This window comes from Chiroxiphia lanceolata, chromosome 2, assembly GCF_009829145.1.
Source record: "Chiroxiphia lanceolata isolate bChiLan1 chromosome 2, bChiLan1.pri, whole genome shotgun sequence".
NCBI classification, from domain to species: Eukaryota; Metazoa; Chordata; class Aves; order Passeriformes; family Pipridae; genus Chiroxiphia; species Chiroxiphia lanceolata.
The window spans coordinates 86898933-87043111 of record NC_045638.1 but is presented as its reverse complement, the minus strand read 5'-3'; the positions used below and the strand labels follow the sequence as shown (position 1 = coordinate 87043111).

At 37.2% G+C, this 144179-nt stretch overlaps 1 long non-coding RNA gene across 1 annotated transcript; it reads right to left on the bottom strand.

Moving 5' to 3' along the window:
- Positions 1-43422: 43422 nt before the first annotated feature.
- On the bottom strand, positions 43423-121979 carry LOC116783382. Its single transcript, XR_004355659.1, has 4 exons — positions 121943-121979; positions 54452-54531; positions 53169-53220; positions 43423-43512 (listed from the first exon to the last, which is right to left on the bottom strand). It is a non-coding gene; the product is annotated as an uncharacterized LOC116783382 (long non-coding RNA).
- Positions 121980-144179: the final 22200 nt, after the last annotated feature.

Here is a 144179-nt window from a genome sequence, read left to right as displayed (position 1 = left end):
TAAAAAGAGAGGTTTGGGAGGGTGTTTTTCATTGGATAGGTTGGGTTTGTTTTGGTTTTTTTTTTTTCTCCTAGGCTTTGGTGAGGGGAAAGACAAAAGGGATTTGCTCTCAGATACCTGTTGTCATCATACACAGGCAGCTTTTTGTTCCTAGTGAGTGAAAAGACAAATTCCCCATTTTGGCTATTTTTCCTGGAATAAAGCCAAGCTTTAAAGGAACAGAGCCAGGTCCTCGGGTCACATAAATTCAAACAGCAGCAAGGGAAAGTGAGATTTTGCACCAGTTTCTGTCTGTGTAAACAACTTCTGTTCATGTAAACAACTTCTTACTGATTTCAGGACAGTAGTCCAATTTCCTCTCCCGGAAACAGGATCTGTCCCATTAAATTGGTTTTTTTAATACATATTTAAATGTATTTTATGCCTCCAGTCCCTGTATTTCCTCTGTGTGGAAAAGGGTGGATAAGAGAGAACCAACAGAAACTTTCTATCTAAGCACCAGACTGATTCAGCTGTCATTAAAAATGACATATGAAAGGGACAAACAGTTTTTTCCCTGTCCCTTGAGGAGGAGACACTAAGTGACAGCCCAGTTCGGGCTGAGGGCTGCAGCAGCTGAGAGGCACAGCTCTCCAGCCGAGCTGACCTTCACCACCACTGAGCAGCACGGTCCAGCCCAAGTGAGGACAGTCTGCCAAAGAGGTTCCTCTGGACATTAGGAAGCTAAAATTCACTTTGAGCACACATGGATAGCTCTACTTGTCACACTTCTGAGAGGCAGGTACTCCACTGCTCCCAACATTTCCCAGGTACTGGAAGGATTTTTAATGAAATAATCACAACGAGCCTCAGGAGCGTTTCTGAAGTGGTTTTATACAACACAGTTCCTGTCTAGTTGTTTTCTTCATTGTGCAATTACAGAAATCTGCAGTACGACCCATTAATATGACATTTTTTTGGTAATACAGAAGTCATTGAGATCTAGAGGCAGCTAGGGTTATTGAAATTTTTTAGATGAGCTATCTCTAGACACATATGCACACATGCTGCCTCTGTATTTTTCAAGACCATTCTACTTCTACCTGCAGGGGAGGACCATCTCTGCTGCTCATGCAATTTTGATAAACTACTGACAGGGGAATTTTCGTAAGGAAAGATTAGTCAAATCCCTTTCCATCCTTAAAATACACTGAGGTTGCAGAGGGCTTCTCTGACCTTCGAAACATCCCAAAATAAGTTTTCAGCCAGTGCAGGATGTACCAAGTTAAAATTTAAGCATCATAATATTAGCGATGTCTTGGATATGCTCAGAAGCTGTATAGCATTAGGGAAATAACATCCCATGAGAGAGCAGCATTTGAACTGTACTTCATTTTCATTGCTGATGACCTGTTAGCAAAAGACTCCACAAGTATAAGCAACAGATCAAGTTGACTTCAAGTAAATAAGAGGTACAGTCAGCTATGTACTGCAGTATATGCTTACCTGTATTACGGGTTTTTTGAAGAAACATTTATATATGGCTTATCACAATACCTCAGCCTGCATAATTCTTTGATATAAGATCCCATTCCCTTTTAAAAGTCAGAATTATCATAAAAATCTTTGGACCAAAAATCCAAACACTATGAATATTCATTCTCTTCACAGCTGTTAAATTTATGGAAATGCAACAACAGCAAACTTCTTGTATTTGGCAAAGACTTTTTACCAGATGAATACATACCAGTAAAAGAACTGAACTGAACCAAAATGAAATGAAATGAAAAGCCTGGCTCACTCCTCTTTTCTAAAGAAGTGTGCTGCAATCCAGAGCATTTTGAAAGTTAGAGTCTTTTTTGCAAATTTCAAAACATGTATGCAAATTTCAGCTGGTAGTGAATACACAGCCCATATTTAATAAACACATCCATTCTAAAGCAATGTTCCATGTCCACAGTTAAGCAGCCGATGAATGGACATTTTTCCCTGACAGACAAGCAGTCTATTTGCTTGTGATGCAAAATGCAGTCAGAGTTGTCATATTTCCTGAAAGTTTAATCCAGTCATTTAATTTTACCCCTTAACAAAAAATCATCATGGTTAATGGAGAATTAAAAAAAAAGGCAAAAAAAAAAGAAAAAAAAAACCTCACACAAACAAGTTACCTGTCTATCTGTCTATTTATTCCTATTGCTATGATTTGCTAAAGCCCTTCTCCGTCAGATCTCTGTGGAAAACTGCATAGACCAGGAATGTCTGCAAGTGAGATTCACAGATAGAAACATTCAGCACAAGATGTAAGGTAAAGAAGACTGTAACATACCTTCAGCAGTGTGCTCCCTCCTTTCCAGCCAGCCACTTCTCAAGAATGTGCACTACAGATGGGACTGGGAAAGTAATTTTAAATGGACTACTAATAAGTAGATTCATGAAACCAGATGTGACAGCAGGGTGTCACTAGGTCCTTTTTTAAACTTGCCTCCAATGCTGTCTCTTAGTTCCTCCAGACAGAATTAGACAGTTGCTGCTCGGATCAGAGCTGAAGAAGCAACGGTGCTTTTTGACTGCAGTTGCTAATGCTCCACTTTCAAGGGAAGCGCAGAAGTATGTGTGTGCCTGCACTAACTGCACACACTCATCAGCCTGCTACAAGCAGGGAGATGTGATATGCATACTGAAAGAGCTGTGCAGGGAGGAGTAGTTCAGAAGCACACCCAAGCTTGTTCTGCTAGCAATTGCACCCTACTGACCTCCCTGGGCTGGATCACTGCTGTAGAATTCACCAATAAGTCTATCAGTCAATAAACAATGGATACGAAATAGCGCATAAGGGGAGGGGAGAGGAGGGAACAAATGCAGCTTCAAGCCTTCAAACAAAACTTTCAAGATAGCTCGTTTAAATTTCTCTGCCCTTAATGTTCCCACTGCAAATGCCATGGTCCATAGGTGAAGGTATTTGGATTTCATTTTAATTAATAATCTGAAAGAGTATTTCTTTAGCCATGATAAAGCACATTTTTTAACAGGACTCCTTAATGAGAACTATTATTATTCCAGGACTTATAAGAGTAGTAACAGCTCCCAGCTGTGAAGATGGCCCCACAGAGCGAGGTGGTGTACTGACTCACTCTAAAAACCAGAGTTTAGAGTCAGATTAGACAAATGTAAGAAATATCAGTATCTTCACTTTCCATGGGAGAAAATGAGCTTCAAATGGGGAAAAGGTATGTCCAAGGTCACACACGGAATTTGAACCCAAATCTCCTGCAACTAATTCCACTTTTTTGTAAATAAAACCTGCTTCCGTAGACAAAAATCACCAAAACATGCAGCAGCCCAGGCTGCCACTGACAAAACCTTCATTATGAGCCATCTTCATGTGGCATCTTCACGTCTTCTTTTTAAATGTAATGTTTTCACATGAATTTGACCATTCAAACTTGACGCCTAACTCTTCTGCAATGTTCCAACCTTCTCCTGGAAAAGTGAGCTGTTACATTAACTTGCACACCTTTTCCATAAAGCAACAGGATTAAAATTCCTTTGACTGGCCAAGCTCTACTCTCTCAATATTGAAAAATCCACTTCTGTGCCCCACAGCTGTACATTACCTTCAGAATTGGTTGATGGGGGGAAAAAAACTCAAAACATGTAATGAATGATTAGGACAAGTGTCTAGCAGCCCTGGCATGGTTCTGGAGATTATTTATCCCAGAACTGACTGTTCTTAGCAGACTAAATGATGCTTTGTTTGTGAGATGTGATGAGATGATAGTTTAAGGTAATGCAGCTGCAGGCCATAAACAGTATAAAACCAGTATGAAGTATGAAAAACCTTCGGAGACTCCTCTAGAGCGGCAGGAATATTTTCTGACTTAAGGGACAAGTTCCTTTTTTAGTTATTGTTATTTACAGACTATTGGAATAAATAGCCTAAAGTCTATTGTGCTTGCAGCCTTAATGAACAAACAATAAAAGATAGACACACTGTAGTGGTAATAGAGGAAAAAAAAAACAAACCCACAATTAAAATACATTAAAAACCCTATATATATTTTTTATAAATGTATTTTATTCTTAAATATACATTTATATTTTCTCAGAAGAATCACTCTATTATCTTTCCTCAGGTCTACATTGACAATGAGAATTTTCCCTCAGGAAGAAGAATTTGGTCCCTGAAAAACAGCTTTGGAAATCCAACAGGAGTAGTTCTGTGGAGTGTTTTCAGAAATGCTAAATATGACTAATTTCAGTTGATTAGCTGCAAGGAAACACCTCAACTCTTTACGCTGCATAAGTCCTGAACATGCTGGTAAGTTTGATTTGGTTGGTTTGGTTTTTTGTTGGTTTTTTTGTTCCAGAAAAAGAAGGATGTAAGAAAGCTTCGGACTCACAAACACTTAATCAAACATACAGTGTACAAAGCACAGCATTCCCAACAGGACTAGTCCTGGGAGCAAAATCACTGCTTGTAAGGAACTATCTTTTGCAGAGATCTGAACTGCTGACATTAAATATTGTTGTCCTTATGTAAGGACTGGCATTTACTAAAGATTCTGGACATGCAAATAAGTGTTGGAAAGAGAGAAACACAACTCCATAGGTGAGGAAAGACCTGTGCAAAACCATTTTGGACACCTAGGAATTATACAAGGAGCTAAGATCATAAAGAATGAGAATATTATGGGTGAAATAAATGATGCTTGCAACTTCTTTGGCATATGCTACATGGACAGGACTATGTCTACACAGAGCATAGTGATAAGACATAGAATTATACAATCTTAAGTGTTGGAGAGGACCTTAAAGGTCACCTAGTCCAACTCCCCCTTCCATGGGCAGGGACACCTCCCATCAGACCATGTTTATCCAACCTTATCCAGCCTGGTCTTGAACACTGCCAGATATAAGGTATCCACAAGCTCCCTGGACAACCTGTGCCAAGCCTCACCACTGTCAAAGCAAAGAATTTCTTCCTAATATCTCACCTACATCTCCCCTTTTTAAATTTGTACCCCTTACTCCTGGTCCTATCACCACAGTTCTTGACAAAGGTTCCTCTCCGGCTTCCCTGTAGGTCCACTTCACATACTGGAAGGTTGCTATGAGGTCTCCATGAAACCTTGTCTTTGATGTCTCTGTTCTCTAACCTACCCAGAAATTACATGAAGAGTGAAGTTCTGTCCTCCCTCTGAGCTGATTGACGTCTCCACTGGAATCCATTCTCAATTAGTGCTGCTAGTTCTGCCTTAAAAGGACTTAAGTTGGATATTTTCAGCATGGCATCATGCTCAGGGCAGTTAATGCTGCCTCAGTAGTGTAGAGTCATCCAGGCTCAATGCCAGGCTAATCACATCACGGATCTTTGTTGTTCTGGTTGCAGTTATAGCCTAATTTCTACGGCTAAAAATAAAAAAAAAAAAAAAATCAGAGAATGGGTTTTAGTACATTCTAACTTGGGTTCAGAAAGGATTCTAGGAATTCTGGGATTGTTGCCAAATCTCTAAGAATTTCACAATACTTACAAGACATATTAAGCAGTAAATAAACTACTAGGGATTTGGGGGGAAAAAAGCACTAAAAAAATATCTAAACTTTCTTTGAATCAATATCTCTATAGAATGAGCAAGCCTAAAGAATTTATTTTTTTTCCAGCAAGATAGCCACATTTTATGAAAAGAAACAAATATCCTCCTAGTCTAGAGCAAAACCAAGGATGATGCACATTGTGCTGGGATAAGGAAAGCTCAAACCAGTGACAACGGTAACTCTCTACAATCTTTCTTCACAAGATATTGCATTTTTTCCTTCAAATATATTATCTGAGTGAGATGAGTAGAAGATATAACATTTGACGTCCTAATTTTTAGATGAAAAAATAAACACATCAAAAGGCAAAATAATTTGGTCCAGGTTCTCTTTAAAACTTATTTCATTTGGGTGCTTAATTTTGGGCAGTTTTTTAAAATATGATTTTACAGAATCAGCACCTGCCCTGGAAATCAATTTTGATTTAAAAACAGTGTAAATTTACACTTTAAAAACAGTGTAAATAGGACACTCAAAACCACACCAGTGTTGAAAATCTTAACTTTTATACTTGTTTCAAATCAATAGGATTTAGGATAGAATAGTGTTTATCTTCTTAAATATTCCCAAACCTCCTTAATAAGGTCTGGAATTTACACAGGAAACACTCCACTCCTGATTTTTCACTAACTTTAGGCTAAATAAATCCTCAAATTAACATGTTAGGAAATAGACTTGAGCCTAAAATAAATTAATAACTAAAAAAAGCTGGTTTAAAGGTGGCGGGTACTATCAAGTGAATCACAGAATATTCTGTGTTGGAAGGGACCCACAAGAATCATCAAGTCCAACTCTTAAGTGAATGGCCCACACAGGGACCAAACCCACTACCTTGGCATTGTTAGCACCATGGTCTAACCAGCTGAACTAATCTCAGGATCACTGTTTAATGCCAACCTATATACAGATTATTTTACAGTGAGAACCCAAGAAAAGACTAGAAATTGTTGTTTAATAGTCATTCAGGGCTTGTTTTGGAAAATTCAAGAGTAAAGTAGACTTGGAAGATTGTATAGCAACAAACCATTTTTTAAAGGCTGAAGAAGGAATAAGACAAACCTTTGAAGTGGTAGGTTAACTGGAAGTAGGGCTCATGTAAAATTATTGTAAGAATCATAAAAACCATAATCAGAAAAAAAAATTCAGAAACTAATTTAAATTGTGGGTGAAAGGCAGTAGCGACCATTTCTATTCCTAAGGAATTCATTATGTCTATACATAGCTTTCATGCCTTTCATATGCTCAGAGCCCTGAGGCCACAGACAGACAGAGAGGAGTCACCAGAGCACTGCCCATATCCATAGCCTTGCAGCCACCAAGGGGCCAGTGTATTCCCAGGGAACAGATTATCTAGAAAAGAGCGTTCAGGAAAGAAATTATAAAAAAAAGTTTGAAGAAGAAATTAGGAACTGTCAATTCCAGTGAAAATTGCAAACATAATATTTACTTAGTACACAGCAGTGAAACCACACATCAAAAAAAAAAAAAAAAAAAAAAAAAAAAAAAAAAAAAAAAAAAAAAAAAAAAAAAAAAAAGATTAAAACCCCAAGCTAGGAATTTCTTCCTCAACAATAAATGAACACATCTACACAGTAAAATTTTAGAATATTTATCAAATATAAAACGGACAAAGGAGCTCTGACACCTTCTCTAGATTGCAGGCAGTTGTTTTCTGCAAAGATGTGATGATTTCCAAACAAATGCAGTACAGACCCCAGAGCAGCAGCAGTCACTTTAGATGGGAAAGCACCTGGAAATTAAATTTCTCTTAACAGTGAGGGAAAAACTGTTGCATATAGTACATCTACTTCATGTGTTTGTGTGTGTAGATGTGTATATGTATGATATTAATTATCCATTACAAATGTTCTGGAAGTTCAGAGATGAGTATAAAGAAATGTATATACATATATGTGTGTGTGTATTATATTTATTTAATCTGTATATAAATGCTTCATATATGTATGTGTTTATTTATGTATGTATTGCATGTAAATAACGTGTGAGTGCACATATTCAAATAAACTCCTGTATTGACATTTTTGGTATCCTTTAACTTGTCTGACAGCAATATGGAAAAATTATTGCTTGAGAATAAATAGTATTTAGAATCTTAAAACCCATATCTTGATGCTATGTTGCTGTTAGCATTCCACATTTCACATTCTAAAGATATTGACTTTTTTCTCCTCATAGTTTCAGAGTGAGGGTATATGAATGTCATTCAAGCAAGACTGTGTATTTAACCTAGAAGACACATTTTTTTCTTTTACACTGAACATTAATAATTCACCATTTAAGATATTAGAACAGTATCAAATTCCACTTATATTTTTACAAGATTTGTATGTGACAGCTAGTCTTTCATATTCTTTTTGTGAACAAAGTTCTTTGAAGGTATTCTATACATAGGAAACTATGCTTTCTTAAGTTATTAACAATAAGTGATTTTTATACTATATCTGAGTTATCAGTAACATTTGTATTTATGAAAATTAGTGCCTGACAAAGACCTATGAATTGGAATTCACACCGAAAGTCAAACACTAAAAGAAAAGTAAAAAGATGTGTAGAGAATGTGACGTGACTACTTGATTACTTTGTAATTTTTTTCTCTATGTTTATGATCTATTCTGCAGTCTTCATTTTAAAGTCAAGATGAAAGTCAATTCACGCTGAAGTCAGAAAGACAAAAAGGCAGTAATTCAGAGGACTGATTCTGCATGACCAGCTTCACAGAGGTATAATTCTTCAGCTTTCCCACAAGACAGTCTCTTCTCCAAGAAGAACTGATGAAAGTTCAGGTCCCATTGATCACTAATGAAGGTGAGTCATAGTCTTAAAGGAGTTGTGCATTTACAAATTTCTTCCATTTCTGATTTAAAGTCATGTCTCTGAAATACCAATTGCAAGAAATCTAGTTTTCCCCATTTACCCTAGATAACGTGCATCAGCATATGTTTTCCTTAGTAAGGCAACCATTAAATGTCAGATATGAAGAAGGTGCTAGGTCATACCTTCCCTTTAACAGCAATGTGCACATTAGAACCTCTTACTGTGCTTTGGAGAAGGAAATTCGACTGAAATTCCATGTGTCTATATGTTTAATGAAAAACGTATAGATAGGTAGGATATGAAGGGTTTTGATGCATGTGCAAACTTTTAAAAAAGCTTTTTAAAAAATATAATTGATTTGAGAGCAGAAATCCCACTGACTTGAAAGAAGATGTGTTCCCAAGTCACAAGGGCTCTTTAATATGTACCCACGCTTAAACTAATTACTAAATGGAGATTAAATTTGAACCCTGACCAAATTACTTGATCCTTCAAAAATATTTTCTTCTATATGCATCATGCAAATAATAAATTTTAAAGCATTTTTCTCAAATACCTTTGGGAGAAGGAAAACATAAGTAAACACTTACCTCCTTATCCATAAGAGTCAGAAAATGCTACTGTCTCCAGCCACACTAATTCAGATAAAAGCAAGGGAAATTTAGTGAACAGTGGCCTTTACTGTCAATTCTAACTTTTCACTGGAAGTGTACATGTGTGTTTGGAGTGGGTAGGTTCTCCTGACCCAAATTTCTAAAAGTTGGATGAGATCACAACCCCAAACTTTGAGTAATTCAATATGCTACAGGGCTAAAATCACTTGATCTGTGTCTGTCTTGAACTATAAATAAAAGGTTGACCGTACTTATCCTCTAACTTTATTTGTCAGTAGTGCTCTATATTCCTTAATCTAATGGGCATTTTCATGCCCATTAGAACCAAAAGTCATTTCATATTCAACATCACTTATGTACCCAAATAGTACAAATATGCCCAGAACCAATGGATACCTGTAGTGTGCTATTTTATTGCTGGGCATTTTAGGTTCAGAAAAATATTTTTATGTACTTTCTTTCCTTTAAATGAGAGAATATTCCCATTGCCTTCAATGGATGAGAGGAGTATCAATAAGAAGCGTAACTGAGCTGATGTAAGTACTGCTGGGTGAGAGGAAAGAGGCAACCACAACATAGTTAGTGAGGTACAAATTGGCTAATGTGGTGAGAAACAGAGCTAAATACAGAGGAAGGGCAGGAGGCTTCAATAACTGGAACAAATGTGAGTGCTGAGATCTAGGCACATATAAGAGGGAAAAAAAATGGACTCAAACATCTTTTGATGTAGTAAATCATTACACTGGGAGAGTCAAAGGAAACAGAAAAGACTGACTGCTGCAGACTAGTGCAGAAACTCCCAGGCTGGATCTTGCTGATGATTCCTTTGTTAAAGCCCAGAGAAAAACAACGACATGGTTCTTCCAAAATGCAAGTCGAGAAAGCCAAAGATAGTTTTCTTGTTGCCTAAATGTAAGACTTGTGTATGAACTGATGATGCTTATTTCTAAGTAATGCCCTTTTGTTGGGTCACTGATATCAATAATTGCTATTATAAAGATGCCAGAGCCAGTCCAGTCTCTGCTGTTTAAACAAGATGCTTATCTGCCTTGGTTGGGCTTTAGGCTCCCCTAAATCAGGAAACTGGGCAGACAGTGCTACCATGCAGAACATAAAGCCATTTCTCATGAGCCTATGGCACACAGCCCAGGAGGTGGCAGGCAGGCGTAGGGTAAAATTTTCAGAGGTGGCTTATTGTGGGGCTTTTAGTCCCTATCATTGCAGATGTTTCTTCCTTTCTTTTGACTTTGGAATAAAAATTCAAAGACCAGCCAAAAGACTTAAAAAAAAAAAATTATATATAAATGCCTTTTTTTTTTCTCCCCGGAGAGTTTGGTAAGAATATTTGGACTTAATGATCCTAGAGGTCTTTTCCAATCTTTATCATTCTATTATTTTAAGACTGTGGATTATCTCCAGAGAACAAACATGGATACTTCACTGGTCTGAGACACTTCAAACAAAGCTGGTAAGGCATGACCAGGAGTGTTCCCTTAGTCCCAGGGCAAAGACTGGATGAAAATTTATTTGAAAAATAACTCTGTTCACAGAGATTTATGTCCTGTTGCTAAGCAGCAAATCTGTGCATTCCTGGTTTGCTCTTTTCTTAGGAAGGACCAGAGTGATGCTTTGTTTGCCATCAAGGAACTCCAGAGATCAATTAGCTTTCTTGGCTGCCCTAGATATAGCTTTACAATGCTCAAAGTTACAAGCATACCCATGAAATCAGATACTTGTTCGTATCTGTTTCTACTTGGCAAACAGAGCTCAGCAGAAAGGAAGGAAAAGCAAGTTAGAGAAGTGTTGACAGGGTAGGGTTGTTATTCTTATGGATGTCACATATCTCTCCCTCAGACTATTTTTTCTGCCCCATGAACTGTAAAAGGAGGTTGTTAAAAGCTTCTTCTACATTGGAAGAGGTCCACTGATGGCCATGCTATGTAGTAGGAGCATAGGCAGTGTAATGTTGAAAATTTCTTTCTGGCAAGGAGGTAGAAGGAGCAGCCAAGATCCTACCTCATTTCTACAGCAAGCAGAGGATAAATGCCAACTCTTCCAAACAGAATCCATCACCAGACTCTCGTGTTTCACGTCCTTATCATTGCATCTCAGATCGAGACTGCCTCTTCAGAGTAAAAATTTCAAGACTTTTACTCAATAATTACATAGAAAATGGACAGAGTTTTGTCATATTTTCTGGAGGTATTTGCAAAACAGTATCCTTATAGTTTCTATGTTATGTGTGACTTTTTCTGAGAAATATTATAAAGAATCCCAAATGTACCCCAACAAGTAAATATTTGTGACTCACTCCAAATTCACCTCTATGACATCAGGATTCATTCTTTGCATGGCACTTCATGAAACTTTTTAAAGGTCTTTTGCTAGCAATAAAAAGCACCAAGAACTCCCTGTATTTGTCTGAGAAAGGAAAAAGAGAAAGAAGTATGTAAACTAGGTGGGTTGTAGAAGAAAGAAAATAATCTCATACATTTCCAAATATTTCCAGCCTGGTCTGAAGTTCTCAGAAAAGCTCTTAGGTCAGTGATCATGAATAGCAGCATTTGCATCCATAAAAACTGACACAGAGAATAAGAAGGAGAAATATTTCTTTTTCTCATAAGAATAGGAACTAATGAAGTCTGGTTTTCCACAGCTTGGGTCTGGTGATCAATTGCTAGACCTAATTGGATGGTATTTTCCAGAGCTGGTCATTTACAGAGGTTCACTTTCATTTTGACATCTGCTGTTTGATAACATATGAACTGACGCTGAAGTCTTTTGCTCACCTAGGTATGTATTGGGAACATTTGTAAGCTTCATGTTCCTTTTTCACATGCTCATCTTTACAAAACTTGTAATGTCTTCATTATCTTTGATCTCTTCTAAATCACTATCAAATCTAATCAAAAATTGGTTAATGAATTTACAGCTCACAACAAACATAGATGTCTGTACACATGCACAAATATACTATGTATGGAGTAAACAAATCTTAAGGGGTGTTAGAGAAGGAAAAGGAAGTGACAAAGGCTGTATCTCCCCATTTATCCATGAAATAGAGGATATTTGGGTCTGAGATTGACCCCATGAGAGGCTAAGGATTCATCAGGCTATGGAGGACACTAACTTCAGAAATAGTTGTTGAAATAATGATACGATTCTATTCTTCTATGATTCTATGCTTGTATGCTTCTATGATTCTATGGTTCTATGATTCCAAGTTTCTGTGATTCATATTCTATGATTCTATGTGGTAAAACACAGCAATCCATAACAGCAGTTTCTACCAAACAAGACAACATGGTCCTGACCCATATATGCAGTGTATGAGTCCCTAATGTTGAAAAATTATTAAAATATTTAAAACAGACACAGAAATTTCATATTAGCTACCTGTATATGAATATGTGAACAAGAGACACAGACACAGTTCATATTTGTCTTATGACAAAGTATGTGTCTGAAAAGTTTAAAGTTTATTTTAATTTTTCTGGAAGAGACCCCCCAAATAGCAAAAGTCCCACATTATACTTGAGCCAGTGGAATCTTACCACTCAGGGTAGTCAGAGTGGGGAAAACTATACAGCCATTCACTTCTAGGATTCAATTCTGCATCACTGCTAGTTGCTGTTTCTGTCTGAGTCTAAAGCACTGGAGGGAAGGTTAAAACAGGCATCTTCCCAGACAGAAGTATAAATCCAAAAAGTGATATTTGCCTTGGTGGACTACAAGTGTGGAGAGGAGTGTGAAGCAATGTAAGCCTTTCCACATTTGGGAAGACAGAAGGCTTCCTAGGGCCTGGGAGTGATATAATAATAACAACATTGGACAAAAAGGAGATATGTTGCATTCAGAATAAAAGATAATACATTTTTGACTGCTTTATACTCATAAGGATGTGTCATGTCATAACATGACATGACAGTCTTGAATCTTCATGATTCTATGACTCTACAAGTCTTTCAAGCCCATGTTTGCCTTCCTATGCAGATGGACTAGTTACTATAGAAGACCTTGCAAATATGGTTTATTGAAAGGGTTTTAAAAGTAATAAGAAATGTTCATATATATCATTTATTGTAGCATTTCCTTCTTTGGTATGTTTGCGCTTGGTGAGGGTTTCAATCTCTGTCTTCACATGGGAGACTAGCTTGATGTTACTACTACACAAATGCCTTAAAATCTTGACCATGGTGTACAGGTTTTGCAGTGGGATATTCATATAACTTCTTTTACTTATCCAAGGTGCTTAGGAGCTCTCAAAGCTCTGTAATTTCCCTCTGTAGTCAACAGAAATAGATTCCCTGAAAGGTTGATTCATAGAATCATGGAATCACTAGCATTGAAAGGGACCTTCAAGATCATCCAGTCTAACTGTCCACTCAGCACTACCACTGTAACCCCTAAACCACTAAACCAATCTCCAACGCCAGATACAGACACCTCTTGAACACCTCCAGGTATTGTGATTCCACCACCTCCCTGGGCAACCTATTCCAATGCCTGATCACCCTAACAGTAAAAAAAGTTTTTTTAATATCTAATCTGAATCTCCCCTGTCTCAGCTTAAGGTCGTTTCCTCTTGTCCTCTCACTGCAGGCACAGCAAAAGAGACCAGCCCCCACCTCACTACCACATCATTTCAGGTAGTTGTAAGGAGCAATGAGATCCCCTCAAGCCTTTTCTTTTCTAGACTAAGCAAACCTATCTCCCTCAGCCATTCCTCATAAGACATGTTTTCTAGATCCTTTATGAGTATGAGCCTTGTTGCCCTTCTCTGGACATGCTCCAGCAGCTAAATGTCCTTTTTGAAGAGAGGGCCCCAAAAGTGTGGCCTCACCAATGCCAAGTACAGGGCGGCAACCTCTTCCTTAGTCCTGCTGGCTGCACTATTCTTGTTACAGGCCAAGATGCCATTGGTTTTCTGTTCACTCACATTCAGCTGGTTATCAAGCAGGATCTCCAAGTCCCATTCTGCTGAACAGCTCTCAAGACACTCCTCCACCAGCCTGTAGCACTGCATAGGGCTGCTGTGACCCAAGCACGGGACCCAGCACTTTGCCTTATTGGACCTCATGCAGTTGTCCTTAGCCCATTGAAGGCTCTGTAGAGCCTTCCTATACTCAAGAAGATGAACACTCCCATCCAACGTGGTGTCATCATCTACTTACTGAAGGTGCACTTAATCCCCATGTCCAGATCATAAATAAAGATGTTAAACAAGACTGGTCCAAAACTGAGCCCTGGGGAACACTGTGAGAGACTAGCCGCTAACTGGCTTTAGCTCCATTCACCACAACTCTCCTGACCAGATAGTTTTTTACCAATCAAAGAGTCCACACATCCAAGCCACAAGCAGCCAGTTTTTCTAGGAGGATGCTCTGGGAGACAGTGTCAAACAATATACTGAGGTCTAGATAGACCACATTCATAGCCTCTTCTACTAAGCAAGTTACTTTGCCATAGAAGAAGATCAGGTTGGTCAGGCAGGAACTTCCTTTCATAAATCCTGCCTTCATTCCCTCCCACTTCCTAGGTCCCATCCTGCCTGTTGTGGAGAGGGGAGAGGATCCTCCACTTCCTGAGGTGCATATGGCTGGTACATTTGCCTCAGGGCAGGTGGAGAATGGCTCCACCAGTCAGTCTCTTCCTCAGATGCTCTAATGTTCTTTAACCTTTCCACCTCCCCTTTGAGTTGTACCACCAAGCACAGCAGATCATTGGCCTGCTATGTTATCTCATTGGTGTTATTTCTGTTACCCTCTGATGCCCATGCCAGGCTCTGGCACTCTCTGCAGCCCTGATACTTGAACCGCCGTGTGTTTCCACAGCAGCTCCATTTGCTTTGCCATATCCCTTCTGACACATGCAGAGGACTTGGCACCCTGCTGAGTGGAAACCATTCTTGAACTCTCCTCTTGAGCTGATGGGAGGGAGACTGCACCTTCCTGCTCACCCTGCCTGTGCAAATTGCCATGTGACCTGCTGCACCTGCTGTGACTGATGTACCCGAGTACAGGAACTGCCCTCTACAGCCTGATCTAAAATTCACTCTGGATTTACTTCAGTCACTGCTGTTACCACTGCTGCTGCTGCTGCCACCTCACTGACTAACAAACCATTCAGAGTGAATAAACCACACATTCATCAGGACCTTATCTGGAGTGCTTTGAATTCTTCTGTGAGAGAAATTTCTGGAAAATTTGGAGTCCTGTCAGAAGGAAGGACTCAAAATGTCAATGCCTGGCTGAGAGATTTGGATGAAAAAACACCATAAAAGAAAAAAAAACTCCCAAAAACCGGCCTCAAAAAACACCTTCCACAAGCATGGAATTTCAATACAAATCATACAATTTCTTCTCAAGCTCCTGAATGTTTTCACTCCAAACAAACCTATTCAGTTCCAAATTGTATAATTGAAGTGTCTTGCAGGAGCCATGGTTCAGGCAGTTCACATACCTAATTTCATTTTTGGGATTAATTCCTTGACATAATGCGTCACAGTTCTCAGTTTTGGTAAGAGGAGGTAATGCATCAAATATGAGCTGAACATCTATCACGGTTTAGGGGAGATGAAGTCCTGGAGGTCTTCTTTGCTGTTTTTTGTGGTTTCACCCCAGACGGCAACCAAGCCCCATGTACCCACTCGCTCCCTCCTTCACCAACAAGCTCAGGGAGAGAATCAGAAGGGTAAGAGTCAGAAAACTCATGGGTTGAGACAAAGACAGTTTAATAGGGAAAGCAAAAGCTGCACATGCAAGCAAAGAAAATAAAAAATTAATTCACTGCTTCCCACAGACAGGCAAGTGTTCAGCTATCTCCAAGAGAGTAGGGCCCCATCACATGTAGCAGTTACTTGCCATCACTCCAAACATCCCCCCCTTCCTCCTTCTTTCCTCCACTTTATATACTGAGCATGACGTCACATGGTCTGGAATATCCCCTTGGTCAGTTTGGGTCACCTGTCCCGGCTGTGTCTCCTCCCAGCGTCCCATGCACCCTCAACTTCCTTGCCAGCGTGGTAATACAAAAAGCAGAAAAGACCTTGGCTCTCTGTAAGCACTGCTCAGCAATAACGTCTCTCTATTATCAACTCTGTGTTCAGCACAAATCCAAAACACAGGCCCATATCAGCTGCTGTGAAGTTAACTAACCCAGCAAAAACCAGCACACTGTTTAATAGAAAGAGACCAAAAGTCACAGCAACTAAATTTTCTATGACAGATAGAGCTGGATTCATTTAACCTAATTTGAGATCTGTAGTGTAGATGGCCACATCTGAACTAGTCATCTAAACTCTATTTATAGCCAAAGGACAGAAACAAGTACTTTTAGAGTGAGATTTATTTCATTATAGACATCTATAACCAGTCAGGTGATTTCTCTATTTTTTATTGATTGTAAGGAAAAGCAAGGGTGGACTAAGTGGCTACAATAAATGACTATATCCCTAATGGTAGGGATATAATTAGGTGAAGTAACTCTCATTCATTGGGATAACATTCACAGGGAAATACTCTTTTCCTTTTCAAAATTGTTCTCCTTGGGAGTAATTTTGTAAAGGAAAAGCAGAAACTTTCTCTGCAAATAACATTTTTTTCAGTAAGAAGTGTATCTCATCATAGATCAACTTTTCCATCAGAAACAGCTTTAACAAAATTTCCAGCCAGCCCTATTTCCTTAGTTTTAAACAACTACAAGTAAAAACATGAGGTGTTTTTTTCTCTAACTGCCAAGCGTACAGACATATACTTGGGTATGAGAGTCATGTTGTGTTCTTTCCAGATTGTACCTTAATATTGCAAAATAAATGGGATTCTATTTATTTTGTAATTTTACCAGATGACCTTTAATAATACTACATAATGGGTCAAATATTCTTACTGTAGGACTGAATTATCTAGTCTGTGTCCCTAAACCATAGAAAAGGCTCTTTCATATAGGTAACCACCTCCACATGGTTATTCTTAATATTTTCCTAATTTCTGGGACAGCAGGTACTTGACAGGTCATTAAGAGATTCTGTGGTATGAAATGCACCAATAATTTTCATTGTGGTTTGTCTGAAGAAGACTAGGTGTTTGAAGGCCAATTTGAGGATAAGTCTAGCAATATTTATCTTTCTAGTTCTATTCTGTATTTGAAGGATGACCCTGGTTTTTATATATAAGAAAAATGTTTCCTCTACCATAATACTAAGCAAAATTTCCCTAGATTTAGTTCAATTTTTTCTCAGAAATAATCAATTTCTAAATTCTCCTTATTGAAAGGTCTCTTAAACCTTCATGTTATTCAAATTCAAATGAAAGAAGATCCAAAGAGATGGTCATTGCAATTTAAGAGAAGAGGCCTATATCCTATACCTTTTTTTTACTTCTTACATCTACATGTGTCTATACAGTTTCAGAACTCCAGTCCCTTTTCAGGGATAACGATTCTCTTTTGCACTGGGGAAATACATTTCAGTATTGTTCCTTTCTCTAAGATTTTAGAGTTCTAGTATGTGATGAAAAGCAGTAGAAGGCAAAATGTTCTTAGGAGTTGGAGTGACAAGCTGTAAGTCTGCTGAACTTTTGGTATCAGAAGTAGTCCGTGTTTAAAAGAATTACAAATTCATATAGTCACATTTATACTGATCTGGTTTACAATCCTCAAGCCAGAGATCTCATGACACCCCACCCCCTCTGCCTCTGTAGTGCTTTCTTCCAAACATCGATTTTGCATTAAAGCACTAAGCAAATCCTGAAAGAATCACTAAACAAATCTGACGTTAGTCTTTTCTTTATTAATATATAAATCAATAAGCATAAAGGAACACATTCAATAAGAACAGGAAAAACCGTCATAAAGCAGATATCTTAATTACAACCTCAATTAAAATTAATCTTCAGCTCTGGATGACCTCTTGCATGTAAATCACTAGATAAATTCTATCCTTCTGTAACTCAGAAAGAGCACAAGCTCTTAAAATTACTAGTAATGAGACTGGTATTTTCAATAATCTCTCTGACATACTCCCTAGAAGGGAAGGCCACAGAACTGGAAGGGACATCCCAGCCATTAAGTTCAGCATCCTGATATTGCAGTAAACAGTCTATACAAGCCTTTCATTAAACTATTAAGATGTGTCATAAGATTAGCTAGGCTTTGCCCAGATCAGAAAGGCTCTAACTTCTCTGTTTCATGTCAGGCTATGTCTATTTATTTTTGTTTCAGACCAGTATTGAAACCTTGATCCTAAATAATTTTGCTTTCCTTTGCTCTTATTCCTCTGATATGTTAAAATGATTTTCCCAACCTGAAATCAGTCAATACAGTTGTTATCAAATATCTATGTCGTTCTTCTGTGCTATTATTTTTATCACCACAGAGACTTGTAAGAACCTCTCCACAGGGTTTGTTTTCTTTCCATGATGTTTGTTAGCATCCTTATATCATTTTTTCAGTCACACATAAGGCTACTCTAGGCAAGCTTTGCACTCTTTTATATTCTTTCTTTCATTAATCTTTACTAGGAGATTTCTTTGGACATGTTGATCTAGTTGCTGCAAGAAACATTTTTTTATAGAATACTCACAGTGAATAAATGAAGAGACTGTGATGCCTACAGATATTGTAGCACAGTATTAACCCTGCAGGTTTAGGACACCACACAAACAGCTGTGAAGGCATCTCCCTCTTTCCAGAGCTCAAAAATACTTAGTGCACCTGCAGAGTTCTGCGTTAAAAGTAGCATACTTTTGATTTGTGCCCTTAGACTTTATTTCAACTTCTGTAATGAATGGTATGCATGTGTATAGGAGATAAGTTAAGCTTCAGAATACAAATTTGTATTATTTATGCATTTATATGCAGGAGTACCTCAGAACCCCAGTGTTTTAGGAATCATATAAACTAAGAAAAATAAAAAGACAAAAAAAAAGAAAAGGCACTCAGAAATGTTTCTATATATCTAAGTATGGCAATTACAAGGAAATGGTAAGGGAAATTCAAGCAGTAGGACAGTCTATGGGCTCTCTTAATTTGTTTTTAAACAGATTTTAAGTTTGATGTAGACATTATTCTAAAAATAATATTGAAGGAGCATAATAAAAATGATTTCATGAGCACAATGAGACACACTCCCCAGGGAAGAGGTCACAGCACTAAGCCTGCAGGAATTCAAGAAATTGGACAGTGATCTCAGGCACATGGTGTGGTTCCTGGGTTGTCCTCTCCAGTAATAAGAGTTAGACTCAATGATCCTTGTTGGTCCCTTCCAACTCAGGATATTCTACGATTCTATGATACAGGGGAAAGAACACAAGCATTTTCGAGAAACCAGAGTCACTTTTCTCTTCCCCAGATTTGCAGATCCAAGGACTGGAACTTTGGTTCAATTAAATCCCTACACTGTGCTCATTGCTACATGAAAATCATACACAGGCTTATGTAGTACATGAAAGTATTTAAGTCTTTGAATCGAAAATGCAACTGTACACATCTATCATTTATTATGATTATGTCTAACTCTTACACACAGTGTTGCCTGTATTATTATGTGGCCTTCTGAACAGATCTACTTTTTACCTTGCTACTTGACTTTTCTCATTATTCTTGTAATTAAAATCTCTTTTGATTTCATTTAGCACTTTACCATCTGCACATAAGGAAATACCTTGGAACTGGCCTGCCTGTGACTTCACACTGTCCCCTAATTAAACCTTGTTTTAATCAGAAATTCTTAATTACCCTTAATTTTCTGACTAGAAGGTGGTTTTGTCTGCACTCATTTCCCCAATGACTTCTTAAAGGATGGATTTACAAATGAAAAGTGACTGTACAAATGAGATTGCACAGTTCCATATTTATTCCTTCACAATGATTCCCAATCAGATTTACACTATTTGCAAGAACATTCATTATTTTTTAGCTGCTACTTTGGCAGATTATTATCTGGAATCCAGAATTCAAGCTGTGTCTTTTGAATGTGCATCTTCAGTACAGAAATGCAGGAAGCAAGAAAAACAAAACAAAACAAAAACAAAACCAGAACAAAAACTAAAAGAGTCTTCAAAAGAGATTGTGATGAAAAAAAAAAAAAAAAAAAGCTTTGTTCCAGTTTTTTGCGTTAATGTGAAAGTTTTAAACAAAAGTATTCTGGATTTGAGCAGAAACCCACTGAGACTTCTCTTGGTCTGTTCAAGACTGAAAAATCTAAAACAAAAGGCTGAAAGTGACAGCAAAAAATGGTGTCATAAAAAAATTTTTTATGACATCAGTTATCATATTTCTCACAAGTACCTCCATTTACTTACAAGATTTAGAGTTTAATCCACTGAAGTGAGAGTAACTTTATATTGTATTAAGTATGCTCCTTGACAGATGATTTGATCAGGGCAGAATATTACTGAGGCAGTTACAGACAAGGGAAAATTATGAAAGGAATAGTACATTGCGTATGTTCTTGGCTGAGAGGAAACTTTGCATACTTGGGCTTCTCTTCTCAACTCTGTGATGCTGAATAAATAATTTCCATTCTATTCCCACCCTTTTTCCTTCTTTCTGCTCTGCATTCATCTTGTACTTTGGGCTGTGAGCTCTTTCATGTGAGTAGTTTCATAGAATCATCATGAAACCATGAAATGGTTTGGGTTGGAAGAGACCTTAAAGATCATCTGGTCTCCAGCCCTTGCCATAGGCAGAGATACCTTCAACCACACCGGGTTGCTCAAAGCCCAGTCCATGTAAGAACTCTCTATATATGTAAAAGTTTCTTGCCATTTTTGCCAGCACACTACACGATCACTGTATATGCAAATGATATCCCAAATTTTTCAGTAGCCTCTGTTTTCTTAAGTGATGTGTTACTCTCTTGATGAGAGTATCAGACATAATGTCCTTAAAAGGCATTATTCAATCTTCCCACCTCTTCTTTGTAATGGAGCTTTGACTGATGCCAGTGGATGAGAGAAGTACATTCCCCTCTCCTGACCCTTATTTTATGCTGAGTACACTGGCTCTTATATTCCAGCTAATTCTTGTTTTCATTCCAGCTACCAGTGGGAAAATACTGAAATTCACCCTCTCTACATTATGTACAACATGATATAAAAGACACAGTAAATATCAGCAGTCTGATTACTGTGGCTCAGCTTCCCTCTTTCAGTCTCAAAGGTCCTGCATTTGAAACTCTAGTGGTGGTAATATAAAATCTTCAAGTAATAAATTTGAAAATCTTCAAATAATGAATTTGATCAAGTAAGACTCAAGGATAGGAAAAAGATAATGTTCTTGATATTTCTGACTTGGATTCAGTCTCTTGCCACATCCAAAATGTCTTTTGTGAGACTGTGAGACTCACAGAGAAGGGTCAGGACAGACTGTTTTCTGGTTAAATAAGTAATCATTTAATATCTCAGGTTGGAAGGGAACTGAAAGACCATCTGGTCCAAACTTTCATGGTAAAAGGAGTAAATATGACATCGTCTATCACTCTTTCCCACCACACCTTGAAATCCTCCAGTTATGGGAACTTCATCACATCCTTGTCGATGTTATTCCAGTAAATGACTGTTTTTACTATAAAGATGTCCTTCTTATGTGGTGGTGAATCCTTCACTCATGCATCTTGTACTTATTACCTGTTGTCTTCTCCATGTGGTTCTTTGTGGAAAGATTCCATCGTCTCTGTAGCTGCACTTTTCGTACTGGAATACTGTCATGAGGTCCCCCTGAGCCTTCTCTTCTCCAGAGAGAAAGGACCTATCTCCTTCAGTTTTTCATCATAGGCATTCATCCTGTATCTTCTCTGTACCAGGCAGTCTGGGACTAAATATATCCCTGATTACGAAGTGCTTGAAAACTACTCTAGAAAGTATGAGATGAAAGAGTTCGTTTGCATTCTGGTCCTAACTGCTCTATCTGGCAAGACACTTGTACCATACAGCAGCCTTAATCTTCCTCCATTCTGGTGTACACTTTGGGCTTGTCAATTATTGACTATGGACTATCAGTTGGAGGTCAGGAGCCTTGTTATGTGGAGCATGAGCTTTAAGAGCTGCCTTGGGTGGTAGGTATTCTGAGCAGTCAGGGAAGAGGAAGGTGTTTAAGGATTACTCATTTCATTATCACATTGCTGTAGGTGGGGGAGTAAAATATGTGCATTGATACAGCCTTGTATCTGTACATTTAATGGGTCACAGCTAGAGAAAAAAAAAAGAAAAAAAAAAGAAAGCAAGTTCAAAACCAGTGGGAATTATACAGATGCCAGAAAAATTCTTCCCTCATGCTGTTCATGGAGAGGAGGAGATATGAAATGCATGTAACACAGATTATAGCATATGTCAGTGGCAGAATTAACACTGAACTGTATGCCATAAATATATGGATCATTGGCAGCACAGTCAAAGAATACAAGTGGCTTTACTAATGTCATTGTTCTCCTCCTCCTTTTTCCCCAATGTCTAAACCCAGGAATATCTCATTAAAACAAGTCTTTTCAGGGAACACCAGGGAGTATGGGACTACAAAAAATTGATAGTAAAACAAGAACTGCCAACTGACACCATCAAGATCATTATCAGGAAAAGGCTTCAAATGCTGCACATATAACAGGGATGGTTCGGAGTGCTAATGAGCATCCAGATAGGACAGGCATTTTCTCACCCCCTGAGGAAGGGTCAAAACTAATCTGACAAACTCTGTGCCTGAACATTGGAGGAAGAATAGCATGAAAAGGTCCACAGGTGTCAGGGAAAGAAAATCTTTAAAAGTATGCTTAGAATGGAGAACTCGTATACAGACAGGTTTGGGGCAAAAATACCTACACACACATGCACATATATGTGTTTGTATGCATGTATATATATATATTTACATATAAAAATGCGTTATAAATTTTTGCAGACTGTTTTGTGTAATACACATGAAAAAAGACCAAACTCAATAATCCAATATTTTAAGGGGATTGTATTAAAAGATCAAAAATAAAAAAATACTTTCCCTACCGCTGCTGACAGCCTACTCTTACTAACTTCCATATTTTCAATACTTACCAATTTAATTAACACACCATGAGAATCATCTGTCCAAGTATGGCTGTTCACTGTATTCATGCCATTTTAGTAGTCACAGCCATTAGACCTCAATCTTGCTTGCAGGGTCTTCCAGTTCTCTGACTGCAGTGACTTTCTTGTGGCAGGATTCGACATATGATAGACCTAGAACTTCTGCCAGGAACATGTACCACTACTCTAATACACTGATGGTGGCCCACAGCCTTCTAAGGATCAAAACCAAAAATTATCATTAACACACTTTGCATTTCCAAGGTTTTTTATATTTTGATACAGATTAGAATCATGCTTGTGACTTAAAATACATATTATGCCCAAAATTTGTGGCATAATAATTTTACTTTACAGTAAAATTATTTGCTACGATGAGCAAGGCAAACAAAATAAAACACAGGGGAAAAAAAAAAGCACCCTAAGGAAAAAAAAAAAAGAAAGAAAACCAAACAAGATTTAAGAACCAAATTCAGTGAACATGTTCTTGAATACATTTATTTATTATTCACCCAGTTCTCATACCAACAGGGAAAAATAGCTTCTTCCACTACAAAATGTAGTATATAAACAGGAGTTCTTCTAGTACTTGAAGAACAGATTTTATTTCAGAGGATAAAGGAGTTATATTAGAATATTAGCTATAGTTGTGACAACTTTTCTCAAACACGACTATAGATCATAGAATCACAGAATGTTTTGGGCTGGAAGGGACCTTAAAGACCATGTGGTTCCAACTCCATTGTCATGAGCAGGTACACCTTCCCCTAGACCAGGTTGCTCCAAGTCCCATCCAGCCTGACCTTGGACACTTTCAGGGATGGGGCATCCACAGCTTCTCTGGGCAACCAATGTCAGTGCGTCACCACCCTCACAATATAGGATTTCTTCCAAATGTATAATCTAAACCTGGCCCCTGTCAATTTAACTTCAGTTTAAATAAAATATTAACTTGTAAATAGTATATTTTTCTCTTAGCCAGTATCTTCCCAACTGATAATACACACAAATCTGCATGTCAAAACTACCTTATATTTGCTTTATCTAAAGAACACTGTGTAAACCCCAGAAACATATCCCTAAAAATGTTTGCTTTTACCCTCCCTGTCATAGTCTATTATCATCATCTATAAAGAATAAGTTCTACTCATGTAATTCATTGTAAGACAGTCATTCCATTTTCAGGAGAATATATGACATTCGTGAAAAATTTCAACTATATGTTCTTGTCTTGTTATATATACTATATATAGTATAATATACTATATGTATATTAAATTAGTTTGGAAACAAGGCTTTTTATACTGTTCTAATATGTTTGACAATTATAACTCAGATGCTTTTTACACTTGCCTTACTGAGATGTAAGATCTGGCTAAAACAGATATAATTACCAGTATTTCTTTGCTCTTTTGTTAAGTCAAAATTTTTCTTATTGTAAAACAGAAATCAATTCATGCTTTTATAACAACAAATGTTGAGTTGAAATCAGAGAATGTTTTTCCAAGGAGTCAGTTTTCTCAGAAGGGTCACTTTAATCTTTTTGAGTTTGTGTCTCAAAGTAGACGGCAAAAATGCATTTTCTTTTATAGTGAAATCACAGACTGAAATGAGTTCCCCAGGTTGTTTATGGCAGTCAACATTTAGGTACCACGAATAACAAGGGGACTGGCTTATTTGCACAACATGGGGATGGAAAACTTGATGACAGAGCAATGTTTTCTATTTTATGACTTGAAAAAGTCAAAAAGCTGTAACAGCTGCAGCCGCCAACCAGAGATCTTGCGCAATCCCCTCTAAGTGTCCATGTATTATTTGTGCATGTCATACTCCATAAGACATTTTATCTGATGTTGTTGATGCACCAAATGGTGTGTACCACAGATCGGGTTTGTATCTTTGTGTGTCTCCTGCTCTTTTTATTAGTACATCTTAACACACACAGAACTCTATGAGTCTTTATCATGCAACTGCTTGATTTTTACTAAATTTGTCTTCCCATACCGAAGTTTTGATATATGTTTCTCTCCTGGCGTTAAGGTCACTGTTTTTTCTGCCTTAGGGTATTGCTGATAACACTTTTTCAAGCAAGTCTGACCTCTTTATTTTGGCAGCTCCATTTTTGCATTTAAGAACATTAAAACACTGAAAAAGTACTCTTGCCAATGAGAGGAAATCAGAATATAGTCTTCTAAATGCTACAAAAGATTGAAAGTGCTTAATAGATAGAGATGAAGCAACCCTCCATGTCATCTCCAAGAGTGCACTTCACTGGCACCAGACTTCTCTCAACCCACAGAACTAACGGTGTTCAATAAACATGTGCCATTATGCCTTGAGATCCAGAAGCTCTGAGCTACTAAGTAGCTGCACAAGAGCTCTGTCCCTGTGCTAAAAATTGAAGCTGTGCTTTCCACAGTACGATCAGTGGCTTCAGACCTATAAGACTGTCTTTCTCTCCCATATGGTGGCTTATAGTGCTTTAGTCAACACTGATTTGCAAGGTGGATGCCATGTAGAACTAAAAAGACTGGTAGCAAGGTTTAAAATTCCTATCCCAGAAACCCAGAACACTTCCTTACACTTTTTAGGAGCAGAGGAAGTGGGGAATAATTGAACGTCTTAGTGGATGATGCTGACAGCACCCACCGAAAGAGGAAAGGATGCTCTGAATTTGGATGTCACTCGGCAGTGAATCAGTCCCAGTATCAAGTGATAGAAAAACTGGAGTGGTGCGAATGTGCCACAGCAATGCAAAGTTTTTTACCTGGTGAGTGTCTCACCAGAAGACACATGGTTATGCTGTGATAAAAAGGCTAGGATTCCTTAATCTCTTCTGTTTCTCCTTCCTCCTTATCCCTCATGTCCTTTCACCTCAAAAGTCCTTTTCATTATTTCTTTTCTCCCTCCCTGAAGGAAAAACACATAGGAAGGCCAAGGTGTAATTGAGAAAAAATCTGAATGCTGACAAGTGTTCTAGATATAATGCATTTGCTTTCCAGTCAGACTTTCAATTTTTTTTTTTTAAAAAGAAAAAGACTGGAAGCAACACCATTCACCCAGAAAGAGTGGTGAGGAATAAAAAACAAAACCAAAATATCTACTTGAGCTGACTTTTGCTATGTGAAAAACAGCACATACTCCTGTCCACTGGATAAAAAGTACCACGCATGAAAGCAGACTCCTCTTAGAACCATCCCTCACAACATACTGTTACGATGTCAAAGCAGACATTCAACTCATAGGACACAGCAAACCTTCCTCAGCTCCTTCCTAAAGACAGAAGAGCCACTAGAAGCAATAAAGAAGCATTTATCCAGGACTGCATGAATACAGCTCAGAGCAAAATGTCTTCAAAGAACAAAGCAGTCCAAGCAAATTTTATAAAATGAAGAAACTACCAGCCTGCTCCAAACTGATTTGAAGTCAATACAAATTTCTGTAGTGACTTGAAAATCTGAGGGCAAAGCCCTCAACGTATAGTTTCTGCTGGACATATTTGAAGATTTATGAGCTCTCTAAGGAAGACGAGGATGAAAAGGATCTCCTAGGTCATCAAGAGTAGTCACACATTATTTCTGATATCTCATTTCATGCTCCTTTTCATTACTGTATCTGTCTCTACCTGTGAATGTCAGAACAAAGGTGCAATAGCCCAACATCTCTTTGATGAAGAGGAAAAGGCACAAGAGATAATAGAATTGGTTTCTTTAAAACCTGAAGTTAAATATTTAACCTACAATGAAATTGAAAACAAGATACTTATGATCACTTCTGTGAGCCTCATTGTGTTTATATTATGTCCCTAGTGACATCTGAGAAACCTGGAAAAAGAAGACATTTGTACTGCATTTACTGTTTGAAACTTAGTAAATAATTACACAACTCAGGATGCAAAAAACAGGAGACAGAAAACATCAATCTCTCTTAGATATGTCAGATAGATATGTGCTGCACAGTTAAACTACATGAAAAGCAAGGGAACAGGTTTCCAAAATGAACTGATTTGACTCTGAACTCAGAAAAGAGAATAAGACTGCTGAGTAAGAAGAAACTATTTTTACTGAGTTGAAGCTCTTGAGCAAAGGTTAGAAGCACATAACTAATATTTTCAGCTTGGTGTCTTCTCATTAAAAAAAAATCAAAACAGTGGCTATTTTATATTATTTGACGTATTTATTATTGAAGACATCTAATCCCCATTCTAAGAACAAATGCATCATTTAACACTCAATTCAAAAAGAATGTGTTTTGTGTGGCGTTGGGGTTTTTTCTTTAATTGTCTTTTTTCTCCAGTAGGTTTCCTTTTTCTATAACCCTCATCTGTTCTTTGGATATATATTACTGTCCTGAAAGAAGGCAAGTGAAAGATTCTTGATGGGTCATTTATAGGATCACAATTTTCTTCTCTTTGCTGTCATATATGAAACTTTATTTTCTCTGTTTTCATTGAAAATTCTTGGAAGGATATTTTGTTTGTTTGCCAGCTTTATGATGCAGATATCTGGTGCTTAAAAGTGCTCTGATGGTGACTTACAGGACTTACTGTATCATGTCACTGAAGCAATGAAGTTCTGGCAGATTTTCAGTGCATAACTATTAATGCAAAATTTGTCTATTACCATATATTTATTTTATTCAGGCATTTTGGCAAATGTTCTTGTAACATTTTGGGGAGTCACCAGATGGCACTAAAACATTGCAAGGTGCCAGAAATCATTACATTTCTTGCCAACAAATGCATTATTTTGCAATAATATAATTTTGTCTAAATTTCAGCTGCAGCTTGGACAACATCTCTTTTAAATTCCACTGAACTAGAGGCACTGGCAAATGCTCATTTGCACCAGGATGAACTTAAATGCATAGGTCCATCATCCAAAACCATTACATCACCAAGAATATTACTATCATCATTTTAACCTTCCAATTAACGTTACTTTTCTGAGTCTGTAAAAGACAATTTTACTTGGCCTGCTTATTATATGAGCACAGATTCAGCCTGTTCCAATGAAAGCTCTAGTGCTTTCCTGGGTAACACCAGTTTTGAATCTCTTTCCTTCTTATTTCCACTGTGCAAAGAAAATACTGAATAGTTAGATACGGTTATCATATTTAACATTAAGTTGTATTATGCTTTAAATATATACTTCTCAGTAATTGATGAAAATTTTTCTTTCCCAGTTTCCTGTATTCAATAGTGACCAAAATCCCATACATAAAGATGGATACAGCAAAAATTGAAACATTTTAAATTCTGTCTAGAGATATTAGAATATTCCAGAAATCTTTAGCAAAACATTAAATATTAAATTTATCTAATGTAACTTGGTATATCTGTCCTATGCTGTAATTTGTTTACTGTTTTGTAAACCCTTTCACTGGTGTATCATTTTAAATTTTTTTCCATCTAGATTCTTATCCTACCCTCCTTATGTTAAGAAAATCGAACATTTACACCATTTTCTTATTGTCTGAATTGTTGCAGTTGTCATAGTCTTTTTATAATCAATGACTGCAAGCTTGACAAATGTGTTTTACAAATGTTGAAAGAATCTGTTAATTTTTCAAATGAAAATGCTCGTGTTGAGGAACAATGTCATATGTATATAGGCTGGTAAAGTCACTCAAAGGACAAATTACAGAATAGATTAAGTTGAAAGGGACCTTAAAGATCATCTAGTTCCGAACCCCTGCCATGGGCAGGGACACCACCTACTAGACCAGGTTGCTCAAAACCCCATCCAGTCTGACTTTGGATATTTCCAGGGATGGGGCATCCACAATTTCTCTGGACGACCCGTTTTAGATCCTCACCACCTTCACAGTAAAGGATTTCTTCCAAATACTCAACCTAAAACTCCCTTCTTTTGGTTTAAAGCCATTCCCCCTTGTTCTATCACTATATTTCCTTGTAAAAAGTCCCTTTCCAGCTCTCTTGTCTTACTACAAATGCAGTAGCAAAATTTAGAAAAAAATCTAAAAACCTAAAAATCTTTACTAAATTACAGATCCAACCAAATTACCATAATGTTTGGAAGAAAGTATGTTTTATTCACCTTCTCACTTTTTAAAAATACAGACACTTAAAAATGTGAAGAGCTTTCATAGAAATGTTGACAAAATAAAAGGTGTACTTCCTGATAGGCAGACTGGATCAGATTTGCTGGGCATGCTGAAGTTTCCCAGCAAAGTAACACTCATTTTGATAAAATATTTGCTTTACCTTCTTCCCTTCTGAACATGGAAAGGACACAGTAGATAGTAGAACATGCACAGTAATTTTACTGAGGTCTCTGTTTGAGAGCCTACAGTAGGGAGAAGAGAGTTTTTTGAGTTAACATTTTTTTCACTGAAATGCCACTGATATGGGGATTTTTCAAAAGACAAAGAGAAAAGTCAGAATAACATTGCTGCAATCGCTCTTTTGGACTCTGTGTGAGTCAAGGTACTCAAAAGGTTCAAGGGACATACTTGAAATAATGGCCCAGGGATAGTAACGTTGCCCCTGAAACACCTAACGGTAGCCAGAGATGTGTAGCTACCTATAGAGAAATTTCATCTCATGATTCATGCCAGCATGGATCCTGCCCTGGAGCTCACAGCTGCACTTGCTCAGAAACTGCCTCATAAAGCCAAAGTGTCCCAGAGCCATTCCCTGATCCCCATTCTCATCTCAGGGTGAATGCAAGGCCATGAGCTGGCCACACTGATATCCATCCATCATATTCTGAGTTTCTGCATTACCTTATGAGCAAAGTAAGGAGGCAACATATTTTTCTCTGGAGAAAATCCACTGAGTGATAGATGAAGCTTCACAAATACACGCTCCAGAAAGCATCCAATCATTTAAAGAACTCCCACGACCAACCAGAGTAACCTTGAAATATTTTAGAATATTTGATAAATCTCTTTCCCATCTTAAGCTTATTTCTTTTCATGAAAAATCATTACTAAAAACTTTGTTTAAAGTTGGGTAAGTGCTTTGTAGACCTTCCATCACATACTTCAAACTCTTATTAGCTTGGATTTCTCCAGAGCAGAGATCACTTCTGAAGGGATGTCACCTCCAGAGATGTTTTTGCAGTGTGGAAAAATACCTCCTAGACAAAACCCACTCTGGGGTCCCCTGTTTTATCTTCCCATTTCTATTTCAGGAGGTATTGCTGATTGCTGTTTCGTTCCTACAGATGCAACTTTAACAGTCTAAATATGGCACCACTGAAGCAGTTCATAAACATTAATTAATGTATCCTCATTACATTCCTCGGAGGAGAGTGATGATAGAGCAGTGAAGGTGTCTTGGTATGGATCCAGAGGTGTGAGTTCATACCTCTCTCTGGATTTGTTCCAAACATCACTCCCAGTCAGCTTAGCTATAAATGAGTACCACAGCAGTGGCGCTGAGGAAATCAAAGGCATCTAGATGGGATATTAGCTACATCACTCCCCCATGGAAGGTTGGCAAAGGTTGGCAACAGAAACTGTTGTCCTTGTCTAGACTTGCACAGTTAGCCCTTGTGATGGTGGTTTGTTCCCACTATGTATAGAGTGTTCCCACTATGTATATCCCCCCTCTGATGGAACAACTGGGGCAGAGAGAGTGGGAATTTCAAAAGCATTTGAAGCTCTAAATCCTTGTAAACTCAGAGAGCTTTAGTCACATGAAATTTCGACTATTCAGGTCTAAGGGACTTGTATCAGTTCTGCAACAGAACAGAAAATTGATCCTGACTCATAAGTCCAGACAACTGGGATATTTGTTTTCTCTTATGCAAATCTTTGATGGTAAAAGTAATAATTACTCAAGAGATTCATCCCACTGTCTTGGAAATGCATATGCATGGTCACACAAGCAGGAATAAAGTTTGTTTAGTCATATGAGATGAAAGATGATAAATACTGCTTTGCATTCACTGCCTGTCATATTCATTATTCATACTAACATATCCAGCATTGTTTTCATCATGGGACAAGGCAATCACTGCCTTGCAGAGCTTGTATGAAACTTTCCATTCAAAAAGCTCACAAGGTTTTTATAAACAGTAATTAATTAAATAATTTGAAATTATAATATGTCTTTACAGATAGGAAACTGAGGTACAGAACTCACTGTACCTCTCAGAGCATCACTTAACTGATGTCTAGATGGAAATAAAAAGCAGTATTACTAATTTCTTGTCCTGTCCCCTAATCACCAAATTCATTTCCTCCTAATTAATAATTTTGATTGTTTTTATTTTACTGAACTATAAAGAAATAAAAATTTGTTTAGATTGCCCCAAGGTGAGCAAAGATAAAAAAGTAAAGCAGGCACATGGCCTCCTGTGTTTCATCTCAGCCATTCATTGCATTGTATAAATGAAACAATGAAAATTTTGAAAATTAAATGCTCCATCATTATCTAAATAGGCAGGTGTAACTGTCAAAGAGATAAAAATCAGGGTTTTGCAGCATCATTTAAAAACCAAACTACATTGAAAAGTAACCTTTTTTTATCGGATTTTTTTTTGGGACTCTGTTAGGTGCACTGGAAACAGTGAAACAATAAATACATCAAAATATGGAGGTAAACAGAATCATAAAACATCCAATGCAACAACTGAAACACCCACAAATACATAAATATTTATGAACCAAGAGGTACTTCTGAAACACCCAACAGGTTTGATTGGATTGAACAGTCCAATCAAAGCATTGTGTGTTCACACGATTGAGGAAATAGGAACTATAGGACACAGAAAAGAAACAGTGTATGTACAATGGGTTTCAACTCACTTTATTTTTTTAGTTTTTAAACTTCCCTGTGCAAAAAAAAAATGACTTTCAGTATGGGATGAAAGTGGCACTGTAAGTTTCCAGATACAGACAGAGTACTCTAAAATAAATCATCCAAATTTAGTTTTAACTCACAAAAAAGAACCATCCACAGCATTCATTAGACATCCACAGCTTTGTACATCTGAATGGAGATCCTCAATCTTTTCTCTCTACCAGATAGTTTTATAGGTACTCCAAAGATATAGAGCTGAGAAATCTTGTCCTTTTAGTATATATAACAGCAACTGTAGTAGTTATATAATCAGAGTCCTATGGGATTGACATAAAAGCTGAACAGAATGCCATAGGCATTTCCAACATTTTCTGAATATTTGCAATTTTTCCCAAATTAAAGATCATAAGGGTCATTAAATCAGACTATCTATCGGGATCTTGTATGCATTATACATACAAGACGTATTCTGTTGGCCAGCAATAGGACACAAGGAAATGGAATAAAGCTTCAACAGGGGAGATTCAGAGAGGACATTAGGATAAAGTTCTACACTGAGATGGTGGCTCACTGACACAGGCTCTCCAGGGACATGGTAACAGCACCAAGCCTGCCAGAGTTCAAGGAGCACCTGGACAACATCACATGATTTAGTTTTATCTAGTCCTGTGAGGAGCGAGGAGTTAGGCTTGATGATCCTTATGGGTTCCTGATGACTGGAGATATTCCTTGATTTTATGATATATTTCCTGTAAAGACCCCAGAAAGTTGTATTTTCTAAAGCACATTTTTCAGAAAGTTACCTAGCCTTATTCAAAGCTACTAAAGGTTGAAGAATTCAGTAATTTCCCTTGTAGGTTAATATCATCAAACTAAAATTAGTCATCTCTTTCAATGTCTCTTCAGAAATAGGAACAATGCTGTTGAGGGCTGAATAAGGAACTGAACAAAGCAGAATAAAACAGTGAAAAATAGATATGACTCCTGTAATTCTGCACTTTTGACTTAGATTTCTTGAAGTCTACTGCTTAGTGATAAAAATAATGCTCTTTCTTAAGAACTAAACGCTTTTTACTAAGAATATGAGCCCAGATATTTTGGTGCAAACCTGTATCTTCAGAGCTGAAGCATATTTTACATGTAATAAGTATGATAATAAACCCACAAAAAGCTATTTGGGCTACACAGGTTGAGATTTATTGATATTTCATTCTCCTCAAAATCACTGTGACCTGGCATTGTGATTCTAGATTTCTAAATCCTATATCTATATATGCAACTGAGCTGCTTTTTAGGTATCCTGTTCCAGATAAGAATCTCAAAGGAAGAATCCCTCCAAAAATTAACTGTAACCAGTGCACATCATGGCATTGTGAAAATATCTAATGCTTTCCTGCAAATGTAGAATGTATTTAGAGTTGCACACAGAATTTTCATTCAGAATTCATTTCCATAGTATGAATTTGAAGTACGGTAGGACATTTTCTTGTGTAAGATGGCAACTTTATTTTTATGAATGTTAATTCCATTTCTAGATAAAACACACAACAGATAATTGGTCTTATTATTTTTTGCCTGAAGGGACAAATTATTTGATGTATAACAGCAAAATTTGTGGATCAGTTTTCTCTGGTATTCAAGCAGCTCTTTCGTGTGAGATTTCAATATAAATATAGGGACAGAATCTGCAATACTTATTTGTGCAATGTAGCCTTTGCCAAATTTGTATTGGCATTTGTCTTTCTATGTCTCAGTGACCTTACCTGTACACTTATTAAAATACAGGTACAATTTGGGCATCATTTCAATTAAATCAAAGGAAGGAACCCATTGTTGCTATAGCTCTCCAGTAAATAGAGAATGTTGTGAATGAGAGTTTGCAGATTCTGGTACTTTTTATAGATTTCAGAATTTGGATGAAATCAAACTGAGCTATCTCATTCAATTAACCCTTCTACGGGCCTCATTGTCTCAGCAGGTTAGTTCCTAGCCTTTATTCTCTCCATACACTGCAGGATGCTTCACCTTGGGTCATTTTGTTTTGAAGGGTTCTAGTTATTATATCACCATGGGTTTAGTTAAACACTATCTTTAGCCCCATAGATCACTTGCAGCAGCAGGAGGCCTTCATGTTCCCCAGCCTGGCTGAATACCATATTTTTAACCTTTCAGCAAGCACTTCAAGGGGACTTCCAAAGGCAAACAAACTAGTGTGGAGTAGGTGAGAACACTAAACGCACATGTCTGTTGTAATAAACGGGTGCTTCCATGGGACCGATCCTACCTGGAACTGAGCATCTGAAAATAAATTTTAGGATATTCAGTCAGGTCATAGCATATCTCTGTACACAAGAGAAAAAGCAAACTGCTGACACATGTGACTCCCATTATAATTATCCCTTTGAGTATTGTGCAAGAGACCCATCATGTCTGTCAGCTTCTGTGAACTTCACTAAATGAAGGACTGCAGAAGTAGGCTGGATTCAGGACCTCCACGTGTAGATTTAGTGTTGGATAAATTACAGGGCCAAATGCTGCTGGTGTCTTTCTATGGTGTGTAACTATTAAGAAAAAAATAACTTGTCTCTTTTGCTCCAAGCATGTAGATCAGCAGAGGTTTTGTTGACCTGACCTTGGCTGACACAGTGGCAGGCACTAAATTCCATGAACAGCCTGTGAACAAAGGACAGAGGGAAGAGCTTCCATCCCACACTTCTGCATTGCACAGCACGTTGACCTGGATTGCAGGTCTGCACACTAGGAACTGCTCATGAGCTGTAATTCCCAAAAAGAGTATCAGTGGAGAAAAATCTCTGGAAGTAAAATGTAGAATAGAGTAGAGTATAATAGAATAAGAATAGGAATACAAATACAAATAAGAATTAGAATTAGAACTAGAATTAGAATTAATTAGAATTAGAATTAGAATTAGAATTAGAATTAGAATTAGAATAGAAAGTTTTAAATATCAAGGTCCTACACTGGTCTACACATATCTTCACAAAAAAGCTGGCCCACATCTTTCTAGAAGAGTATATATTTCATAGTCTTTTCTTTTTCCTAGAAAAAAACGCCAGAAAATCATCATAAGAAATAAATCTATCAATTCACTGAATCTATCTGCCTTATCATAGCTTCTGTCTTACATGTTTACATCTCTGATCACCTCCTCTGAACAGTAGCCCTTCTGTGTGAAGCTCAGGATACTTGGTTTGAGAGGGTGGGGCTATAGGAAAAAAAAAAAAGGAATGTTCTTTGTATTTGTTACTGCTGCCTTTTTTTTTTTTTTTAATTGTTCAATGACAGAAATTACATCCATCCAAATACCAAATCAAAGGTCTGGGGATACAAATTGTTTGCAAGTGAAATCCTTGAGGGAGGGAGAAAAAAGGGTCCACAGAGATTTGTCTGATTTTATAAACACTGACTCTTCTAAGTCAGTGTCATCCCAGCCATGGAATTTAAAATGGAAGTACTGCTTCATGGTTGTATATACAGCTTAAATGTCACCTTTTATTCATCATACTTACTTTATATCTAAACTAATACTATGTCTTCTACACAAAGGGGAAAAAGCATTTATGAAAGGAATGTTTGAGGTTACATGTTGACAGATTATATGAGGAATGCACAAATATTCTTTGCCAGAGTACATACTTGATCTTACTAGAATCTTATAGCAATGAAACACTTTTATTATGGGAACTCCTTAAATATCCTTTATCCAGAGAAAAAGGTTAAATTTTATTGTACCGAAGCTATGATGAATGTGCAGTTACTTCAGGATTAATGCAGCTTTTAAAACAATTTACAGTTCAAGAAACTATTAGCACACACTGAAGATTATATTAATAGCTAAACAAGACAGTAATAACATACAGAGTACAAAGCAAAACAAAACCTTTGAAGAAAAAAAAACAGGTTTTGTGTTTTAATAAAAATGTCTTTGATGTTTTAAAGCAATGATTTCTAGATTGTTGGACTTTTGCAAATCTCAATAGTTTAGACAACCATGTTGGGAACCTTCTTGGTTTCCTGAGTCATCCATATGCCAACAATATTATAATGCAGTGACATTCTTCATACCAGCTAGTTTCTCTGCTGGACTGTAGAAGACCTCAAACAGTATGTTTTGGTCCATGTTAAACTTAGGAGTAGTTGTCTATTGACCTCAAAATAAATAAAAAAAACCTTGTTCTAGATGATGGCATAAAATTAAAGTTACATTTTCAAAATCTTATGCACTCTTTTCTTAGTAGGTATATTCTGTTGAGCATTTGAAGATAAGGGAACTTACAGTAGGGTCTATACCACCTAAATATGAGATTTGTGCAGCATAGCCAACTAGATGTGAATCAGTCAGCTCGTTTCCTTTGCATTCAGAGAAACAAAACATGCACAAATGAAATGTCACTTGAGTGTCAATTTTAGGACAGATAAAAAGTGTGTTAGAGATCCTCCATGGACTATATTGGTGATCTACGACAACTTACTCAGTTGTAGAGATATGTCTTCTAACCCAATCTAAAAAATTTTTCTAAGCCTTCTACCATAAATCTAGACAACCAGTCTGCTGTCCTGTTATTTATATCTGTGTATGACACATAAATAGCTTTTGCAGTATAGGAAGGAAGACAGTTCAGCCAGCATCCACCTCTGTCCACTATTATAAGTTCATTGAACACCTTACTCCAAATATTCAAATTAGTCATTTTAGATAAAAGTAAATACAGGGGGAAATTCTGTGGAACTGGTGAGATTCTATTAAAATATTGCATAATAGGAAATATTTTCTGTTCCGTTTCTGTACTTACACAAAAATAAGTAATATTTCATATTTAATTAAATAAGTCACTGATCACTTTTGTGCACAAGTTGGAATTCCTTAGTCATATTTTTCAGTTTATACCGGTCATTCTGTAACAGTCAGCACTCAGAAGTCAGGAAAAAATCAAACCTATGGCTGAACAAACAGTCAAAATGTGCAATGATTCAAGGCCCAGGTTGTTAATGCTGCGGTAGATTTAGGTCCTATTACACAGATGGTTAATTGGCTAACGAGCAAGGAACAGAGTGGGAGTGAGCAAATGGTTTTCTCCATAGTTCACAATCCTATCTGAGCAAGGCTGTTGTGGATGCACTGATTAATCTCGGACATCTCACATCAAGTGCCACACATCCAAGGGCCTCCTTCTGCCCACTAATTTCATTTGCCCTTACAGGAAGTTGGGTCAAGGCCAACAAAACTCTGAAGTGCTCCACAGCTCAGATGTTTTTATGATAAAGTCTTTCCTTGCCAAGGTATTTACTTCATAATTATATTGACACATCCATGCTACACATTTATTAGGATTTTATTCCCCTCAAGAACAGAATCTCTTCTCTAAGAAGTAATTTATTGCTGTAGTAGTTTATCACAGAGATATGCCTAAAGATTTCTGTTAAGAGTGCATATTTTGTATGGCAGCTCCATGCAGAAACTCACTAATGAGAATCGAGGAGAAAGCAAGGAGATTTTGCTCAGCTACACAAGAGAAAAATAAGTGGATTAATAGAAAAGAATTTCGACTGCTGGATTTCAAACCATTCTTTGTAGCTTAATGGAAAGGTTTAATGAGGAACCAAAGAATGGGCGAAAGCTGTATCCTATCTAATATTTCATTTTGCCTGATTTGTAGTTCCAAGTGTAGCTTGGAGGTAATGGTTAATAGTTAATGGTTATCAGAGGGTGCCAATGTTTAGCAGCTTGTGTAGCCACATTACAAATATGGTATTCTTCAGCAACAAAGTTCCCCAGAGTCTGATGGCAATCACAGGCTCTACTTTCTTCTTAAGGTCCCTACCACAGAGGTTTTCTCTATATGTGGCCCACTCTCTGTACCTCTGTGGATTTTTGTTTCAAAATTTTATGCGACAATTTTACAACCTTGCAAGCTTAACCAATATGCTGTACTAAGGACTTCCACAGCTTGATTCCAAACTGTTCAAAGAGCTACCTGCTTTTGTTAATTTTAAACCTGCCACTTGCTACCTTCTTTGATGATCCAAGTTCTTAAAATGGAACAGACAATAAGCAGTCATTTCTCTGATAACTCACCTTGATTTTGTAGACCTCTATCATACTCTCTCTCAAAGAACCCTTTCCCAGGCTTAAGAGCCCAAATGTACTTGGCCATCCATCGTATAGAAGTTGCTTCACTTTGCTAAAATGAGAAGGAAGCTCTTTCTTAAAACCTTTTTCAGCTTTATCAAATCCTAGGAAAAAAAAATCATTTATTCTTTTTGAAAATGAGGTGGAGGAAAGGGAGAATAACTTTATTTGGTGCTAACATACACAAATGCATCATGGATTTCCCTCTCTCCCTGACATTATCTTGACCCACGAGCCTTACATCATATATTGTCTTCCCTGTCCAGCTGAGGTGGGGAGGGATAGAGCGCCTTTGGTGGGCACCTGGAGTCCAGAGAGGGTGAACTCACCACAGTACCACACCACTACTCTTGCAACTCTTAACACTTGGCCCTGAATAATTTAGGACTGTCAGCAACCTTTTTCACCTCATTCTTCACATTTTTCCAAATCCTTCACAGATTTCTTCAACAGCAGGGTCCTGCACAGCTTCTTTTGGTAATGCAAACACCTCATCTATCTTTTTTGTCCTTTTAAATCTTACTTTACTTGTTTAAGAGCCTTTTCTGTCTGCCTGGTGTCTCTGAACACCTCCAGTAAGGGACATTGTTGACAAAACTTCTAGAAATCCACATAAACATGAGACAGCTACTGCCATACATGAAGCTTACTCGTAGAATTTAATAGGTGTGCAGGACTTCAAAAGATGCATATTCCAGAGGATGCTAAGCTCATGCTACTGCACATATGGGTTAAGAAATCATATCACACTGTGCTCCTAGAACACTTACTGTTTATTAGCAACTTACAATTTTATTTCTTTTGAGGAAGACAAAATGCCTATTTCAATGAAGTCATTCCTAGTACAGGTCCTGCTCCTGAATAGATACTGAGAAGAAAGTCTTTGTTTACTTTCTAGAGCATTCTTAAACTAGAACATTCATAAAATACAACAATTATATAAAATCCATTTGCAAAAGAGTGTACTAGAGCTTATCTTACATGAAATCAATCCCTACTCTGATTATGCCCAGTAGGATCGGTAGAGTAATGTGGTTCCAAGGGTAAAAGATGAGGTTCCTAGTCCCAGGAATTGAAAGCAGGAATGAAAAAGGGAAAACTCAAGGTTTTCAACATACTTATGAGATCTTCACCTCTTCACCTACCTCAGTAATGACTTTTGCAGTAAAGTGGTGACTCACATCTGCCAGGACAAGTCTTCATCACACCACCCTCGTCTTTCCGTATGAACTTTGGGCTACCTGGCTCCTCATCACTGCCAGTTGGGACAGAAGGAGGCACTGGCCTCATGACATCCCACCAGGACATCCACGTGGCTGTCAAATTCCTTCATTTCATTACAAGTCTGTGATTACATTACAAGGACAAGATAAAACACAGTGTGTAGTTCTGAGCATCAACCCTGCTCCCTTGTGGACTGCTAAAAAATGAAATGGGTGTGTTTCAGGAACATGGAAAAGTCATGGTTCCGCAATCTCTTTTCCTATCACGGTCTAGAATGATAATTTTGATCAACAAATTTTGTTTCAATTCTCATACTTACAAATCCCGTTGGTTCCAGAAATACAGAAAGTACAAAACAGCAATCAGGAAACAACTGCAATAAACATCCAATAAATACAATACAAGCACCCCTTCCTAGTGTATTAGTTTTACTGTAACAGAAAAAAGATGCAGCATTATCTGAGGCTCGATTCAGAATACTGGAGCCAAAAAATCCCAATTTTATCTAGTTCTGTGTTGACCATTACTGTGAACTCTTGACTACAGTCATTCTTTCTTATCCAGATGATCTACATGTGTTCTCCTCTTTCACAGAAAGAAGATCTTCATGAGAAAAGAGAACACTTGGTATTGAGTACAAAATTAGGGGAACTCTTCTGATCTCTTTCAACATTCTCCCACCATCCAAAGAAACAGATAGGATAACTAACATATATGTATCCTTTTAGGGTTTTGGGTTGGTTTCTTTTTGATTTTGTTTGAGTTTTTTTATATATTATTCTCCATCTGTAATGCAAGAGTGAAATATATTCTCTGGACTTCTTTTTCTGTTTTATTGTAAAGAGAAATTGCTCATGGCTGAAACTGGGGTGCAGATAAGTTTGGATAAGGATTTCAACCTCAGAGAAGTGAATTAGAAATTAAAATGAATTAGAGGTAAGTTAACATATGTTTTTCTCATGCTTTGGTTTAAAATGGTGACAAAATTTCTTCTGATCTCTTTAGAGGTGTAACTTTGCCATTCAAGTCTGGTTTCAGCACACTGCAACTGGATTATGAAATCACTCTTGGCTGATGCAGATTTATAAAGGGGATCTATTCCAGATTGATGGGGCTTGATTGACTTTTTGAAGGCTCATGAATATGGATTAGCCCTAAGCACTCTGGAATCTTTGGAGTTAGGTGGATTTTTTGTCCACCACTTTAAGCAAATAGTGAAGAGTGTTCATATGAGAAGGTAGGTACTGAACAGAGATTTGATGGCAACCTCACAGGAAAAGGGCAGAATCTAAACAGGAAGGAACAGGACAGAAGACCATTTAGAGAGTAAATGCTAACTGGGGAGGAATTTTAGAAGGAGAAGACATCATGAGATGAACAGAAGGTCTACAATCCTCTTGTTACCAGAAAAACTTGGAGTTACGCCCAGGAATTCTGAATCGTTCCCACTTTTTCAAAAAAAAAAAAAAAAAAGCCCTGTAGAAGATGACAATATGTGATCAGGAAATTTAAACTGTGTCAGAACATAAATATGCACACTTATAAGTACACAATATATATTTATGGATTTTGTTTACATTTCAGCTTTACTGAGAGGAAATGAGGGAAGAAAGGGAAAACATCAGAAATTAATGATTTACAGAAGTTTCTGTTCTGTGAGATTAGTACAAGAATAAGGGGCCATTTGATGACAGTATCATGAAGAAATATCTCTTCAACATGGTCCTAGACTGCAGAAATTTTTTCTACATGGCATTACTGAGGCCAAGGTTTCAGCACATCCCAAAGGAAACAGTATGTTTCAATCAATTTTGAAAGTATACTCAAACACTACCAGAATGCATAAGAAATAAGTAAGTATTCTTCAAGAAACCCCTCCAGATTTTCAGTCTTTTTCTGTAACGTATGTCATATGTGCTTCTTGTAGTTTTTTCACCTTTCTTTCCTTCTTCCTCTTGATGCTGGCCACTACTAATGGGAAATAATTTACTTTCTTATAAATCATAGAATCATAAAATCATAGAATCATAGAATCAGCTGGGTTGGAAGGGACCTCTGAGATCATCAAGTCCAACCCTTGATCCACTACCGCTGCGGTTGCTAGACCATGGCACTAAGTGCCACATCCAGTCTCTTCTTAAAAATCTCCGGGGACAGAGAATCCACTACTTCCCTGGGCAGCCCATTCCAATGTCTGATTGCCCCCTCTGTAAAGAAATTGTTTCTAATATCTAACCTAAACCTCCCCTGGCACAACTTGAGACCATGATAGAATAATTAATAATTAAACAAGTTCATTTTCTAAATGGCCAGCTGGAACAACTGGAAAATTGTACTGCAATTGGTGCAGTGAGTCAAATCTCAAAACTCCCCTTTTAGAGGTACTGCTCTTCTTTAGTTTTTAATTGATATTTTGACTTATAAAAAAACTATGAAAAATCTTAACGAGAAAATATTAAAAACCAAAATAACTTTGATTCTCATTACAAATTTTACCTTATTTTTAATCTATGAAAGACATAAAAAATTATATTTTTTCTGTAATGTCACTGCATGTTTCTCATAATTAGATATGGCATATCACATCAACTCTGATAATAATTATTGCTCTAAATGGTAATTAGTTTTGAAATTCATATTTTAGTGGATAAATTGGTGATCCCGCCATTCGTAATTGGTTTTAGTATTCAATGGTTCCTTATGCTGAGCATAATAAAACACATACCACAAGAAAATAACATTTTTATGTAGTAAGAATGAAACCTTTTGATTTGTCACAACTAATTTATTTAAAATAAATTTTTAGCAAAATTATCTGTTAGTGCTGATAAAACAACAATTTCTATTTACAAAATTTCTCTATGGTCCAGTTCAGTTTCAGTCATCAAGTTACAGTATCAATATCCTGAAATATTTTCTGCTATTGCAAAAACAGTGTTGAAGATAAGTTTTGATTGGGAGCTTTTAATTAATTATAGGATTAATAAAAGTCCACATTCTCAATAAAATTGTATAACATATACATGTAAGTCTAGTATAATTTTGTTGATTTTCTTTCCAACACTTTTTCTTCTCTAAGCAATTTATTTGCTTTATGTGAACTGATAGTTACCAGAATACAAATTGCAGTATCTCAGTTAAAAAAACTAGTAGGACTATATGCATTTATTTGTGAAGATTTTATTGTAACTGTTGCTGCAATCCTCATCTTAAAACATTTTTGTGCCAATGAGGCACATCATGTCAAAGGACAGATAACCAAATAATCCTTTTTCATAAATCTTCCAACTGTAACTTTGAATATTGACTATTAATAGAGAAATTAGAGGAGAAAAAATGAAACCTGAAAAACATCAGAGATACGGAATTATCACAGCAAAAGGGATAATCATGGTAGATACCATGCTCACTAATTTAAATGAACTAATTTTTGTGTCAGAGCACCTAACAAAGGAATAGATATATGGTGGAGAAAATGTGTCAGTAATGTTTTGCACAGAGTAATAATACAGACATATTTTATGAGAATAAATGTTAGTGGTTAATTATATGGGAATTTGGGAAAGGAAATCCCTGAAATTAGTACCATTTTTTGCTGTCTCAACTACTCTTATTTTCCCAAAAGAGACAATGTAAAAAGTTCAAGCTTTCTGTTGTTTCTCTGCCTTTTGTCAGATCTTGTTTTGCATGGCTTTGAAATTAAAATAAAAATTATAAAGTTATATTATCAAGGGTTTTATTGATGTAATAGCATCTACTACAAACTATAAGAAGAAGGCTGAACTTAGCAGACCACAACTTATTAATTATAGAATGTCAGCTAATTCATGTCTGTCAGATTAGACTGCACAACTTTTTTTCTTGCTTCAATGGTGTCATCGTGGCCTATAAAAAAAATATCATTCTTCCCACTTCAGTAAGGTACAATCCACTTATAAGGATATTGAAAAGACACTTGATGTCATGTGCTAGCAATTAATTCTCTCATCTCCCACCACCCTAAATAAACAGAACAGAAATTCTCTCACACCAGCATTCAATAATACAAATGTTTAGATGTGTATATCATCACATCAGAGATTCATTCATTTATTACCTACCGGGAACACATTCAATCTGTATTGTCCACTAGAATTAACATAAGTAGAGCTTCTTCTGATATATATGAAAGCCAGGCTATCCACCTCTCCACTGCCTTCTTTCTTCTCAGCCCTTTATCCTTGTTAATTCACTTGTTGCTACCAACATCTTGCTGCAGTTCCAAGGTCGTGTCTCAAAGTTGCCAATAACCTGCATTGACGAGAAGACTTGTAAAACTATCTGAAATGTCCCAGGCTTGTCCAGCAAATGCTACCTTCCATTTCCTATTGTTATGTGGTCACCTTTTTATTTCTTCACCATGGGACCACAGTCTTTGGTTACAGCAGTGTCCTGGCTCCTCCCTCCTGCTTTTCTATAATATTGCCAAAATATTGCCATTCAAGATAAGCCATTACCCATTGCAGCATAGCCCACAAGCACAATGGGGACAGATCAGGGTTCTATTTAACAGGAACAACCACTGACTTACAGGTAAGAGTCTAGGTGTCTTATTTACATAACTGAATTCTGCTTTTATAGCTTAGAGTTAATATTTCCATTACTGTTTTCAGGTTTTTTTCTAGTTAATAAAAAATGAGGAGTCTGATTTTGTAGCTGAGTAACACCTAATCATCACACATCTACATACAGCTACTATGAGGTATAATGCTATGTAATACTTTGTGAAAACTTGGGAGACACACAACCACGCATGCACAAAAAGTTAAATGGAGGACCAGGAGTGTTGTAGCTGCAGATACAGCTAACATAGTCTCCATGTATTCTCAGAACCAAACAATGAGAGCTCACAACCCAAACGAAAGCAGAATGGAACCTGGTAGAGCTCTTTATGTTCCTCATAACTCAGTGTAACTTTCAACTTCATCACAAAGCACAACCTTGCTGTGTTCTGTCTTCAGCTGCAGGCTGTGTGGGATTTAATGGTTGGGAGTCAGTTGAGCTTGATGCTCAAACACAAAACCTATTTTTGGTTGATTATTTTTTCATCATATCAGTGAGTTGAAGTAATTCATGCGTGATTGGCCTTTTAAAACTTAAAGAAGGCTTACAAGAAAGATGGGGACAAACTTTTTAGCAGGGCCTGTTGTTATAAGATAAGGGATAATGGTTTGAAACTAAAAGAGAGTAGTTTTAGACTGGATATAAGATAGATTATAAAATATGAGACATAAGATAAAAGATATAAGATATAAGATAAAAGATATAAGATATAAGAGATATAAGATATAAGATATAAGATATATAAGAGATATAAGATCTAGATATAAGGAAGAAATTTTTTTATAATGAGGGTGGTGAAACACTGGTAGAGGTTGTCCAGAGAAGTAGTGGATGCCCCATCCCTGGAAGCATTCAAAATCAAGTTGGATGGGGATCTGAGCAACCAGATTGGATGATGTCCCTGTTCATTAAATGGGGTTTGGACTAGATGACCTTCCAACCCAATCCATTCCATGATTGCTAAATATAGTGCCAGAAGAGTGGCTAATACATGAATATAAGGGAGAGGGATTTGAAGAGGCTAGAAGAAGCCTGACTTTGAAGTGCAGCAGATTTAGTACAAATCTACCCTCTGAGTGGTGTTCACCAGTTGCTAACCTGTGCAGTGCAGAGCCAAAGCCCTATAGTACTCTCTATCTGGCTTGTGCCTTTCTGCTTCCTATATTGCCCATGATTTCTCTGGACAACCATCTTTTCTTTCCATTTTAGTTATTCCCATTTTCTCAAGAAGAATTCAGCCACCAGCTCTGATCATCCACTGGCATTCAAAATCTGCATTCATAGGCAACTTATGGTATGTCATGTTACATTAGTCACCCATAAGCTCACTCATGAGTCACTGCTGTAGAGCCTGGTGTGTTTGCTGTTAAGCAATGTTCCTTTTGTGCTAGGAAAGACACCCAAGTGATAAGAAGCAAAATTAATCCTTTGCATAGTTCTGGCTGTCAATGACCTGAAAAAAAGTTTGCACTTTTTTTGCAGTCATTACATTTTCTTCCTCTTTGTAGCTGTTTTACTGTCTTGCACTGTTTTTTTTTTTCTTGATATTTAACTCCCAAGTGGGATATATCTTCATTCTATGCTAAAAGGGGTGGTCTTAAAAAAAGAAGGCAAAAGTATGAACAGTTAAGACAAAAAGAGATTTCTTATAGCAGGCTGTATAAGGCATTTTCCTTTTTTTATTTTATGCCTATTTAACTTATCAACTAGTTAACCTTAATGAAAAAGGGATACTTTGCTAAAGAAGTACACGCCTTACTATTGCAAATAATAAAAGCAATTAGCTGCAGTGCTTTAATATCTACGAAATACACTACCCAAGCAATAAGGTCCACATTTTTAGAGGCATTTAAGCATCTAGACATGCAAAATTGTCATTCAGCAGGATAAGTTACAAATGCTAAGGCAGTTAACTTTCTCTGATTTAAGTGGCAGTTAAGCATTGTTCTATCTGAATCCTATATTTCCAGTTTAGCAGTCAAATGAAAAATTTAAAGGGAAAACAGGTTCAAATCAAACTGAATTTTAGGACAAAAAAATTAAAATTTGATAAATATTTTTAAAGCACCCTTGTACTTTTGGAACCTGGTTGGAAGGGAGGAAGAGAGAACCAGAGACATATATTTCTACACAAAAACCCAGTGGTCTGAGCATTATTCAAAGAGTGAAGGGTTTAATCATAGTTCCCACGTCTGGCTGAGGTGTTTTGTGTGCACACCTCCACAGCTGCCCAAATTTCTTATCACTCTAAACCATTCCATACTAGTTTCCCTCAATCTCTTCTTTTGGATCATTTATAATTTATATGTTAAATTAGCAACAACAAGATTAAGATAATTCACTAGCTCAGACATCAAGGCTCTCAGCTAGTGAGAGAAATGCCTGGATTCTCACCTCTTCTTGATGATAATTTCTGCAAAGAGCTGCATTAACGAGGAGCTAAAATTTTTCACCCTCTTCATTATTCAAATACTAGCCTGTTCCTCTAGATCGATCTTTTGGGATTCTGGGGATATAGATCTCTACATATAACGGTAGAACAGATTTGAGGTTTTACAGAGCCCCAGCCAGTATTTTAATCATGACATGTCTGTCAAAATCGACTATAAGTACCTCATCTACTGCATTTTTGAAATGTAACTCTCCATTAAAAAAAAAATAAAACTTAATCCACTTAAGAAGAGTACCAAAGCAGCCCTAAGCAGTGGGTCTGGCTGATAGGAACAATTTCTCTCTGGAGGTAATGTAAAGGTCTTATTTCTCTGTCTCTAAACGTAGAAGGATCACAATGCTGACACATCTTAAATGTCACTGCAAAGCAAAAATCAAGTTGGTACCAAATTTGAAAGCACGGCATTTCATTTCAGCTACGTTGCCTGTGGCTCAGCATGTCTCCTACATCAGGACTGAAGAGCAAAGCAAACCTAGAGGAGACCTGCCACCTTGCAAAATCTGTCCTTTGATTGTTTGGCTTCAAGATCTAGTTTTCGGTTTCAAAAATCATTAGAAGTATTTACTTCTTAGCTACTTCCTACTAGATAACTATTGATTTTTTCCCAATTCACATAAAGAATTAAGACAAAAGAAAGATCATTTTTGCCTGAGAATCATTTTGAGAATTCCTTTTCTTGAACTTTGTGAATTGTCTGAATAATCTGTGAATTGTCTGAGTAATCTATGGGCCCTAGTGACTGTGCTGGAGTACGGAGCAATCAAATGATCCTTATACATGATCTTTGTGCCATTCATGACATTGTAGAGCTCAGCAGAGCTTCCAGAGTCATGTCTGTCTCATGATAAAGAGTGTCAAGTATCTCAGTCATTGCTTGTAATACTATGAAACCTTTCATCATCTTTGCTTACCTTCTCTGAACCTTTTCCAGTTCTAATGTATAATTTTTCAATGTGAAGAAACCAGAACAACTAGACCATGTTCCATATGGAGCAAATCATGGCTTTATGTAAGTACCTTCTGTTTTGCTCTCTATTTCTTTCTCTGTGAGTCTTTTTTTGTTTATTTTTACTGGTGTTGAATGGCTGTATTCAAGGAATTATTTATCTCAGCCCCAAGGTCTCATTCTCCAGTGGCTAGGTGAGTTCAGAGTATCATTTTGTATGTAAAGTTAAAATTGTTATATGCATACATTCTTTTATATGTACCTACATTTACTCTCATCTTCCATTTTCTTACCCAGTCACCGAATCTTGTAAGGACAGTCTGCAATTTGCTGCAATAGATTTCATCCTTTCTACCTTGAAGAACTCTATCATCAGCAAACTGTCAAAACACGTGCCCTTTTTCATGTCTCTGTTAAGCAGTAGGTCTGAGAACAGCATCCTGTATGACTTCACTGCTGACCTTCCTCCATGGAGAGGGATGATCTCTTACTTAGCCTTCCAGAGCTTACAAGACTTTCTATTTTATATTTTCTTCATTTCAATGCAGCCTTCACATTTTTTTATTAATACATGATTAATTCTAAATAGATGGCTTTTAACTTTGCTGCTTAGTCATTCCTGTTTTTTCTCAATTTCATCACAATACACAATGTGCATGGGCGCTGCACTTTCCATATTGTCTCTCAATAGTCTCTGTGTCACATGCTAAATTTTGTCTTAAATTTTAATTATTTTTTTAGCTTCTTTTAAAAAAAATTCCTCATTTTCATTTAGATCTTTTTGTTAAAATTTAACACCACTGCAGTGACTTTTTGTTTTGTTTTGTTTTGACCTGTGTTTTTTATTGGGGGAATGTTAACTGTCCTGAAATATATTTTCAGCATTCTTTCCAAAAATATTTGGATTGTTATGGGAAAAAAAGAAGTTTTAATGATCCAGTTTCAAGGGAGAAGTGGCAATGATAGACCTCAGAAGTCTAACTAGGGAAGGGGAGAAATGAAGGAGGGTTAAAAAGTGCACAATTACACGCAGCAGGCAAAGGCAAGAGCAGATGAATACCTGCAATGCCCTGTGGACCAGAGGATGACTGAAACAGGAGTTCCTACCCTTCAAATATCAAGCCTGGATATAAAATGTTGTGTGATTATTGCTTATAAAAAAAGAGATGAAAGAATCCTGTTGAGTTCCTGAGTGATCTGTTGCCCCAAAGAAACCACCCCTATTTGCATTTGATTGTATCTTTGTCACAAAGAAGCAACCTATTTTTCTGTGTGCCAAGTCCATGTTCGATGTTGATCAATATCCATCTGTTGTCTGTCTTATCCATAGATTACCAATCCTTTTATCAGGTATTGGGATTTTAAATTTTTTAAAAATATTTTTGAATGTATGTTTCTACTGTGAGGATCCAGTTCACGACTGATGTTATCAGGCACTACTCTAATAATATAAATACTCCTAAGATGAGCCAGAGATGTGGGCAAGTGCAGGGCCCAAATGTTCTCTGGGAGAGCTACCTTCTCTGGAATACATATTTTTACTTACATCCTTTCTTCAAAGAAAAAGATCCATTCATAATGTAAGTCAATTTTTACTATAGAGAAAATCTTGACTCCCATACCACCTGTATCTGCCCACAAAGTCCTGGGTAAGAGATTCCACTTGAACAACAGGGAACAAATGTTGTTAAATGTGACATTAAATATTATTCCTTCCACTTCTGATAAGCCAAAATAATTTATGTTCCAGATGTATTCCCTTTCAAAAATTCCATCTGTTCCTGATACTGTGCATGTAAAAACTATTTTAGTGGTGAAAACATAGCCCAAAATAAAAAACAAAATACAGAGTACAAAAAAAAATAACTTGTTTGACGTTAAAGAAACTGCCTCTTTTTTGAAAACCTCATACTGAGCTAACAAAAGCAAAAGTATCTGTTGATGTAATATTTATCACCCAAATCAGTAATGTTGCAATGATCAAAGAAAATATATTTACCAGTAGGGTGCTGGGTATAGATGTTGTTAGAGTTTGAAAACAGGAACTGTAAAATATTGAATCCTGAATACAATTTTAATACATTAGACTCCTGACAAAAACACTGTCCTGTAATAGTTGTAGTAAAAAAGAAAATATTATCATAAGGACCAAAATAATTATTTCTGAAAGAATATACTTTTCTTAAAAATAAAAAATAAAAAGATAAATAAAAGAGATAAGGCTTTACAATATTATGCTTTCATGAAAATTCAGTAATGTGTTATGACAAAACAACAAAAAAGAAATGTCTTTTCTTTGAACTTTTGCTTTATTTTTATGCAATCACAATGTATTAAACAACAGGGAACTCTTTCTGAAGTACATCTTCAGTTTCTACCTCACCATGGTGTATAAATCCTAGCCAACTCTTGGTTTAATTTTCTCTCTCATTCAAACACCTTTTTCAGAGACAGTAAATGAACACTCATTTACAGCAGCATTTACATTGTTGGATATGAGGCCTTGATAGTAAAGAGAACTTGAAGTCAAGGGGAAATTGCAGATTTGCCCCGATTTATCTTCTAGCGTTTATCACAAAGATTTTTTAAAAGATGGCTTTACGGTGAGGGGGCAGATTTAGACTGGATATTAGGAAGAAATTCTTTACTGTGAAGGTGGTGAGCACAGAAACAGGTTTCCCAGGGAAGCTGTTGGTGTCGCATGCCTGAAAGTGTTCAAGGTCAGGTTGGATAGGGCTCTGGATGGTCTGATCCAGTGTAAGGCGTCCCTACCCATGGCAGGAGTGCTGGAGCTAGAGGGAGCAAGATTCTTTAAGGTGCCTTCCAACCCAAATCATTCCATAATTCTATGAATCTGCAATGAGTTTTCCAAACCTACAGTTCTGAATATTTTTTTCAGCTAAATTGTTTATAAACTGAAAGCTAGTACTAAGTGAAAGTAAGAGGCAGAAATTGTAGAGGAAAATGCGAACTTGCTCTGAATAATATTTATTGATTTGTTTTTCCCCCACTAATAAGTAGATTTGTACAGAATTTTACTATTTTGACTACCTTCACCTCTACTTAAACCCAAATAATAAATTGTGAATAACTATTTTCCAGCTGACACTGCCTGCCTTTCCAGCCTCATGTGATGCAGTCATTGGCCCTTTATCTTGACAGAGCTTTTAACTTCCTAAACATAGTGGGAGTTTCTTGTTTCAGCCTGCAATTTTCCATTGTTCTGTTTCTCAGTGTTTGGTCACTCTGTTGAATGAGTATTGAATTAATTTAATAGATATCAAGTCAATTTTTTTCACAGTACATTGTTGTGCTAAAATCACAACCTCACATAGAAAATTTGAGAGAAAACTTGATCTCTGAGGTTTAGGCCACAAACTGAAAACACTGAGGCAGTTGCAGGTCCCAATTGTGAACAGATTGTACTTTCTGCAGTTCCAGCAGGAATTACAAGTGCTTACTGATTGCAAGACTGAAAGGCACAATGTCTCCTCTTCACACTTTCATTTACACAGGTTTCAGTCAGGTTAGGTGCTAGTTCAGTGCTGCAAAGACCTCAGCATAGATCTCTGGAGTTTTTGAATCAGAGAACAACCTATAATAATGACACGTCTTTGTTTGTTTCCTAGTTCTACTAGGTCAATAATTTACTCTTGAAGTTCATTAGCAGCATAGATCATTAGATCTATGATCTAATACTGCCATTTATGCCAGAATAGCTGGAGCCAGGAATTTGGTCATACTTTGTCTTATTCTCATTTCAGATAAAAGCTAAGTAAGGAAGGATGCTGGTATCCTTGTCAAACAAGGACACCAAGATATGTTGTGGATTTTTACAAAGGCTTCTTGTTCCCTCTAAACCTGGAGTATACAAGTTTCAGTGAAGCTTTCCAATAGGTCATTGATTCCATCATTACTGAGAAAATCGTATGACTTCCATTCAAAATGCCATCACTTTCCACAGATTTGAGACAATTTCATCTCCCTCTATAAGAGAAATTCAATTAATTTATCCTGGTTTTACAGATGTTATATAACTTTCTATTTTACTCTAATAATTGTGTCTACATGGTGCCACCTCTCTTTGGACAAATCAGAGCCTTGTTTTCAAGTTTTTGAAAGTACTACTGTGTCTTGGAATTTTTCTTAAGTCTCAATCCTTCTACTCTTTTACTCTGTCTTCTAGAAAACTCCAGAAATTAATGTATTCCAAGCGCTGGTTGTACAAAAACTCATTTTCTTACACAGTAAGAGTAAAATATATTTATTCTAATTTCAGTTGATTTCACAGTCATTGTTTTTTGGACAGAAAATCTGTCATCAACTTCATTCACTCTAATTACATGAAAATAACACTTATAGCCATAGTACCATAGTACCATACCAAAAGATAACTAAAAGTTATCTTTTTATATGTCTTTACAATACTCCTGAGGAGCAGAATTGTCTTTAGTTTATGAAGACACCACTCCTGAAAAGTAAAACACTCCCCCAACACTACACAGGAAGCCTGTGGTGCAGCACATATTTTACCCCTTAAATCCTATCTCACACTGTCTACTTATCACAGCAATCATGGTGTTTTTTCCACAATGCACAGTAGATGCTGCCTTGCCCAGCACCTACATGCTGTGATTGCTGTTTCATATGGCAGCATACTGTGGACCACTCCCACCACTGGCTTGACTAAAGGATGAAGGATACAAGAAAGTGGCCATTTCAGCCTCACAGACAGAGCTCTGGTATGTTCAATCTCTATCACAGCAGTTAACCTAACCATTATATTTCTTTTTTTATCCAAGGAAAAAAATAAATATTCAGAGTGTCATGCTGTAGATTGAACACAGAAGTTCAATGAATTGTTCAAAGGCAGAGTAAACAATTTGCTCTTCTAGCTCTTGCTGTTTTAAAAATAAAATGTGTTTTCAGGTCTAACTTATATTTAATGTTATGTTAAACCTGATACTGCTTCTAAGTGTTAGCTTGGCAAAACCTTACAAACTTTTAAAATAAACTAAAAGCGGAATTGAAACTTAACATATTTATTTGTAAATATATCTTTTTTTTGTATGATTTTCCATGGCTAGGCAATAGCCATTTCAATCATCAAGACAGAATAACACTTTTTATTCTGTTGTGCTCTCATGTCCTGTTATTCTGCAATGCTGCAAGTCTAATGAAGAGTCCTGATCATCCTTGAGTTGTTTGGTTTCCATGTTCTCAAATCATAACTCACAGAAGGTCTTCAAAAGCTTATGGCTGGCGCTGGTTTTCCTATGGTTCCTGCTGTTGTTATTGTTCACTGGTACCACAGTTTTTGGGAGAAGCTACAGGAAAACAAACCAAATGCAGACAAATGGAGATATCCTGAAGTGTGATGCCTGATGTGTTACTGCTTCACATTGTCTGCAGTGACACCAGAGAAGAGCGCTCTGCATTTATTCAGGATGCAGGAACACAGTAAGGGGTAGGTGTAATACTAATGTAAGGGCCTGTGTAATACTGCAGGTATACGGTTATGCAGCTTTTTCAAAAACACAGCCATAGTCATGAGGTTTGCTTTTTAACTACTTGTTTTTTCTTTTTATTACTTCTTTCTCTTACCATGACTAAAAGTTGGTTAGTCATCTGTAAATTTCGTTTTTATTTATGATATGAATTTTCAGTGCTTTGAGATAACTACCACAAGAGCATCCAGGAAAGTTCTGAGGCAATGTCTACTTACAGAGCTTCTTGCTTTTTCATATGGTTATTGACAGTTTCAATCTATTTATTTCTTCACCTATATCATGTTGAATAAGTAAAATCCCACTTTTCAAATGCTTTTAGATGAAAGAACTGGCAGTCTAAGAAGGCTGAGAATCTGAAAATACAAGCACAGTCAGTAGCATTTAGCCAATGTCTTCAAAAGAGAAGCACAAGCCAATGAAGAAAGAATCTACTTACTGGACCATTCCTTGAAAGGGATCTCAGTAACCTCTTTCTCAGCCAGCAAGCTCTGCCAATGCATGGAAAAGAGGTTTAAGAATGTATCATAATGTATATATACAAAGGGATAAGGACTCTTGCAATGACGTATGGTAGTGACAAATTATTTTATCCTCCTGCCCACGCACAAACTCAGCTTTAGTAGTCACCATATTGAGGAATGTCATAAAAGCTTCAAGGTATTTCATGATGCACACTTTGCTGCTGAGGAAGCAGTAGCCTTTTGAAAGCTATATTCCCCTTTGAACTCTGATATCTAAAAAGGAAGCATTTTATAAATCCCTGAGCAGGGACTAGAATAAGGCATGGAGCAAAAGAAAAAAATCTTCTAGGTTTTCATCTTCTAAAAATGCAATATAAGATTGAGTATAATGTGCCACAAATCACTAGTTCTAGTGATGTAATGTAAAATTTTGCAAATGAAACACTCGAATTTCTTTTTTTTTTTTTTTAGGGGAAATTTTATATTTAGACAATACATTCACTGTAAAAAAAATGCAAAAAGCGTAAAAAATGCAAAAAGCATAAAAAAAATAACACAAGACTCTTTGTGTTTTGACGAGTCAAACTGGAAGCAAAGTCATTCGGGATTAATTAAAAATAAATTTGGGTATTTTGGTGCATTTTCCATCTCTATCTCTAATAAACACAAAGGACAGTCTTCAGCAATTTTTATGGTGTATAGGTATACACTCAAGTCCTTCTCTCTCCTTTTTTAAATTTCTTTCTATTTTACTACATCTTCCAGATTTATCCTTTTGCTGCTTTTTCTCTCTCCTCACATGCACTCTTTCAGATTGTGGTTTTTTTTTTTTCTGTGCAAATAAAAATTAAGCAATGCCTTAGTCCATCTTTTTTAAACTTCCTGTTGAATCAACTGGATATCAGGAAAAATTAGCACGCCACCCCATGCTTCTCCAAACGCTACATCTCTGCTGTGATACAATTAGATTATGTAACTGAGGTTGGTAGAAAGCAGTTAACACTGAAAAAGAAATTTCTGAATAATAACAGACATAATAACATAGTACTGACAAATCCTGATTGACAGAAAGAGACAGGCCTTCCCATTAAGATAAAACATGAAAGCTAATGAAGATGGCAGTGGTAATAATACTGTAAAGCTCAGCTTCTGGCCCTTTGCATTTTAAAGATGATAAAATTCTGTGACTTTTTATATATATGTATATATTTATATATATAGGTCAGAGCTAAAACACTTAATCTAATTAGCTGCTTACCCTCAAAGGAACTCACTTAGCATTTGTGTTAAGGCTTTTTCACTCCATTTTCTCCTACTTTTTTGGAATATCAGAAGATTCTGGGAAGAGGCAAGGGACAAGAAAGACAGTTAATCCCCTAATGGTCTTTCAGTATCAAATCAGAATTTCCCACATGGCCTCAAAAGAAACCTAACAGAACAAATATTGAGAAACTCAAACCTAGGCCAGTGCAAAATGCTTTAAGTAGACATGTATACATGTACGTACAAATATAGATAAATGAGCATCATGGCTCTGATCTGTTGTATGCTCATATCTGCTCATGATTGGTAGAAATTGTTAACTGCTGGAAAAATGCTGTATTTCCACATCTTAAATGAAACATTTTGATTTGGGTTTTTGAGTTGAAGCAACAATTGGAGCTAATTTAAACAACCAAGTGACAAACTGGATGCCTTTTGCACTCAGTTGACAAATTGCATTCTTACCTGCCCACATTTTATACACAGAATTATTTTTATCAAGGCCTGGAAGCATTGTATTGTAATAAATAGTGTCTTCAGGCTGATTGTAGGCACACTGAGATCCAGTCCTGGTTCTATCCAAAGTAGAAACAAAACCTTATTCTTTTCTGCCTCAGTTTCCTCCTTCCCAATAAAGAATGTGTTCCTGAGAGCACAGATTAACTCTCAGTATGTATTTGAATAACACCTATCACCAATATAGCTCGTTTTAGCTGACCTCCTATTTCCTAATATCCTCCGGATGTTCTGAATATTCTTGAATGTTCTGAATATCTTTGAATTTTTGGGATCTCCAAAATACAGCTGTTGACAACTGGGGTCCAAATACTTATCCCATAAATCACAACATAAGCAAAGGGCTTACCATAAATACACTTATCTCTGCTTCTCTCCTTCCTCAACAAAAGATGAGTGGAGAAAAGGTTATCTTTCTAGTGTGCTCCAAGTTCCAATAAATCAGGGTTGTGCAGTTCAAGCTGGGGTCTGAATTACAAACCTAAAAATGATCTTCCAACCGCTGCAGTGTGTTAGTATTGATGAAGCAACAGCATTTCCTTTAATTTAGCTGACCCCTCATGCAATAGCAGCAGAACATCTCTCCAGCTGTGATGCTTTGAATTGCACTTGCAGAACTCAAGCGAGGTAAAGTCTTCTATTTTCTCTGCAGAGGATCTAAAGAATCAGAGAGATTAGTTTGAAACCTGTCTTGCGGAGTGGGATCTGACATTCTGTGTTAGTGCTTGGTAATTTGCATCACCCAAGTTTTGCCCTCAGATTGTTTCTGAAGGTATTTTAAGCTTTGCCCCTCCTCTGACAGATTTAATAGCATCTCTGAAGGTGTCCAGGAAATAGTCTAAATGACAAATTCCTGAGCTCCTCTCCAGTGATAACGTAGGTCAACTAGGTGCATCCATTAGAAGTTTATATGGCAGTGCAACCATTCCACCCCTGGTACAGGAGGTGTGTTCTGGCCCTGATCCATCCAATATTGTGTGAAAAGGTCTAAGGAGGGAACACATGTGGCAATACAGACTTTCAAAGAACTTTGCACACTATTCATAAGCAAATCTTTACACATTTTTTTATTCATAAGATTAAGTCTGAAGAAAACCAAGCCGGGAGTAGAACAACACTTTGGTTTCTGCATAAGGAAACATCCAGATGACAAGACTGGAGATTTTTATCTCTTGTCCTTCTGCATCTCAGTGTTTCTCACTGCTAGCTGCAATTCTTCTGTGCAAAATGTAATAAAGAATGTCTTAAAGAAACCCCATGATTAGGAAACTCTCTTGGCATATGGACCACTGGATCCAAATCCCTCTCAATGTGAAGGACCTACATCTTCTTCCTAGTAAAGTGTCCAGGGACACCGATACGTGTGAGAGGCAAATGGCCCTCTAGATGTATGGATAATTTCAGGATACTCTGATGAGATATAAGCAGAAAGAGCACAGGACACTTTAAAGACTTTTTCAAGTGCTGGATGAAATTCAAGTGCACTTTAGGCTTGAGGAGTTTGGATGCTTTATTAAGGGCTGAAGAGACTGGATTCCAAGCAGATAATTTATTTGTCACTAAAGAATAAATGATATTTGAAGTGTTTTCTGAGACATAAATGTCACAGACTTTTCTCCAGACGTAAAACAGGGCTCACATTTGCTTTAAAAGTGTGTCTAGAGTCTTCAGAGCTAGAAGATCTTCATAGCTGGTACCAACTTGGAGATAAAACAGGGTTCTCCAGACACTGAGAGGAGCTTGGACCTCTCATTGCATGACTGCGTGAAGACCTCACAGATAGAGAGATACAGGACAGAGGCAAAGCAAGAGCAGAGAGCTCGTAAAATACTCATGGCACAGCAATATATGTCTGCATTAGGATATCTGAGGTACTCACTTTGAGACAATGGACATGCTGTTAAATAATTCATTTATTTTCCCTAAATGTTATCAGAGCTTATCACTCAGATCTTCATTTCAGTGTGGAAAGAAGTACTTGCCACTCACAAGGGTTTTCCAAGTCTGATCTACTCTCTCTTTCCATTTGACCAATATCAACTTAAATTAGAAAAAAACAAACCAACAAAAATCCAAAATAAAATGAAAATAAAAATAAAACTAGAAACAAACAAGAAACAAACAAACAAAAAAACCAAACCAAAAACCCCCCACATTAATTATCACCTCATTCTTATTGTAACATGAGTAACAAAACCTAAAGAACACATTTTATCTCCCTTCCTTGTGGATATTTCAGGGTTGAATTGTCAGCAAATAATTGATAGCTACTGGCATGAGTAGAGCTACTGCTTCTAATCAGGAACTTGAAGTTCCTCCAGGACCTTGTGCTGGATTCCTGGCAATGAATTTGTTATTAAGTGACAAATCTGGACTAAAGGGAAAATGAGCATACAAAATGTTTTTGGAATTCACCTCATTCTACTCTCTATTGTCATCAAAATGTTACTTCATCTGTTCAGGATCATATACTTCTCATTTTGGGGAGTTGAACAATTTCAGTGCTAGCTCCCAAATTCAAAGGATTAAATGTATTAGAATCTTTCAGGGAGGGTTAACATCTTGACTGTGTAACATAGTTCACCATGTTTCACAAGATTAATATGAATTTAATTGAACCAGCAGAAGATATGGCAGAAGAATAATGCATAGAATGGCACAGCTGTTAATTCTGCCTCTTCTATCCAATCATCTGATCCAATTCTCACTCAAAAAGAGTCTTTCCAATTAGTTTAACAGAAGATGGATTGGACCCACAGGGTTGATCCAAATTGCAGTGAAGTGCCCAGGAAACCTTTGCTAATTTCTGTAAGCAGTAAATGAGCTCCTTATTTAGTATAAACAAAATTGATACTGAAATGGATTGAAGTGGTGGATGGGTTTTTGTTGGTCTTTGCAGAAAAATTAATTTCATTCTAGATTTCTTTTTCCAGATTGATCAGAGTTACATGAAAACAAACATCATTATTCAGAGGTCAATGCATTTTGTAGCAAAGCCTAGCAAAGATTCCATCTTTGTCAGAGAGAAAATCTATTTTCCAAGTTTGATAGAGCAAAATGTTCAAATAATTACACAGACTGGTGGAAATATAAATCAAAAATTCTCAGTTAAATTTCCTTTACATACCCATCAGTCTAAAATTATTAGTTATACTTTTTTTTTTGCCTCTCTATTTTTTACCTGGGATAACCTAGAATAATAATCCTTAACAGAAATATAGAAGAGGATGATGTCAGCTGGAAGGATGAGTGGATGGAAAGTTGGACTCTGATCTCATCTGTGACTTTGATTCTTAAAACCTTGAGCAAGAATCGGTATGTAACAGGTATCTACAGATGTCTTCATAGGTTTATTTCCCTAGATTCTTTTTATAGGCAGTGAAAAGACAGAGGAATTTGTGGAGCATTGTTCATTTGAGATATTTTTTACATTTACCTTAGAAAGAGTTGAGTCATATCTCCAAAGTGCCTAATTCTCTCTAATGACTATAAAGACTTTCTAGACAAGCAGCTTGGGTTTACATATCCATATCTGCATGCACAAATCCTAGTCAGAATGGAGTCTTCCACCTTTTTTTTTCTGTCTTATTCTTTCCTTTCCTCAAAAGTTCTGCTGTTCCAGACAAGAATATGTTTAGCTGCAGAGAAACTTTGTCTTGAACATTATAGAGACAATATTCATATACTCCATGCTTTGAAATGGCTGTGAAGGGAATTGCTGAGAGTGTTACATCTTCATGAAAAGGACATTTCACAGATTTTCCAGTTGTGTCGCTTGGATAGAGATATTGGTATATTTTAGGTTTTCTTCTAACCTTACTATGACCAGAAAATTATGTTGCTTTTCCTCAGGATTCAGTTATAATGGGGTTGTTCCTCTTTGCTCTATTGCCCTCCTGGAATTGTACATCTGAGCTGTGCCTCTAAATTATTATAAGCTCTTGAGAAGTGGGTAACCTCACAGAGTGAGGGCATTTGCCCTTTTGCTCCCTTTTCTGGGGTGCTTACAGCACCTCAGCTTCTCTGCTGGTGGAAGGATACTGTGCTGTTCAACTTCTCAGCTATCTCAGCCTCCATTGGCCTATACTTGCCTTTGCTCTCACAAACCTTTATCAAAGTAGTTCCAGCAATCTCCCCAAACCACAAAAGTGCTAATATATATGAAGAATACCTCATTAAAGATTAGGGTGTGCACCATACAAAGCCACATATAGGAGCACGTAGCTCCTAAAGTATTCCTATTTTCTACCTCTGGATGGTTGCAGCATGCTAAGTATCCTATACTCTGTCATCAAATGGTGTAGTTCATCCCTGTAACGTTAAGATTTGCTTGTTTCCTTTCAGCAAAAGCAGCTAAATCCCTAGTCTCTCTCACTTTTTACCACACTCATATTTACATTTTACAGCAAAAGTTTTCTTCATTGATCATTAAGGCTGAACCAGTGATACTGCCTACAAGTTAGAGGTGTCAACAATGTATTTTGCGCAAGTGTCTGCTTGTGTTGTACATGTGATTAACATTTATGGTGAGGAAGGAGTTGTTCTTACATCTCCTTGCCTATCAAACCTTTTTATAAGAACAGAGTCTATTTCTTCAGCCTCTTTCACACAACATCAACTTAAGCCATCTCTGAACATGCAATAGATCTTTTCCACCTCTAATTTCTGAGATTTATTTGCTGATGCCTATGGCAAGGGAGGAACAAAGCACTAAGAACAATATATGACTCTTAATAGCTGGATTTCAATGCTAGTCATGTTTGAGCCTTTTATTGCTGGGTAATAATAAGTTTTTTATGAATGTTTGGAGATAACATATGTCTCATCACCTTGCTCCTCATGGGGGAGAACTGTAAACAAAATATTTTATATATGTACTTTCTATAAAATTTAAAATAAATCAAGTTCCTCTCTTAGCCTGGTTAAAAATACCCTTGCCACATGTTGGTTTCAGTGCTCCAGGGTGAAGATCCCAGAACAACTGCCAGTTGCATATTTGTCACACCCAGTATTACCCCTTGTATTGTAAAAATTGTTCAGACCTAAAGCTGCTGAGAGTCCTCTGGAGAAGTAAGGCTTAATAATGCAGGCACAGAAATGTACTAACATATAGCTATTGCACTGTAGATGGCTTACAACATGGGCAAAGGAGCTCTTACCTGTTAGCACCTGCCTCTGCAGCCATCTTGATTTTCTTGCCTAGCCATCATGGGGTGAAGCAAAGCAAATTCCATGTCGAGTCAATTACAAGATGCCAGTGTAGCCAAAAGATTTTGATTTAAAGCTCTCTGAAGTTCAAATTCAGCCTCCCTTGCCTTTGATGGCATCTTAATCAAAGATCTATTTCACTGCTTTTACTTATCCCAAGTTCACTTGGACTCATAATTTAACTTTGAAAATGCAGGTGTAGACAAAAACATGATTAATCTCTACAGTGCAAACTCTGTTTGGTTCCTACTTAGAAACACATCCAAATAATTTTGACTGACCGTTTTCAGCTGGAAAAGTAAGAGTTGACTTTGAGGGCTGGCATGTTGGCTCCAAGTCCAAGGGAGACACATATATCTTGATCTAATTTGTGCAAAGTCAGTACGTAAAAGTTCTTAAAATATTTGCTGACTCAGATTCAGCCTATTTAACTTTAAGTCTTGTATCTAAGGAGCTTAATTGCTATAGGTCCCACATATAAGCATTTGATAAATACAAATTTCTCTAGAGGGCAATGAATATCTGTTAAGATAATAATTGCCTACTGAAGGTGCCTATCCTTATACTTTAACTATATTAAGTTAGTAGAATGATGACAGTTCTTAATGTAAGCATCTCAAGCTGATGCCCAAGTTTTTGCAGAACAATCCTAGATGTAATTTAGACTTAGTATTAACAGACACTAGAATCACAGAATAAAATTATAAAGGTTGGAAAAGACCTTGAAGATGATTTTTGCCTGACTTTCTCTTTGTTGGTATGCATTGCTCCTGAACTTGGAGGAGGTGATCCTTGAATATTAACCAGATGTCTTGGGATCCTCTTCCCTCTAGGGCTTTATCCCATGGTATGCTACCAAGCTAATTCATGAAGAGGTCAAATTCTGCTCTTCGGTAGTCCAGGGTAGTGAGCTGAGTGTGTGCCCCCCTCACTGCCCTGAGGATCAGGAACTCCACTATTTCCTGACCACTGCAGCCAAGACTGCCTTTGACTTTCACATTCCCCACCAGCACGTCCTTGTTGGTGAGAACAAGGACATACAGTATAGCACCTCTCCTCATTGGATTATCTGTCATTTGGAGAAGGGGCTCCAAATCAACGCATTCCAGGAGCCCTTTGGTTTGCTTTGTGCCCTGTATTGCCCCTCCAGCAGATGTTATGGTGGTTAAAGTTCCACATGAGGATCAAGACTTGTCAATGTGAGGTTGGTCCACTGTCTGTAGAGAGATTCATCTGATCATTCTTCTTGGTCTGGTAACCCATAGCAGACCCTCAGCATAATGTCACCTGTCCCTGCCCTCCCTTCAATCCTGACCCATATGCCCTCAGCTGGCTCCTAATCCATGAGGTCTGTGACAGAGCTCCATGCACTACAGTTGGTCATTGACATAGGACGACAATTCCTTGTCTTACTTGTCTTCCCTTCTTGTCCTTCCTAAAGAGTCCATATTCTTCCATTCCAACGCTGCAGTCACAGGAGCCATCCCACTACACTCTTTGATGCCAATAAGAGCACACCCCTGCAGGAGTTCCAGCTCCTCTTGTTTATTCCCTGTACTACTTGTGTTTGCATAGAGACATTTAAGTTGGGTCCCTGATGAAGCCAACTCACTGGCTGGAGTGGTTGGAATTCCATTGCATTGCTCTTCATGTGGTCTCCTTTATATTTTCCTTTATATCCTGAAACAACCTCATAGGAAGTTCCACAGCCAGGGACTCCCAGCACAGAATGTTGAACTGCCAGTAGTGGAAGAGAAGGCAGAGCATCATTGCCTTCCAAGAATAAGGCCTTCAGAGACTAGTGCGAGATACCCTGGGTGCAACTCATAGGAAGCTCAGGAAGACAATTTAACATTGTTTTTTCCCCCAATTCTTATATCTTAGATTTCTCTATTTCTGTAACCTGTGAAATATCCTGTCACTTTTTCACTTTATTTTCATTCTTGCTGTGAGCTGTACGTCTATGCTGAGAGAATACTTGCTGTGATTTTGTCAAAAGGGTTTCTGGAGCAAAAGAAACATTTCTGTTGTTTCTTACTCCCACTCAGAGCATTAACAAGAGTAGGATAATGGATTCCTATGTACATGCCATGACATTCTTCCTATATAAATGCATATACTGTGCAGTGCTTCTAGCTTGCGAACAGCTACAAACCGTTTTTGTATTGATACCATAATATATCCTCAGCATTTATCATCAATTCTCAACAACAAGTTGTGTCCTACACTGAGGTTGTTATGCTTTAATCGCCATTGGGACCAGAGTAATGTGATGTGCAAAGAAGATGCAAAGCTTTTGTTATGTCCATTTTTACATTAAAACCCCATTGCAATGCTGCCAAAATCTAAGAAAATCATGAGAAGCTACATATTGCAAGACTGAACATTCGAGGGCAAGAGAGTCAGAGGGAGATAAACTATATTTTTTCTGAGTTTTATTTTTAGCTTTTTTCCTTAATCATACCTACAATTCTGATGAAACATATCGGGATAAGAACAGCTGTGCAATTTGAAATCAGTCAAACATTCAAGAATAACCACCAAAGTTAATATCAGTGAATGTTCACTGATGTGAAACAAAGATGGTAAAACCTGCATTTAATTTTTTTTGCTCACTACATAGAGAAACACAAAACCAAGGAACTTAGAGTGAGGAAACACCAGATTGGTTTTCCTAGTCATTTCATATGGTATCCCACAATCAGTTTTCTAAAGGTTTCTGAAGTTACTATGTTCTATAAATCTGAAAAAATAAACTTAAAGCCCTGTAGATAGACCAATCTGCTGGAAAACAAAACCTCTCCCTGTGGCTCACATCTGAGTTACTAGGAGAAACTTTGCAGTTTCTCCACTAAATTCTTCCCCAAAACTTCCCTGTTTTTATCCCCATCTAGTTATTATTGTGAGGCTACTTGAAGAGGAAGGAAGAAACACCACCGTAATGTATTTACCTAAGAAATTTGCCCTATTTTTTCTCCAAAGTTTTGAAAGTTTTCTCATAGAGGGCATCAGCATCTTTTCATCATGTTGGTAAGAATATACATTAACATACATTAAATACATGAAAATATGTTAAACCACACACATTTAGGAAACTTGAGTGTAGTGGAATGATAAAAAATATTTTCAAGAAGGGTAAGTCAGTCTCGTTTCACAAACACTTGTGCAACTTCACTGTTTTATACCAGCTAAGGGACTGGACCAGGAAGTCAAAACATGACACTAACATACATGTGATCTTTGTACCACCACAGTACTTGTACCTCAGTGTATAAATATGTAGTTTTGATTTTATTGCAGAGTCATATTAGCTCACAATATTTCAGCAGGCTCTATTATTTGATGACTAGCGTGAATTTGAAATTATATGCAGTATGTTTGAGTTAGAAGCTGCTGATGATCCAACTCAGGTTTTCTAATTCTATTGCCATTACAAGAGAAACGAGAGAAAAATCAACAGAGCTTATTTCAGAAGAAAACAGAAATATCTTTACTGCTCACTAAACTGTGCTTATATGAACTGTCTGATATGGTTTTGAAACTTTTAACCAAGCATAAGACACCTTTGTTGCTAGAATTCCACATCAAAGTCAAAGCATAGGATTCACGAAGCTAACAGTTTCCAGATCACTCCAACCACACTTCAATGAATGTTATAAATGACCATTCAGGGTGATTGTCACGGAGTCATTTGTGACTCCACTCCGTGACAATCATGCCAGCCAGAGAACATTTCTCCGGTGTTTGGGTTGAGCAATATCAGGTTACTCCCTAAACCTGACCTATCATTAATCACCACAGAGCCAGACACACACAAAAAAATATTAGCAATCAGATAGAAAAGTCTGGAAGGAAAGAGACTCCATTGCCTGACAGAAGCAGAAGTAAGTGGTCTGGCAGGCTGTTCAGATTGGAAAGCCCTCATTGTCTAGTCATGCTCTCAAAGCAAAGAGGATCAATAGAAAAAAATCAAATACATTATCTTTGTTTACATCCTTGGCACAACAGTGTAAAAATCCTCACCAGGCTAAGGAGCCTGACAGCGTGTGATGGATGCCTGATTCAAATGATGCCTTTGAAAGCTTTCACAATGCTCTGACAGAGGATTCACTGCAGAATAAATGACTTTCCTTTAAATTAAAAGAGCCTGAGATGAGAAGACAGACAGTGAGAATGTTGCACTATAAATTCAATATATTCAAATGCTTCTGGTGCTAAAGGGCAACTGTTAGTGGTGAAAACACATCTAAGATTGCCTTTGACCCAAGGATGTTTTGGTTATCAATAATGAGAAAGCTGCAACAATTTATTTTGAGTTATTTTTTCTACTTACAGAATATGCTTGCAATAAACAATAGAAATGTGCTTCAGGCTTGAATTAGCTATGCTGACAATCCATATAAAAATAATACATAAAAATCCAATGGAGCCACTCAAGTGTGCATTGTGTGTTATTCTTAAGTGTGTACTGAGAGTGTACCAGTATACCTATTTGGCATATTAAGTGTGTTATGAAGCTTTGGAATAATAGGAGAAATATCTGGATGTGGAAATATTACCAAAGAAACAGACTTTCTCTAGATAAAGTACTTATATTTCATGCAAAGTATGTGGGGTTATTGATAAAGGAAAGTTTAATCTTTTTGCAAAATGTGTGCACTCATGCTCTTCCCCATATATTACCAAGCTAAAAGTAAAGAAAGCCTATTTGGAATAAAGTCGACCAACTGTCAGAAACACTTTTGCATGTCTCTGGTCAATAAGCAAACCCTTGCTAGGCAAGCATAGTTCTATGACCTCCAGGCTGGATGTAGATACACCAGGTACCACACCTGAAAAACAAACTTCAAGATATTTCAGCCGCCACATGCATATCAAAATAAAAAACATATTTAGGAGCTGTGCCCTAAATGTAAAACTTTTGACAGCATATTTATATTCCCTGCTGAGGTGGCTACATACTTCTCAAAGACACTATCCTAAACAATCACAGTGCAAAACTGCCTCGTGCTATAATGCCTTTCCAAAGACCAGACTCAATAAAGGACTGTGAAGGACCTCATTATATAAGACAGTAAGTCAGGTGGAAATTTCTTACTTTCAGACACCCTAAACTCTCTAGGAGGTCTTTTTTTTTTTTCTGATGTCATAAGGTCCATCTGTTTTTTTCTTATTTTCCTAATTTTATAAGCTTTATAAGTAGTTAAGTAGTAAAAGTAGGTTTTAGAAGCAGCAGTCCTTATTCCTCAACCCTCTTACCCCATTTTATGTTCCCCATATCAATCCTAGCCCTGAATTCCAGTAGAAAATGTTTAGTCTTTTGTCAAGGCAAGGCCTATGCTGTTTAGAGAACACTGATATCTTGGCCTGAACCACAGAACACGGTCAGAAACTAGGTGACCGTGTACCCTTTGTGCTCTGAAGAAGATGAAGATGATGAAGAAAAGCCCCCAGACCCAATTCCCAGGGGGTGGGCCAGGGGTTGGACCAGAGTAAAAGCTATGGGATGGACAAAACTTGGATTTCTCGGGCAGTATTATAAATTGTAACATCTCAGGCACAGAAGGGTTGTGCGTGTCATGTAATCTCTATGCCTCAGAGGCACAAATTAAAACCCTTTCCTTATCTCACCTCCAAAACTAACTTGTCTTGGAGTTTTTTTCTCCCTACATTTTCTTTAGGCATCATTTCATTAAAATGATCCATGTTTTCAAATTCCTACTGCTGCTTGCTAAAAAGATCTTGTTAGTAGCTTGCTTAACTGAAAGATTTAGGAGTTCTTCTAGAACACCATAATATGTGCAACAAATATTCACATGCCATATCTATCATGCACCACACTGATGGTCATTTTGTATAAGGGAAATAGAGATTAAAAAGAGATTGAAAACTTGTGGGAGTTACACAAAATAAGAAAATACTAGTTCAAAATGTAAAACAAAAATCAGTTTGGCCCAGGGATTACATCATGAACTTCAGTACTAAAGAGTATCACTACTGAGAAAAGGAATAAACTACATTAATTTGAAGTTTCTTTAGTACCAAATTACAATGTGAAACCCCAGATTTCTGTGTTTGTTTCTTGATGGAGTTTCATCCATTGTCCACGTGGATATCTCAAAGTCACCACAGGAAGATGTTGTAATAGGAATGCCCAAAAAATGGGGGAGTGTCTTTTGGGTTTTTTGTGGGTTTTTTTGGTTGTGTCTTTTTTAGGGGAGTTGGGGGTTTTTTGGATTTGTTGGTAGTTTTTTTTTTTTGGTTGATTGGTTGGTTTTTTTGGCTGGTTGTCTTTTTAGTTTTTTTCCCCACTTAATGTAATGGAGTTTGAGAGAAATATATTTGTTTCAAAATTTGGCTAAAGAATGCCAGTGTGCTCTGTGGAAAAGGAATATGAGGTACCTAAGAAAGACTGAGATTCAGCCTTTAGTTTGATCTGTCCTTTACTTCTCTCCTCTTACTCTTTGGCAGACTTCCAGGTGTCTAATCTCTGTGCAGTCTCATTCTCTGCATGGAGAAGAGATGCTCTAAGGAGACTGAGTGAGATTCATGGAGTTCCTATTGATGTACGGCTTTTTATAATCTGTAATTTTTGAATAATGACTGTATAAACAAACTGAATTTAATTCTGTTTGACTGCTCTTTGGCTAATAATCAATTTTGCGCTTAGAAAAAGTCTTAATAAATGAGACCCTTTTTTTCTTTCCCTAATCACTTTGCACCTTGCCTGAAAACACTCAAGCAAGAATAAAAATCTTTAGTGGATTTTCAAATGCTATGAATGTACTCAGAAATCTCTGACTCTTTTGGAAAGTATCAATCCTCAGTTCATCAGAAAGCTCACAAGCAATGGTCATTCATTAAATTTTTATAATTATAACAACAACAACAACAACAACAATAATATTATTTTCACTTAGATCACAGGATAGACCAGAACTTCAATCCCAAATTTTTAATTCTCTATTGAATGTCATAGCTCACTTTAGAGTTGACATCAGCATCCTCTGCCTGCATATGAGTAAACCTAACTACATGATGTGCTGACTCTGGCAACCCTTTATACCTTGGTGTTCCAACAGAGTTATTGAAAATGGAATTGGGTTGTCTGTACTTTAATCAAGGGTGAAAGCAAGACAAGTTGCAAAGGAGTGGGAATGAGCTGTGCAATTTGTTGACTGCTTCAAATCCTGCTCCATAATTATATTTTGTTCTACGGTAGTTATTTGAATTCACTTAGTAGTCAGAGCACATAATTTCTAAAAAGAAAAATAATTTACAATTGAAGGTAATGGTGTGTTAATAAAATATAAATCTGCTGGCTGTTGAGGCTCATGGATAGTAAAACAGACAATTATTGCTGAGAATGTTACAGTGAAAAATAAAAAGCTGTTGTCTTTTGAAGGATTTGCTTAAACTGTATTATTTGGTTTGCTCAAAATTGGCAGAGATATGTTATTGGAAATTTTTTTCAGCACAGAACTGAAAAGATTTGAGTTCTGAATTACAGGAGAGGGAGAAAAAAGACCACCATCAAGCAATGCAGTTTAATGATCTCAGGTGATGGTCTGCCTAGCAATTACGTCTTTTCTATCCCTCAGTGTTGTGTTTGACAGTAGATGCCTTTGCAAACTGGTTTATAAAGAAATGAAGAGTGGGATTAAACAGAAAGTGAGGAAGGTGTGTTTTGTATCTGTTTTTCTCATCAAATGGCTAGAAAAATGTCAGCAAGGCATGTAGTGCTTAGGGTTAAGAAAGTGAGTGATGTTTAGATCTGAGGATGATTTTTTCTCCTAGCCATCAGGGAGCTCTTTTATGATCTTAAATAATTCTTCAGTCCCTCACCCTATTTGTACCACATTGGTAACTTGAATTTTCAGTCATTTTCAGTCATGCATTTCTTCATATGCAATTGGTAGCTCTAGTTTTCTAAAAATAATCTTTCAAATTTTTTTCAAACTCAGTATTTGAGAATGGAAAGCCATGCCAAGGGTATTTCCACCTGGAGAATTCTTGTGTACTGATGTTTCTGTGTATAGTAATGAGTATAACAGAAATGATTTATCATAAGAGTGTGTAAAAGTGCTACACTGTCAAATGTTTTATGGAGTATGAAACTGTAAGTGTCAACACAGTAACAGTAAGATAGAGGTTGTAGTATAGTTAAGAGCGATCAAAATAAATAAATTCAGACAACTGTCTGAATGCATCATAAAAACAGAGAGTTCATAATGGTTGTCCCTCCACGCCAAAATGAAAATAAACCAGGAAACAGAACATGAGCAATTGTGGTATTTTAGGGTCTAGCATACAACATGCAGTACTGGGGAGTTGTAAGTAGCAAAGCCCAGACCGAAAGCTCTTTGAAGGCAATGGGATTCCTTCTTTTAGCCTACATGATTAAAAAGAGAAACAAAATGTGAGGCAGTCTATAGCAATTTCACTCTCGAGTCAGCCTTAAAATTCAGTCTCACTGTAATGATGCTTCTACCTGTCCACAGAAACAGTGGAGCCAAAACAAGTCTTTGTTTCCCCCCTAATAAAATCTGTGGCACCCAGTTCATTGCCATGGCACAGAGCATTAACACTGCACAATGCAAAGGAACTATTCAAAATCTTTTTTTTTATTAGCCTTTATTAATTGGATTACGAGGGTCTTTAAGGAAAGTGATTTAGAATCACATAAAAGTAAATTTGCAGAATTTTGAGTCTTGATGTCTGCAATTGAGAACAGTTAAAAAGCCCTCACAAGCACGACTGTATATATTTTGTTTAATATATGTAATTTTTTGCATATACAATATATGTTTTATATTTATAATACATGTAATACATAATATTATTTGAAAAAAAAAGTTACATCCTATGCTTCCATTTTTACATGCCCGGTTTCAGATGGCCAAAATACAGGTCTTCAGGTGTAATGATGTCTTCTGAAACACTGCTTGTTTCCCCTACCAGGAACACTTTTTAGCACAAATTTAATTCAAATGCAAGAACAATACCAGTATTTGCTGACTCAAAGTTGGATATAAACAGAAATATTTTCTGAATATGTGCCACATTTTTTAGTTCTCCACCAGGGAACTAACACACATTCAAAAGACAGTATATCCTAAGGTGCAGTGATCCAAACCAATTTTCATTTTACCAGGGTATATTCATGCCCTTAATTTAAACAAATATCACCCCATGCATGAGGTCTTGTAGAAAAATTACTTCAGTGAGTTAATTTTGGAATAATAGGAGCTAAAGATATCCTCAGTGTAAAGGGGCCCATTTCTTATTGTGGGAGGGTTATAATTGAACTTCCATAGGCAATTGTTTCATTCCATTTGCTTCATGTCACTTCTGCCCTTAGATAAATTGAAGCTCTCTTTGTATATGAATTTAAAATTCAAACATGGTATAAGTTGAAAAATCCTCTTTCCCCTCTGGTGCATAAAAATGGGTGGATGATATTCATCCATTGCCTTCAACAGAATTATTTTTTGGATGTACTTAGAACACAGAAACTCAAAAGTATTTTTCCATATATGACACATTCTTGACTTTGGTTTCCTAAAACTTGAGCAGAAAAATTCTTCTTTTACAGAACTGCTGAAAAAAAAATCACATTCACAGATATTTCACTTATAGTGACAGAACAAATAAGAAATATTTTCCTTCACTAAAGATTTCAGAACAGAAATGAAAATATCCTGTACAGAATTATACAAATGAAACTGCTCCATTCAGACTCCACCACTGGTGATTTCTGTGTCTGCATCTCGGCAGGAGTTGTTAAGGTTTGTTTAATTATTACTTGCACCATAATATAGTCCATGGAGAAAAATTAATTGCAAAATGTATCCATCTTACAGGGAAAGTAATATCAGCTAGGATAAAAGCTGAAGCTTTTCCAATTAAAGCTGCTGTCAGTAAAGTGCAGAATGTGATTGCAAATGCAAAAAAGCACTTTAACTTTAGCCCTACTGCAAATACACCATGGATTGGGGATGAGAACACCATCTGTCCAAATACTGGCCAAACTGATCTTTTAAATAATTATATAGATTCAAACACAATCACCATGACATGCAGTGTAATCTTGCTTCAATGTTCTTTAAGACAAGCAAAAGCTCTGTTTATCCATGAAGGACTAAATAATGAGTCACTTTCTGCGTATTTATTCAACCCATTTCCATTGCATTCACTGGTTGCATGTCCGAATACGGGCTCAATAGAGCTGAAGGTAGAAGAGGAGCAGAGTTATATCCACAATCCTCTTACATAGTAATCCCATGTTAGCCCCAAGAGAGAACAGGCTCAGTCTCCAAATGGAATTAATTGTCCTAGCTCCCATATTGCCATTTTGACATTATAAATGTTATTATTAGTTAGTAGTTTTATTACTTTTTAATCTATTGTCTCCTTAAGAAATGAGTCTAATGGATCAAATAGAAAGCTATTGGCTACTTTAAGCCAAAAATTATTGAAAAGGATGATGTAAAGTAGTGCTTGGATTTTTTTTGAAAAGTGACAAGCTGAATGCTCCTCTTACTTTTCAAAATCTTCAGATGTTGATTAAGACAAGAGTTTATAAGATATTCTGGATCACAACATAGGCATGTCTTGAATTGCTTCTCTAAATATGGACCTTTTCTAAATATGGACGCTAAATGAGGCTAAATGTGGTTAACACACCTGAGCAAAGGGATGCCATTCAGAGGGACTTGGACGAGCTCAAGAAGTGGGCCCCTGAGAACCTCATGCACTTCAACAAGGGCAAGTGGAAGGTCCTGCACGTGGTTCAGGGCAATCCCAAGTATCAATATAGACTGTGGAATAAAAGGAGCAGCCCTGCGGAGAAAGACTTGGGGGTGCTAGTGAATGAAAAACTGGAAATAAACCGGTAATGGGTGCTCACAGCCCAGACAGCCAACTGTGTCCTGGGCTGCATCACAAAAAAAATTGACCAACAGGTCAAGGGACGTCATTCTCCCCCTCCCTCCTTTGCTCTGGTGACACTCTACCTGGAGTATTGTGTCCATCTCTGGGGCCCCCAACACAGCAAGGGCATGGACCTGCTGGAGTGGGTCTGGAGGAGGCCATGAAGATGATGGAGGGCTGGAGCACCTCTGCTGTGGAGACAGGCTGAGAGAGTTGGGGCTGTTCAGCCTGAAGAGGAGAAGGCTCTGGGAGACATAGCACATTTCAGTATGTAAAGGTGGCCTGTAAGAAAGACGGGGACAAACCTTTTAGCAGGGCCTGTAGTGACAGGACAAGGGGTAGTGGTTTTAAACTAAAAGAGTGTAGGTTTAGATCAGATATAGGAGATAAATTTTTTTACAATGATTGTGGTGAAACACTGGAACAGGCTGTCCAGAGAGAAGCCGCATCCTGAAAAGCATTCAAGGTCGGGTTGGACAGGACTCTGAGCAACCTGGTCTAGCTTATTGTAGGAGGGTTGGACTAGACGACCTGCCTTCCAACACAAACCATTCTATGATTCTATGATTCTGGTGTCATGACTTTTGGTTGTGTAGGGGTCCACTGTAGTTAGTCAATGCTGTTAGTAGATGAGCATTTCTAGAAGGGAAACCTTGGTGCTATGTAAGTTTTATTCACCGAGGATTTCATCCAACATTTTGAATTGTGGAGCTACGAATGAATCAGAGAGTACATGCAATACAATATTTTAAGTCATAGTTGGAAGTTTAATAGAAAAGATAGAGGATGCCCATCTTGGATGCACTACTCCAAACCTCTTTCCTCTAGGAAGCAAATATTTTCAAGCAAAGGTCAGGAAGAGCAGATATGTCAGCAGAGTTAATGTGTCAGTTCATCTGTTGAGTTCAACCTTTTGCAAAATATATGAGTTTGAGTTTAGTCCTACTGCATTTTAAACCATAGTAGTATCTACATAGTCCAAAGGTACTCTATACCAGGTGAGAAGCTACACCACCAGGTTTGTAGTAAATCTAGTTTTGAAAAGAAAGTATAGGTTTATTTGCAAAAAGGTATCGTTTCAACAATAACCAGAACAAGCAACAGTTGTTATGGAGAGGGTGCAATAAAAAAAAACATAAGAAAATTTTTCCCCAGAACACACTCTCAATTCCAACGAACTGTGTCTTGGGGAAGTCCTGAGATGGGAGTAATATCTCTCTATTCAATACCCTGTGACGAATTTTCTTCCATGAGTGTTTTCAGCAAATTTTTTAATTCATATAACCTTAATACTAATAAAGACATGAATTTCACAGCCTATTTATATGTGTTATAAATATTATTTTATGAACTTGCCAGCTATTCTTGATAACAGATGCTGAAAGCTCAATACTGTAACCTCCCTTATAAAGGAAGCCTATAGGTTTCTTTCAGAGTCAGTATTAAGAGATGTAGACAGAGCTGAGACCTCTTCCTGAGGCTCCTTTAGTATTCAACAACTGTATGTGGGTTCCACATTCCAGTAAAAAGACACCTGCACAACACTCCAAACTTCTTTACAAACTCCGTGGTGTGAATCTCAAAACAAATTTATTTCAATGAAAGGGAGACATTTCATTAATTTTGATTTATGTACAATTGTAAATGGGTAACTAGGAAAAAATTATCAGTATCACACTCAGGAACAGCAGGGGGAACAGCAACTTTGTATTAAGAAGTCCCAATTCTAAAGCTCATTCTTAAATAGAAAAATGAGGAAGAAAAGAAGAACGAAAACGTGAAGTTGTTACTAACCAGCCTGTTGACTTCATATGTCTTTTAATGAGAAAGCTATAAAGCTATTGCAATAAGAAACCTTCTTTTGCTGATGCTGTAAATCCAGGAAATGTATCTGTCAAAATGGTATTCTTTTGTACAAAATCAAGGAAATGCAAGTAAGCCGGCATCCTCATTTGCCTGGTCAGGCCATTACCCACTGGCAAGAAGCAAGTGTGTTATCCCTTGAACATACAGATAAATAAAGACAGAAAAGTACTCTGAAAGACATCACACTATTTACTACTTGCTGTTCACCTATCTTGATTGTATTATTAAAATGACTGTGACATAATATTTACTTTTTTTTTTTGTTCACCAACAGTCTAAGACTTATAATGTATACATTGCTTTTATGTGTTATCGTGGCATTTTGGTAGTATTGTGCATTTTCCTTCCCAATATCACTATGCTATTCTGTGGAAATAAATTAGCAAAAATGACCAGGGCATAACCTCCCTTCTTACGCATAATTTATATCACTCCATAATTAATAGATGTGTCTTAGACAAAAATTAGTCATTCTAAGTAATGAAATTTTTGCTAAGAAAAATGTGTTCCACATTACACCAATGCATGGGTTATTTGAAGGTATTTATTCCTTTTAAATTACCAGTATGTAAAAATATTTAATAAGTATCATCAATTTTTTATCCTTTAGAGATTTTTTCTATATACTTGTTTTCATGTGTAATTGTTCCATTTTTCTTTTTTTGGTTACTCTCTTTTATTGAAAATAAAAATATGTTTGGATAAATTACACATAAAGTTGTTTATTCCTGCTTAAATCTACTGGAGGTTTTAAAAATCATACCCTGCAGCAATTCTCATTCCATTAGGGTAAAGATCCTACCTCTTGTTAAATTCTATGTTTTATTTCCTCTACTTGGCATCTTGTAATAAGACAGTAAACAGAATGACCCTGGAACTGAGGAGAGGTTTTACTGTATTGTAGCTGGTGTTCATTGGCATAGATCCAGCAAGCATGAAGCTGAGTTTGTTTACAGGTCATGACGGCTGAAGACACTGTTGAATTCTTTATTTCAGCTCCTTTTTTTAATTACACTTCTTGATATGAACGTGGCCCTCAGAATGGTGCATGCCCAATTCACAGGGGCAGTACACAGACTAGTGAATAAAGCAAGCTCTTGACAGTCCTTTGACCTGAGCCACTTGGTTGTGGTATAGCTTATGTATATTTATCTAAAAAGAGGAAGTTCTCTTTCTTGTTTACGGGAAAAGTTATTGCTCCTGTATTATGCTTAAACAAGTGGTGAGAGACTACCAGCCATCATCAGCTAAAACCATACCAGAGAGCATGCTAATAATTAAACAGTAAGTAGAATCGCAGGTCAGAGCTTATCCCCCACTAGTGTTTTATTAATTAGTATAGCAGTCAGTTAAAGGTTTTGGGATAGGAACCTGACTGACAAGCTAGGGTAGCAAGAAAGCAATTCCTGACCCAAAAAGAGCACAAGGCTTAGCGTGAATGCAGTTGGCTTCGAAGTGCAGGAGCTGCAGATCCTTCTTTGCTTCCAGGAGTGAGAAAAAGCAGGAATGCATATGCTCCTTGCTAGGGAAGTTTAAACCCCATGCCTTCAGAGGACCAAAATTCCATATAATCTTGAACAGAACAGTTTAATTAGCACAAATTTTGGTTTTTGAGAAGTGGAGTATACACATGCTCTATATTTTGCCATCTTCAAAGGCACATCTGAGAAAACTACAGTTATGGTGGATGAATTTCTGGTCTCTATCATGGCCTACAAAATACTGTTTCAGCTTATATAAAATGAAAAATTTTCTGACTAGTGATTGGGGTTAGTTTCTGGGTGAGCAACACAAACACATAAATATTTAAGCACTTTCTGAAAAGTAACTTGTGCCCATGGAAAGTGGTTGAGTTGGGTCCTGAAATCACCAATCTCTTTGGAAAAGGATAGACAATTAGAGCCAATAGTGGTACACAGCCATTTGGTGATCCACCACCTTCTAAACACCTCACTCTGCAACTGCTGGCTGGTAAAAAAGCAGTAATGTCAAAGAAACAATAATTTCTTTCAAGAGGTCTTTCCATTGTGCCTGATTTTTTGTCCAATGAAATCAATAGCAAAATTGACTTGGATTTAAAGGGCACAGGATTAGGTCATTAGTGTTTCCTAATCCATTTGTCCTAAACCTTCTGGAGAGAGACAAGCACTGTAAGTGTAGAACAGAAGACATTTGTTTTAATTTTGCTTATTTGAGGTAACAAAATCTGGCACCAAATGCATTTGTGTGTCTGGGTGTAATTATTCTCCTTTCAAAGAACTGCTATTTCTCTCGCCTCAGGACCATTAAGGTGTTAAGTACAAAGACGCTGCTTGATGGAAATAGGCTCCAGACAGTCTGAGATGTGAAGAATCAGCCTGGTGAGAGTTACCACATCAGACTGTTGATTAAACAAAGGTAACTCAGTACCATATCACCAACAGGGAGTGCGAGGAGGGCTGGGAGGCAGAGGATAAAAGATGGTAACAGTGGAAAGAGAGAGAAAATCCTACCCCTCCTATGCTTCACAAAATTATTTCCTATTTATTTTCCTCTCCCTTAACCTCTCTCAAGTTTGAAGTTTAATATTTCTGTTGAATGGAGTCACTTCTTTGTTGGCTGTAGTAATTTATAAGGTAGAGGTACACAGAACCAGAAACTGGCTGTAAAGGTTTTCTTATCAATAGCTGCTCTCTAAGTGTGATCATAGGTTTGCAGAGATGCCTCCTACTCCCTCTACCTATGCTTCCCTTAGTCAACAAGGGCAATCAGTCATCTCATCACAGAAACAGACTCAAGAAGGATGCCTCTATCTTCAAAATAAATTGACCTGCAAATTTGTCATCATAAACCTCTGGAAATTCACTTGGATAATAACAACAAATGTGAAGTTAGCTTAAGGTTTTGAATAATGAAATTGAAAATAATTAATTTCATGCACTAAAAGTTTTTCTGCATTCTCCTACAATATCTGCAGACTAAACTGTGGCAAGTGGGAGGAAAGAAAAGAAACAGTCATGCTCTGAAGCTGCAGTTGACCAGATGGCTGCAATTAGAGCATTCCAACTTGAACTTGTCCAGTCATACTAGACATTTCCACTGTCACCTCCAGTGGTCTCTTACCTGGGGCATTTTTTTATCTTGAACACAGTCGTATTCACAGCTGGACATGTATTATGCTTGATGCTGCCCAGCTATAAACTCTGAAAGGTCTCAATCAGTCTGTGCAGAAGGACTAAAAAAGTGTTTAAAATATACTGAACTAAAAGGAAATTTTAAAATTTCCTCAGGGACTTTAGAAAGAAAATTAATTTTTTTTCATAATTTGAAAAGACAAGCTTATTATACATCAGAGATGATATGGGTTCTGAACATTTTGTTAAGACTAATAAACCTTTTTCTCAGAAGCATGAGGGGATTAGTTCATCTTTTGTGCTGGAGCTCATTAGATGTTTTGTGTTTGTATGGTCATAAAAGGTGACTTTTGGCTTAAATATGGCTGTGTTTATGAGAGGTTGGTATTAAGCAGCTGTATCTTTTATTTTACAGGAAAGAGAAAGCACATATCAGTGGAGGTCACAATGCTATTGCCCAGGTCATGTTAGATCTTCTGTTAAAGAGTTTATAACCCAGACAAAATCTATTTTTATCGCGGTATAACCCACCTAGAGAGATCTCATACCTAGAGCTCCTTTCTGATAACTGTTGGAAAGAGCTTTCCAGCTGGAATAATTTTAGCAGGCATGGAATTCTACAACAAACTATACGCATGGAATGGATTTCAGGATCTTTCTATAAAGAAATCAAGTTCTTTTGATTCTCTCTCTCTGTTCCTAGAAAATGTATTACAGGACACAATGCAATAAGTTCTGAAGTGGCAGAGATAAGTAACCTCTTTTTGGTTGTTTTTCATATCAACATTGCATATCTGCAATTTCTCATCAATTATGGTACATAGAAGTGCCTTCAGTAATGGTACAAGATATGATGCAAACAAAACCTCTGCATTGTCACAATCAAAGAATATGATAGAATCATAGAATGGTTTGGCTTGGAAAGGACCTTAAAGATCATCTAGTTCCAGCCCCCCATGCCATAGGCAGAGACAACTTCCACTAGACCAGCTTGCTCGAAGCCCCATCCAGCCTGGCCTTGAGCACTTCTAGCAATGGGCCAACCACAACTTCTCTGGATGACCTGTTTCAGTACCTCACCACACTCACGGTGAAGAATTTCTTCCTAACATCTAATCTAATATTATTCACTGTAGCAACTCCCACCTTTACTTCATAAGATTATAATTTCTCTCAACTCAGGGACACTGTTAGAATTAAGTAAATAAGAGAATGGCACAGATATAGCAAAGAGCATGTATGAAACACCTGCTGTTAGAATGGAAGCACGAAGCATCCTCCAATATCAACATCTTTCCAGTTTACCCCCTGAGACTCCAAAAATACCTAAGGTCTTCCTTACACTTACAAAGTTTGTATACCAACAGGAGTGAAATGGGGATTTATGGGAAAAATAAGGACCTGAAGAAACATGAGATCAGGATGCCATGGAGATAGGAAGCAAAGGATAAGACAAGGAGCAAGCTCTGGTGTACAAATATTATTTCAGAAATTTGGGCCTCAACTATAATTGACAGCATTGAATATTTTCATTCTCCAGCAGCTCCCAGTCCTATTTAACAGCAAGTTTCAAATAAGGAAAACAATAGATACTTTACTTACAAAATAGAAAAGCAAATCTACAAATAATTTGCATGGTTTCCTGATGAAAATGGATTTCTGTAGGTTTTTATCAACTAAAAGTCATCTTTTCTCCTTAGGTCACTACATCAGACCATCATTAAATCATCAGACCATCATGACAAGGGCAATATGAACTGCTGGAATGATGGAATGCAGGCTCGGATCCCACAAACAAGAAGTGTATTCTCAATGTGTCACTGACTGAGTCAGCGGAGCAAAGACTGGTAGCATACCTGTCCTGCTGAAAGCTGATTGATAACAGGGGTAGATTATTTATAGCAAGCTTTATGATACAACTTTTTATAGAACTTCTTGCAGGACAGTATGAACCCAGCTTGTTACTTTTGCTCATCCTGAACCAAGGCTCCAAGTCTAAAATGCTACTGTAGTGTGGATGAAGACCCTATTCTGAAGCAGCATCCTCTAGCAAAGCTGTTTCTCACTCTGCAGGTGAGATCTTATTTCATTTGACTTGGGAAGAGTTATTAGTGCCCAATCTCAAAGAAAAAAGTGGCAGGCAACTCGGGAAGGCTACAAGGATGTTGGTAGGGAGAAAATCAGAAGGGCCAACTAGAAATTAATCTGGCTACTGTCATAAAAGTCTGTAAAAAATATTTCTATAAAAACATTAGCAACAAAAGGAGGACAAAGGAGAATCTTCATTCTCTATTGAATGCAGAGGGAAACATAGTGACAAAAGATGAAGAGAAGGCTGAAGTATTAAGTGCCTTGTTTTCTTCTGTCTTTAAAGGTAAGATCAGTTGTTCTCCAGGCACCCATCGCATTTCCTCTGAACTAGAAGACAGGAACAGGGAGCAGAATGAACCTATGTAATCCAAGGGGAAATGGTCAGAGACCTGCTATGCCAATTAGACAGACACAAGTCTATGTGGCTGGATGGGATCCACTCAATGAGTGAAGGTGAAGGGTGAGGGGGCTGGCAGAAGTGCTCACCAAGCAACTTTCCATCATTTACCAGCAGTCCTAGCAAACCCTGGAGGTTTCAGGTGACTCGAAGTTGCCAAATATATCTACAAGAAGGTTTGGAAGGAGAATGAGGGGAACTATAGCCCTGTCAGGTGACCTCAGTACTGGAGAAGGTCACAGAGCAGATCATCACGAGTGCCATCATACAACATTTGCAGAGCAACCAGGGGATCAGACACAGTCAGCACAGGTTCATGAAAGATAGGTCCTGCTATGTGTAATTCTTTATTAATTACAGTCATTCTGCTCCCAAAAAAAGACTCTACCAGACAGTGTACTGTGTCATGATGGATTCACCTGAAGATACGTAGATAATAGAAAGCTTTGGAGAAATAAATATTTCTTAACAGCATATATAGGAGTCAAGGACAAAACCATGAGAAGAGTAAGTGACTTGGCCGGATTTATCCAGGGAATGTAGGGTAGAACCGGGAGCTGAATCCCAGAGCTTAGACTTGTATCAAGATCCTGAGCCCAAGAAATGCTTTCATCCTAATGATCTTGGAGGTCTTTTTACAACGTAAATGATTCTGTCCATCTCTAGTTCTGTCATCTCCGGTTAAGCTTCTGTACTATTGGTTAGTCTATGTGAAAATAGCTAACTAAGTTTTGAAAGGTATCTTGGCCTACTGATCTGGTACCACACCATTAACTAGGCTTGTTCTAGAGCCTTGTAGTTTGACTTTCAGAATGTTGTCATGTTAGGGATATAACTATTGTTAAATAAAGGACAATTAGCCATTATTTAAAACTAACAAACAAATAAAACTAAATAACCAAAAAGAAAATAAAACCAAAAAGCTCCCTGAATCTAAAAAAAAAAAAAAAAAAACCTTACAAAAAAAAATCCAAAAATGCCCCAAATCCAAGCACATAACTGGCAGAGCTATGAGAACAAAATCAGTACAAGAATACTTGCCAATTGACTTCTTACATACATCAATGAGTGCCTCTTCAGGGCCATTTGCCAAACAGTAAAAGCCAAACTATGTGGAAGATGCTCTCTAATTGATACGTTCCATCCACCTTTGCCCAAGGCAGTGGTGGCACGACCCTACCTTTTGGGACACTTGACTATGGAGTACCCCTAGGGACACTTGGGGACTAAGCTCACATGGCTAGAGCCAACAAATTCAACATTCTTCTCCTCCTTAACTCCGACAACAACCACTCCAGAAAATCAGGAAAAAGCAGAAAGGGGTAACCATGTTTCTGCAACTGTGCGTTGTTCTACACATTTATAACTACTCTGTCACAAAGACAATAAATACTCAAAAATCCTTCATATGGATCTTGTTATAGCACAGTAATTAATGCATGTGCTTAAGTCTGTCCTGACCTAAGCCACAGCAAACAAACGCAAGTGATGAAAATTTTGACTGGCTTACTCAGCATTTCTCAACAAGACATGCACAAATGTTTAATTAAATATTGAAATTAAATTAATGAATGAGACAATATCACCTGAGGAACACAGTCATAAATGGAGATTTGATTCTGAAACAGAGATATGTCTGATTAATGAAAATCGTAGGAAAGAGAGGAAAAAATTTCATTTGGGGAAAAACCAAAACTATTGTCCCGAAAAATCTTTGAGGCATTAATACTGCTTCTGGACAAACAAAATTAGTTGATGTGCTTTGTCAGATGCTTCAGATTACATGTATTTTTCTTGAACTGAAATAATTATACTTAGCCAGTCATCCATGTGTAGCAATTAAATCTGTAATGGCTCTGTGTTTTATAGAACTTCCTCTCTAGCACTCACACATCTAAAGTATTTTCACCAATACTTTGTCCAATATTGCCCAATATTTTATGTAACATCCTTTAGCAATCTAGAGAAAGTTTGATTTTTTTTTACCTTTTTTTATTTGTAAATCTAGTCTTGCTGTCATGGATGAAACACTGCCTAAAAGAGAATAGCAAGAGGCTATCTGTGCAGTGAGGCCTCAGTTTGACTAAGCCTGGATAAGGAATCAACCTTTTTCTCTTCAAGGAATTCTTCTCTGCAAGTTGCGTGTTCAAAACCAGTACCTTCTGATTCATTAGGAAGACTTTTTTATATTCACTTGAAGGGCTCAGAACACATAAATAATCCAAGACTGAAATTTCACCTAACTTTAGTTGTTTAAGAGTTCAGCACTAAGTCTAAGACAATGAACTAAGCTCTTTCAAAAGTCAGTAGCAAGGTCAAGGTCCCTCTAAAGAACACTTCACCCCTTGCTAAAATAGGTATACAGATCTGCAAGTAATTTCATTGACTAAAGAAATGAAATTACTATATATGTCTGTGGACATATATAGGTACCAAAAATATGGCTGAAGTCACTGCTAGTAAAATTCTATGTGCACACCTTTAGAGATAAGGATGATTAGTGGTATAAAACCACAATTTTTAGGATCTCTAGTGATGTCTGCAGAACTGCCATATGGAAACCTAACAAGTATTTTTTACTAGAAAACGCAATGTGTTTGGTATGCAAATTATTGACAAGAATTTCTCATTGCCGTTTTCACAGTGTAACATTTTCAAAGCAGACCATGCTTTAGCGGTACTTTTTCCCAGTAAATAGATTACAGACTGAAATTAAAGATGCTGCAGATATATTTGTACACTAAAATGCCTGATAAGACCAGAGATACAGGGATTTGGGCCTGCAGGTATTTTGATAAGCACATCTTTGCCTTCACAAAACAGTATCAACTTGCTTTTCTAGTTAATTCCTTCAAATATTGCCTGTCTCATTTAGAAATAATTCTCTGTCAGTACCAGCAGCCTTATTAAAAGAACTGCAAATGAAAGAATTCTCGTTATGAGGAAATCAGCCCAAATGATGTTGAGTTCTGAATAATAAGCCAACTGCTTCCGCATTCTGCACAAACTAAGGTACTTCCTAGTGGTTTTACAGGCAAAAACTTAACTGCTCTTATGAATACAACTGCTTCTATGTGAACATCTGCAATTTGCCCAATGTTTCTAAAGACCAGCATTAGCTTAAGGTTGCTTAGAGAGGCAGGTAAAGACACTTTTGCTTCCCTAAGAATGAGGGGTAAAGTTGACTATGTTGACAGAAATGGGGTTAGAAAGAGTGGAAAATACAGTCTAAGAAAATCTAGGTGGAATATCTCTCCACTGTCAGGGTGATCAAGAACATAGTGGATGGAAAGGTGAAGAACACAATGGCTGTGAGTATATTTAATCAGATTTTCTTGTTTATAGGGTTTGGACATCTTCTAACTAGCCTCTGATACCGAATCTTCTTAAAAGTAAGATACAATGGATATCTTCTGGAAGTTCTCTCTCTGGACATGGAGAATGTGTCCTCAGACTCTGGAATCCTCTCTCTCCTGGTTCATCCACAACTTTTAATGCTAAATTTTAACATGGATTGAGAGTACATTAAAAAAAATGTAGATAGCAAAAACTAATATCGTCCAAAAGCTAATCCCATGAAAATACCTATATTTGAGTGAATCAGTAAATATATCGGTCTTCAGGTCTTCTGTGATAAGCAAATTAAGATCCCTTTTAAACATATGGCCCTTTAAATACACAACTGGAAGATATAGCTGATGTTCAGCAGTTTTTTTAGAAAAACGGTTGTTTGGGATTTATAACAAAATTTAGTTCAGTTATTGGCATTTGTAGCCATGGTTAAAACTTTAGTATTATAAACAATTTTATAAATTTAATAGAATTCACTCCCAACCTTAACACAATTGCAAGTCTTAACCCTAAATCACCTACTGAAATTCCTGACACAGGTTAATAAAAAATCAGCACAACTAAAAGTAACTACGTAGAATTTTAGCATAAGGTCTGCACAAGCACTAAAACTGATGCTAGAATTTCAATATTAATTGTGTTGGTAGAAATAAAAATCTATAGGTCGCAAACGATGGAAATAACTGAAGGAGTTTATATCATTTTGCTTATTGCCTACATATTTTAAAAGTTTATGTATATTAAGCTGAATGGTACATGGCACTAAGTATAACAGCACCATTTCCTTTTTTTCCTTTTTCATAAACAACTTGGAGTTAATGTGCTTAACATGTACACATGCAAATCAGAGCTCTTATAAATGAAAAAAATACACAATAATCTTTACTTAAGTAAGATTAAATAACCTCACTTCATGCTGTTTTCCTACACATAGCATTTTGCTGCAAGAATAATTAGACAAACAAGATGCTTCTAGTAGCACTGCATTTTACAGATAATTCATTTTTCAAGTATTAGTGCCAAGCTTCAGCAAGATCTTTTATCTGATATATGTTATACATTGCCACTTCTATCCAGGTTCTTTTCCTCTTACTGCAAATATCTTAATAATGAAGAATATTACTGCGGTTTGGGTTTTTTCCACCTAAGTTATCATTGAATTTGTAGATAAATGTTTCGAAGTATTTAGTCAACCATGTATGAGCTGCCATTTTAACAAGTTTGCAATGGTTACATGTCTGTATTGATATCTCATAATATTAACAATGAATTTTAATCCCTTATTTCCTCAGTAGCCACGGTAGTTATTCATTATCAAATTTATCATTCTGGAATGTCAGAATCAAGACACATGTCAAATGATGATCAAAGATGACAAAAAATAAAAATACTAGAAGGTGTCATTGTGGTGATGGAATAAAGATTTCTCTTCAATTTTCAATTAAACAATCTAAAAAAAGGAAAATACCCATTTGCTGAACCTGAAACAATTTCATTTGACTCGTCTAGGTTTTGACAGACTTTAACTGATTTCAAAACAGGGGGTGGAGGGTTCTTTCTGCCTTCCTGGTGTTCCACCATTTGAAGACCTTATAACTTTTTAGTATTAATATTCTTATAAATTGCTAAAGCTGAGAAATTTATGATGAAAAGAATCAATTTTCTTGGAGAGGTGTAGGATCCAGGAAGTTTCTAATTCACCAGAAATTTAAAAGGTATTTCAATTCAGACTGAAACTGAACCAAGACCAAGTAAATATAATTTTTTACAAACTGGAAGAAAGAAAAAAGAGAAGAATAGGAACTGTTGAATAATGTTCAGCTGATGATATAAAACTGATACACCTGAAGTCTGTGCTGCTATTCAGTGGGACTTTGATACGCTGGACAGTCAGGTAGAGAAAAACCTACGGAGGTCAACAGAGGCAAGGGTAGGGTCCTGAACCTGGGGAGGAATAACCCCAAATACCTGTACAGGCTGGGAACTGATCTACCAGAGAGATGCTCTGTAGAGAACAATCCGAGGGTTTTGGTGGGTGACAGGTTGACCATGAATTGGCAGTGTGCCCTTGTGGCCAGGAGGACCGATAGTATCCTGGGGTGCATCGGGAAGAGTGTGGCCAGCAGATCAAGGGGGATGATCTTGATCCCCTACTCTACCCTACTGAGGCCACATCTGAAGTATTGTGTTCAGTTCTGGTCTCCACTGTTCAAGAAAGACAAGGAGCCACTGGAGTGGGTCCAGCAGAGGGTCACAAAGATGATTAAGGATCTGGACCATCTCTTTTATAAGGAGAGACTGCAGGACCTGGGCCAGTTTAGTGTAGAGAAGAGAAGACTGTGAGGGGGTCTCATCAATATGTATAAGTATTTCAAAGTTGGATGTCAAGAGTATGTTTTTTCAGTGATGCCCAGAGATAGGATGAAGAGAAATGGCACAAACTAAAACACAAGAAGTTCCACTTCAGTATGAGGAAGAACCTCTTTACATTGAGGGTGACAGAGCACTGAAAATAGCTGCCCAGAGAGGTCATGGAGTCTCTCTCTGCGGAGACATTCAAAAATCACCTGGACGCATTCCTGCTCTAGGTAACCCTGCCTTGGCAGGGGGGTTGGACAAGATGGTCTCCAGGGGTCCATTCCAACCTGAACTATTCTGTGATTTCATGAAAAAACTTTGGAAATCTTATTGTAGCTTTTGGAACCAGAGTATTTGACAGAGGCTGCAGACAATTCAATAGGAAGAAAGGCTTATCTGAAAGACAAAGAGATGGTTTCATTGATTTTAACTAGAAGTTCTTCCCTATACCTCATTAAATAGATGGAAAAGCAGAGGTATTATGAGGACATACAGTCTATTAGATTATAGAAGAAAAACTGTAGATGCAAAATTTGGGTATGATATAAAAAAAGTAATAGGTGAGGATGATGTAAATGATTAAAGTCTTTAAAAGGAAAGTAAAAAGACATAGTAGAGTATGGTGATGATGACAAGAACATACACTGTACTGGTAAATTGAAGGAACAAATGTTAAAGGAGACAAATTGAAGATCCATTTGTACAAAAGTAGATCGCTCTGCACTAGCAGTCAGATAAAAAGGTTTACAGGAAAAAAGGTGAAAAGAAGACATAAAGAGATTTCTTTCCATTTTCGAAACCTGGTGACTCTATGAAGAATGCTAACACAACATTGCAGAAACATGGCTCTGAAATACACTTCAAGGTGTGAAAGAACAGTCTCAAACCAGAATGTTTTTACATATGATCAAAGTGAAGCTGTATATGAGCTAATAGCATCCTTGCAACTATGAGCCAGAGTATCAGAGTTCAGTCAGTCAAGATACTGGTCCAAAAATACGCATTCACATAGGTTGGTCTAGGCAAGGAGGATGCAAATTTCTCACCCTCTCCAGGTTCGTTACACGTTCTGGTAAATGGTTATAGAAATGAATATAAGTGAAATGCCTTAAAAAATTCAAGATACTACTTCATATCTTTCATACATGTTCCAGTTATATTATCCAGTTTAAATATTAATATTGGCTGTAACTATGACATATAAAATGCAAGAATATCATCTTAATTATAAGACTTCGGAAATATTTTATGAGATAGTCTCATGGACCAATGTTGAAACATTAGCTTCTCTGTATTTAATGAGGTTAGGTGATGTTTCTGGTGTGAGATAAGAAGTGTTGTCTAAGGAAAGCAGGAAAAATCTCCTGCATATTTTAAATTAAAGACATAAAGATATGGAGAAAATCCTTGAAAAATGGTATTTTATTAAGATTAGACTTGACATATGAGCTTCTGTTACTCACTGCACATGCTCCCACAGACTGCTTCACTGCTGAGGTAAAGTTTATTCTAGTATATTTTACCTTTCAACTGAATTTCATTAAGTATAAAGATAATTACAATAACCTGTCCATGGGGGATAATCTAGTACACCAACGTGGCTGTATTCAGGTAGAGTTCTATATTATTTAATAAGCACTCCTGCAATTAAAGCAAAAATAAACAAGTAAAAGACCTGTTACTCCATTTATCATAGGTTCTAGTTCTAGGGAAGGAATTACAATTTGATGCCTTGTGTAGTAACCCCTAGCATCTCTACTAATGAGCCTCTGAAGTGGCAGAACCATTTACTTCTGTGCGCAGTTTACCTTTTCTGAACCTTTTTTGGCTCTCTATATAAGTTATGTGCATCTTTTGTAAAGTTAGTTCTTTAATTTTAAATTCTTCTAGTTAATTTTTCCTTCCTTCTTAATGCTTCCTTCACATTGTAAAGAAATATGAGCATAAAACTGGGGTAGAGAATTAAAAACAGCTGAAGATCAACTGAAGACAAATTATACACTTTTTACTAAACTGAAACTTGTGTGATCCAAACATGCAAAATCAGTCCATTTCCTTGGAAGACCTCTATTATACATAGTAGATAAGCGGGTTCTGAATATTATGTTTGGAAAGAATTTTCACACACACTTTCCATTTATTACTACTCAGACCTTTATCTAACCAAGACACATAATTTTATTCAACAGGCATCTGGAAAATGTATATAGGAATTCAAGTTTGTCTTCGTGAAAAATTGATTATTCTTCCAGAAAAAAGTGTCACTTTTTTCCCTTTTTTTTTTCTGATTCTTTTTAGTAAAATCACTCAGGACAACTGATAAAAAGAACTTGAAATGTCTAGTCTATAGACCTATAAAGAACTGCATATAACCTGCACAAGAAGTTGTAACTCACAGAGAACAAAGAAAATTGTCTACATTTTAAGTAATGAAACAGGCTTTTTTTCTTTTTTTTTTTTATTTCAATTTTTATTTAAGTTTGGCAGTTATACAGAGTTTTGAAACTGTATAGTAGACTTGGTCTTTTTATTTAATTTTCTTCTATTTTTTGGAAACTGTGATTTAGGTTAATATATTGTCATCATCCCCAGGAGAATGATATATGTCCATTACTGCTTCCCCATAATGTCCAATATTAAGGGATCATTTATTTTCAAAAGATGACAAGCATAAAGGAATAAACTCTCCTTCACACCAAGCTGATTTTATTCAACATTTCTTTAGGTTTCTCCTCTTCTATTCAAGATATTGACATAGACAACAATTGTGCTTTCAGTCACCAGCAACATTTATTTTCATGAAACCGTAAGATTAATGTTCATAACTCCCAGTGTCATAGTTTAGATCCAGATTTTCCAAGAAACTCAGGTACGATGACACTTCGCATTGCCACACTCAGATCTGGAAATAGAATTCATATTCTCAAGTGGGGACCTAAGTTCCTTATATAAAGGAGTTAGGTAGAGTTCAGTGCTTAGCTTTACAGCCCCCTACACACTGAACTGACAGCACTCAACAGTGAGTGCTGAAAGGAAAGTTTTGCCTAGCAGTCAACACTGCTGCCAGACTGGTGACTCAGGCAAAGACGATTGTTCCACTGCCCCACAAAAACACATGGCATTTCTTTTTGCACAGATGACTGATTCAGGTCATAATCATCATAGTCTCAGTCCACCCTGGAGCTGGCAATATAGAGTCAGTTCCCTCTGCAGTCTGAGTTTGGTTTGAACCATACACCCTTTCTTCAGGCTCATTTAGAACATACTGGGATAGTGAAATTTCTATCCTTCTTGTCATTGTAAAGCCATAATAATCACCTAGAGCAAGCAAGAAATTTGACAAGACTGACCCAAATTAGAAATAGATAAAAAATCTGATCATCCTAACTTCCAGTAAAACATCAGATACTGAGATGTAGCTCTACCATTCCTTACTTTCTTTTGACCTATGCTAGGACAAAAAGCAATGTAGTCTAAAAAGGATCTCTATATTCATATATCGTGTATACGAACATTTTCAAGCTTGAATATTTATATTCTGCGGGTTATAATTTGTCTTTGCTTTTCTTTTTTATGCTTGCAATATGATTTTTCTGGCATCCTGCAAGCTTATCTTAAATAGTTAACTCCTAGTCAAATAATATTCTGCTCTGAAAGCCCTTGATATGCTAATACAGAAATGTAATTTCAAACTTGAATTCAGATTAATATACAGTAATTACTCACAAACACAGGTGAGGCTCTTTCAGTTTTGCTGCCCCTATTTACAGATCAAAGACCTGGCTTAGCCCTCACATCAAAGATGTGATTTCACCTTTTGAATTTTATCACAGAGAAAAGATCTGAGTTACAATTAAAATAATTCTAAATTGTCAATGAAAAAAAGCATAGTTAAGTAGTCAAAGGCAGAAACTCTGCAGATTAGAAGTAGCAACAAGCGTAAAACCTGACCCAAAAGTATGAAAATGCAGGCTAGATTATTAGTAGACCTATTCACAAGCTACACCATGGGTGGTAGACTAAATTCTCCCACTTCAATCATAAAGAGTACTCTAGTAAATCCTGACATAAAGAATGTCCACTTCAGAGGAAAGAATTTTCTATTATGATGTTGGAAGAGCCCCATCTAGCATGTGTTATTTCAGGGTATGTCCTTAAACAGTTTTATGGATATACATTATCATGCTAAAGAGCATTTTCATAGGAATTAATGGATATTACTCTTATGAATAATACTGTACAATGTATAAAAAGCAAGATCAGAGATTAATTCCTCATTCAAATTAATAAAAAGTTCAAGATCAGGTATTATGTTCTCTATATATGTTAACCAGTCTTCAGTAATGTGTAAATCATCAAGAAATAATTCTCTTTTCTTCTCTATCAATCCTTCATTTAAAAGTGCTTAGTGCTTAAATTCATGCTGCACACAGTTGTACAGATAAACCATATTGTTTCTATTGTTCAGTCAGGTCTCAAAGGCTTTAAGGAAAAAAAACCCAATGAATTATCTGTAAAATTATTAATTTGCATCACGCTTCAAATACATTTGAATAAATATCATTCTAGATAAAAACCTATTACCACAATCATGAACAACAACTGGTGCTACAACAGATTTAATCCTCTCTTATAAGTCTCTAGTTTACAAATTGGGGCATTTTATTCTACCATTTATGCCTTGTTCCTTATATCTGCATATGTGGATATATGAGAGTGATATGTGAGTTTTGCAGATTCTTTCTCCATAGCAAAGAAAGAATGCAAAAATGCACACAAAGCTTCTTTTGCCTCCTGCCCCATCAGTCAGCAATATAAGCAATATAATAATATAAGCAATATAGCAACATCAGAAATATCAGTCGGCAAAACTGTGACAGTATAACTGTTCAGGGATTTCTTTGTTTGTGGACCCCATGTTGAGACACCTAGCTCAAGCTACCAGATATCAGAACTGACCTGTGCCAATAAACCTATCTAATGGAGAGGGGAGCCTAGTGTCAAAAATTTCTTTAGCAGTAATGTTATCTTCCTTCACAGACTGGGTGATGATGCCAGCCTCTTTCATCTGCTTTGCACGTCTTTACCCTTTCCCCCATACATTCATTCCTATCTTTCCAACAATTTAATCCTGAAGCCTTCAAACTTCTTTCAGCTGATGATCTTTAACACTATTAGCAGTTTAAGACCAGGTGGGATGAGGCCTTGAGAAATTGGTTTACTGGAAGGTATCCCTGCCCATGGCAGGAGGATTGGAACTAGATGATCTTTAAGGTCCTTTCCAACTCAAACCATTCTATGATTCTCTGACAATGAACGGGTGCACTGCTTTGCATATCTCTATACACCCATCTCTGTACACCCATCTGTTTTCTCCTGCCCTACACTGTGAGCCAATTGTGGTGAAGAGAAGTTGTTTGACCTTTTTTTTAACTGACTTAACATACTGAGGTTCTGATCAGTGACTAAGACCCTGGCACACTAACATACTACTGCATTCTAGTAACAGTCATAACATTTGGAGCTATTAGAGACCCAGTCATAACATTTGGAGCTATTAGAGACCCAGGCTTTATTTTCAAAGCTACAGGACAGAATTCTACTTCCCGCACAGTTAGTACCTTTATCTGAGTCAGTTTCTTTTCTTGCTTTGGGAATATTTTACATATAATATGAGCATTTCTTCACAGTCTCATTGCTTTGCAAAAGATATCATTAGCTGGCAAGGAAACAGCCTGCAAATCTTTCTGTTCCAGGACAAATATTTTTTATTTATTATTATTTTGCCCTAGAAACGTATAGTAAATAACATATCCAAGTCATCCAGGAAAGGCATCATTTTTGCCTTTGTCATTCATCAAGGAACAAGAAAGCCAGTGCATATTTCCATTCAGCTTGTGTCAAAGAAAATGGCATTGCTACAGAAGATGCCAACCACTATTTGCTGCTTTGACACTCAGAGTAATAACATTGGTTGTGATGAACTCAGTTTGTATGGCCATATTATCCTCTGTATGCACTCTACTTGAAAGCTTTGTGCAGTAATAATATTTGTCATATTTCCCATTTCTGGCTGCAGTGAATATTGATGAACAAGATGAACAAGAAAAACACTGCAACTGAAACTTAGCGCACCAGAAGAGACACCTACATTACTTAGCTTTATCTTTCCAGGTAGAAGAATAGCTTTTACTACTTCAAAACCTGCTAGATGAAATTCCATCTTCTATTCAAAAGAAATGTCTCAGTCCTTTGATGGGATTCAATGGGATTTTCAGGTGTCGAGACAGAATCTCAAGCTTCAAAACGACACTTTCCTGTCACCTATATGCATAATCTGCATAAGACAACTTGTAAAGTCTAGATTCAAGTTTATCTCTGCATTCTAGAGCAAGCTTTTAAATACCAACACAAAGCCCTTTTCTAACATCCAGGTGTTGACCCTGCAGTGCTGAAGCATTTTCCAAACCATTGAAGTCTCGTGTAGAACTGAAAACAAAGAGGTAAGTTCAGATAACACAATGAAGAAGACCTCTAGTAGGGCAAAACTCTTTACCAGAACGTCAATGGCAAATCATCACTGACAAAATTTGGAGCTGGATCAATGTTTTTTGTATAAGGACCAACTGAACTCCTGGTCACCTGAATTTGCACTTTAACAAACCCTCTCAGGTAGCTCTATATTGCTTTGTATGCTTTCCAGGAGAGGGGGATGATTAATGCTGGTATTTCTAGTGTTCCCCTATGTCAGAATATGCTGGCATGACTTAAAAAGCATTGATCTCTTATTTAATTCTGAATTCTCAGAGCAGATCAGCAATTTGCTACAGGCTGAGCTGAAACCCTGAGAGATTCTTACCAGCTCTATGTGTTACACAGCTCCCATGCAAGCCCTAGCAAATGCCATCCAAAAAAAATAACTAAAAAAAAAATTAGTGAAGGTTGGATTTCATTTCTAGCCCTCCTCCTTCCAAACAGGAGCACAATCACATAGGTTTGAAATAATTCTTTGGTTGTACTGGTTCTGTAGGCAAGGAAAAAAATAATTACTTGTTGATGGGCATAAAATATAGGCAAAACCTCTTTCCATAAACCTGAGAGTTTCATAAAAGAAGTGCCAAATGCTGCTTGAGGACAGGCTGTAGTACGATTTCTTACCAGTAAGGGGATGAGAAAGATGACGAAATGGATTAATCTGAATAATCACTGTGCTAAAGGAAACAACAAAAGTGAGTATGAATATGACTCATTTTGCCATACTCCTCCTGTGGTCCAGTTTTCTTTAATGCCATACATGTATGTTATGAAGGCTTACTTTCTTGTCAAGTTGAACCAAAATGGGGACTCTACAAGGAACATGTTCATAAAACCGTCTTCTAGTTAGTACACACTTATAAAAGGCAATTTAATTTGACAGTTTTAGCAATTTAGCAGACTCATAAAAATAACCAGATTTTCTTCATAAGCACCAAAGTTTCATGCCCTGATGAGACTTCAGAAGAAGGATATTTCTGGTCGTTTGAGAATAACACTTCTAATAAAATTTACATCCAAAATTTTTATTATGTATTTATTTATTTATTGACATATTCTACCAGACAAGATAATACTATCCAGTTAAAACAAAACAAAAAAACCAAACAAACAGAAAAACAACAAAACAAAACAAAAAAACCTTTCAAGTCCCTACTAGACTGGCAGGAAAAATCTTATTAGAGATACAGGAATGCAGGGGATGTGTGAAGTCTGTTTTTCTATTTCAGGTCACAGTACCTGTGATTTGCATTCATTACATGGAGTTTACATGAAATGTAAAACTCATCAACATAAAGAACCATTCAGATTCACAATGGAAAAAATTACTATCATCCCACCAAAATTCAGATCAAAACCAAGGTCTCAAAAATCCCAAATCAATTTCTCATTATAATTATTTTCAGTGTCTCAGCCCCACATCAGTATCACCGTGTGCTAAAATTGCACAGAAAGAAGACAAATCACAGAATTGTAAGCCTGTAAAACTGGCTAGATTTACAGACTAAATATTGATTGTTCCCTTTCTACAATGCTTAGCCTGCATGGGAGTGTCATGAATATATTAGGGATGATACTTGGATCAGAGTGTTATATGAAAACATTTGGACTGTTCTGTGTTACTAACTTGAGAAAACTCCACTGCAGTGACGCTCTGCTGCACACATATCCTAAATAACAACACTCAGATGTCCTTGAAATTAAGAGTGACAGAATAATTTACCAGCAACATGGGATGCCATTGACTGTAATGAGATGACTGACCAAAATGAAATTCTGAATTGAATGATTTCCTAATAACAGCATGACTATTGGGTTGCAGGACTAACTCTCTGTGTGAAATGCTTCACTTTATCATTCATTTATCTCAATGCAATCATCTGAATGAAAGTTGGGGTGGGACCAGAGATTGCAAAAGGAGAGTTTTTTGGTATGCGCATGGTTTTTGTGCACAGTGGAGAGAGTGAATGTCTTAATTATTTGTTTAATAAATAACCAGCACATGTTTAAAAATATGGTGCTTTCTTTAGGGAAACTCATAGGAGGTCAGTGAGAACAAATGAACAAAAGCAGCACAAAATATTTTTTAAAATGGATCTTCAATAGCAATGAACATGAGGTAAAGGGAGTGAATGCGGTGGTACCATTTGCAAAAATGTCAGAATTCCTAGAACAGTGATAAGGGGTGTCCAGTGTTTCTTATGGATGACAGTATGAGATTTCAAAGAGATATATTGTGGGTCTTTTTTATTCCAGAACTAAATGCAAATGAGGGAAATTTAAACTCCAGTATCTGCATGCAAATTTGGAAACATTAGAGATTCTCTATTAATTGACAGGATGGGCTGTGGGATGTCTGACCCTACATGACTGGAGAGTGCTGAGAGGAAGATTTCACCCTGGAGAAATGCATCTTAATAGTAAGGACAGCAATACTGTCTGGGAAAAAAGCTCCCAACAATGACAATCACTGGTTCAGAACAAATATGGTCAAACAAAAGGTCAAAGGCAAAGTAATAAACAGAAGCAGACTGACCAAGAGGACCAGTGTCCAGTTTATGTATAAAAGAAAGAAATACAAAGGCAGAAAGAAAGTATGCAGGGAGATGGCAGCCATGGAATGGACTGGACCATGGCAGCCTGGACAAAGCAGGCAGAATATGTTGCAGTTCAGAATGAAAAGCTTCTTGGGGAAGAGAAGGAAGGTGTCAGTGTGTGGTGGAGAGCTTGCTACTGTGTGCTAAGATGGATGACTAGTCAGACTCCTAGAAGATATTAGAACTGAGAGCAGCATCACAGATGGAAATGCAGAAATATTTGTTAAGAGAAATCTGACTTGATGTTAATGACATACTGAAAAGCTTTTTGAGACAACAGAAAGAGCTAGTAAAACTACCTTTTTCCCCCCCATTTTCTTTTAAAGAATGATGGAGAAATGAAAGCTGATTCACAGTGCCTGCTAGACAACAACTGAAATATCCTTATTCAGCTTCCTTTAACATGAAGAGACTGATCTGCTCTACTTTGTAATCTTAATGATCACTAAGGGTTGTAGAATTTGGATTAAAAATGGTAGGTCAAAAGCTTTTCTCTGCAAAACTAGGAAATGAATGCAAAAGTAAGTTTGAAAAGGCAGGATAATCTAGAAGGAAGTACTTCTGTTTTACAAAGACAATTGGAAAATTAGTTAAAAGTAAAATATTTGATCCCAGAATATGATGTGCTTTCCTTAAATAGTAAAATATTTAGAGGGGCATCTGAAGCATCACCTTCTATATTTTCTGTTTGTTAAATTGGAATAGCAAATCATTTTACTGTCAAGTAATAAGTGCAAAAAGGGAGAAAGAAGAAACAATGATGAAAGTATTTATTGATGAAAGAGGTTCAACTTAAACTGAAAATGTCAGTGCTCTGTGTTAATTAAATCCTTAAAAGTGTTTTGGTTTTAAAGAACCCTTAATTAGAGAACCCTTATGAGAGAAGACACTGAGAGTTGTATATAAAGTGACGGAGTTTTTTACTGTACAGCTGGTTCTCAGATCTCACTGACACAATGAACCCAAGACAAAATATTCTCAAAAATAGGCTTACACCCTGGATCATGTTAAAATAAGTGACACAATTTCTCAAATTACATGTACAATATTGGAGGAGTGGGGAGACAGGAAAGGAGGAGAAAGAAAATGCCATGTAATTTCACCAAATCCTCTAACCTGGCTTTCCAGGACTCTGCCATTGCAGACATACATCAAGAATCATTCAGCTGCTGCAAACAATCTGCTGCTGTAGGTTTCTGCTGTCTATGTGAGCTCTAGTTACAGATCCTTCTCCTGTTTTCCTTTTGCTTTTTCCTGTTTTACCTAATCTTGTGTAAGCAGTTGAAATCTACAGATTTTGTAAACGTAATATCATTTCCACTAAAGGGCAATGATATCTACTGCCTCACATTTTTTCCCTAAACAGACATTTTTTGGCTCCCAGTGATGATAGCTTTGTTTTTTCACGAGTAGACATAAACTTGCAAATATGAGCTTTATGTATTTGCTTATACATGTTCATAGAATCATAGAAAGGTTTGGGTTGGAAGGGACCTTAAAAATCATCCAGTTCCAACACCTCTGCCATGGGCAGGGATACCTTCCACTAGATCAGGCTGCTCACAGTCTCATCCAACCTGGCCTTAAACACTTCCAGGGATAGGCCATAAAGATATATATATGACATCTTGAGCTGGGTAGGTGATGTAGGTGAAATTTTGTGCTGGCTGTCCTTCATGAGTACTTTACAAACCTCCTGGGTATTTTGGTTTGTCTTCTACTGAGAACAGGGAAATTGTGGAAATTGTTTTTGGATAAAGAAATCATATTTATTTTGAAAATTCCATGTACACACAATACAACAATTACTGTTTACTTATGCTTTTCTCTTTCATAGGTGTTTGTGGTTTGTTTTTTTTCCCTTACCTAAATTTTGTATTCTTTTTCTTTTTTTAAAAAAAATTTCCTGGACACAGGAAAGAGTGTCCTGTGACACTTGCCACTGTGATGCTTGCTATCAGCGGAGTCTATCTTGTCACCCTCAATGTATTTCTTGTCCTTGTGGTGATACATTTACTTTTACCTTTTGTAACTCTTGTACAACTGACATTTAGTCCATAGCAGAAAGCACCATCCACCCTTAGCTTGGTGCCTCCAACAAAAATTGGTTAAAATGAGATCACTCATATTCAATTCAGACACAAAGACCTCTGGTGCCCAAGCATACTTTCATTTATTTATATTTAGACAGTAATTTTTTTCACATCAATAATTCAACATGTGCTAACAATACCTAGCTGGGTGAAATCACTTTTGATCCTTCTTTATGTCTCTGGAAAGGCATTAATTTAAATAATTTTTGAATTAGCAAGGGAAGAGAGCTTAATGTGACGAAAATTTTATACTCTCACTCCTCCTGAAAACACATAGCTAGATCTTTAGACCTAGATCTTCCAAGATATTCAGACTTATTCCTACTAAGGTTAATCCAAATTTTTAGCTTAACCAACTTTTGAAACCTTCAATGTTTCTTTCAGAGGAATGAAGATGACTAAATGGGATACAAGTACCTAAGAGTCTTCTGAGAACTTGGAGTTTAAACTCTGTTTCTCACTTACCTATCTATAAAATGGGCATAGTACTACAGCGTTATAGTATTCTAAGCTACAAAAAGTTTATGAGATGCCCAGTTATAGTGTTCAATAAATAAATGGCAGTGAAACTCATACAGTATTTAAATGGGCTTCAGCTGACTTAAGTAGGAATTATACCTGTAAACAGCTTTCATTTCCTATGAATGGGCTTTGAGTTTGTACCCCTACAAAAGCTCTAAATTTGTTTGTTGCCACTAACCCAGAATTTGCTAATCAAGTGATGTGTGTTATTTACTACCTCATTTGTACACAATGCTTGCCTTTTTAGGCTACTTTTTTAATATGAAAAGATGCCTTTGCCTGGAACCAGAAAAGGTACTAGCAATTTTCAAGGACACTTTTTACTCTCAGATTTCAGGAAAATTTACCTTAACAAAAAGCCAGGCAATGAAATCTCACTGTTGAGAGGAGAATAATAAAAAAAAAAGATATAGGACCTGAACTGGAGATGAATCAGATCTGAGGTCTTTTTATGAGATCTTATGTTTAACCATTTTTCCACAAATCTCACAAATTATGCAGTGTTGATTTTGATATCAGATTTAATCAAGACATAATTAAACCTTCAAAAGAAGAGTCTATAATGATTTGACTTGCAGACTTTTAACGTGATAAAGAAGATGGGTGTCACTCTAATACATTTTGCTTAGATGGAAAGTAAACCAGTCACAATTGTTTTCCAGTATCCCCTTTACTTTGTATATCTTTCTACTACATTCTATTTTTCATAGTGTTTCATAGGTCTAATTTCACACTTGCCTCCATCAGCTTTTTGCTTTGCTTGTAATTTGAAATTCTAGTAAACTGTTTTTTCTACTTCCTTCCTTGGGTACCAATAAAACCTCCATGTTAAAAAATTAATATTGATGTGCAGATTGAGTATAAAAATGTACCTAGACCAGCTTCAAACAAGTCCTGATGATTTCATTAAATCTTTTTAATAGCCCCTGTCAGTGGGAACTCTGTGTTCTCAGAGAAAATTACTTACTCTATTCCTTCAAAATCAGTATTTGATTTTTAAAGCAAAACAACCACAAGCTAAAATAACAGACAATTAGTTTGCCCACAGTCAAATTAAGATTTGTGAACTAAGATCCTTTATTGGACATGCAATGGATGTAGCGTGTTTTTCTTGGAAACAAGAAATTACACTTTGTAGTTTAGTTTTACTGATTGCCCTTATTACAAAAGGCTTATCTATTAACTAGTTTAGTTATTGCTTTAATGGTTTTATTTCAGAGTGAGAAAAGGATTATACTGGTCCAAGGACTTTTACGGCTCTTCTTTCTTTAGATTATCAGGAATACTAAATGAACTGTGATTACAGCAATCAAATGTTACAGTAGATGGGCCAGTATAAAATGTAATCTTGGAAAACTCTCTTGATTTATTCAGGGTGCTTCCCAAGATCTGTGCATTTGATCAGGACATAAATTCACATTGCTTCCTCTTCATTTCAAATTGGGAAATATATGTAATAGATTCCGGTATAGGAGTAAGTAATACATCAGTCTGCAGGACAGGTAGCAAATTCATATTCTTCAAAAGTTTTCAGGATAACACAATCCATTGTTTTCCTCACTGGGAAGGAGGAAATGGGGAAGCTCTCTCTCAGCTTCGACTGTTATCATAAGTTACCATAAATTATCACGAGATGAAGTGGGTTTGGATTTATAAGCACATCAGCTGCTCTGTGAATAGCAGTTCCCTGCAAGAACAATTTTTATCCCGCAATAAGCTGTCATCGCTTGTCCTGCAGAGAAAGTGAGAGCCTGCTCAGGGTCATTGTCATGGAGTAAATTCCCTGGCTTACTTCATGGCAGCTTGCTTGGATTGCTATACAGCAATTTTAAAATTATAATCAATAAGCATTTTTCTTTAAATTCTTTCTACTGACTTTATTTCAGACAACTCCTTTCATTGCTTTAAGCCACTTTTGTGAATCTCTCTCTCTTCATTTTTACAGACTGATCACATGTTTAACACCAAGCTTATGTTTAAGGTCTTGCTAAGTGTTGGTATGCTAAAAGTAAGGTTCATCACAACTAATTTTATTTATTTTTGTTAAGCATTCTTTTTAAACAAGTCACCAAGGATGCTTGTATCATCAGTAGACAGGTGAGATCCCATAACAAGTCTTAACAAAACTCCACATCCCTTAGTATCTTAGTTTTATCAGTGCTTACAGCAGAGTAATATGAACAGAGGGAACTTGTAGCAACATTTCCCAAAAATATTCTCCCACTTTCCAACCCTTTCTAGCTCAGTGACTTATGTCTTTGTTTTTATACCCTTCATGTTTTGTTGGGGTTTTTTTCCCCCAGGAATACATCTACTAAGTCCCTGACCCCACGTCAGCTTTTAGCATCCTACATGTGACATGGGACAGAGTTTCTGTGCACAACCACCTCTCATGAAGAATCAAAATCTCAATATCATAGACGTCAGAGATTTAATAAAACATCTCTTTTCCACATATCCTTTTTTCTGATATGTTTAGCATTACTATCAGTGGAAGACACTCTGTATGTCCATCCGTGTTTAGCTCTTCTATTAGTGGAAGACATACCTCCATCCAACATCTGCTTTGTCCTTTTCCAATTTTCCCTAGTTCTGTCATATGTATTTTGAGATGGAAAAAAAGCTATGACCACGATAGAGATGAACAGTGGATTAATACAGTGAATAGCTGAACCATCTGTCTGTCAAGACATTATCTCAGTTATTGTGTTTCTAAAGCACATGATACAATCAGGCTCTGATCTACCTTCTGACAACACATGCTATTGTAATATAAGTAATAATAATAAAATGTAACAGGGCTTTGATGATACACACCTCAAAAAGGCTTCTCTGATACTGAAATTTGATTTGTACACATCTCTGAAAATATTAGATAGCCATACAGTGAAAGGCACATGCATTTTAATTAAAGTATATTACAAGTGTTTGGGCCATGTTTATGAACACAGCTTTTATCAGTTCCAAAGAACTATTTTAAAGGATTTCTACTAGAGAAAGGATTATTTTTGCTTTCTATTCCTAGGCATACAAGTGGCAAATTGTCTCAGGACTGCAAAGGAGTTTTGCAGTCATCTCTCCAGTGCAGGACCTGGTTGTTCCTGAGGTCCCTCTATGTCAGTATAATACAAACCACAACTATCAATATATTATTGATAATGCAAAGATTCCAAGGGAAAGCCTGAAGGGTTTGTAGATGAAACACAATAAATTTGCATTGTGTATGTGCATGAGTGCACCCGCCTTCTCTTAGACACATCTCTGTAAGGTTTGCTTGCGAATTGAGGCGGTAATAAGCAGCACAGAGCTGACACAAAAGACCAACTAGTTCATTCATGAGTATTCAATATCCTATCTAATTAAAGAAAAATGCTCAATCTGATCAGAAATGTTGGCATTATTAAGATGTGACAATTTGAAGCACAAGTACATTAAGAAATATGGTAGCTATACTAAAACTCTAAATAACATATCAGAAGGGAGAAAGATGGAAGCATTGAAATCTTGATATGTTGCTGGCCAAGAATATCTGCATCACTTCTGATGGCTGCTCAAGAAAAAGTTTTAAACTCTATTTTCTGTATTTTAGCAAAGAAAAATACATTGCTTTTGAAACACTGAGGAGTACACTGCTGAAACAGCAAAAATCTCACTTAGACATAACATACAATCCTAGAAAATTTGAAAATAGCCCCTCTTTCAGTTCTGACCAACAGTCACGACTGTGGTTACTCTCTGAGAACATGGTACAGACATATAAATTATACACATATATCTCTCCATAGCAGACTGCTTTACTTTTACCTCAATTGATTGACGATGTAACTTACGTTGTATTCAATTTGTGTGCAGTTCTTCAGCAGCAGTGGGGTTGTTGAAAAGTTGCAAGGGTTAATTCCAGTAAAACAAATACTTGGAGAGGATATTTACTGTGCAGTTGCCAGTGGTTTATTGTCTAATGATATTGGAAAAAACTTATCGCTTAGGCAGCTAAGGGAGCTCCTTCATTGCCTTGGGGTAAAAAAAGCATCTCATATTTCATAAAAAATATCATAATAAATGTTCCACATTTTATCACTGCATTATACACCAGGGAACATTCTGCTCCCAGCTATCACATCTGTCTCCCATGTTGGTTGTACTTACGCAGCAGAATGAATTCACCTGCAAGAGCATGTTATTTCCACACTGAGCTTTTCATCTCTTAGGAACCTGATACAACTCATGTAACTCACTGTGATCTTTTTTCACATGATGATGTGATATGTTTGAGAAAGAAAGAAGAGTTAAAATGTTCCTCTGGATGGAAGTAAACCATGAAGGGTTCATGTCCAAACAACAACATCAATTCACAATAAAATCTTTTCATGGATTTCAAAGATCTAATGTGAAAGATCAATTTGTAAAAAGGCTTTTGGTCAACTGAATTATGCCAATTCTACAGTTACAGAAGAACATGACCACATTTTATAAGGTTCATGAATTGTTGGAAAGTTAAGGATTTCTTAGTAAGCAGAAGAGAATGTCATATGTTTTCCCAATGTGGCTCCGCTCTCTTTCCAAGAGAATCATATGACATTTTCTAAGATTTCTCTAAGAATCAGAATTAAAATATCTAGACTTATTTTATCTATTTAATGGACTTAAGTTAATTTCAGAAATTGGTAATAATTGTTTTCCAGTTAAAGTGGGAAGTTGGTGTTGATATTTCAGTGTTAATAATGGATGACTGAAAACATATTGCAAAAAATACAAATAACTCATTTACAAAAAATGTAGAACCACTAGGTAGAGACGTCTTTTTTAAAAGTGAGCTGAATAAAGAGGAAACTGGACATAGACTCCTTAGCCAATACATAATCTGGGAACTTCATGAACTCATTAAACAACGTGCTTTCCTTATCTTCTTGCTAATCTTAAGTATAATTTTTCATGTTTAGAAATATCTAAATTTGGAAAAAAAACCAACCCTCACTATAAGCACTCAAAGCTGTGCTTAAAATGGAAGAAATTATCAAAATAAAAATAATTCTATATTGGAGAAAAAAGTCAATTTAGGAGTATAAAATAACTAACATTAATGAACACAAAGATAAAAACTTGTATTCTTTCAGTCATTACTCATATAGTTTGTAATACATCAGAAAAATAATTTACAGTCCATTTCCAGTCACTGGAGCCTCCTTCCCAGACAGATAGTATACTAGGCACCTAATTTAGCATACAATGAACCTGAGTAACTCATAGAGTTCAGGTGAGGCCTAAATGTTGAATTGGAATCTAGGACAATTCACTGCAATAGTGAAAATAATATTAAATTAAACATGTCCATGAATTCATGATTTGGCTGTTCGTACTTTTGATTTATTTATCACATTATAACCTCATTCCTTTATTTGCACTAGGAAAGCAAGAAATTAAAAAATTTATTGACAAGTGCTCTCTTTTGATGGCTCCATAGAGAATGACCATAGTTAGATGTCTTACATGAACTTACTCCACTAGAAGCAAATTAAAATTAAGACCAATTGTTATTCCTTTATTAGAAGCAATTATCTTCCCACAATAGCTTCGTACCAACCACAAATTCAGGGCTGCACCCTCTTTCAGGTACCCGACTTGATATGATTTAGTGAAATCAGTCAGTTAGGTAATAAACATTGTTTCATAGAAAAGAGGTGGAAATTTATTACAGCTTTTTAGTTCACAGATTGTTAAATCCACTTGTCACAGTCAGAATGGAAATCACAGGCTGCAAGTCCAAGTAGGTATCTGGTAGATAAGTTCTTTCTTAGTATATGGATATTTTCTTATTCATTGATCTCCCTACACCACCCCTGCCCCCACTCCCCTCCACCCCAATCTTCTTTAAGAATTTTTGAGGAAAAGGGATTGCAACATTGTGGTGTTTGACCTTGACTGGATGCCAGGTGCCCACAAAAGCCATTCCATCACTCCCCTCATCAGCAGGACAGGGAAGAGAACATATAACAAAAGACTCATGATTTGGAATAAGGACAGGGAGAGATCACTCACTAAATACTGTCATGGGAAAACCAGACTCGATTTGGGGAAATTAATTGAGTTTTTTACCAATCAAAATCAGAGTAGGATAATAAGAAGTAAACAAAATCTTTAAAATACTTTCCCACCACTCCTCCCTCCTTCCCAGGCTTAACACTATTCACTATTCTCTACCTCCTCCCTCCCAGCAGTGCAAGGAGACAGGGAATGGGGATTACAGTAAGATTATCACAGGTGGTTTCTGCTGCTGCTTCCTCCTCAGAGAGAGGAGTCCTTCCCCTGCTCCACAGTGGGGTCTCTACCATGAGAGACAGTCCTCTGTGAACTTCTCCAACTTGAGTCCTTCCCATGGGCTGCAATTCTTCACAAACTCCTCCAGTATAAGTACCTTTCATGGGGTGCAGTCTTTCAGGAACAGGCTCCTCCAAGTGTAGGTCCCTGGGGGAGTTACAGGTCCTTCCAGTAAACCTTCTCCAGCATGGACTTCTCTCTCCATGGGGCCAGAGGTCCTGCCAGAAGCCTGCTCCAGCATGGTCTTCCCATGGAATCAGAGCCTTCTTTCAGGCATCCACCTGCTCCTGCAGGGGGATCCTCCAGGGTCTGCAAGTGGATCTCTGCTCCCCTGTGGACCTCCACAGGCTACAGAGGGACAGCTGCCTCACCATGGTCTGCATCATGGGCTGCAGGGGAATCTGCCCTCGTGCCTGGAGTGCCTCCTCCCATTCCTTCTCCAGCGATCCTGGTGCCTGCAGAGGTGTTTCTCTCATATAGTCTCACTCCCCTCTTCTCTGGCTGCAATTACTTCTGCTCAGTAATTATTTTCTCTTCTGAAATATGTTGTTCCAGAGGTGTTGCTACCATTGCTCATGGGCTCAGCCTTGGCCAGCAGCACGTCCATCTTGGAGCCTGCTGGCATTGGCTCTGTCGAACATAGGGAAAGCTTTCAGCAGCTGCTCACAGAAGCCACCCCTATAGCCCCCAGTTACCAACACCTTGCCACACAAACCCAGTACCAACATTTTCTGTCTTTTTTTTTTCCCCAAGCATTTTGGACATTCATTCTTGCTAACAATCATTTCTGGAGGACCTTTGTATACGCTCCTATGAAGTGAGCTGTGTAGTGAAGGAAATTACTTCCTTACATAGGCTTCCACCATGGTACACTCAGAGGAAAACAGTCAACAACTGGCTTTAAATCTCGCAATTGTGAAGAAATCCATATGCAATGAAAGCTGAGGGAGATTACTCATCACCCCTAAACCTAAAGAAGGATGAACATGAAGGCTGACCAGTCAAGGTAAACAGTAAGAAGGTAACTATATCTGTCAGCCTTTGTACCTTACCAGGTCTAATAAAATGCACTTATCATCTCTATCTATATGCACTTATATCTCTATCTATGTATAATTCACACATATTTTATATATATATATAATATATATAAAATATGTGTGAATTATATGTCTAATAATATATTTTATTTTATTATATATATCTAGAAGTAAATTTAAAAGTTCAGACTCCAGATAATTTTCCCAGAGAAGTCCCATTCTGAAGGACATTGCACAACTACCAACAAGAGCTGATCAGTTCACAAAGAGCTTAGATTTTAAATGAACAAGACAGTGTTAGAAACAGAGTGACTTCGCTCTTATCTTTCAACATAGAATCCAGGACATTAGGAAGAACATATTTCAGTTGCTACTATTTAATAGCTCTAAATACATCCACCTCAGTACTCAAGGTCTTTCTTTCCCCATTTTGTTTCTATGGCACACATTGTTTAATACAGCAGAGAAGATTAAGAGCTTTCCTACTGTTACTAGGGTGTCTTTTTGTCTGGATTGGTTTAGTGTCTTTAAATTATGCTTATAGTATAAGAAAGAAACCATTTAGCCTGAAAACAAGAATCTTAGATAATACTTGTACGGAGGTTTAAGGTGACAGACTGAAACAACAGGTTTGCTATCTAATATCCCTGTATTTATCTAGTATTTCATAGAACATACAAAGGCATTATTGCAACTCAAATAACTCAAATGAAAACTCTTGCAGTCACCATGAGCCCTCAGTAATGGATTATGGCTTTGTCGAGGCTCCCAGGTAGGGTCAAAATTTAATATGAAAAGTAGAAGTAAAAATCAGTCCTTCCCCCTCTCTCTATAAGCAACAGACTTGAGGAAAACCATGCTAGACAGCCATCTCAGAACTTTTTGCTCTCCATTCAGCCAAGTCTTTGGTCACCTTAGGAACTCTGACCAAACTTGAAATTCAAAGCAGCATTAAAGCAAAAATTTTCTGTATTTAAAGAAGGCAATAGATAAGTGTGTCAGCAGACAGAAGTACATTTAGAAGTTGTTTCATAAATACAAAATTCTCTACCTGGCATAAGGGTCTCATTTATATTCTTGCTTAAAACTTCTTCTGTAGACTTTTGCTTTTACTAGAAAGCATAAAAAATAGGATAGGCAATATGATACTTAAATCAACTATCAAGATCTCTTCAATTTCTTTTTTCTTTCATGGAACTTGGCCAAAATTGTATTTTTTTCTTGGTTTTAATTTTAAAAAGCAAGTAATTCTACCTGCCTTTCAAAATTGGATTATTTTAGCTATGCTATCTGAGAAATTTTCCAGAGTGTTTAATTTACCTGCAGCACAATTCAATTTCTTATAAATCATTGAAGATGTAGTGCTTTTATGAAACTTATCTAAATAAGATACATCAATCAGTATGGCATCACTAACTAGACTATAATATTAAAAAAAAATTATTAGTGATCAGGGAAATCAAATGCTCTCTATCTTTTTGAGGGCATCCCCTCTTCTATTAGGAGTATCATTAGGTTTATTAAATGGCTTCTCCAAACTTTTGACGTGAAGAATGTCCTCCATTAAGAAAGGGTTAGAGTGTCCTTTACTGAAGGAAGCACAGTCTTGCATATTATATGATAAAAATTGCATGGGATCTGACTGTGTTGAATGATCAAAATTTTCCCTGGTTTAAAGACATGACTTTTTTATAATTACGACATATTCTGTGGATAGGTAAATATCAGGGGTTTGTGTCAGTTTTGCCACAATGGGTAATGTGTAACAAATTATACAGTTCCCTTTAAGAGAATTTGCATAAAATTTCAGCAAAACTGAGATTTGAATGACAAAGTTTCATATTGAAGAAACAACTCAACTTCTAATAAGGTTTATACAAAAGTGCCTTTTCAAACACAGGAACAAAATCTGTTCAAAGAGTTCCTGGTTAGGATGTGAAAATACTTTGTAGTCTCTCACTCAAAATTATTTGCTCTGCTTCATACAGGAAGGTCCCACTGAGGCAGCAGGGAAATAAACTGTTTCCAAACCCAAGATGAACATTGTGTTATCAAACTAGCAACCTGACCCTCAAAACCAGGTTTCTTCAGGGACATTTATCTCAGTAACTAGCATCTGGTAATGCAGATGCCTACATTTGAGATAGTCACTTTGGGCTCCTCCAGAAGAGGAGTAGAACAAAAATGCTTTAAAAACATGATTCATTTGAACCATTTTACACATTTCTATTTGGGTAAGTTGAAACATATTCTGTAAGTGCTCATTTTTTTCTCCATTGACTAGAAAGTAGTTCTACCAACTCCACTACTTGCAAGCTGAATAAACATCTAACAACAGATGTCTATATTTTCCCATAGGATTTACAGCAGGAGCATCAACCTTTTTTCATTCTCATACAGAGTTTGTTTGGTAGCAGGGCAGGTTTGCAATACCATTTGCATAAATTCATATCTCACATTCTCACTTGCAGACTTGTAATTTGCAGAATGTGTTAGGAAATTCTCAACAGAAAAATCCAAGCAAAAGCTTGATGGACATCACTGTTCAAATTCAAAAAACAATATTGCTACATCAGACATATAACACAATATGAACACTTAAAGTAATTTCACAGGAAGGAGAAAAGGGAGAGCAGAAAGCCAAATCCAAATTCCCTGCATATCTTAATGTAGTTATCTAATTAACCTGGATATTTAAATAATTTTCCATGTAAATATGGATATTAATTAGGTAGGTACAACAGAAATATGTCAGGAAGCAGGTGTAGATCTAAGCTTTAATTGTTTGGCTCTGTCAAAAATATGGAATATTTTTTAAGATGGCATGGAATTAGGAGGTTAACATTAGGTGGGGTCTTGGATTTCTCACAGACCATAAAGAAAGATGCTTTTCCCCTGAATTAAATAGTTTTTTCATTTAACCCAGAATATCCCACATCAAACCATACTATTTAGATTAATTAACTGTTACTGACTTTGATTTCTGAATGCCAAAGCTTTTTTTTTTAATTTGACATCTCTCTGGAATACCAAATCCTTATTCTTCCACTAGTTATCAAGAACATTGGCCTTGAAACAATTGTACAAAATAGTCAGGCTATTGAAAAGAAGCATCTTAAATGCAGAAGTTCTGCAAAAAAAGATCTCTGATAATGGAAACAAGCATTGTAGATGATTAAAAGCTGAAAGCATACGGGAAAAAGCAAGTTAACTGAGCTTCTGGAGTGAACAGATGTGATCTTTAGAGTTTAGAAATATTATTTTCCCCTTCTTATTCCCTAGTGAACACAAAGGCAGGACACTGTAACTTACTTCATTTTCCACATATTTTGTTCTGAAGTTCAGTTGCTTCTTTCTGGGGTTTATATTGAAGATATCCAAAGCCTTATTCAGGAAAAAAATAGGCTGTTCTCAATACCCTCGACACGGTTAGCAGTAAAGCTCAAGAGAAAATAGCTATTTTTGTCCAATCATAATGATCAATTCAAAATAAAATACAATGGTTAGACAGAGAGCATACAAAAGTGGACAATGACATTAACTCAGTGAACATATTTTCACTGTCTGCTCAGCTGTAATACTGTCATCAAATGATTTCATCAGCAGAAGGGGTTTAGCCAGCTCATCTTCTCTAAGCCTTAGTGCAAATGCTGGTCTGAAACCAAGGAGAAAAAGGCATGGAACATATTAGCCTGGAGGTAGAGATTGCTTATATTATTGCCTTTACTATTGTTTTCAGATAAGCTTGAACAATTCACTATGTAATACAAGCTCAGACCAAAAGGCCACATTAACACCTAGATCTTACTAGCCTGTATTTTCAAAGAGAGAAAAGTGAGCATTCAAGAAGTTTAAAGTTCTAAAAACTAAGCTAGGTCAAGGTTATGAGTCACTAAAACATACTTTTTAATGAGTTTATATTTTATTATTCTCAGCCTACTAAGCAGTACTTCTGGAAAGAACCTGGAAGTCCTGGAAGGACAGAAAGGCAATCATGAGATAGTCCAGTGCCCTGGAAGTGGTGATGGCTAAGAGCATCCTGGGCTGAGGTAGCAGGAACAGAGACAAGAGTTTTACTCAGCACTTATTAGACCACAGTAAGATATTGCATCCAGCTTCGGCACTGAAGTACAAAAAGGATGGCGATACACAATAAGAAGACTGTAGGGGACTGGAGCACTTGCAACTGTAAGGATGGAGACCAAGTCCTACTGAGCCAGGAAGCACCTAACAGCAGCCCCCCAATATCTGTGCAGAGGCTATTGAGGAGACAGATCCAGGCTTTTCACCACAGTGTATAGTGGGAGGATGGGAGACAACATGCCTAACTTGCAACAAGAAAGGTCCAGGCTGAATAGAAGGGAAAACCTTTGCATTCTGAGAATAGCCATGTTGTCCAGAGCAGTTGTGCCATCTCCATCACTGCAGATTTTCAAGACTAGTCTGCATAAGGCCCTAAGCTACCTGGTCTGATCTTGTGTCTGATGCTCCTTGGAAAAGAGATTGGACTACAGGCCTCCTGTGACTCATTCCCATATGAGTTTTCCTGAGATCTTATGACTCTAGAAGAAAAAAAGACCCAAAAGATTTGGAATTAAGTTCTGAATTTGAAGTGTAAGCCAAGACTATTTCTCCCTCAATTTGTTCTTTATTATGCTTTGGAAATAGGCTGTAGCTTGCCTTCACTCTGAGTAACAACAAAGCATCAAAGAAATGCTTTTGTGACATTCCATCCTTAGCAGAAACAACTTTTAAGATGTTGAAGAGTAGCTGCTCACCAATAACAAGACTAAGAATGAAAACATTTAAATATTAAGTTCTAAAATAATCTTTCTAACTGACATAATCTTATACGAGTGCTTTAGCACTTGCTTGTAAGCAGGGTAAATTATAATCTGTGATTTTCTCTGTCATCTGCCCCTAATACAATACACAATGTTTGTCTTCTAGGTTAGGATCAGGTTGTCAAATGTAAATGTCTATCAGTGAGATGATCATCCTGGGCTGTTTTTGCAGTCATTAAAGAGAAACTGGTATTTTTACCTTAAAAGTCTTTACATTTTTTTTACATTTTATTTCAGACATTTTATGTCTGAAATAAATCATCACTTTCACATTCTAAAGCAGCTAATTATTTCACCTATATTGATTACAAAATTAATTTATCTGAACTTAGCTCAGAGAAGTCATCTTTGGGGTCCCCTCTCCAACTGCTGGCACTTAGACCTCCATCTAGTCATATGCCCAAGACACAGGTAATTCCTTACATAGAAAAAGACTCAGAAAAGGATTTTAATGAGAATACAGAAAAGAATACACTCACAGGCACAAGACATGGCCACATACACATACACACTGACCAGCCCTGTATATGCACAACCCTCCCCTTTTATCCCCTTATCCGTTTTCCCATGTTTTTTACTCTCCCAACCACCTTGATCCCTCCTCTGGGAATCTTTAGTTCGTTCCCCAAGCAGCCTCTAGTAAGTAATCCTGAAATGTTCTTCTCAGCACCACATAATGTGTCGCACCCCCATACACAGTGACACCCCCCACCCCCAGTCTTTTATCTTCTAGTAAAACAATACATATATGCAAGGGTGAGTGCTGGAAACACACGATTTATCATCAAAATTTTGCAGATTTTTCAAAAAGAACACTGAAATCTAGGGACTGAATCACAGGCTAATACAAAACAGAGTAGCTCTCATCTGGCCTTTAATGATTTCAGTGTATCATATATTTAAGCGTGCCTTTTCTTCAGCTTTACCACATTGTGAAACTTTCATTTCATATTCCATTTTTCAGGCATTAGACATGGCTACACGGCAATATTGTCAATATATATAACTCTATGAAAGTTATTTCTCTTCAACTCACTTGTTAATAACTTTCTGGAATAATGTATGGCAGAACAGCTACATGAATATCAGGTTAGATATATTATGTTGGCATGTGGCATCCATAAAGTCCTCACAAGTTTTTAACTATTTTTCAGGGTGTATCACAATGAAGAATACTGTTTTGTTTCAGATTCCCATGAGGTTTTAAGAGAAAAAAAAAAAAATAAGGAAAAATATATGCTCTTTAAGAAAAGACAATAAAATGTGTCTGGGAAACTTTAAACTTTTCTATTTGTTGGCAGTTTTTCTTTTTTTTCCTTCCTCTTACAGTTCAATACATCACTTCTGAAGGTGGCATTTCTTTTTTTCTACACCAAATGAAACCAGAAAGCTCCAAGCACCCAGACCATAAATTTATTTTTCTCTTTATCTTCAACTCCACTTGAAACTTTGTCTGACAGTTGCATCTCACTCATTACCAATGATTTTGTGGTATCACTTTACAGCTGACTTTGTTCTGACACATAAGATCAGAAAAGCCTGAGACTAAATGCCTAAGTCATAAATTTTAACTGTTGTTCAATTTAAATGCTTCCTGAAGACTGTTCTCCATTTGGTCATTTGTAGACGTCGGGTTTTTTCCCCTGCTGTTATTACATTGCCCTCTAGAAATGCTGACAAAGATTGGCTCCACAAGTTCACCCTGTGTCAGCCTTTCATACTCTTCCAAGTTGAAGTGTTTCTGTTGTCATTACCAAGAAAGGTTCAACATATGTAGATGCATATTCTACACACTATTATGCTTCAGGCAGCCAAATAATTTCTTTTATCATGCTGTCAGCTTTTTAAAAGCCACTAGGAAATGCCAGTCTTTGCATGTAAGGTCCAACGCACCCTGTGTGACATAGAGGTGGAGGAAATGCAGTTTCTGGGGTGTTTGTAGGCAACTTTTGACCTGTGGACACTGCACAGAGCAGGGAGAAACTTTAGAGTGTTCACAGTTCCTGAGGATCTATCAGGCATGGTTTATAAAATGTGAGTGTTGATGGGTAAACTGTGTAAATTGCCCATTTTTTCAGTTGTTAAGATGCTTGCATGCTATCTGCAAGGCATGACTGGAGAAAAAAACATCCCAATGAAACAGGATTTCAAAGTTTATAATCACATCAATAATGTCTTATTCTCACATTTTAGAGCATTTGTCTATGCTCTAAAACACATGCTAACATATGTATGGAGAGCAAGAGGATAGGCAAAAAGTCAGTCATAGTCTTCCCTGCCCAAACCGAGCACACTGTAGGTACGAACAGGAAGCAGAGTTGCTATGTGGACCTATGCAGAAGATGGATCCAGGGCAAAATCCAGCTGCTTCTGAGTAGTCTCATGGCAAAAACCTAATGTGCTATGGATCAATGCTTGTTATCATTATTATCCCAGGAGGAAACCAGGATTAGTTCAGGGTTAGACCTCTGCAGAGCTTGCTTAATTCATTGATATATAGCACTTATGGTGGGAAGTGCAGTCCATTATGTTCTTGATTCTGCTGTGGGACTGACTTAGACCAAGATAATACAGGAAAAAATAAATGCAACAATAACAAATTATGCTTTAGGATGATGAGATAGGGGCAGGAGGAGAGAGCTAGAGACATAACTTGAATACTATGTTCAGTTTTGGGCCCCTCAGTACAAGAAAGACACTGAGGTGCTGCAGCATGGCCAGAGAAGGCAACCAAGCACATCTGGAGACAGGCATATGAGGAGCAGCTGCGGGAGCTATAGTTGTTTAGCTTGGAGAAAAGGAGGCTCAGGGGTGATCTTAGTCCTCCCCACAACTACTTGAAAGGAGGTTGTAGTGAGATGGAGGTCGGTCTCTGTTCCCAAGTAACAAGAAATAAGATGAAAAGGTCTCAAGTTGCACCAGGGGAGGCCTTGGAATAGGCTGCTTGGGGAAAGAGTGGAGTCACCATTCGTGGGGGTATTTAAATGGTGTGTAGATGTGGTACGTAGAGACATGGTTTAGTGGTAGGCTTGGCAGTGCTGGGTTAACAGCTGGACTCAATGATCCTAGAGGTCTTTTCCAACCTAAACAATCCTATGTACAGCAATGATGGGGGTCATGGGGATATTTGAGATAGGGCTGTTAAGACAACTAAAATATCCAGGAAAAAACTAGGAGCAAGAATAGCAAACAGCATTATGGAGGGCAAGGATTAAGGTACATATGAGAGAATCAGAGATGGGGCACAAGGAAATCAACAGGAGTCCTCAATTTGGTTAAAAAAAAAGAAAATAGAAAGTGGGACAAGGAGAAGAAAGTGAAATGATGACTGAAGCCATAGTTCCTGTAGAGTAACACTTTTCTGCCTATGTGAAATATTTTTTTGCAGACTATAGGCTGCTGTGGAATGCAGAAATGGTCTTCCATCTGACTAGTAGAAGTAGTGTTGATAAGAATATAACTATTTGTGATGTAGGCAAGAGCACCACTGCGATTCAGTGACTATCTGATCCTATGAATAATGCAGATAAAGTAACAAAACAGGCACTAATGCCTTAGATAGCTCCTGGCTGGCCCAGATACAGAAGACACCAAGAAAACATAACAAATAAATTGTTATGTTGATCAGGAGAGCAGCAGCCACAACTACTTACAGTCCAGTGACTCAGAAGCAAATTCCACTCATTCTACAAAACTTTCAGAAGGTGGTGTATAAATGGACATTGTGTTTCTTTATTACTTCACAAAAAGTATTATACTACTGGGCTAGCTTGACATCTCCTACTTTTGTCAGACCTACTGACCATCTGCAAATTAGCAATGTTTCTATCTATTAATAATTTCTGACCCATAACTGAAAATAGCCATAACTTTTGACAACACATCTGACTTCCCAAGTAGGCTTTGCCCTGCCATTTCTAATGTAGATTTCTCTACTCATTCAAGTTCTTATGATGATACAAGCTACATGAAATTAATTTCTTACAATAGGAAATGTAGGGAAAATATGTTCCTTATATTTCTGCAGGAATAGAAATGAATGATATGTTGGGTACTTTCAGTCTCATACAAAAAACTCCAAGGTTTGAAAATATTTATTTGTATAAAGCCAGTTCATGTAGAAATAGTGTAAAATATTGACAAGTCTCATAACATATCACTTTTAGTTTAAGACATTTTAATTTTTTAACTTTTTTCTCCCCCCTCCATGCAATAATTCAAATCATGGACCAAAATAAATTATCCCCTGTGGATACCACAAACAAAATCTCTCTATTCCACCACATGTTATTAGCCACTAAAAACAATAAACTAGAATCAGGACAGTACTTTACCAGACAGAGATACTACTTCTGTCACCTAGTGTACCATTTAAATCAACTAATTCTTACAACAGCTTATCATATTGCCTCTGAACAAATGATTCCCATGCCTGAATTTACAACCAGTCACATTAACCTTAGACCTCATCTTACCTCAAAGAACCTTATTCAATTCCTCTAATGAGCACAGAAACCTTTCAAGGACAGTTAGGTTTATAATGCCACTTTCCATTTTAAATTTAGCTGAAGAAAAACTGTTTTTACTAGTGAAAATTAGATGACTTTTTGCAATGATTTGGTATCATGCAAGTCTTGTGAAGAACAATGGTTTTCCTTTAGAGAAATGAGTTAAGGCAGATTCTCAGCTGATGTAAAGTGACAGTTTGAATGTCAAGGTTTACCACTTGTGGAGCTGGTCAAGTAGCCCTCATTTCTATAGAATACACTATTTAATGAAAAAAAGGCTGTAGACCCTAACTATCTCATTTTTTACACAGTGTTTATTACCAGGAATCTGGAGGAACTACCTGTTTTATATATTCAGAAACACACACAAGTGTGCAATTTCCTGAGACCTGAAGCACTGCCTTCTGGCAAGCTTCTTTGGTGTGATACAGTTGCTGGCTTTATACAAAACTTACAGTGGTCTAATTTCCTTATTTGTTAATTAAAGTAATCTGGTAAATTTGCAGGATATGTTGTGATATAAATGGACATCCCAATTAGAGATGCAACCAAGTGACAAAAAGAGTTCTGTGATGAATGAAAAGGCATATATTTCATGTGGATTAATGTGACACACTAGCAAAGTGACAGATTAGAATCTTGTGCAGAAAGTTTATTTTCCTTAGTGAAAAAGTTATAAAAGAAAAGCTAGTGTAAGACAAGAGGTGGGTAGTTCTTTGAAGGAAAATGTAGATATAAACAGGTTTATAACAAAAAAAAAGAAAAAAGAAAAAAGAAAAAGAAAATGAGCTTTCATCCGTACCCTAATATTCAGACCTGAGATTAAGTGCCTAATTTAGAATCATGCATGTCCCAAGCTCCTTCTGGAGACAAGCATCTCCAATCTGATTCAGTCCACTGCTCTTCACAGCTTTGTATGAGCGAGTTTTCAGGCCTCATCTGGGATCACAGCAACAATGTTTTCACAGTTAAAGAATCTTCCAGTGGTGTTGCTGAAGGATGAGAAAAACCAGATGGTGATAAAGGAACACATTCCCTCACCTGAGAAGAGTGTACTCCTGGCAGCTTGGATTATTACTCCAGAAATTTGGCATTTCACCACCTCCATCCAACATCTCTTTTAAATTGATGTCTAGGACTGGGAAATTCCTCTTGTTTCCCTACTCCTGAATCACCTTATCAGTATTTAGGTGGCTCAGTTATATGTCTAGTACAGCAAATGTCATCCAAGAGGCAGAGAGCATGAGATGTGTTCTTCATTAAACCAAGTACAAAGCTGTTTGTTTCCAAAGGCAGAAATTCAATCCTATTAAAAAAAAATTGTGTTAGGGTTTTCAAGTGCAGAGATACTTAATACTCACTTTTTTGAAGTTACATCTACATAATACAGTGTTACCTAATTACCTCCCTAACCTCAAGAAGTAGGTGCAATGATGCAATCTGAGACACACTGTCAACGCCACAGGGGTCAAGCGGTGCATCACAGTAAAATGTAGGCAGTGGTATTTTTTCCTATAAATTCACTCCTCCTAATTTAACCTCAGCTGTAGGGTATGTTGGGACCTTTCAGAAATTCAGGTAATCAGGGCTTGCCTGACATCTCTGTGTATGTTTTGTTAATACACAAAGAAATACTAAGATGCCCCATACAAAAGAAATAATCATCTGATTCATTCAGTGAAACAGTTCCCTATTTAGAAGATAGTTGTAAGGTCAAGTACTGATGTCTTTCATCAAAGAAAATTCCCTTGGAAATTAAGGGAAACTCTGCCAGATGAAGGACTCAATAAAAAACTTATGTTCTCTCCCCAACTGTTCATAACTTAAGATTTATGCACCAAATTATGCACTTCATGGATTCTTTGACTCAGTAGTGCATACAATCTCATTCCAGTTATTTTAAGAAGTGATATGTGTAATGTTAGCATGAAGAACCTAAACTGCAAAAAAAAAAAAAAATGGCCTTCTGCCAAGAATTTGAAGAGGGAGACACTCATTTTCTGAAGCATTTGACAGCAACTAGATTCTTTTTAAGTGTCCCTGAAAGGCCATGTGCACCCTGGCTCAAAGACTGGTAAGGGGTGAAGTAGGGCTAAAAAGTGAAAGGTTGACTTTCACCAGATTATGGTCTACATGAGAAAAAAGTTCAAAGGTCTCAAGGTGACTTAGGGCACGTCTGAGAATTGTCTCCTTATATATTAGATGTCTGCTGTTTTAATCAAATCTTTTGGCTTCTCAGAGAGGTTCATATCATCAGAAATAAAAATAATCTACAAAGAAATGTATCCAGTTACTTGAAAACAGTTTCTAACTATTTCTCAGTTTCCATCAGCCCATATTTATAGTCATCAAAAGTCATATGTTGTACCTATTCATTTTTGTAGGATACAGAGTGCACTGGCTGACAGGGACCTCAGTATCCAGGGGTTCCCTGGAAATCCTATGACTTGCTGTGGAGCAGAGTATCTCACTGTTTTTCATCAGTTCGGAAGAATTTTTCTCACTAGGAGCACTATTCAGTGTCTTCCTACTTCTAAGTATCCCCTTCTTTCCTTTGAAGGATCTCATTCTGCATGCAGTTTTGGCTAGTGTTGGAGAAAGGTTGCTGGAGTTTGCCATGAGTCTGATCAGTGTGGTAGTTTCTCTGATCCTACTAAAGAGATAAGAGTATATTTGAAAATCTGGGTTCATGTTACAGGGCCCAGGACCAGTTTTTCACTATTTGGGTATAACCAAAACTGTGTATTATTCTACACCCTCATTGTCATTTCTAATGGACTGTTAATAGTGGATCATTTGCGGCAGCTGCCCAGGGCATACCTGACACCTCAGGCTACAAAATGGGTGTTAAAGAACTCTGCAAGGCAGAGTAGTGTTTCTACCAATGAGTCACCAACAAGTCATTAACGACTCTTCTGTGAAAACTCCCCTCCAGAGAGGCAGTAGCAACTTCACACCCAGCCTGAGGGGTCATCTCTGCTAATGGTCAACACTGGACTGGCATAATAGGCAGCAGCAATGACCTAGACCATCAAAGATTCCAAAATATTCCATGACTCACAGAGTTAAATCACCCACCATGAAACTCTCCACCTTGGGGCAGGTACTGGGCATTCCCACCTGAACCTGAGCATATATAATCTTGGAGTTTTGGGACTTCTTGTACCACTTGTCAGATCCAGAGGAGGACTTCAACAGGACTTGGACTGCCACTCTCGACAAGACTGCACTCATCACTTCAACAGAGCTGCAACCATCATCTGGACCAACAGGTTTCCTTTCCTTTTACTTTGCACCCAGGGGGACCATGAACACCATTCTGTTCTTGTCACAGTGTGCTGGGTTATACATCTGTCTTTGTGGGTTAAAACCAGTTTTCTCTGTATCATTGTATTTATTGTAGTCTTTTTAGTAAACTCTGACTTTTAATCTCCCTTGAGTTGAGTTCGTTTCTCCCACTGGTTTACTTTTAAACCAGCACAATGTCATATCAGACTGGGGCCATTTTAGCTGAAGACGAATACTACAAGAGCACTTCACTCAATAGTGGTCATCAAAGAGATTTCAGACTGTGACATACAGCTTCACTTTTTTGTTGATCTGCTGGGTTTGGGGTATTTTTGGTGTGGTGGCTTTGGTGGTTTTTTTTGGGGGGAGAGGAGATTTTTTTGGTTGCTTGCTTTGTTGGGTTTTTTGAAGAGGATTAGTTTGGGCTTTTTTTAAGTAAAAATTGAGGAAAGTTTAGCATTCATAGGATCTGATATTTACAAAGAAAGAGAAAAAAAATGAAATGTGTTAGGGCCTCATTTTCCTCATTTGAATAGTTCAAAGTGCTGGAAAAAATTACTCTTTTGAATATCTTGCAATTTACTGTCTGTATATATAAAAAATATTATATAATACATGCAAGCATATATTTCCTTTGATTCTTTTTAGAACTAAAAAGAGAACATCTTATATAACATATATATCTTCAGAAGTAGATTATCCTCTTTTTTTTTCATAGGCTGGAGGAGAGCTCCCTTTTCATCATAATTAGTTACCGAAAAGTGGAACACTGGATGATTAAAAGCATTTCTTTCTTTTTTTATGAAATTATTTCTCCCCAAAGGCTAAATAGAACATGATCTACTTATACATATTTTTCTGCAGATGGTGTTTAGCTATGTATGTATAGATTCCATATGATTGATCTAGCCAGGAAGAACATTCTGATCAGATGTATCTGGTAAAGGACAACCTAGGAATTAAATGTGTGTCAAGCCTGAATCTCCTTATTATTTTTCTAAATTACATTAGTGAAGAATGTCCTGCTATTCTATAGTTTAGAATATTTTAAAATTTAAATCTCCTCACTACCTCCTCTGGATTATTAGGAGTAGATGACAATTGAGACAGTGTAATTTCTTAAGAAAAATTCAAGTGTATGCAGCAATAGCTTGTCTTCCTTTTTAAAATAGGACAAAACAGTTAGTGGAAACTACATAAACTATTTAATTCTTCAAAATAAAATTCTTGTAAGGATTCATGGACATCTAATGACACTGATCTTTAGTCTTATTTTGATAAAGGAAATCTTACCTCATAGCAAATTAAATAACTTAGCAGGGTTTTATTATTTTCTGCTGCATTACTAAAGGTTTATTCTGAGTCAGCACTTAAAAGACTCAGTCAAAGACTTATATTTGTTTTGCTAGCTACATCACAAAAAAAGAGAATGGAAGATAGACTGTGTCCATAACAGCATGTGGTATATATAGGAACAAGCATTTCTGTGCCATGTTTCCATGTTTTTACTGTTCCACGCAAAAAATTATTTCTCATGTAAGTGGATCCTTTTGTTCATCAATTTATTGAAGGGAAATTGATTACTAATCAGAAGAACTGGGAAAACAAATATATTGAATTAGTTTCCAGTGAGTGTAATTTTAGACAGACATAAATTTCATATTTTTTTTAACTTCAAGTACAGAAAAATATTATGTTACCAAAAAGAATGAATGTAATAAACAATATACTATTAATATTTACTATTTTCAAAGGCTAAAATGAGCTCCATCAATGAACAAAATGTTAACAGTTTTTGAGGCAATATTTTGATAGCATTTTTATTTCTTTCAAGATACCATTAAATTACAACCCCTAAAAAAATTGTAAACAAAAAAACCCCCACATGAAACCTGTACAGAATGTTATAACAAAATTTTTGTCACCAGAAATATGAAAAGGTATCATCCAGTTCAAACAGACAAGATTATCATGACTTAATGAATTGGAAGAGACAGTGAAGTGAAACATAAGGCAGTCAATAGGATTTGGATTTACAGTTGGATTTTGTATTTACATCTGGGTTTTTAGTTAACTTCGAGTAAGACAGTTCTCCACTTTTTTCCATCTGCAATGAAGGGATGGTGATACTGATCTTGATTTTAAACTGTCTTTCAATTTACAGACCAAGCACACTGTATGAAGACCAAAGTTTGAGGGTGTCCCTTTTTGGGTCAATATCAATGACAATGGAAACATAGGACTTCTCTGATGTCATTAATGTTAACTTGTAAAGTTATTTGTGGAATATGTATAAGAGCTATCAGAATCTGCCTCATGTTAACACTAAGCAATAAATTCCATAATCACATACAGCTTTCCTATGATTGGGGCAAATGTTATTTTAGCTCCTTTAGAGCCTTGAAAGAAGAACACATTGAAATTCTTCTCCAGATACCACTGAGAATTTTATCCAGTCTTATCTGTTATATCTTCATGAGAATATTTAAATAAAATGGCTGACTAGAATAACAAATTTCTTTGCATACATTGACATTTCATAAATGTGACCTATGCTAAAATCAAGAGACTGGCCAGAGAACTGAGATGACATTAGAAACTGTCTATTCTAATTGTCTCTTTTCTATAAATAAAGAGAACAGAAGACATGGTAAAAACCTATTTCTAATTAGCATCAGTTAAATATCAACTTTTTTAAAGCTTGCTGACATTAAACAAAAAATTATGTTTGGTCTTCTTCTGTAGCAAATGAAAAATAAAATCATTTGCTGCTGTGATCCAGTAACGGAGATGAAGTCTAAGAAAAATCTACCAGACCTGCAGGAGATCTTTGAACAAGCGACTACAAAAAATGCACTAAACTTCTGATAGTTCTGTAAAGAGAACACATATTTAGAGTAGTAGATGACTAACCAGCTACCCTTTTCTTGGAAAACCATTCCAATGGCTTTCAAAAGCATGGCCAATAAACAACAAAACAGAAGGATGATACTAAGCAAACCCTAGGAGCTTAATCAAATTAAGTCATGAAGAATGGGGAAAAACTGCTCCTTTCAAAAAAAAAAAAAACTATGCCAGGTTTTGAGAGTGGATGATTACAAAGTCTGAGATGCTAATGTTACTATTACAAGCAGCTAATCAGTTACTGCCATCTACAGAGCTGCTCTCACAGCTCCACATTGATGAAGAAGTTTCACGTACTTAGTGTCACAGGAGCACTCTGCAGGTCAGATCTTCTTCCCTATAATACCAGAGGGAATCTTACCATTGACTTTAACAAATGCAGAAACATTGTGCCAAATTTATGACCCATTAGTTTGGCACTGCACAAGAGAGTTAACCTGCCATATTATTATTATTCCTGCGCCAGACACCACTGAAGAAAGATAAAAAGTACTTTTCAAATTCATAAAAATATATATTTTAATTTGATAAAGGATCAGCTGAAATTGAAATACCTTTTTTGCTTTCTTTCCCACAGTTCTTCTTCACTCTACAAATCACATTTGCAGACAACATCTTGCAAAAATATTCGCACATCCACAGTGAAGTCTGTCTGAATTCCCACAGAGCCTGAGACAACAACTCTGTTGATTAGGTGTTTGTGTCAGTAGTAGTGGCAGTAAGAGTAATATAATTATTACAGCTTACTACAGCACACAAGAAAGGACTAAGAAAATTTAAATTTACATTTTTAGTATTTTAGGTAAAATTGTTTGGGGAGGGGAAAGAAAGAGTATCTTTCTCACAGATGATGTAGAATTAAAATTGGATAATAAGACTGAAGGATCAAAGACAGACACAGCCTAATCGTTTTCATTTTCACAAAGAGGTATATTCCAGGGGTTTTTAAAGTGATTCCAATAAATATTAAATGCCTACAATATATTTCCCCAGATGCTCATAGTATAATGAAATATATGGCACAGAAATGTAAAAATATTTGGAGTGAATCTGCGGAGTTACAGCTACACCCTGTAATGGACTTCTCTGAAATGGATGTGAAGAATTTCTTTTCTGTCAACTACAATCTCTGACTACAGCAATGTTGGTAAATATGCCATAAAACTTACAAAGCAGATACTTTGTTAGGATACTGGATCTGATATTTCTGGAAAGTACTTAATGAATTTATGTTGCAGAGCAAAGCACTCTTGTATTTCTCCCTCTAGCCAAGAAAATGTACGTCAGAACAACACAGGGGCAGAAGCAGTTGCCAGTTCTGTCAGGGGGTTCTGGGCTTCTCAGTGCACCTGACAACTGAGCTGTGGAAAAGGCAGAGGGATGAAAGGCTTCATTTCCCTTAATGTCCAGTTATGACTGTTTCACAGAAACATAGAATAGCTTGGGTTGGAAGTGACCTTAAAGATCACTTGTTACTACCCTCCTGCCACAGGCAAGGACCCCTTCCACTTGATTAAGCTGCTCAGAGCACCATCTAGCCTAGCTTTGAACACTTCCATGGATAACCACTTCCAGGGACATTTGCTTACCAAACCCAACAGCAATAGCATTTCTTTCCAAGAGTGAACAATTACTTGCTCACTGAAGAAAAACAGCATGGAAGATACACATACCAGCAGTACCTAGTGATGTCTACCAAATTGCTGGTTCCTTTTTATTCAGAATTCAGAAGAAAGCTCCCCAGCTGTACGCACAGCTGCACCAGCATGCCCAGGAACACCACTCTATGCTATCTTTGAATTTTGTGTCTTAATCTCATTTTTGTACAGTACAGGCCTGCATGTTTTCAATTAAGATCTTTCCTCAAAATACAGGCAAAAATACCTGAACTGATATGTGATTGACAAGTACAACTTAAAAGTAGTCTAGCATTGCACTATCTCAATATTTTAAAGGTGTTGGCTGTGTATCTCAGAGGATTTTGCCTGGAAGCCAGTTGTTGAAACATTTATTACAAGTTATTAACTAATAAAAGCCTGCTGATGACATTGAAAGATGTCTCAAGTTTATGAAGACCTTGAACATTCACATTTACCAACAATGAACTTTTGGACTATTATTTTGATTCACTTAAACTTTTTGTTGCAAGAGCAGTTGTGGTATTATTTGGAGCAATCTTAATCTATTTTTATCCAACAGTGATATTATATGAAAAGAATAGAAGGGAGGACACAAATATATGAAGTACTTAAGAGCCTTTTCTCATAATAAACAAAAGCACTTCAGAGGGTCCAACAGGCATGGTGCCAACAGAAGAAATAACATACGTAGGTCAGAGTTAATATATCAAAGCAAACACTGCAAGCAGAATTCTTCTGAGTACTTAGGAATGCTGGTCTGGTAGAGACAAACATTCAAATTAAAGCAGTTTTCCTCACTTATGAAATAGTGTTGCAAGTGGAAGAACACTGCCATAGCAGATGAAATGGAAAGCATGGTGAAGAAGAATAACATGGTGCCAAATTCTAATTTACTTTAGGCTGCAAAAGTAAAGAGATCAAAGAGGTGTTTCTTACACTGGAACAAGAGTAAACCAAGCTCACACACAAGCTCAGGGTAGGTCACACTAGTGTGTAAAGGCAACCACAATTTCCCTTATTACATGACTACAGAATGAGAACATGGAAACTGGAGTTATTCACTTCTTTTGGAGACAGCTCTAACATTAATTTACACTCTTTACATTCACTCAGGGCTGTTGATTTCACAAAAGATGCTTCTATCCTCCAATGTGCTTCATGTGTGGAAATTTCAGCTCCAATTTTCTGCTGTATTTGAACATGTTTATGCATATTGGTATGAACTACTTTACAGATTACAGCTGCTGCTACACATACGTTAGCATGTCCTTAAAAGTCTAACAGATATGTCATAACCTAAGCTCATAATATCATAATATCTACTGAAATCATGAAGAAAAGGAAGGCTATGTAATTCATAGCAATTCACCTTGTTTCTGTGCCCGTGTCTCCACAGTCTCAGACTGCCTAGAGTTCCTGTGATATATGAACGTTTTACTGAAATCCACTGGTTGTTTTTTTGGTCTGTTGATTAGGCACCCAGTATGTAAAATATTAGCAGATTTCAGTCATACCTCACAAGCATCTTTTCAGATGCTGCAAGATATCCAGCACATGATTTCTATTGAAGAAAAAACTGACAGCAAGTGACAGCAACCACCTCCTTCTGTCCACAAACATCCATTAATAATTTTTTCTTTCTATCCCACACTCAAAGTTCTACTTAATAGAGATCTACTTGGCTTTAGTTGCATAAGCCATGGGCACTCGTGCTACAGACACAGATACATCAAATGAAGTATGTAGCACACGTGGAATGTCAAATTTGCTATTTATTGCTCCAGGGGTACCTAAAATGTGAGATGAGAGTAGTGACGCCAAACAGCACTACGTTTGTTGGCTCTTCTCCTAAAGAAAAACACAAGGAGGCAAAATAACATAAGGAGCCATAACTATCAGGATATTTTTGCACATTCCAGTCTGAAATCCTCACTACACCTTCAGTAACTCAGTAGCTGTGCTACCCCCTAGCGTTCTCTTCAGTGAAGGTGATTTGCCACCACAGCATTTGCTTTGCCCTGCATTGGTCTAGAGCAGTCCACATGGTCAGTTGAGGATGTGAAAATCTCCGTTTACCATCAAGGTATTCAAGCCTTCACAATATAAACACCAATTATCCTGCTGAGCTCTGTATCTACCTCTGTAACCTTTGGTGAGAGATACATTCCTCTGGAAGATGATTCAGAGCATGTAAATTAACTAGCTATGATATCAGCCTAAATATAGGTGGAGAGGATGAGTTCTATTTCTCTATTAAACAGCTAGAAAATCCTGAATCCATCTGAAGGATAAGTCTTACTCTCTAAATAAAATGACTATAAGGCAAAAACTTGAGTCCAATTTTTGAAGCATAAGGGCAGTGTTATGAAAAGCTGAAGATTCCACCTTTTCTTTACATGCATATTCGTATAAATCGTTATAAATCCATGTCATAGGTTTTCTTTTAAAACTCCTGCTTGAATTTTTCCCATTTATCACTGTGAAAGAAGGATGCCAACCAGCTGGGGGGGTTTAGCCGGTGACCGAGCCACACAAAAGGTGTAGGGAATACCCCAAATACCAACCTTATCGCTTGGGTAGGCTTGGGGGCAGTAAGCTGTTGGGTTTTTTTGTTGTTTCGCTTCACCTTGTCCCCTGACTCGGAGAGTGGTGTGGGGAGAGAGTCCCCATGTTCATTTTGGCCGGGTCTACCTGTTTCTGGTCCCATCGGCTTTGATGTTCAGCTGCTGCCTTGCTGGGGTTAGCCTGCCCCCTCCGACCCGCACGTCCTGTGCTGTCCACTGCCTGGACTTGCCTCGGACTCATCGTAAAGCCGGCACCATCTACAGAAGAGCTTCTAAACCCCCCGCTCTGCGACACTGTGAGAGTCCCTGTGGTGTCCCGCTCTGGGGTCCCAGACTGCCCGCAGCTGCCGAAATCCGTCACTGCCACGTGGGGTTTGTCTGGAAGTTGGTACTGCCCTCTTGGCCAGCCCATGCAACTTCTGGAGCCCAACAGCGGCCCCTGCTCTTTGTAGTTAGAACTGCACCAAAAGGCAAAGATAGTTGTTTAAAAGTTTTTGGTTATGGTACTGTTGCTTGTTCTGTTTTTTATATATATATATATATATATATATATTTTCCCTAGTAAAGGACTGTTATTTCCTTTTCCACACCTTTTTTTTTTTTTTTGCCTAAATTCTGTTAATTTTCAAAGTTATAATAACTTGGAGGGAGAAGGTTTTTTCTTTCTCTTCCTACCCCAGGAAGGTTCCCACTCTCCTTGGCCAACTTTTGGTCTTGTTAAACTGAGACAACCCATGACTCCCTCAACTGGCCTGAGGAATGATGAAGAACAAGGCTGCATCCCACTCTTTACCCCACCCAGATTTGTGTCTGCCGAGGAGCACAGGTTCTGCTCTTCCACAGAAGTGAGCAGGAAAGGGAGGCAAATACTGGAGTTATCCTAACTTCTTCTCTCCTATGTATTACTATTATTATTACTGTTATTTTTGTTATTAAGATGGGAAGAAGCGAATTTCACCTTTACACCTTTGTCAACGTGGCATTTCTCCCCAGATATCTGCAAAACATGGGAAGCAAATGGTTTTCTAAGAGGGAAGTATCACTACATGTCTAATTATTTGCTGTGATCTAACCTTTTTTGAAGACATGAGCATGGGATAGGTGGACAAGGCCAGGTTGAATGGGGCTCTGACCAACCTGATCTAGTGGGAGGTGTTCTTGCTCACAGCATGAGGGGATTGGGACTAGTTGACCTTGGAGGTCCCTTCCAACCCAAAGCATTCTAGGATTCTAGGCTTCTGTGACATGTGGTCAGATCCTGTAGAGCTGTTAGCCTTTTCATTTGAGTCTCTTTTCTGGAAGAGGGAGAAGAGAGTCAGCAAAGAAGAGCACTTTACCTATATACGTATGTATATTTTTTTTCAACAACAAAGAGGATAGCCTTTGGGATGTTTAAATTTTTTACCCATTTTTTCTGTTAAAGTAACTTGAAACCAGATGGGATCATAAAGATAAAAGAATCTCCATTAAGTACCAGCAGAGATGCTATTAGTATGCTAATGGACAGATGTTTTCTTAAAGAAGAGATAAAAGCTGTAAAAGGTGTCAGGAGAATAAATAGATCCTCTTTTTTCAGTGTAGCATCAAACACAGAAATGACCAATAGGATAAAGCAATTCAGCAAGGAAAAAAGTTTAAAAAGTCATTTTAGGAGTCTTGGCAACACTGACTTGGGAATTTAAAAAAGTTCCTATTAAAAGTTTCTTTAATAGCCTTAGATATATACTGGTGTCCCTGAATGAAGAAGAGATGTTAGCTAGGTAATGGCTTTTCACAATATAACTATGATCAAAAATAACTCCCACTAAAACAATTTAAACAAATAAAGTGCCACAATATTTCACATATATTCAGTCAGTAGAAAACAAATCTGGTCACACATATCTTAAACCAGCTACTCAAGTTCTGCATAACATTTACAAATAGGCCTTTTTAAAAATAAGTTCCTTAAGACACAATTGCATTTATTTTAACCTAGATATACACCAGAAAGCCCTTATTACATCCACACCTCAAGTCCTGAAATACTACCTGATCTTTCTTCGTCTGTTTTTAATTCTTTTTATTCGAGTCTTATTACCATACAAAGGAGCCTCCTATCTATGAGGTGAAGATGAAAATACTCAGAGGATGTATAGGTTAAAACCCTTAACATTACATTATGTGAAAAACAAAAGTGAGTAGTTTTTTAGTTCTTGAGTAAGCAAGAAACTCTTTGTAACCAAGTGTGTTTTGTCATGTAGCTGCCTGGCTTTGGTTCTGTCTATATGCAGAATCTACCATTCCTATTTGTGAATGTCACTAAATAGGCACTGATTCTGTTGATCTCTCCAGATCCTTCCAGGTATATTTTGTTAAATGGTATACCTGCCTGCAGTAATACATAGGTGTAACGCGCATTGCTTGTCCCTTCTTTGTCCTGTCCATAAGGATTAGGTCTCCTTCAATCCCAAATATTAAGTTCTAGCCCATCAAGCTTTTGGTGCTTTTTGTGTTGTAATTACTATTCCAGTGCCAGACATGAACTGAATTGTACCAACTTAAGACTGTTACCTTTGACTCTGATATAGGTAAATGCATGCAAGAGACAAATTCTATGGCAGCTTTATGAAATATTGAAACAACCACTACAGTATAGTGGCAACTGGACCAGCTCTTGCTTGTTGGAAAAGGTAGAAATGACAAATTTTGATGCCAGATTTACACTAGTAAACCAATCAGAAACAGAAAACATTCCTGGATCATAAACTTAGAATGATCTCTTCATGTTTTTGATCATGGTTCATCAGTAAAAAAATGAGGCTCTATTAATAGGAGTAGTAATAGTGTAGTTAAGCCTATATTCTCAGCAGCCAGTATCTTGTCTTGGAAGACTAACAAAAATCATCTTTGAGCCAAATTCCGTTTCTGCTCCAACACAGAGTTATTAATTTAACAATTATTATTCTAAACATTCCTGTGGATCATATAAACGTGTAGCCTCTTAAAAGTCTTAACTGGATCTAAAAATTAATATGGTTCTTTCTCCAGAAAAGCTTACTTAAAAGAATGCAGTAAAATTTCAAAACATAACAGACTTCTGAGAAATGGAACTTGTCTTCTTTTGTAAGATATTATTTCTGTCTTATCCTCAGGTATTTTTTCAAAAATTAGTTGTTTTTAATCTACAACCTGTCATTTGTTGACAAACAAATGGAAAAACATCTTTTTGCATAATTTTATTCAATAGAAATCTGGATAAAAATATATTAGGTACTGTAAAACCACAAAATTATGCTCAGTCCTTGTGTCAGAGAACCTATGAGAGTCAGTCTGCCAAAGCTAGGTACTGATACATAGGCATCTTGAATTAGCAGTATTACCAAGGTTATGGGTTTGTGGGCAGACGGGATAGTGGTGGTGTCAATAGATTGCTAATATCCACAGCTCAAAATAATCTAATGTATCTTTTAATCTCAGGTTTGTAACTACTTATAATGCATAGTTAGCAAGTCTGGTTGCAACAGTTATCAATAATTTATGAATCCTTCATAATTCTCATATAGAGGAAATCATCAGTAAAAAGATACCTGTTGCTCTAGTAAAGAACATCAAGAGACCCTGCAGCGAGATCAGTTTCACAGTGTGTTTTTAAATTAGCATGTGGAGACAGTTTCTGTATCAGAAGTTTGTTGTATACTTGTTAACAATCACATATTTTTCTAATCTTGGTTTCTCAGAGAACTGAAGGGCAGAGACATGCAGATTGCCTCTTCTATGTAACTGTTTGGATATTCCATCAGGTGTTTTCAAAGAGTCATTTAAATCTCCTGCATATTTGATGGGAGCAAGCTTTTCTTAAAGAAGAAGGAGTAATGTGTTTGATTTCTATTCCTAATATTGACATCATACCCAACCTCAATTAAATACAAAGTGCACAAATAATCAGCGCAGAGCAAAATCCAGGATTTCCCTCATTTTCTCTTTCACCTCATTGATCTTGGCTTATGACCTTTCCTTTCCTCACTTGACAGCTTCCAAACTTACACTGAAAACATCTGGAGCTCCCTTTCACCTGACTCTTCCATCACAAGCCTGCTAGTCAAGTGACAAGGGCATTCACGCAAGGAAATGAAGCTTTAATCCCATTCTGTCTCATGAGGCACTTGAGCCGTGTCTCTCATTTTTTTGATAGGATTTGCAACCCTGAGCAGTGATGATCTGGGCAGCAGACTATCAGGTTTACTGACAAGTGCCTTCTGAACTCCGAACAGGGGGAACCTGACCATCCTGACAGGTTCACTCTAAAAAGTATATGTTATGCAAATCAAGGTCAGTGGTAACATCACTTTCCCTCACTGTGCACTTTTGAATTAAAATAACCATGACTGATGTGCTTTGTGTTTAACTCAATACTTCTCCATTGGATTAGACACAATCTGAGCATACACTTGATGAATTGGGACTCCCCGGGGACCTCTTCTCTATGACTCAGGATAAAATTTGGCATTCATTGTGCTCTCACTGCCAATACTTCTGAGGATGCCTGGATTCCTACTCTTAGACACAGAATTACCACCAAATGACGTGGTCCTGTGTGGAACCACTGCTTGCTCTTAGGTGCTGGTCCTATGGTGCTAAACCAGAAGTGTCTTTTTCAGTCTTCTTCTCAAGTTTTCCTTCTTCCTTTCCTAATATACAATCCCAAAATACATTTAAATGGTTTAATGACAGCTGCAATGGTGTCAGACCACATCACTACATCCACAGCGCTGACCCTCAACTGTGAAGCCATTCTTTAGGCATCATATCACTATCCATCATATTACTTCACTGCTAAAATATCACACACTACCAAATAGATAAAAGGCTGTGGGAGCATTTGAATGCATTCATCTATGACATAACTTTTGATAAAATGAATCAGTCATTAGGTTCTTTCTAATAAAACTGTATTGTAAGGTTGCTACCATAAAGTTGATAATTTATATTCAGGAAAAAGTGATATGTTTATATATAGTGAAAAAAAGTGAGGAAAATCTTCTGTTCAGAGTAGGTGAGTAGAGAAGTAGATAAACTTTAAACTACCTGAGCTCAAGTGAGAAAGAAGACTGCATTTACCTTTGTTTACTTTTGGCTATATCTCTGGGGCAGAACTACTCCTGCTATAAATTAGCCCAGCCATTCTGAAATCAGTGAAGCTAAGCAGATTTATTCAAGTTGAGATTCCTATCTTTTATATCCTTCATTCCAAGCACTAACTCCACAGGGCTGTTTAGAAGTCCCATATGCTACTGACAGTTAATTTGTCTTGGTATTTTGGAGCAAAAGGATAGAGATAAACAAAAGTAACCTTTAAATCACTGGATTCAATGTTGTATTTACTCTGTTCATCCCTGTTCTTAAATTTTAGAAACAATTTTTATTTACCAGACTCACCAAAACAAACTTCTTCAAATGGCCATATCTCAAAATCGGAAAAGAGAACATTTAGGGCTTTGTGAACACTTGGTGCCGCAAGAGAGGAGCCCCGAAGAAAAGATTCAAGGACTCCCTGAAACAACATCTCAGCCTTGGCCATATTGATCACCATAATTGGTCCACTCTGGCCTCAAATCGGGAGGCCTGGAGACACAGCATCTATAACGCTGCGGAAGCCTTTGAGAACACACGCAGGATCACTCTCGAGGAGAAAAGGCAACGCAGGAAGAACCGTGTCTTGCGGAATACACCATCTAAGGAGTCTTTCTGTTGTGCCTTTTGCAACCGGATATGTCTGTCACGTATTGGCCTCATAAGTCACCAACGTGCCTGTAACAAATGCGGATAAAGCCTTCCCAAATCTTCGTTCGCGAAGCCCAGCCATGAAGAACACTTGGTTAGGGTAGACTTGCTGCTGGACTACCTACTAAAATATAGATAAATAACTTTGCATTAGGTAATTGTTCTGCTTAATTGCAAATGAAATATGGAGACATATTTTAGGTGGTTTCATAATGATTTAGATAACTAAAATTAAAAAAAAATAAAAAACCACACACAAAAAATTACATTTCTTACAATGTCCAGATGAAATGGTACAACCTTTCTATAAAATGCTGGTTGTCAGGTGGAGCTTACAGCTGCTCTTTATAGATTTTTCCATGTTGTTAAAGGTAGGCTAAAACTTGAATAAAATCATGCTTATGATGAAGTTGTGGGATGACGCATTTTTATCTGCATTGCACAAAAGTCAGACTCATTTTAAGCTATCAAAATCTTCTGGAACTTTGTAAGCTCTGTGTCATCCTAGCTTCAACATTCATCCATTGATGAATCTTGGTGGTCATGCTGCACATCACAGAGGAAGTACTTATAACCTTCACTACAACTGACAGTGCAGTCTTCACTAAAAGCAAAGAAATACCAGGAAAGTGTAAATAGTGCAGTGTCCTTTCTTTTATTAGTAGCAGCAAAACCAGAAGGTTTCAACCTTTTTTTCCTAGTGCACTGTGGATAGTAAAATTAAAAATATATTAACTTCGTAAAAAGAAAAAAATCCACCTGGCAAATGTCATAAAATTTGTTTTGTTTAAAAAAACTCCAAACATTGGTATACCAGAGCTATGTTATTAAATATGATTTAGATACATTTACGTTTCAGTTCAAGCTATTCATATTTCAGTACCAAAGATAAAAGACATTGACATCACGATCAATGGTCCAGTTTACCTGTAAGTACAGGGCAGTCTGTCTGTGAGAAGAATTTTAAAAATGTGTAATACTGTACAGAAAGCAGTAGGATATCACAATGCACCTGGACTAGGCAAGAGTCTGAGAATCAGTGGGAATCACAAGATCCTCTTTCCAAGAGAACTTTCAAGCTATTGAAAATAAATGCAGGAAGACAGAACTCATTAGGAGACCCTTCCAAGTTTAGATTTGTTTTATATCGCAGTTTGGGGAACTTATTCTCTATGCAGTAGTTGTGTTCACACTAATCTCTAAGTTTCTCCCTTCATCAAAGTTCCAGTTTGACAGGACATTTCAACTTTCCTGTATTGAAGCCACTTAAGGTTCTGTTTAAGTTCAAACGTATGCCTAAGTCATGTTAAAACCAAGGGAGACTTAGATGTGTGAATAATTCTTGTTACACAAGTACAGACTTAATGGACCACTAGACATATCTCAAGTGGATTAAGTCAACAGAAATACTTCTCTTGATTAAAATGCTTTGTAAGTCAGGGTCTATTTTCCCTCACTTTGTAAAGACACTGCAGTATTTCTTAGCTAAATGCATTTTACATGCTTCCTTGTTGAGTGGGTATTTTAATTCAAAATAACTAACTGGGTGCTCTTTTCTCCATGGAAGTACCACAAGTCTCCAAGTAACACAGCACAGGACTGAAAATGTTAAGTTCTCATGAAAAATAAAAAATAAATTAAAAAAAAATAGCAGTTTGGGCTGAAGTTCTTTTCTAGCAGCCTCCAGAAATTATTGCTTCAAGTACTGACTGAAGTGTTTTCAACCTATAGAGTTGTGGTGGGGGAAAAAAAAAGTTTTCCCCTTGGAGTTAAAAAAATGGTAACCCCCGAGGGGATGATGTCCCTTGGGGTTGAGCCAATCAGCACTCCTGCAAAATATAAACATATCACAACCAGACCGGAAAAGAAGGATGATGTAGTTGTTGTTGGAAGAGAAGTGTCCATGTTGTAGAGCCCAGAGGAGAAGGGGCAGGAGCCCCTCTGGGGGGCCACGGCCCCCCAGCCCCCAGCTGGAGTCATAAAAACTCGGAAACAGTGTTAAATTGGACTGAGGTCTATGACTGAGAAGCTGAGAATCTTTCTCCACTGTGAGTGGGCAGCAGGAGATACTAAAAGCGGCAGCAGAGCAGTAGTGGACAGAGAACCGTGGCAGAGAGCCAGAAAGAGATAAGATGTAGCAGAGATGGCCTGCAGCCAAGCAGGAAGACACAGAGATCTCTAACGGAGAGAGACAGAGCAGGACTAAGCTCTACAGAGAGAGAGAGTTTGGGGTAAGAACTGAAACAAACTCCCCAAACCCCTCTGAGACCTCCTAGAGAGGAGGAGATGGACTCCTATTTGAGAGGAGTGTTGGAGTTTAGCATGCAATGGAGAGAGGAGCTAAGAAGCTCAAGACATCCTGGAGCTGGACCGGGACGGCCAGACGGAATGCAGAGGGGGTGACCTTGGCCCCCCCGCTGCTGCTGCCAAGCTGGCAACAGCTGAGACAGAGCACAGGAGCTCTGATAGAACTCCTGAGGCAAAGGCTTACAACTGAAAGATGCCCGAGACATTCCGACTCAGGGGTGAATCCCCTGAGGAAAGGGTCTTTCACAAAGATGCCCCCGCACTTCATGATATGCCCGTGGTGATGTGAGCTTGTCCCTGATATCGCAGTCCACGGAAGAGAGGGGGGAGAGGAGACCCCCCTTGTGTGTAGTGTAAAGAGATCCAGCTACAACAGTCCAGCTACTTCTGCTACATGGAAAAAGAGAGGCTGCTGCTCTGAGAGTGGAAAGTATCTTTCCTTCTCCCTTCTGGACTTTTATTGGAGGGAGAAGAGATTGATCCATTGCAAATACTGATTTATCATAGTTAAGATTATGTATATACTGTATTGTAATATTTATTTGTACAGTGATTGTAATATAATTCCTTTTCTCCCCATATTGAGTCTTGTGTAATGTCTGGAAAATCCATCTCACACTGGGCTGAGATGTGGGGGAGGGCTTGGACTCAGGAATTGGATTTCAGGGGTCTGAAACTATGACAATATTTTATTCCATCTCTCTATTTAGACCAATCTAACATTATTAAGAAGGCATAGAAGTAATTAACTTTATAAACTTACTTGCTGAACACTTACCTATGTACTTACCTATGCACTAACTTATGATGTGTCTCTGTGGTAAGAGGTGGTTTTTATAAAGGTTGCAAACAATATAAAGTAGTTTATATTTTAAAAATAAAGTAAAGTTAAGAAAAACTTCTATTTACTGATTACATTATATTTTTATTTAGAAATAGCTTTCACCCATTTCCACATAAAAAATTGAAGCCAACAGTAATTCCATAGAAAAAGGAAAGGTCTGAACTAAAAGGTCTTGGAATTTCTGGACAGTTTTCCCTGCTGAATGGGGTTTGGGTGAAGTTCTCAGTGCTGAATGTGCAATAGAATTCTACACTGCAGAAGAGAGATTTACATCTGCAGACAGACTGAAAAAAAGTGTTTTGGCATGAGTTTCTAATTAGTCCTCCTTGCTCCAACTTTGTTCTCACTTGCACTGGCCATCAATTTTGCCATTCTCAATTTATGTTGAGGAAAGTGAAAAAGGAAATCTGCTTTCCTAATTCTGTCCTCATTTTCACACTTTATTGTCAAGTAACCTTTAACAATCTAGATGTTATTGAGCTTCCCCTGCCTGTGATTTCCTAAGTTTTATTAGTAGTATTTTTTTGAGCAGTAGATTTGATTTCTTTCAGCATAAGCCTATCTCAAATTCAAGAAGGAAGGAAATACATACTGAAAAACTTGTCAGCTGGTCCTCTGTGATGCTGAGTTCCCAGGATGAATTGAGAACATATTTTCATTTTAGCCTTGGGGTTCTTATTCTCCTTGGGGTTCAAAAAATATAGCAGACTTCCACTAGAGCTCTGCAACACTGAACATTGCAGCATGATGTATGAAAAATTTTCCTTTTAGGCTGGTAGACCTAAGACTCCCAGGAACTGGAAAATATGGCAGGTGTAGCTGTATAACTGCAGCTCCAATTCCCAAGGTTATTTCTGATTTGTTTGTATGTTTGTTTTAGAGAAACTTATAATTTCTAAGTTTTCTTACAGTTAAGATATCAAAAAAAATCAAACACACAAACCTCCTGTGGCAGTTTGAGCCACATTACAAATCCAAAATCTAATTTTCAGGCTTCCCCCCACCCCTTCCCACAATTATCCTAAGATTGGAGAGAAATTTTCAGACCAAAGGTTTCTGTAGGGGAAGGGGGAAGTATACACATTTATTTATACAAATAAATACTATACAAACTAAAGGCAACTATATATATATATATATATATAACATTTCTATCAGTCAGTCCTTTCAAGCCCTTCCTTCTAACTACTTTAGTCCAGGAGCAGCTTTTCAAGGCTGATACGTAACACAGTGTGCCGTGGGAGTGTTCTGGGCTCCTGAACGCTCCCCCCTCACCAAGTTCCAGTTGTTTGTTGCAGTCTCTCCTCCTCATGAAGTCCAAGAAGATAGCTTTGAGTCCTTGCTCTTCTGCTGCTGTGTGATTTCTCTCTCTCATACCTCGGTTCATAGGCTGCTGCATAGCTTATCAAGCATCTGTGTCCTGGAATGTTGATTTCTCCTCAGGTTTTCGGTTGTCCTGCATTTTAGTTCACGGCAGAGACATCCTCCGGGCCCCTCTCTCTCTGTCTGGGGGTCTGTCTCCAATTCTTGCCTGGGATTTTCTCCCTAGCAATCGAGCCTCCTCCAGCCTGTCCACTTGGCTCTGCTCTAATGCTGAGCCTCGCATCCACTCTCACTAAACAGTGAGAGGGAAAAAACAGCCCTCCTCTGCAGCTTGGCCGCAAAGGTGGGGGGGAAAAAGAAGAGGGCCTGGCCGCAGGACCTGCCTCTCTCTCTCCCACTTACCGGTTGTGTGTGAGTCGCATCCCTCACAAACATGCACTCATTCCAATGCTGTCTCTAACTCTGGCCTAGGAAGAGTTAGGGGGCCACAGGGCTCCCCTCTTCCCCCTGGAGGGGGAAAGAGGGAGCCCAGCCACCCCCTGGCCTTCAACACCTATATGCAGCAGACACCACCAGCAAAACAATCAAGACTGCACTGCCAACTGCTGCCGGTGCCGTGATATATGATTTTTAAGCAGAAGCGAACAACATATATGGTGATTGGCTCTCAGGGAACACTGCCCTGGCACCCAACCACCTCTGAGTCCCACCCCCAGCCTCTCAGGGGGGCCAATTTCAAACTATGACACCTCCAGTAAATGCTTGCATAATCATAATTCCCACAATGATGGAATCAGAGTTTTTCATCTAATTCTAGTGACTGGAGATTTGTGGGGCATCAAAAGAGAAAAGCAAAACACATTTTTTGACAAATAATGTACTAAGTGCATCATGACGCCCACTGGCAAACAAAGTAAAGTCAAGAAAATATCACAAGTGACAAACTTTATGTGGCTGCAAGTGGAAAAGAAAATGGGAGTCTGAGTTAAACGGAAGAGTTAAAGAATCAGCTGAGTTAATCAGAGTGGTTCTTGGGATTCTATTTTGATGGGATCTGATGTACTCAGTAGCAAACAGCATTGCTGATGGCAGTGAGCAAAATATTCAGAGCTTGAGTTCATTTCAAACAGGAACTCAAGAATATGGCTGGGCCTATCTACAAATCACAGAATCATAGAATGCTTAAGGTTGGAAGGGATCACAGTGGGGTTATCTGGTCCAACTTCCCTGATCCAACAGGGTTGACCTAGAATACATTGCACAGGATTGCGTCCAGACAGTTCCGGACGACTGCATCCATAGAACACAGAATCTAAACACTTGCACTCAACTGAGGAGGAAAGCCCAGACTAGAAAGTAAAAGTCCATTCAGCCACCTCGTCTCTGGTCTGAATGAATCTAATTCTGTTAGCCTCCCCTCACACATCATGTGCTCTTGTCCCTAACCATCTTTTTTGATACTCCTCTGGATTTTCTCCAGTATGTCAGCGACTTTCTGACACCGCTGAGTCTAAACCCAGACATACCACTTCCCATGTGTTTCTACAAGGGCCTAGGAGAGGAAATAACCATTTCCCTCAATATATTGGCTAAAGCAGTGTGTGGTTGGCCCTCGTTGCTGCAGAGGCACACTGCCAACTTGTGTTCAACTTGTTCAGCATGAGGACCTCCAACTCATGTTCTGCAAAGCTGCTTTCCAGTCAGCCAGTCCCCAGACTGTGCTTTTGCATGGGCTTATTCTGCATCACGTGTGGAACTTCACTTATTTTTTGGCCAAAATTAATGCACTTTGTGGCAGTCTATTTCTCCAACATGTTGAGGTCCCTCTAAAAAGCAGCCCGGATCTCCACCCAGTAAGTTGATCATTGCCTCTGATTTGAATTTGGTTTTGGCACACAGCTCAAACTTCAAGTCATTACTTACAGGAAAATATATCAAAGCAGTATTGATGATAGCCTTGCTACAATCAAGGTAAATTATATCCACTGGTCTCCTATCACCTGCAAAATCAGTTGTCTCATTGTAGAAGGTACAACTTGCCTTTGGTCAGTCCATGCTGACTGTTCACAGTCACTTTACTCTTCTTCAAACGTTTGGACGCAGCTTTCATAAGGTTTTACTCCACAACCTTCCTGGAGACTGAAGTGAGACTTACAGTTTCCTGGATCCTCCTTTTTGTTCTTTTTGTGATTACATTGGTCAATTCCTTCAGCATTCTTGGATGCACCTCATGTGGTCCAATTATCTGGTTAATTTGAAGTCTTTGAAAGGGATGAAGAAACTAATATAAGATTGACATTTTCCTAGTAGAATCACATTTATAAATTTACCGTATGACCTCAACCTTCATGACATAGCTTTTTCTAAGCTGTATCTCCTCCACCTTTTTAACAAGTTTCACCTTCTGTTCTAGTTTCTACAAAACTGCTGCTATCTGACCTCTTTGAAGAGGCAGGATTAATTTCCAGGCTTCAGAAATGTGCAACTCATCTGAAAATTTGACTGGAAAATTCCGTATTTCCTCTTCTGCATCAAAGAGAAGCTGCACACTACAAATCAGATAAACCACAGCTAAACCTCTTTCTCCTGCCATGTCATATGGCTATGTCCTTTCTTGTCCTCTGAGGCCTACAAACATCATCTCATCTAAAGTTCTCTAAGTCATTAAACTCCACAATTAGTGGGGCTCTGATCCTTTTCTTCCTCTCATTTTTTTTCAGCTGTTAATGTCACACCACAAGTACACTCACATTAGAGCTGTTTATTCACTGAACTGAAAAATCAATGTCTTCACATCTAATTGAAAAGCTTAATTTGAGCAATTGCATATATCTACTATGACCACTTTTCATACAGTGCTTTCCACATGTGAATCTCAGATTACTCCTAGAAGAAATTGGTATCATTATGTTTAGCTTCCAGATAGCTGATTTGAACCACAGATTCTTGCTGAAGTATACCTGCAAAGTGAGGATGGTAATGTAGTTTGACTAAATACTCAACCACTGTTGTTTCTCTTCGATATCTTAAAGCAACCCTCCTTAAAATTCTCCAAGGCACATAAAATATTTTAGTTTTGAATTTTCAACCTGGACACCATGAAACACATGGACTTCTGTCTCTCTATTTCAATTACCAAAACCACTATTTGAAAGTTATTTGGGGTAAGGAAATTCTCTTCCTGCTGTTTCTGAAACATCAAAATTATCACTGGGCATTATACAATAACCAACATGTGACAGAAATAATACATTCACTTCCTTGACAGAATTTCTTCCATTACAAAGAAATATATTATGTTGAATATTCTGATTCAGTGCCAACCAGAATCAGAAGAAAATAAACATGGAACAAAGCATTCACCAACAAATATGTAACCTTATTTTCTTATTAAAGAAAAAGTAATTTTTTCTATCACTGAAGGCATGTTTCCTTTTCTGCCAGTATAGGGAACATGTAAAACAAATTAACTTTAATTTACCATACATTACCATACACTAGACTGTTCTATGATTTATGCTGAGCTGACTCTACACTCAACTGCCAGCTATGGAGGTAGCTGAAAAAACCCCAAGAAAATTCCTTGACTCTTACCATGAACAGGGACTCCATGAAATCCACACCTTTCCTGTGAGCAGCTGATCACATACTAGCAGCTGTGATACACAGATGATCAGTATAAAAGTTATACAGAGCATCGTCAACATATAATTTTAGGACCAAATAAGAATGATGGAGAGCTCGGAGGTAACCAGTGAAACATTACTAAGACCTACTCAAGGAAACATTCCAGATAGAAGAGCAAGAGACCACAGAATGTGGCAGGTCTTCTCCTGGGCAAAGCCTGGGAGACAAATTGATTGAAATCACTGATCAGAAAAAGTAAAAAAAAATAAAAATAAAAATGCACTGAAAATGGAAATTTTTTGTTACATTCTTAGTACTATTACAGCAGAATCCATAATTATAAAACTGCAACAGTAAAAGATAAAGTTACTCCTGTGTTGCCTTTCCATGAATTTGCATGACAATATAAATTGTCATTTGGCATGTTTCGTTTATGGCTTAGCTACCTCCTGTTGTACAAACCTGCTCAAAGTCACTATTTCTTTTTGTACATCTTTTTGTTATGTAGCACTTAATGTTATGGTTTAGTTGACATGGTGGTGTATGGTCAAAGGCTGGACTTGATGATTTTGGAGGTCTTTTCCAACTTTAATGATTCTATGATTCTATTTTGTTATGTTACACATGTATCACGTCTTTTCTTATTAGCATAATTTCTCAGAAAAATAATCAAAACATTTTCCAACTAAATAGGACGCAAAGCAAAAAGCTCTTTTATGTACAAAATCTGAAGACCTTTTCCATGCAGTCAAATCTGTTTGTCCTTACTTACTGCAAAGTATTACTATCCTGAAGATATGAAGAACTCATGAGATAGGGTTTGTTGGGTTTTTTTTCCCTTTTTTCCATTTATTTATTTTCCATAAGCAGGAATTGGATAGCTATGAAAACATATTCTATAAAGTAGAGATGTTAAAGGCCACTTACTGACTAACCAGCCTGTCTCTTTATTTGAATGTTCACTCCCACTCATCTTACAATCACAGACCATGTGAATTACTCTTGGAAAAGTTTATTATTGTGGAAGATAATGAGATTATAAACCTACAAGCTGTTTGCTAATATTCTTGGACAAAAAAAAAAAAAGACTCAAGTGTCTGTCACTCTGACTGTGCCAAAAAAAAAGGTCAAATCTTTGTCTTTTGGATTGCATATCTGATTACGCATAGGTATGTACAAGCCTGAACCTACTGATTATAAAGTTGTAAAGTTTATTTAAATTTTTAATGAGAAACCTTAATGACAAACTATGTCTCACTTTTGCTTAATTTATATGCACTTTACAAATTCTTTCTTCCTGCTGAATATCAGTAAAACTTATTTCAAATAAAAATACCCTTGATCAGAACATTAAATTTTTACTTGCACTGAGTTCGAATTTTTCTGTTCCTTATGCCAAAATCATGATTTACAAAGAAAAGGAAGCAGTGTACTTTTCACCCTTCTCTCTTCTATTATGTTTCTAAGAGTTTTATTTACTTCACTGAAAGTGTAGCTGGTTCAGGAGGAGATGCTCTTGTAGAAGAGACCAGAGCCCTTTGTTTGGATGTGTCAAACTTTTCTTCCAGAACACTTGGACTCTGTAGCCATTTATTGGAAATCTTGCACATAATGAAAGTGTACCTGTTAACAGAAAGAAAAACACAGAAAGGAGATGTTTATTATCAAATTGGGTACTAGAATACAGACCTTTACTGTTGATACAGACTTTAGTGTTGCAAGAACACATAACATAACTTCTGAGCTGGAAAGTCAATTGTTTCTTGCCAAACTATTTACTTCTATTTTCAAGGTTTGTGTAAGCATTAGTGGATCAGTATCTTTATAACCTTTCTCTATTCATTCCTGCATTTGGTATATCAAGATCCTTAGTGTATTGTGCTCCAGCAATGGCAGTCCGGACAAGGAGAAGAGTCTCAAAACAGTCCTGTAGTCTTTCAGCTTAGGCTTTTTCTAGTTGGGATGACTTTTTCACACTTCACAAAGATATCCCAGAAGTCAGGAGCCCTCAGGGACCCAATCCATTTAAGAAACTGAATAAGGTTTCAATCTAAGATGCTGTCACACACATGAAGGATCTTCTTAATTTCACCTTCAAAAACACTTCAACTCAAGTTCAAGCTGGGTCAGAGGGGAAGAAAGAATCTTATTTTTTTTGTTCTGACTTCATTTGCCCTCTCTGTCTCTGGCCTGACAATACAATCAGGCTTTCAGCAAGGTCTTGGTTCCGTTTCACAGGAGAAGTCAAGGACTGAAAGCAAAGACAAGATGAACTTCTCCCCTTTGGTTGCCCCTTCCAGATCTGTGCTATAACACAACAATCAGGAAGAAGAAGAACTTCCACCATCTTTGTTTACATCTCTCTATGAAAAAAGAAATAGTCTTATTTTCTTGTTGTAGAGTAACAAATTAACTTCAAATTAGTCTAAGAAAAACTTTTAGATGCTGCTTTCCTAACAACACTTCTATTATCACAATGGATGTGCACTTATAGTATTATAAAACAGTATATTTGATATTAAAGTACAACATAAATATATAACATGGAACAGGTAGATCATGACCAGCTACATATCCTTCATAGAACATAGCATTACAGTCGGTGATAAAAGTGAGTTGGGAAGACAGGAAAGGAAGAATCTTCCAGCTTTGGTAGTCTACAAGCAAAGACAAATTGTCTATGAATCTTTCAAATCTGTAAAAACAGTCATCTACTATTCCTGTCATTAATCAGATATAACATTATCACTGAAACTTGTTTCCAACTTTCTTTCCTCTAGGCATCTGTAATGTTTTTACAGCATAGTAAGTAGATTCTAAATACATTAAACTGGGTTACTTTAGACTAAATAAAATAAATCTAAGATTATTTGGTAGGCTTCATAAGCACTGCAGATGACATTCACATGCCTGTTAAAGTCCCATGTTCAGCCATGTAACAGTATGATTCCATATTAACATTTACTCATTTTTGAAAGGAAATATGAAACATTTGAGTCAATATACTTTAAAAATACCCACAGGTATTCCGTAAGCATATTTAACAAGGCAAAACCTGATGTTTTACTTTCTTAGAGTCTCAGCATTTCATGGTGTAGTTAGTTTACTTTGAGAAATAAAGAAGGAAAAGACAGACTGACTGTGGACTATTTAATGGTTATGGCAATCCACGCAAATGGAAATGGCAAAATCTGAGGAATTAGTGGATAGATCTTTTTGTACACTGGCCACCAGTGACACATAGGTGTAGAACTTGTCCTGGAAGAATGGTAGAGCTTATCTGATCCCTTTTCTGTATCCCTTCTATACTGCAGGAATGCTTAGGGTGTAGCTCTGAAGTCATAAAGAGCTGCAAGACTGCAGCAGGTGTCAGGTTCTGTGCAGTCTCAGTTTCAGGTATGCGAGTATTCCCTACAAAAGCCTCTAGAAATATTCTGAGTGCTAATCTTTACTGAAAAATTCCTTGACATTGATCAAAAAATCAGAGGGGGTGCAATAAGTGGAGAATGAGCATTTCAGGAAGACTTAGGAAGGTAACCTTCTTCTAGATAGATGCCTGTTCCTGTGAGGCATCCCTACAAGTCATGACTACTTCTTTACACCTTTAATCTTTTTTTTTTCATGTGTAGCCATAAGACAAAAATTTATTAATGCTCAACCATATGTATAGGAACACTTTAGCTGTTCTGAAAGGGTGACAATTACATATCCAGCTAAAGTGAAAAGTGTGTTTTACAGCCACTACTTCAACTCCTTTTTGCTAACTAAGCTCTACTAGATTTCCAGCTGGATTCCCCAGCTGGTAAGAATTGAGGAAGCCAATGGAAAGAAAGGGAAAAAAAAAGTTAAAATGCAAACTTGGTTCAAAATCATAATCAGTTAACTTTTTCTCATCTTATCATATAATAACAGTGAAAAATCTTATATTTTTAAATTTTACCCAAATACAATTAGGGTGTAATAACTCTAGTGTTGTACGGAAGCTCATTCTTTGCTGTTACAGCTACTTTTGTATAAACCTTTGGTAAAGAGATTGAAGAAGCAACAGTAATGATGGTACACTTGGAAGCTGCTGTGGTGCTTATTTCTTCTTTGATGAACAGCTGCTGTAGAACTTTGCGCCATTAAAATTGTTTAGTTATTTTCTTTAATGCGGAAAGCAGTTTCTGCAGGGAATTAGTTGCCTCTCTAAAAGCTTCAATGATTTTTTTTCCTATTTTCCATTTCTGAAATATTTTCACCAGCTATAGATTGAAAACCAGTTCTTACAGTGTCAAAATTATACATTGACAATGACAGGTCACTAAAATTTTGCTTATATAGCAGGATGAATTTCATTGCAATAGTTCAAATTCCTGTTTAAAGCATGCCTCTCTGCAGGCAGGAGTTGTAATCAAGGGAGGAATGGGGAGTGAAATCCAGCCCTGCCATACGGTTGAAGAAATGTACCTTTCTGAAGAGAAAAGAGAGGATGATCAGCACAGCTTTTGCTGTGAACCCATGAACAATTTGTTATATGTGTTCTGTGTGTTGGAAGAATATCTCAAAATCTGTGACGGGATATATCCCTAGACTAAAAATGCTAGAGTGTGTTTTTCTGGATCAAATGGTATCACAGCTTTGACCAGCTTTATTTTAGCAAAAAATTTCTGTCTCATGCTTGAAAGAGTGTAATGTTAAACACTCCTTCCATTTAGCCCAGTTCTTGGCAAGTTCACAGCAGTCCTCAAGATTTTTTTTAATTATCTGAGCTGCAGCTAGGATTTCTCTAGGAACCAAGCTGGAAGAAACACCTGCCAAAATAACAAAAACACAGATAAACCCAAACCAGAGCTCATATTTGGTTCCACAGTTATTTGTGTTGCAGTAATGTAGAACTTTGGTACTAACATTAGGTATTATGACTCTCTTGTGAAATGTATTGTTCAAATGTATGTCCTGTTCCTGAATGCTTTAGTGGTACATACCAAAAAAATGCAAGGTGGATGCAGGCAGGAGGACATGTTGGAAGAAGGACCTCAGTGGCTGGTGTAGTAGGTAATGTCCTCAAAATGTCGCTGGTACAATTGCAAAGTGGTCACTGATTTTGTAGATATGTTATTAAATAAATTCTTTTACAGAAGACTCAACATAAGCAAATAGTTAGCTTTGCAATGTCACTTCCCCCAAGCATGACAGAAACCACAAATACAATTTTTTTTTTAGTAGTAAACTAAAGGTGAGAAATAGCATAGCAGAAAAAAATGAGACATCAATTCAAACTGAAACAGCAAATCAGATCAACAGGAATAAATTTTGCCTGTGAAGGGATTTCTGCAAGGAGAGGTTTGCTGTCCAGTATTAAAATACAGACTATAACTGAAAGCACACACATCTTTTGCAAAAAAAGCTATAGGGTGTATGTGAATTTTTCTATATTCTTAGTGATTTGAATAGTTGATTGATTGTATCTACTGTAAAATGTTCAGCTCAACACAGAACCCCCTATCTAGGTATAATTTCCTTCAATAATACCTTTAGTTCTCCCCCATGTCAGCTTTTCTTGTCAGGAAGGCTACATTGAAAGGGAATTAGGCCCATGGTTGCCCCTGCACCTCAACTCTGAGCTCAGCCTCATAGTTGAGAACTTCTGACATGTCAGGCAGCTACTGGAAATATTTTTGGAGCAGTATAAATTCCTGGTGCTGCCCATACTTTCTGTACCTGATAAGCTATTGCCCTTGGTCCCCCCGATCTTGTCATTAAACCATTTAGGCATAGTAAATACATATTTATTTGGAAATATTGGTTTCCCTCCAATTGTCTGTATTCCATCATTATCTTGGTTTGCTTCCCATTTTTCTCAGTGTTGCTTTTCTTCTGCTGAGCAGACTCATACAGGGGTTTGGAGTATCTTAGTTTTGGCCATTCACTTTGATCTATTGCTGGAATTGCAACCATGCATTCTCTCAGAGGTTGTCAGGCTGCAACCTTTGCAGCTGCATCAACAAATTAGTTCCCTTTACTAATTTCTATACTGCCCTTGGTATGGGCTAGCATGACAGTGATTTCTTTAGGTATTTGAATTGATTCTAGTGAGTTATATATTTCTTTTCCCTTTAATACTTTCTTGATGTGTGAAAAATCCTCATTCTTTCCATAACATTCCAATTGCATGACATACCCCAAAGCTCAAAAATTATTGTCTGTTAAAAATCTAATATGAGGTGTGTTCAAAAGGTACACTTGCAACAGCTGAGAGAGAAGAATTAAATTCTAGTGGAAAATTCCTCTAAATTTAACTTAGCAGAACAGTTCTGGTATATTTTTTCCTACAATTTTCCTATATTATTTTGCACTTGGCTCCCTACTGTTGAATATGTATCCAGGATATCAACATACTTACTACACTTACTAAAAAAAACTCATAACATCCCTTTGAAGAAAGAAAGAGTTTGTATTCATAATTACAGTCAGGTTGAACAGGGAAAGATGCAGAGCAATATTCAGCTTACTTTGTAAGAGATCCAAACATAGCTGCTGGAATGTATAAGACATCCCTAAATTTCCACTATTGTCAATGGAGATATCAGAACAGTCCAGGAATCTAGAGAGCTGAACAGCTAACAATTATACGACTCTTTTTCTTATCCATAGGCATGTAAGATAATGTAGATCACCTTAGTCAGTCTAGATACCTTGTAGTATCAAGACGTTTTAACAGGTTGGCAAATACGATGTAGGACTTCTGGAAGACCCATACTCCCTCTGATGTGTCAACTGGATAGCAGGTAAGAAGTCCCAGAGTACCTATAGTGTAACTAGACACCTGTGTTTAGACAGCTGAATCCTGCTCTGGGTTTCCACTTTGGGAGCTGGATTGCTCTTAAATTTCTGCTGATTGCATTTACAGGTAGGAGTCTGATTATTGAGCTGAATGACACATCTGAGGTGTTTGCTGGATTGGAATCAGAAGCCCTCAAAGTCAAACCACAGACTGATGAAAAAAACTCCCTTGATTTTTTTTTTCCTGATGTTTCTTTCCACCTTCAGCTGGACAAGGGTGTCCATTTAACAAATTTAAATTTCCAGTGCTACAAGCAAAGCTATAGAATCAGTTCAGGAGAAACGTTTCATCACAATTACATGCTGTGCAGCCACTTGTGAAAGTGTAAAGTCAGCTTAAAGGAGGGAAATTG